The 144179-nt window shown below is 27.5% G+C and overlaps 2 protein-coding genes and 1 long non-coding RNA gene across 6 annotated transcripts; all 3 read left to right on the top strand.

Annotated features, from left to right (window-relative positions):
* The first annotated feature begins 22678 nt into the window (after positions 1-22678).
* On the top strand, positions 22679-131048 carry LOC105848876 (calcium-activated potassium channel subunit alpha-1). Of its 4 annotated transcripts, XM_065795296.1 has the most exons (28): positions 22679-23055; positions 29193-29254; positions 56423-56513; positions 56632-56749; positions 58678-58753; positions 63169-63244; positions 76493-76579; positions 79600-79689; positions 80625-80716; positions 81004-81114; positions 91450-91555; positions 91636-91718; positions 91847-91916; positions 92529-92681; positions 93822-93946; positions 100619-100684; positions 108133-108222; positions 118104-118180; positions 118480-118564; positions 118683-118791; positions 120236-120331; positions 120922-121008; positions 121122-121163; positions 124493-124646; positions 124717-124875; positions 125167-125300; positions 129812-130006; positions 130406-131048. In XM_065795296.1, the coding sequence occupies exons 1-28, from the start codon at positions 22771-22773 to the stop codon at positions 130658-130660; spliced, it is 3174 nt and encodes a 1057-aa protein (XP_065651368.1). In that variant the 5' UTR covers positions 22679-22770; the 3' UTR covers positions 130661-131048. The 4 variants fall into 4 exon arrangements, with proteins under 4 accessions (XP_065651368.1, XP_065651369.1, XP_065651370.1 ...); XM_065795298.1 differs by lacking the exons at positions 22679-23055; positions 29193-29254 and adding an exon at positions 53346-53652; XM_065795297.1 differs by lacking the exons at positions 91450-91555; positions 91636-91718 and having other exon boundaries at positions 22756-23055; positions 130406-130842.
* Positions 131049-135630: 4582 nt separating this feature from the next.
* Positions 135631-137049, top strand: LOC136078956 (uncharacterized). Its single transcript, XR_010637814.1, has 3 exons — positions 135631-135987; positions 136201-136493; positions 136631-137049. It is a non-coding gene; the product is annotated as an uncharacterized LOC136078956 (long non-coding RNA).
* A 954-nt stretch (positions 137050-138003) lies between these two features.
* LOC136079528 (uncharacterized) lies at positions 138004-143637 on the top strand. Its single transcript, XM_065795294.1, has 6 exons — positions 138004-138127; positions 139499-140507; positions 140734-141692; positions 141838-142037; positions 142758-142943; positions 143064-143637. The coding sequence occupies exons 2-6, from the start codon at positions 139499-139501 to the stop codon at positions 143515-143517; spliced, it is 2808 nt and encodes a 935-aa protein (XP_065651366.1). The 5' UTR covers positions 138004-138127; the 3' UTR covers positions 143518-143637.
* The last annotated feature ends 542 nt before the right edge of the window (positions 143638-144179 follow it).

The raw sequence follows: 144179 nt of genomic DNA, 5'->3' as shown, positions 1-144179 counted from the left end.
ACTTTTACGCATGCGTGAAAATAAAATATTTTAAAAATGGTTAAAAAAAACCATACTCATAATATATAATACTACATATAAATATATAAATACTATGACTATGAAAAAACATAGTTTGAAAGTTTTTTGAACTTATTTTAAAACAATAACTATTTAGTTAAAGTTATCAAATATTAACTATATAGCTTTATAATGATATATTTTTTATTTAGATTAATAAATTTGATTAACAAAAATATTTTTCCTTCAAAAAGTTTATTTTGTGGGCTTATTATAAAATTGAAATCAAAAAATACTTCTTCGTGCTAATAATAGAACTACATTTCTCTATTTTTTAATATAATTTTTGTATGCAATATAAATTTATTAGATATTTTATACTATAAATTGTAGATATTTTTTTTTTTTAATTTTGTTATTTAGGTGCCCCAACAAGACCTAACGGTCTTGTCACAAAGCACCGCGGAAGTGCATTTAACTAGGAAGTTCACGCCTCCTTTCTTACCGTGATGCAAAAATATGTCCAAAATTCGTTTCAAATCTGGATCTCCTGCTTCAAAAGCAAGCGCTCTAACCACTGCGCCACGGCTGCCAAATTTTACATAAATATAGTTGTAGTTGTAATTTATTTTTAAACATAATATTGTTACAATCATGTATCGCGGATACATCTATGTATCTTGTTGATTAAGGAATGTATCCATGTATCTATTTTTTGATTTTATTATTTGTTTAGAATTTCAATTCAATTTGCTTTAAATTTGCAGAAAAATTTTCAGCTGATTTATAATTTGCAAGCCCAAATCCTTGATAGGCTTAAAAATATCGAACGAAGCGGAAATGTTGATTTTATTTTGAATGATGACAATATAGAAAAAAAACTCAATAAGTTCATTTGATTCAATATTATTAAAAATATTTTAAAAACAAGTTCAAATGCAAGAAAATCAAGGTAACTTCTAATGTTCACTCACTTAAAAAATAAAAATCTATATTCCAATTTTTATTATCGCTGAAGAGTGATGCCTTGGTGTGTAAAAATTTTAGTGAAAATAGTATTTGTATATATATATATATATATATATATATATATATATATATATATATATATATATATATATATATATATATATATATATATATATATATATATATATATATATATATATATATATATATATATATATATATACATAGATATATAGATATAGATCTACATATATAGAAATGAAAACTTTATCCAACAACCTTTATTGCATACAAATTTTAACAATTTGTATGCAATAAAAAGAAATTACAATTTCTTGGTGTGTAAAAATTTTAGTGAAATTAGTATTTGTATATATATATATATATATATATATATATATATATATATATATATACATATATATATATATATATATATATATATATATATATATATATATATATATATATATATATATATATATATATATATACATAGATATATAGATATAGATATATAGATAGGTATGTATATCTATATATATTAGGATGGGTCATTATGATGTAAATGTTATATATATATATATATATATATATATATATATATATATATATATATATATATATATATATATATATATATATATATATATATATATACAGATAGATATATAGATATAGATATAGAAACAGATATTTAGATATAGATATAGATATAGATATATAGATAGGTATATACATCTATATATATTAGAATGGGTCATTATGATGTAAATGTTAAGTTGGGGCTGTGAAACATTACTAAAATGTTGCATTACAGTCTACTTATGAAAAAATCTTCTTTTGAAATAAAATGGAAGCGTGTCTTGGATCCGCAACTTTGGTAATTTAAATTACTGTATAATCGTATAATGTAAATACACGTGGTTTAATGCTATGTTTCATTACTCAACATCTTGTTACATTAAATTTAAAAATGCAAGCAATTGGTGAAGGAGAAATAGTTAGAGTGTAGTATGCAACAAATAACAGCGAATTGTTTCAGTTATTTGCTATTTGTTATAGGTCAAGAAGTCAGATTTAGAGTAAATTTTCGGTAATTCTGCTCGAGATTTGTGACACTGCAAAATCATTCCATGTCATGATTTGTGTCCGAAAGCTTTCATAGTTGTTGCTGAGATGTTTTTAGTAATAATAGTAATATTAATAGTAATAATAGTATAGCTTTAATAGTACGTACAACTGCCTGAGAATGGCATGGAATACCACTCAAGACATCAAAGTGAAACTAGAAGTGTTCAAGATCATCATTAGAAACAGTTTGAAAAAAGCGATGATGGTGTTACGATAGCAATAGTCGATCATCTTTATGAATGGCGAAACTTTCGGATCAAGCTTGATGCTTGATTTATCAAAGACACGTATCTTGCTACTTTGTGATGTAGCTCGTGCGTCAATTATTTTGTCACACGAAAACTGACGAATTGATACATTTTCAACTCCTCCTCCAAAGCTCCTCCAAGAAGAATGTTCTCAAGATGAGCAAAATAACAGTTATTTTTCAACACTGATTCAAGAATTTCCCAGTCTTCTTCTCCTAGTTCATAGCACTGCTTCATAAACATTTACGATGAATCTTGTAATTCTATGCAATGGTTTTTAAGAACCTTCCTTAGACATATACAAACGTAAAATACGATTGATCTTCGTTAGCCACCTTGCATGGTTTAGATTTTCTGACATAGCAGTCTAGAGAAGCAATATTTGATCACAAGCAGTGTATCTCTGCTGAACAGCTAAGCAATCTTTTAGAAGGTATATTTGATCAGAGCTTAAATCTTTCTTAACATTAACACTTACATCCTCAGCTTTACCAGGTATATGTTTAAAGTTCACAATAACTAAATCTTTTGAATCAAAATCTAGTGCAATGTATATTTTACCTGTTGAAGTAGCTGGACCTGTTGAATGTACACCATCCAGAACCGAGAAATATTTTCTAAAAGGTAGTTCATTTGCATGTAACAAGCAGACCAACCATTACAATGTTCTCCCAAGACCTTCTTCTAATTTTCTGATTACTCCATTGTGTTGACATGTGTTATTCACAGTACTATCGCAAACAACTGCTGCTAAATTGTCTGATAATTTCATGTTGTTGATGCTCAATAATATCTTTTGTGCAATATCAACAGCTTTACTACTTTGTAGCGTGACATGATTAACATATTTGTTTTGCGGAAATGACACTATCACATAGTATTCTTCTTTAAAATCTCGTCGGACGCCACTTCTTTTAATAGAAGTGATATCCTGCTTCCCATCAAATCCAATACAAAGTACTTTTTGGACTTCAGCAGGATGCTTTTTAACTTCCTTTTTCCACATATTTCTCTGACGACAAAGTTTTGCTGGATCAATAGCTTTCTCTGGTGTTATAAGATCTAAATCTTTTAGTACGGCATTTGCTATGAGGCAAGCATCCCTGTTACTGATTTTACACCTATCCATGGCCTTACATAACTCAGGATATTGTTTAGTGTTATAAACCTTGATCTCTTCATCACTTGACATCCGTTGACATCACTTGACATCACTTGATAACTTGGCATCACTTTATCATCTGACATCTCAATTGGCAAAAATTCTTCATCTGACTTTGACTGTTCATTATCACTGCAATATTTTTCATTTGGATCAATTTCTTTATCAAACTTCAATTTCTTATCTGTAATTGGTAAATTGCATGTTTTACTTCTACTTTTTTCTCTCTTCTGCACCTTAATTGTTTCTTCTTTGTCTACTTTTCCTATTTTCATCTTCCGTACCGTTTTTTGATCTATTCAGAACTCCCATTCTAGTGTTGGAATTTTTTTGGTAGTGGACATGAACAAGCTGACCTTTTTTGAAGACCATTCTCAAAACACTTACACAGAGAAATATCGAATTGTTGGTCTAACATCTGTAAACTTGATTTAAATGTTGCAGAGGACTTCTTGCCATCAGAGAATTGACCAAGCTCATGTGCTTTGTTAATTAGTCTCTTAATGCGAATAACTAAGCTGCTAACTACAATGGCAGAAATACTTCCTTTGTTGTAAAGGGCTTTAATTTCATTTGCTATGACTGTTGCTCTTTCAGTAACACTTGCGCAATTGTTATTTTTTAATAAATAGTCATATGCTTTGAAAACATCATCAGAAGTTGACAGTTGATTTGTTTGGAATGGTCTAGGTTGTCCAAGCATACCATTTTCAGTTTCACTTTGTGTTTTAACAGTAGCCGTTTTTATTTTCAATTTTAACTAATTAAACTAAAACAAAAAAACAAACAACGTAATTTAGACGTAATATATACAAGTATATATCTTATAATGTGCAGATCATGTTAATCGGAAGTCAACAAACAACACTAACAGCTTTTTGTCTTATATTTCGTAGGGTGTTCTAAACTTTTGAAAAGTTTTGTATACTATTAATATAATATTATTAACAAGAAACATCAAAAAATCTAAATCTTAATGCTTTTATCCGGCAATTATACGACTGTTGTAAAAAAGCATCATTTTGACCTGACATAGTAAAGTTCAAGTTAAAGATGGCAAAACTAAATCAAGTTTTTATTACATTTCTTTTACATTTCCTTAATAGAGACAACAAAATGCAACTTTATTCCCATATTTCATAACAAAAAAAAAAAAAATTCGACCCACCCTAATATATATATATATATATATATATATATATATATATATATATATATATATATATATATATATATATATATATATATATATATATATATATATATATATATATATACATATATATATATATATATATATATTATATATATATATATATATATATGTATATATGTATATATATATGTATATATTAATACTTAAAAAACTTGTAAAAAAAGGTGATTAATTTGCTTACAATATATTGTGAATCTATATGGTTAGTAAACGACCAGGATTGATATTTGACCGGGGCTCGGACCGGGTTTGATAAAATATAGCCAGGGCCGGGGCCAGTTTTGTGACCGGGGCATTACCATCATGATCAGGATCATTATCATCATCATTATCATTATCATTATTATCATCATTATCATCATCATTATCATCATCATTATCATCATCATTATCATCATCATTATTATCATCATTATCATCATCATCATCATCATCATCATCATCATCATCATCATCATCATCATCATCATCATCATCATCATCATCATCATCATCATCATCATCATCATCATCATCATCATCATCATCATCATCAGGCTTTAGCTTTCCTCCTTTATGATGTTTCTCTAATATAAACAATCTAGAGCATTTTCTTTCTTTAACTAAACCTCATTCATATAATCTATAAGGCACTCTCTTCAAGTTTTCTTACTTCTACCACTACCATTTTCTCATGAAGCTTCTACCTCTCTACATGCTGATACTTAAATCACTTTAATCTTCTCTAACAAACGTTGTCCGATTAGACGCTTTTTTTCTAATCTGTCTAAGACTATACCTCCTTTTCATGTTGTCATAGAGTCACAACACACACTTATGTCATCTTCTATTTTGGCAAATACTACACCCTATAAATACTAAAGTTTATATAAATATGAAAGGCTATAGTTTGCCATCATCTAAATGAATAGCAAAAATATATGTTTATACCCATAATATGTATGTAGAAAGCGCATCTTAGAAGCTTTTATTCCTTCTGGAATAAAAGCTTGTCCTTTTATTATTTCAAGAAACCAATGTAAAAATGTCCTGTCTGATGCTCAGCTCTATTATTCTAAGTTTACTAAACCTTGTTTCTTACCTCAGATGCTAGGATCTAGAGACTTTTGGTTTGTCTTCTCAGTGTCATTAACTAAAGTAAGTTTTTCAAATCTCAAGAAAATACTTTAACCTCTCCAACTATCCTACAATTAGTCTTCACTCTGTTATTTGTTTCTTTATATAAAGTTTTTGAGATTAATAAATTATTTCTTTTTAAGTGCAGGATTAAAGTTATTCTTGAAGGCCTACACTCTACTTTATTTCAAGTAACTTTAAGGGTACCACAAAGTTCTATCTTTGCTCCTGTAATGTTTCTTATCTACAATAATAATCTTCATGAAAATTTTACATTTAAAGTACTTCTATTAGCTAAGGACTCAACTTTATACTCTTGTCTTGAAAATCTTCACTTTTTGATTGCTTTGAACAAGCGCCGGTTTTTAATCCGATCTCTCTTTTGTTACAGCCTATAGCTTGCAGTGGCTTGTGCATTTAAGGCAACAAAACTCATTTGTTTACTGAAAAAAAAAATTGCAACATTGTTGGCATATATTGACGAATAACAACCCTCTTAATCTCAGACAAAGTCTAAAAGCACATTGTAAATGTAGTTTTATCTGCCAAGCTTGAACCACTCTCCCATTGTTGTAAGGTTGCATTTTCTTCTTTTTTCTACAAATACTATCATTGTCAATGTTTAAACAAGCTATCCTCACTATTAAGATAAACCAAAACTCATTTTTACTTCTTGTTCAACAAGTTGCATCCGTTTACTGTATCTGTTCCTTCATGCTTTAAATAATTTTATTAATTCAGTCTTTTATTCTTGCACATCAAAAAAGCCTTTTAACTCTTCCCCATCATCGTGTTTTCATTTTTAATACATCCTGCAACTTTTAACGTTTTCAATTAACCATTTACTTTTTTAAGTCCTAGCTTAATAGTGGTTGCTTGCAAGTTGGAAGTAAATTCGAGTTTAAAAATATATGCCAGTATGTAATAAATATTAAATGTAAATATAAAACTATAATACAAAAAGTATTATAAATTTTTTTCTAGCCCCGGCTATCAGCCCTTCTAAATCTTATAATTTTGCCAGGGCCGGGGCCTGGTTTGCAAAAAGTCTCATTTTTACCCGGGGCCCCGGTCGCTTACTATATATGGTATTGAAATTTGGTTCAATATTTAATCATGCTTTTAATTTATTTTAATAATTTCTAAGGGTACTCAAATAAGAGGAATGGGAGGAGCGACTCCACGGAAAACAGTTAAAATTGTTTTGAATAATATCATGGAATACACGCATTATTTAGCTCCTTATTATAAATGCATAAAAGGTGAGCATTGAATGCGAGTTTTTAGCTATTGCATTTTATATAAGACTGAAATGTTTTTGTTAAGAGTAAATAGCAGAATGTGAAACAGTAATACGTTGCTCATTTTCTCCTATTCATTATTTGCAAATATATTTGCGGTCGTTTTTATTTTATTTTAGTTTTTTTATCTATGACTTTCTAAAATTAATAACAAGTATTTTAATATAAATTTTTATTGTGAATGTCTTTTAATTTGTTGACTTTTTGGAAATCAAATTAAAAAGCAAAGTTTCTTTACTTTGCTTTTGAATTTAATTGTTTATTTTTGGTTTTCTAAAACATGCTTTATGATTGACAGACAATTTTGTGATAAACATTATTTCTTTAGATACTATTGTATGTTGCAATTTGGTTATGATGCAAGCAACATCAAGTGTGCAATTGGCGACATTTATTTAACAATCTAGCAAAAACATTATTTATAAAAATAATATTTTTGCTAGATTGTTTTCATATATTGATATTGTCAAAAATATTACTCTTTTTATTTTTTTGTAATGATTTGTATCAATACTGGACACACATACTGAGATTTAATTATTTATGAAGTAACCTTATTATTATCCTAATAAGGGTTGCCACTCGTGTTGAATCTCAAAAACACGTGTATATTAAATTTAGACTTTGTGGGAAAAAAAAGACTTCATTTCTTATATTAAGACTTCATTTTTTATAGTTACTAGAAATGGAGTCGGTATGAGAATAAGCTGAATAAAATTAAACGCTGAATGAACGGACAAAATTTAGACGTCCAAAAGCGTCTATTGTGGACCTCCAAACAGACTGTTTTGGACGTTCTTGGACGTACTTTATAGGTCCAAATTGGACGGACAAAAGTCGTTTCATTCGGTACGTCCAGTGAACTCCACGGACGTCCATTTGGACGTAAAAACGGACAATTTTAGACGTCCTTGGACGTACTATGGACGTCCGTGTGCCCATTGGGAATAAACGAAACTGGTAACACTAAAAAAATGTCGCAATCTTTGCCGATAGTTATTGAATTAGATGACAATTTTTTCTTGATCAAAAAACAATTGCTTCCGAATTTAATAAATATTTTGTATCTGTAGGACCAAACCTAGCTAAAAAAATTTCAAGCCCTAAAAGTTAATATGACCCTCTAAACTCGTATCTAAGTTATTTTGATTTGTCTTTTGAAGTATTTGAAATTGCTTTTAAATTGTTTAAGATAAATAAGGTTATTGGTGCTGATGATGTAAATAGGAATATTAAGATATGTACCAGAAAAAATCTGCGCGTGTTCTGATGTGGTGTTTACGAAAACCGTGCATCATTTTAAATAGCTAATTGTTTTAAAAGGTCATTGTATAGTGTTATTCAAAATTTAAACAGCTCTGTTATCACAACAATTAGTTTTAATTGAAATGTCATCAAATCAAGATAAAAAGCGATAAAAATTTTTGCATTTTCTGGTTGAAAATTCTAGTGTATCAAACAAAACAATTGCTAAAGAGTTGCAGATTGCTTTGAGATTATTGCAGAGTGTTGTAAAACGATTTAAGGACACTGGTACAATCAAAAGGAAATCAGGAAGAAGAAAAAAAAATGTTTTGTTAGACGAGATCTTGGTAAAAAAGTGAAAGATGCCTAAGACAGAAAACCGAAGATTTTTGTTCGAACTTTGGCGAATAAATTTATAACAAGTGCTTCCACTATACAAAGAGTAAAAAGAAGTTGTTGCTATAAATCACATAAAAAGAAAAAATTCATCGTCGCGAAGAATAGCAAGAAAATGTTGCAATTCATTGTTTAAAGCTACTCTATAAAAAATTATATGCCAAAAAAACTTGTTTGATTGTTGACGATGAAACTTATTGTGCTGCATATTTCCGGTCTCTTTCAGGACACCAATATTATTCAGCAATTAATTGCAAGAAACTGAATTCCGATTATAAATGCATTGAAATGCAAAAATTCGCTAAAAAAAATCTTACTTTGGCAAACAATTTATAAATGTGGTGAAAGAAGCTCTTGTTTTGTGACTACGGGAACAATTAACACCAAAATATACATAAAAGAATGCCTCAAGAAACGCGTTTTGCCGTTTTTAAAAACACACACGGGTAGCCCGTTATTTTGGCCCCATTTAGCTTTATGTAACTACTCTGGGACAACTTTAAACTAACTTAGAGAACACAGTATTTTTCAACGAAATCTACTTCGTTGAAAAACACTGTAAATTACCAAATTGTCCCGAACTACGTCCTAACGAAAGATATTTGGCTCTTGTCAAAAGAAAACTAAGGTTCAATGTAAAAGAAATCAAAAACATTAAAGACTTCAAAAATAAATGGATTAGAGCTACCAAGAAAGTCCAACCAAAGACTGTGCAAAAGCTGATGTCGAGTCTAAAACGCAAAGTGCGTTCGTTCTCACAAAACTTCACAAACTTTCTTAAGTGAAATTTAATAAAAGTATATTTACTTTTAAAATATATACATAACATTTAATATCGAAATTCAATTTTTGAGTAATTATCCTTTAAAATGACCGCGCAGATTTTTTCTAGTACATGTCTTATTATAGGCTGTTTTGACGTTTTAAAAGACATACTTTTCCGAATTTTTAAATGCTCTATTAATCAGGGAGTTTTTCCTGATGATTTAAAAATAGCAAAAATTATTCCTACATTTAAAGAAGGAGAAAAAACTAATTTAAAACATAATTTAATCTAATTTCTAACCTCTCTGTTTTTTCTAAAATTTTAGAAAGAATTTTATACAACAGAGTATACAATCACTTTTTAGCAAACAAATTATTATATAACATCCAATATGGATTCAAAAAAATAATTCAACGGAGCATGCTATTATTAAGCTTACAAGAAGCATATCAGACTCATTTAACAATTCTAAATTTATATTGGGAATATTTATTGATTTAGCGAAAGCCTCTGATAGAATTTATCATAAAGTTCCAGCTAAAAAATATTGTGGTATAGCAGACAGTGTTTTAAAATGGTTGAAAAGTTATTTAACTAATCGTAAACAATTTGTTTACGCCAATGAAACAATTTCATCAAATTGTTAAATATTACATGTGTATATTTAACATCCAATATGGATTCAAAAAAATAATTCAACGGAGCATGCTATTATTAAGCTTACAAGAAGCATATCAGACTCATTTAACAATTCTAAATTTATATATATATATATATATATATATATATATATATATATATATATATATATATATATATATATGTAAATTATGTTAGTGTATTTTACAAATAAAGTGCTCAATGTTCTAAAAGAACAGAACAATAATAAATTCTCTTCCTGAAGATTTAGCTTCATGAACTCTTTCTGATGATCCAGCAATGGTGATACTTCAAGTTGAAGAAAAAAGTTATATAAGTGTTTTTTTACTAATTTATATATATATATATATATATATATATATATATATATATATATATATATATATATATATATATATATATATATATATATATATATATATATATATATATAGAAAGAGAGAGAGAGAGAGAGAGAGAGAGAGAGAAAGAGAGAGAGAGAGAGAGAGAGAGGAGAGAGAGAGAGATGAAGCGATAGTTAACCAAAATTGTATTTGTTGCGTTTTTCTCATTCAAGACTTTTCAAACATAGCGAGTTCACCAACAAATTCTGAAAAAATTTTGAAAAATTATATAAATATTTGTATATATATGTATTTATAAATATATATATATATATGTGTGTGTGTGTATATATATATATATATATATATATATATATATATATACAACCCTCGGAATTAAGGTTTATATATATATTAATATATATATATATATATATATATATATATATATATATATATATATATATATATATATATATATATATATATATATATATATATATATATATATATATATATATATATATATATATATATATATATACAACCCTCGGAATTAAGGTTTATATATATATTAATATATATATATACATATATATATATATATATATATATATATATATATATATATATATATATATATATATATATATATATATATATATATATATATATATATATATACAACCCTCGGAATTAAGGTTTATATATATATTAATATATATATATACATATATATATATATATATATATATATATATATATATATATATATATATATATATATATATATATATATATATATATATATATATATATATATATATATATATATATATATATACAACCCTCGGACCTTAAAGTGTTTGAGGTCGGCAGTTTTTTGCCGACCTCATTTTTCCTAATTCCAAGGGTTGTATATATATATATATATATATATATATATATATATATATATATATATATATATATATATATATATATATATATATATATACATATGTATTTTGTTTATAATTAATTTTTTTTATGTATGTAAGATTTTTCTTAAATATACTGAAAAAGTTTAACAACTATTCTCTATTTTGAGTGACAAAAATGCAAGTATAGTTACAATGAAATAATCATAACTTAAAACAAAGTAAGTTTAGGTTAGAAACATTTCATAAATAAATCTTTTAATGAATATATAAAGCTATATTTAGATTATTTCTACTCCAGCTAGCATTTGCTCTACATTATTTACACATGTAGAAATAACTTTGTATACATAATATTGAGCAATGATTTTTTTTTAGCTTAAATTGAAGACTTTATTCAGTAGTAACAATCATAGATTATAAAATAGTTAAGAATGCGACTGTACATAAAAAAATAGAAAAATCTTTATTTCACCTTTTTTTTATTATTGTTATATAGGTGCCCCAAGAAGACCAAACGGTCTTATCACAGAGCACCGCAGAAGTGCATTTAACCAGGAAGTTCACGCCTCCTTCCTTCGTAAACAGTGGTTAGAGCAAGCGCTCTAACCACTGTGCCACGGCCGCTTATAAAGATTGACTAAAGATTGACCTTATAAAGAATGACAAATATAAATATTGGCAACCTAAATTTTGACTAAACATTTTGAACTAAATAGATGTAAGATGCACACATAAAGTGATTCAAAGATTTCAATTTCTAAACTTCAAGAATCAAGTGTTTTTTTTTTAACTTAGCTCATGAATGCAAACTTCTTAATAACTTTTCAATATTGGTTTTATATCTAATATTTCTAATTAAATACTTCAATGTAAGTCTATATAAAGGATTGGAGTGAGCAATCTTTTGTATTTGCTTTTTTAATATTAATTTTATAACGAAAAATGCAACGTATCACAATTGTTTGCACATTAGTCCTGATATTACAGTGCAAAAAGGTGCCAGATGCAAGTTCATCTGTTGTTATTTAACATTTTATGCTAAATAAAACCAGATTATTATTTTTCATTTCAAAAATTATATTTCAAAAATTAAAAAATGTGTATTTATTTTTAACAAGTTAATAAATAATACATGAAACATTTCTTCCACAAGTTTTTTTTTTTAGGTGCCCCAAGAAGTCTTCATGGTCTTATCACAGAGCACCGTAGACAAGCATTTAATTGTAAGTTCACACCTCCTTCCTAACCAATGTTGAAAAACTTGCCCAGAGGTTTGGTTTGAACCAAGGATCCTTTGTTTCTGAGACAAGTGTGTTACTACTATGCCACGGCTGCTAAAAAAGATTTCAGAGAAGCATTGTTGCCCTTTATTGTTACGATAAACTGCGATCAAGTTTTAAGCCTATAAGTGGAACAGGTATGTTAATAAATGTTGACTTTTCATTTTTCAAAAGATACTATGGTGTTAAATTCAATTTTCAGTTTTCTACAGCAGTTTTTTCATTAATATTTTACTCTGTTCTAAATATGTTTTTACTTTTATAATAGGTTTTTAATATGCAGTATTTATGGATACCACGATACCAGATATACCATTCCTAATGTCTGATAACAAAAAGTCTTCATCTGCAGTGAATATCCTGTAGAAAAAGACTGAGTTTGAAGATTCATTATTTTTTATGATAAAATAAATCATATAACAAGGTTTGATGAAAGTGAAATAATTTTAAATAATAAAGTAAAGTTTTATTTGCTGTTATATTCTTGTTTACATTTATGTAAAAAGTTTTCCTAAATAAAGTAAAATGTGATCAAACTAAAAAAGATTTTTTAAGGTCGTTTTCAGCTTCTGCTTATAATGTTTTGGATGAAATTATGTCAAAATGAGTTATAGTATTGTTTAAGGAACTTATGAAAGTATTATTGTATGGAGTAGTTATAGGTTATTTTTAATAAAAGTGGTGTCGTTTATATTGTTCCTTTTATATACTGTGTAAAATTTTACATTACTTATTTCTTTTTATTTACATTTTAATTTATTTTTTTACATGCTAGTGAAATACATGAAAGATTTCTATGGTTTTTTTCTTTTTAGGAACATGAGTGTCACATACTGCAAAGTTCGATTTGGTCGATAAGTTTATAGTCAATCGTTTGAAGAGAGCTCTTAATAGAATAGCATTATTTTTATGTTTTTGTATGCTTAAATTGTAAATAAACAAAAAATGTTTAAACTTTTAGTTATTTATCTGGATTTAGGCTGTTAGACCTAAGTTTTCAGTTGTGAAAAGGTTTTTTTTTTGTATAACATAAGTTATTTACTTAAATTACTTATTCTTGAAAAAAGACTTTTAGGAAAACGTTAAAAACGATAAAACTTTTCATTTAGACTTCATAAAAACCAATGAATAACAATTTCAGAAAAACGTCCGTTCACCGCTTCATACGGACGTTTTAAAAACTAATAAAAAACGTTCACAATACGTTTTTAAAAAAACGTCCGGTCACTGTTTCATATGGATGTTTAAAAAACCATTAAAAAACATTTTTACGGGACCATTAAAAAACGTTCGCAAAACATTCTTATGCCCAATGCAGTGGGCACAGTAACGTTCAATTGTAATATCCATTTATATGAAGTTACGAAATCACGTCTTTTTTGGACGTGTCGTGAACGTCCCAAATAAACTTGAATTAACGTGTTTTGGTCGTTTATTACACGTAGTTAAGACCAGTTCTTGAGACGGAAAATTTAGTTGTCAAGAGTTCTAGCAAACCAAATTTTCCGTTTTTCTTTTAAGAAAAGAGACGAAATATAAATGGATATGTAGGGTAGATTAGGGTATTATGAGTCCCTTAAGCAAAAATTGGAATAATTTCAAAAATAATTAAGCTGGATCCAAAATTTTTGCGAATAAACAATATTTAGGGATCCCTTCTCATGATCCACTCAGATATTTGGGCACCCGAAATTTTTTCTTAAAAACACAGAGGTTTTAAAAACGTCACAAAAATGCTCATATTACCCAGACCACTTGGTAATATGAGCACTTTAAACTAGCTCAAAAAAAAAGATTAATTTTGTAAAAAAATACCAACCCGAAAATTAGAACTAATTTTTGGAATGTAATGATTTGTTTTTAACAAAACTTATCATTAAAAGATCAAATTTTAAGCCACTTTTTGTTGAAACAATACTACTATGTTTTCCGCAAGAAAAAAAAAAAAAAAATTGTTCGTAATTTTTTCAATTTTATCAACTCAAACCTTTGAACGATAAAAATTCAATTTTTTTGAATTTAAATTACAGAAAAATATTTAGTATTGTTTAAATATTAAAAATTTTTACTATATTTTATTTTTATTCAAAAAACCAATTAAAACCACTGCTTTTTTAGGACTTTAAACTAGATAATTTCAATGAAAATCACTGGGTAATTTGAGCATGCTCATATTACACAAAAATGGCATCTTTAAATAAAGTCAAAACAAAATATTTCTATGCATTGTTTTTCAAGCCAAAAAGGATTGGATTTTTAGCTAACATAATTTTCTTTATGAAAAAATTAATTTCATTATTTTAGCACCAAAATTTCGCGCCACAGACATATTCATGCGTTATGATATTATTTTAAAAAAACAAAAAATTTAACAGCGTTTTAATTAGATGATACCCGCTAATTACTTCATATAGATTTACGCTAATTGCACTGATTCCTGTAATCACTACATAAAGTCGATTCAAAAAATACATAGCAACTTTAACTTCACTGCTTACATCTAAGAAATCTTTAAGTATGCTCATATTACCAAGGTGCTCATATTACCCTAATCTACCCTAATTATCTTTTAGCATTAACATTCTGTCTGGACTTTCTGTAAAAAAAAAAAAAAAGTATATATATATATATATATACAATAGTAATAATTCTGCTGTTATTAATAAACATTCTACATAGGGATAAAGTTAGTTACGATATTTTATCTTAGAACACGACATTATTGCCGTGTTCGAATGCATAGATGTTAAAAAGATAGAAAACTCAAACAAACAATAAAATAACTAAATAGTGCATAATAACATTAAATAACAATACATTAATTTATTAACAATACCCATCATTGCTTTGTATAAGAGGGTTCGCTTGAAAGGACGCTTTCCTTTGTTTCCAGCTTTATTGAATTTCGCTTGAATTCGTTCAGGCATTTGTTTACTAATTAAGAGGATGTATTACCCCTCAGCTTTTGAAAACGTTGGATCTATATAAATAATATCAAAGTTCTCTGATAAATAGATTTTATGTTTCACAATACATAAATCTTAATTTTATCATTACGTTTCACTAAAGGTATGTGAAAAAAACTTGGAAATTGCACACACACTAGTTTAATAAAGGATCTTTATCTGTTATAAAAGACCGTTAACATTTTTTTCTCCCAATATCTGGCAGAGAGTGTATTTTAAGTGTGATAGTTAGACTTCATTAGTAGCTTTTGATTAATAAATATAAAAAAGGACTCAAAAACATTAATTACTATTAACTCAAATTCACTTTTATCAACTAACTTTCTTTCTAGCTGATCAAATTCTTCTATGGACACCTCTTAATATAGAACGACGAATCATTAGGCTCAATTCTCTGTCCAAGTCGATCAATAGGAGCAACAATATTAGCTTGTGTTGTTTTGATCTCTGCCATTTCCATGAAGAAAGCGTATTGCCAACCTATGATAAACCAAAACCTAGAAGCTACACATACAAAATAATTTTAAAACATCATTTAATATTGGGATTAACTTAATCAAAACAATATTTAATAAGTTATAGCTTTTGAAAAAATCAAAGTCAATATTATTCCTTTGAAAACAAGTACATTAAGGCAACATTTTATGATCAATGCAATTCGTACCATTAGACAAACCAATTTAACTGCCTTGTATTCAATCTTTGGGAGAGTAAACAAAAAGTGGTAACAAAAATTCTCATATGGTGTGTAATTTATTTTTTGATATACTATAGCCTTTTAGAAAAGTTTTGAATGGAAGAAAATCTTGTAGATTTTCTTCATATTGGGACTCATCGAAAAAATGGCTGATAAAGTACATATTACTTAGGGTAATTGGGTCATGGATCATCAAAGTCTTTGGCAGAACTAATAAAGGAATAGTTGTGTCAAGCCAAATTTTGTTAGTAATAAAAAGGAATATTTACGCTTGAGATCCATAGTATTGAATGTAACTGGAGGTTCACCATAGTTTCCAAAATAGTTTGTATTTCTTTGCAAACCATCAACGTTCTGTTGACTAGGGGGTGGTCTAAATAGCGTCTTGTTTTTTCTTGATGATCTTTTAGGTTATTTTGAACATTTCGGTAATTCTCTTGACAACAAACTTAAGTTTCCCGTTGACTGTCCATGCTGTGATGAGTTCAATGTTAAAGATTCTGCCTGATAAGTTAAGCTACTTGAAGAACATTGTGCTTTTCTTTGTAAAGTAAACTCTTCAAAATTAACAAAGACAGCATTTGAACAGAGATTTGAAGCATAGGTTGGTAATTTTTGAATTTGTTGGGACAGTGACTTTCTGGGTGACGGACAAAGAACATTACTGCTATTATCGTCTATATCCAATATGCAAAGTTTTTTTCTAGTTATATTCTCTGGGCTTTTTTCCCGAATATGCTTCTCAATATTGAATTCAAAATCATCTGAAAAAATATTAATTTAAAATTTACTAGATTCACTAAACATCAACACAATTTCTATATATATATATATATATATATATATATATATATATATATATATATATATATATATATATATATATATATATATATATATATATATATATATATATATATATATATATATATATATATATTAGTCTATCAATTATAGAAAGTGTCTTGCCAGACTGGTAGGTGATACTTAAAAGTTATTAGTTTTTTCCTTTACCTATTTATTAATTTATATTAAACAGCTGCATTAACTGTAAGAACTGTTATTATTTTAGTGAAAGTATATTGTTAGTTCTTTTTCAAAATCAACTGTCTTACCAGAAAGCTTATTTCGTTTTTAAATATTTTTATATTACGTTATATTAAATACTTTTTGACAAGACTTAGTTAAGTCAGGAAACTTTGCTCAAACTGGAAAGCCTTTCCAGGAAGAAAATTAAATTTAAATTTAGAATTGAGTGCTCAAAGAAACTTGCCTTCAGGAACAGCACTACACAAATATTCAGAATCAATATTCATACAATAGTTTTCAAGGCATATTTTCAGCAGATCAAACTCCTGCCAACTCATATCTGGCGTCGCTTATTTACTGGTATAATAATGTATTAACTTCTTTCCTTTTGGAGGCCCGAACACTATCTTTTGATTTTCATCAACCCAATACAAGGGAACCATGCACTCTTTTGTCAAACCTTCTTTATTTATGGTTACAACAGAATACAGTCTTCTTATGGAACTAAAAAGAAAAACAAAATATTGTTTATGTTTTAACAAACAGGTACATAAAATGACACAAATATGAATGTGGTGCGCAAACAATGTCACATTCTGATCAAATAGTTGTCAAATATTCATATTGTCAAATAGTTCATACAAAAGTAAGTGTCATCAAAATTTATGTCTTTAATAAACATGAAAAAAAAGTCATACATGTCATATTATTCAACTTGCAATTTGTAAAATACTGTTTTCAAAAGTTTACTTTTGCAAGTGAAAAATTATATAAAAATGAAGTGTTTCGATGTATGTTTAATTGGCCCTAAACATACACCCATGCAGGTGTGTGGTCTTAAAAAGGAAGATAAATGATTGGAACTTTAACAAGTCTAACAGGATTTAATTCATCTATAATTACATACTAACAAGTAAAATAAACAATATAAAAAATGTTTTTTATCTTATGCTAAATCTATTACTATATTTTCATGCTAATAAACCAACTCATGTAACAACGCTGAAATAACAAACCCATTTTCAACTTTCATACAACAACATTTCCATAAAAGGTTGTCTTTACGTTCAACGCAAACAACAGGTTGAACGCTATTTCTAAGAAAGTATATTCCAATATCTCTTGATAGGAGAAATTGAGTGAAGTAATTTTCCAATCATTGTTTACGATATGATTGGCTCTGAAACTGATCTTCAGCAACTTGTTTTATTAAGAAAACTACAGTATTCTCAAAGCAATTATCTTTTTTAGATGTAGTTATTTTACTAGTCAACTTCTGTAACAAAACTACATCACCCATTTCATCCAATCTTTTTGAAATCTGAACAAATGGATTGTGATTGCTACGTACTAACTGCTTTAACTTTTGGAGGTAATTCTCAAATTTAAAAGAAGATATAATCTCAAAGGAACATTATAAAAAAAAACATCATCACATAAATGCAAGAGACTATGGACATAGTACACATAAAACAACCCTCCAAAAATTTCCTGGGAGTTTACTACAAAGTAACTTAGGAGTTGACAAGCACTTTGAAGATTCAAATTACGAACATGAGTACTACTTTTGCATAAAAAGTATAATTGATCTTCCATTTTCATCTTTTTCCTTATAATCATCATTTTTAAATTTTTTACTTGTTCTCAAACTAAGACCTTCTTCTTGATGTGTAAAGACTACTCGGTGAGTAATACTTTTGCCCACTATTGTAGATCTCTCACAAGAATGCAACCCAGAATGATTAACAATTCCTTTAATCATAGCTCTAGCAGGCGCATCACAAATATAAGCATAAATACTAATTTTGTAATTAATTCCGTTAACATTGATAAAATTATCCTGCAAATCTTTTAACTCATTAACAAAGTCTCTTAAATATGTATCCCAGGGTGGTTTGGTATTCCCACAATAAAGTCCCACAACAAACAATTCAAAGTTCATGATAGAGGCAAGAAAAGGCCACAGCTAAGTAGAACTTGATTTGAATCATGGCTTTCCGTCAATATTAAAACTTAAATACAAAGAAGTTTTTGAAATACAGTGAAGAATAATTTGTTTTGTAACTTCTGCCTTTAAACCCAAGTAGATGAAATCTCCATTATCAAGATTAGTGCAAATTATGTTTCGCTTAGTATTCAACAGCGTCCTAGGGTCTTTAGGGACATTAAAAGAAGATTCTAAAAGTATGTTTAAGACTTCGTTTATACATTGTCGTGTGCTCCCATTTTTAATTGCCCAACTGCGTAGTTTTAAACATAAAGCCTCATCATAACTGTCATTTTCAGTTATATTTTCATGCTAATTTGATAACTCCTAACAATCGTTTTCTGATGGTAAGTCATTAACAACTGGATCATCCAAACAATGATTCATATCATCTGGAGATGTACAACTGTATTCAGGCTCAGCTTCATCTAGGGGCTTTGGATTCACTGGATAATTTGACACGCATGTATCATACATTTGTACAATTGCCCTTCTACGAGTACGCCAAGAAGAAAGCGAACTAAAAATTTTATAGTTATTTCAAACACCTTCTTTCTTTTAGGGTTAGGGTTCAGGGCTCAGGGTTCAGGGTTAGGGTTAGGGTTAGGGTTAGAGTTAGTAAATTTTTGTTTAAATTATTTGATAGTTAGTTATTCTAAATGGACTCAACAAAACATTGCTTTAAACTTAACCTGCAAAACGTGGTGTTTGAAAAATTTTTTTTGGGGTTTATTTAAAACAAAAAAAATTTAAACCCAAAAAAAAAAATTTAAAGCAATAATTAGATTGTTCTATGTAATAACATTTTAATAATATGTTACCTAACCTGAGGTAAAAAAATCAATTTTCATTGCTATGGCTAGCTATCTATTGTAGATTGAAAAACAACAATATACTCATAGCATTTTTTATATATATATAGATGTCTAAATATCTATATTTGATATCTTAATTTTTAAATAATTTGTATATAAAGATTGTGTAGAAATAGATATCAAATTTAGATATTTAGACATCAAATATAGATTTCTTTGCAATCAAATATAGATTTAACAGATTAATGTACAGCAATCTATTGTGTACGTGAGGTAAAAAAAGTTAATTTTAATTGCTATAGCCAGCTATCTACTGTAAGCTTGCAAAACTACAAAATACTCATGGCCTTATATTGATTATTTAAAAATTTAGATATCAAATATAGATATTTAGATATCAAATATAGATTTCTTTGCAACCAAATAAAGATTTAACAGATTGCTGTACAGCAATCTGTTAAATCTATATTTGCATGCCTTGTATTAGGATTCGATGAACGTGAATAAAACGTTGGTAAAAGTACGTCATTTTTGAAGCGATTTAAAGACGTGAAAAAACTGTTATTTTAATTTATCTACCTATATTTTCTAACTTTTAAGTGGTATTTTTAAATATATATTTAGCGTATGCTTCTTACAAATTAGAAAATATAGGCAAACAAACTAATATAACTTTTTTTTTTACGCTTCAAATATGACGTGCTTTTACCAACGCTTTATTCACATTCATAAAACGTCACACAAATACCATGGACGGATTAACCTGAAAAAAACGTGCATAAAACGTTGCGTGCCCACTAGGTGGGTGGTGACACTAATTTATTTATGTCACACGAAAGCATTCCTACTCTATTTCATTACGTGAACATAAAGTTAGGTAAAATATCTGACTGGTTTAAGACTAACAAATTATCTCTTAACATTGATAAAACTAAATGGATTCTTTTCCATTCCCTTATCAAAAAACATAAACTGCCAATTAACATGCCTCAACTTGTTATTGACAATATACAAATCAAAAAAGCAACAGTAATCAATTTTCTCGGTGTTTGTATAGATGAAAATCTTACATGGAAAAATCACATTAAAAACCTAACCTAACAAGAACTTTAAAAACCTAACCTAACAAGAAAAATTTCAAAAAGTAAAGGAATATTGTACAAAGCAAGAAATGTTTTAAATAAAAGTACTTTAGTACAATTATATCACTCGTTTATTTATTGTCACATAGACTATGCAAACATTGCTTGGGGTAGTACAAATAAAAATAAACTTAAACCTCTTTATTAACAGTAGAAGCATGTTGCACGTCTTATATATTTTAAAAACTGTTATACTCATGCCAAGTCTCTATTATTTAAAATGAAAGTTTTTAATATATATGGGCCTAATTTTTTAAATATTTTTTGTTTTATGTTTAAATGTAAAACCAATTCATCCCCGATTCAAAAAGTGTTGCATAAAATGAATATCTATACAGAGCTTTAAATAAACTGGTTATTACGAAAGCATACAAAAACCAGGAAGAAAGCGTATGTTTTACACGTTTATAAAAAGAAAATTATCGTTTCCTAAACAGGATTACTCACCAAACTATGACCAAATTGTTCAATGACCTTACATGTTTCCAGCTAGTTATCAGTGGGAGCACAAAAAAATTAAAGCCTATGCTCTCGTCGTTTGAAGGTTTTTAAAAAAAACCAATTTTAATTATGACGAACTGCTATTTTCCAACACGGTATTACAGTAACTAATATTTATTTACTTATTTAATTAATTCGCATTTTAATAGGGAAACAGGTAATTCCAAATTAACTTTTTTGTAGCACCAAAAAATAGACAGTCAAGTTTAAAAGCTGCTGTGGCGCAGTGTTTAGAATTCTGTTATAATACTATTAATTGTGCTTTTGAACTGTGACGTAATAAATTGTTGTTGCTAAGAAAAAGTATATATATATATAAAGTTAAAAAAGCCTCACAAGCTTTTAAAACTTTTGAAAATATTACTAAAATTTGTAAAATGTTTCTATTAGATATTGCTATAAAATGATAATATAAAAACAAAGTTGAAAACTACGCGTCCGGTCTGCCTTTCCATCCCAGTTTGCATGCGTCGTCTGGTAAGCGTCCGTCGGACGTCCGTGAGATGTCCAATGGACGTCTTCCGGACGACGCATACCCACTGGGTTATTCCGATCTTGATTAGAATATTCTTGATAGTTTTCATTGAATCGAAATAAAATCACGGTAGTTCATTTTTAGCTTTATTGAATCAACAACAAAATTAAAGACTTTTACTCTTTACCCTGAATTCTTTGTTGAATAAATAATTTAAAAGTTAGTATAAAAACTTAGTTTTAATGTCGACAGCTCAAAATATATATTTAAATGCTCTTAATTATCTATTCATAATTATATATTTTCTGAGTGGCAGATTTTTTTCTCAATGTTGGTGCGGTTAATGGGTGATTTAACTAGACTCTAGAGGATAAATAACGTAGATTTATAGATAAATTTACTTAAAAGTATATTTTAAAATGATTTGCGATCCCTCAAAACTTGCTGAAAACAGATTATGGAAATATTACATTGGTATTTCTATAATTTTATACATTGGAGGAATTTCACTAATACTTATATATCGCGCTATTAAACTTTTTCTGCGATATACGCGCAGGAAAAACATAGTCGAACATAAGAATTATTTCAAGTATGAAGAAGATGATAATGATGTAGTTTTATTGGAGAAAACAACATACTTTGCAATAGTTGAAGCTGCTGGTTTACTTGTATCTGCTCAAAACCTTCAAGGTAAAATACTGGTGAGTTTTATTGACTTTAAAGTATATTTTATAATAAAAATACTATTTGTGTATATAAATAAATAAATATATCTATATATATATATATATATATAGATATATATATATGTGTATATATATATATATATATATATATATATATATATATATATATATATATATATATATATATATATATATATATATATATATATATATATATATATATGTATATATATAGATATCTATATCTATCTATATATATATATCTATATATATATATATATATATCTATTTATCTATATCTATATATATATAGCAAACATTATAGTTGAAATTCTTTTTGATGCTCGATAGAGATCGTTAACATAGATTAAAAAAAGCAAAGGCCCAAGTATTGAACCCTGAGGAACACCACACTTTAATATAGAAGGATTAGAGAGTTTATTTTCTCCATAGTATATAGATTGCACACGTTTGTCTAAGTAGCTTTCTATCCATTTGTTCGTTCTACCCCTTATGCAAAACATGTTAAGCTTTGATATTTTTTTTTTTTTTTTTTTCGTTCGTGGTTATTGTAACGAGCGGATGTGTTTTTGCAAGTTGAAAATTTACAAAGAAAAAAGAAATTATAATAATAATAAAAAAAATAATAATAATTTAGGACAAAAATTTTTTTATATATATTAACAAAAAAATTTTAAATTAATAGTGGTAATAAATATTATTGATATTATGGCAGTTACACTTGTTAAAATTAAAAAAATGATTCAAGACTTGTTTACAAACTACAAAGTGGAGACGGAAGCTGCGCTAAAGCAACAAGAAAGCAACTTTATAAGTATCGTTAGTGCAAACACCAAAATCTTAAACGAAAGATTAGACAAAGTAGAAAAAAATATTTTAGAGAACGCTAAAAAAGTATCAACACTGGCAATAGAAGTTAAAGAAATAAAGGTTAGTCTAAATTTTCATGAGGAACTTATTGAAAAAAAAATAAAAAATGCGTCAGATATTTTTATAAAAAATAAATCTAACCATAATGAAATACACAATAACAACACTGACCTCAAAAAAATTAACAGTAAGCTAAGAGAAATTGAAGATAGAACAAGGAGGAACAATCTAAGAATTGACGGAATTAAAGAAGATGATAATAACAATAACAACACTGACCTCAATTATCATCTTCTTTAATTCCGTCAATTCTTAGATTGTTCCTCCTTGTTCTATCTTCAATTTCTCTTAGCTTACTGTTAATTTTTTTGAGGTCAGTGTTGTTATTGTTATTATCATCTTCTTTAATTCCGTCAATTCTTAGATTGTTCCTCCTTGTTCTATCTTCAATTTCTCTTAGCTTACTGTTAATTTTTTTGAGGTCAGTGTTGTTATTGTGTATTTCATTATGGTTAGATTTATTTTTTATAAAAATTTCTGACGCATTTTTTATTTTTTTTTCAATAAGTTCCTCATGAAAATTTAGACTAACCTTTATTTCTTTAACTTCTATTGCCAGTGTTGATACTTTTTTAGCGTTCTCTAAAATATTTTTTTCTACTTTGTCTACCTGGCTGGAAAGCGAACTTAAAGTAAAAGAAATATTTAATGAGTACATGGGTGTAGAAAATGTAAAAATTGAAAGAGCACATAGAGCTGGTAAAAAAGGTGTAAAAGAGAACAGAACAATTGTTCTGAAATTATTGGACTTTAAAGATAAGGAGGAAATTTTAAGTAATACCTCAAAGTTAAAAGGAAAAAATATATATTAACGAAGATTACTGCATGGAGACGAATAAAATAAGAAAGGAATTGCGTGAAAAAATGAAAATTGAAAGAAAATTGGGAAAATTTGCTTACATATCATACGACAAGCTTATTGTACGCGAGTGGAAGACAAATAAAAAGTAATTTTTTTACTTATTTTATTTACGGTTTATTTAATTTTTATTTATTTTTTGAATATTTTTACTGATAATATATCAATAACGAAACCCTTTAAAATGAATCCGAAAACGTTTGAATACGAAAGTCTTTTTGAAAACATTTTAGACAAGGTTTTTAAAACAAATGATCAAAACACTTTTGATAAATATGACCTTGACAAAAACTTTATTGATAACTTTTCATTAATGAATATGGAAACACCTTACATGTTTCCAGATGAAATAAATAAGTATTTAAAAGATGTTAAACCTTATGAGAGCCTTTCTCTAATTCATCTTAATATTAGAAGTGCTAAAGCAAATTTTGAAAACTTTGAAAAATTCTTAGTGGAAAGCAATTTTATTTTTAATATTATTTGTTTAAGCGAAACATGGTTAACTGATAACGAATTTAACGAAAGCACGCTTTTTTAATTAAATAACTATGAAGGAGTGCATTTGCAGAGGAAATCGAAAAAAAGAGGCGGGGGTGTTGTAATTTACATCAAAAATAGTTTGCGGTATAAATTACGAAACGACCTATGCACATCTGATTACGACAGGGAATTTGTTTCTATTGAAATCATTAACAATGATTCTAAAAATACCTTAATATCAAGCTGTTATAAACCGCCACAAACATCAAAAGAAATATTCTCCAATCATCTTCAAAATATTATTTTGAAAAGCTTACAAGAAAAAAAAAATTTATTATTAAGATTTTAATCTTAATGCTCTAAATTATGAAAACAATAAAGAAACACAAAGTTTTTACAATAATTTATTTCGATTTGGTGTAATTCCTCTTATAAATAAACCAACCCGAATTACAAAAAATTCGGCAACACTAATAGATAATATACTAACAAATTCTTTATCTGAAATCTCCTTAAAGAAAGAAGTAATTAAAACATCTATATCGGATCACTTTCCGATATTTATTTCAATAAATAACTCAAATAAAATTAAAATAAATTTAAAAAAAACAATCACATGGCGGCATTTTTCTTTGGATAGTCAGGTTAACTTTAAAAGTGAGTTAGCCAATATTGACTGGTCAAATTTAGAATCCTCAAATGATACCAATTTAATGTATAATACGTTTATAGATATTTTTTTATTTCTTTATGATAAACACTTCCCCATAGTAGTAAACAATTAAATTTAAAGACAAATTCACCTTAGTTGAGTAAAGGTCTTAAAAAATCATCTAAGCGGAAACAACGATTATATGAAAAGTACCTTAAAAAAAAATGCGATAAAACAAAATCGGAATATAAGAGTTATGCAAGTCTCTTTGAGAAAATTAAAAAAGCCGCTAAAGCTAATTATTATAATAAACTACTTGAAAAGTGTCAAACAGATTCTAGGAAAACATGGCAATTATTAAATGAAATTATTGGTAAACCAAAAATTAACAAACCGTGCTTTCCTAAAACAATAAAAATCAACCACAAAACAATTGATGATGAAAACGTCATTGCAAATGAGTTTAACAACTTCTTTGTTAATATAGGATCTAAACTTGCATCCCAAGTTCCTAGTGTAAATAAATCTTTTGATAAATATTTAGATCATAATAAAAATGAATTGAATAACGAAAAACTAACCATGTTAGAATTTAACAATGCTTTTAAAAGCCTAAAAAAAACAAAGCAACTGGAATCGACGATATCAATAGCAACATTATAATTAACTGCCAAAACGAGCTTAAAGTTCCTTTATTTAAAAAATTTAAACACTCCTAAGAGGAAGGTATCTTTCCTGAAAAACTGAAAACTGCGAAAGTAAAACCTATTTTTAAATCAGGTGATACAAGTGAAATAGGCAATTACAGACCAATATCAATACTTTCTACATTCTCTAAGATACTTGAGAGAATTATGCACAATAGAGTATATACTTTTTTTAAAGAAAATAATTTTATTTACTCCAAGCAATTCGGCTTTCAAAAAAATACATCAACTGAACGCGCAATCCTTCACCTAGTTGATGATATAAAAAACTCTTTTACAAACGGAGAAGTTACATTAGGTGTATTCATAGATTCTCTCTAAGGCTTTTGATACAGTCAACCACAAAACATTATTATCAAAGCTTAACATGTATGGCATAAGGGGTAGAACGAACAAATGGATAGAAAGCTACTTAGACAAACGTGTGCAATCTATATACTATGGAGATAATAAACTCTCTAATCCTTCTATATCAAAGTGTGGTGTTCCTCAGGGTTCAATACTTGGGCCTTTGCTTTTTTTAATCTATGTTAACGATCTCTATCAAGCATCAAAAAGAATTTCAACTATAATGTTTGTTGATGATAGCAACTTTTTTATCTCCGGAAAAATTATAAACGAACTGTGCGTAGAAATGAATCAAGAATTAGAAAAAATTATTGGATGGTTTAGGACAAATAAACTTTATATTAACTCAAGTAAAACGAACTTTTCTTTATTTCATCTTTCTTATAAAAAAAAAGAAGTCGAATCTTCTCTTCCAAAATTGTTTATTGAAAATAGAGAAAGAAGTAGGGATAATGTTACTAAATTTTTAGGTGTTTTTATTGACGAAAATCTAAATTGGAATAAACATATCGCCTATTTAGGTAGTAAAATATCTAAAAGTATCGGAATAATATACCGATCACGCCATTTATTGAAAAAGCCGCTACTTAAACAAATCTACTATAGCTTTGTTCAAAGTTATTTAAATTACGGTAATACAGCATGGGGTAGTACCTATAAAAGCAAACTAGAACCTCTCTATCGTAAACAGAAGCATGCTATACGAGTAATTAATTTTAAAAATAAAAAAGAACACACAAAGCCTATTTTTGAACAGATGTCTTTACTAACATTGTTTGAACTAAATATATATAATGTTCTAAGTCTTATGTATAATAGTAAAATGCCAAAAACTCCTTTAATTTTCTATAGTCTTTATAAACAAAAGTATAAATACCTGTTGCGCACAAATAGTACCCTTTTAGAGCCTTCATGCAAAACTAAGCTTGAGCAATTTAAAATTACTTATCGTGCACCTCATATCTGGAACAAGTTTTTATTACTTAATCAAAATATTATTAGCCTTGAAAACTTAAATGGCTTTAAAAAAACTATCAAAAAGAATATTTTAAAGTATAAAAATTTACTTACTGATTTTTTCTAAATTTGTTCACTGCTAGCTTCTTATATAAACTCTTGTATGACAATGTATGACAATGTAAAGCGGTTCTTGATGATAAGACTTGATTTTGGTCTTCTGCAAGTTTCCCGCGTTCTTCTTACAGTTCGTATTACAGAAGTTTGTTTATTATTTATGTTTGTGATTTTTTTATATTTATATGTATATTCAATCTTAACGAATCTTTATTATGTAATCACGAAAATGTATTTTATGGAACAAAAATAAATTTAAAAAAAATAAAATGAAATAAAAAAAAAAGAAGGTATTTCAAAGTTAATGTTTGTAAAACTTTATAATTCAATTACTTAGCAATATTTTAAAAGCATGGGAAAAGCTAAGGAAGTTTCAAAAGAAATAAAGGCATTAATTATGAAAGCTGTGGGAAATAAAATGACTAACAGGCAGATTTCAGAACTTTGTACTGTTTCTAATCCAGAAATAAGTCATATGAAAAGATTTCGTCTGTGCAAGACTATTGAAAGCAAACTTTGCTCTGCAAGACCTAAAGTTACAATTAAAAGTCTCATAGATTGTTAGTAAGTTATTCCAAAAAAAATCCTCGCAAAACTGCTGTCGAATATAATTCATTTAAGCATCAGTTTCATGACACAAACTGCGTCGATGCAACTAAACGTAGTGTCGATACAACTAATCGTCGATTACAACAAAATAATATGTATGGCCGTCTTCCAGTTAAGAAACCTTTAATATCTGCAAGAAATTTAAAAACCAAAATAAAGTTTGCAACAAATCATATTAGTTGGTCAGTTAATGACTGGTCAAAAGTCCTTTTTTCTGATGAACCAAAGTTTATGCTATTTAGTAGTGATGGAATCGAGTATGTTAGGCGCTGTGTGTGTTTGTATATATATATGCATATATATATATATATATATATATATGCATATATATATATATATATATATATATATATATATATATATATATATATATATATATATATATATATGCATATATATATACAAACACACACAGAAAAATTTTGAAATATTTTTGCCTAAAAAACTTACTTCAAAAATTTGTTTTTAGACTGTTGTCTTCTTCGTTTTAAACCTTTTATGTGTGGCTATGTACATCTCAATGACTTCAGAGTATGTTGCTTTTTTAATGTTTAAATTATTTTTTTAAATATTTTTAATATTAACATATTAACAGATGTATTTGTAGAAATTTTTATGCAAGGTTTAATAAAGAGTTATTTAAATGAGAAAAAATATAAAAGTAGTAAACTTATGAAAACGAGGGCATTATATTAGTTTAAAAAAACAACGATTTCAACGAGTTTTTTTCAAATTAAGCTAAATTTATATTTAAACTTGAAAAAACTAAAACGACCGCACAGTGGATTAGCAAAAATGTCAAAACGAAAGGTCCTATTTTGAGTTTTTCCCTTATTTGCAATCAATACTCACACACAAATGACAAAAAATGTCACGTTTATAGTGCATTTGATCAATTTTGTTATATATTTTTGTTATTTTGTTATATATTTTGGGTATCACAAACTCAAACGTTGTTTAACGTGTGAAAAAATGTAAATTATCATAACAATTCATTTTTAAAGTATTTCTCTTTATTTAACTATACTTTGATTATTATTTCAAAAAAGAGGATTTTTTACTTTCCTGTTTCAGAACTTTTACATTTTAAAACACTTTTTTTTTTACATTTTTTCATGCAAAAAAAACTTTTCAGAACTGGATTTAAGTGTGTACTACAACGGTATAATGAATGAACTTAAAAGCATACTTAAGTACTTTAACTAATTTTTGGTAATTTTTACCAAAATATACTTAAAGTACGTAATTTTAAAATTTACTTAAAGTAAGTAATTTTAAATAAACTCGAAAAAAATATTTTAAATTAAAAAAAAATCAAAAATTTAGTTAAAAGAAAAGTATATGAAAACTTTTATTTTACAAAACTTAATATGTAGTTATATAACTTAATATATTTCTTATTTAATTTAATTTAACTTAATATGCAATAATATATTTTCACACTTTTTTTTCTAAAAAAAATATTTTTTTAAAAACCCGTACCTATCAGTATCAATAGGTACGGGTCATTCAAAAAGCATACCATGGTATGCTTTCTGAATCAGCTTAAGAAAGCAGTTATCAAAGATGAAAAGTTTAAAGTGTTTAAAAAGAAATAGAACATAATAGAAATATCAACTTACTAAACAGCGGCTGCTGTTTGTTTTACCAAAATTTATTATTCGTCACACACGGAATGAATGCAGCGATTGAAATAATACATCAGCATTTCTATCTTCACACGAAAAGAGCGTTGAATTTGTTACCGAATTCTACGCTTGTATACAATACTATTAGAAGACCCAAATATTGGTAGTGAAAATAAAAAAAGAGTTAGTGTTAGTACATATAGAAGACGCATTTATTGCATTTCAAAAAAAATCCGTTATTTACAAAGGATTGGGTAACAGATCAACCCGTCGTTATTGCATCGACTAATTTTACGGATTAACAGATTAGGTTTTTAACGAATTAAAATCCGCTGATATTTCGTTAAAGTTAGATTTTTAATTTAAGATTTATTAATTAAGTGCAAAGAACTGTTTAAATAAAGGAGTTAATACGCTAGTGTATCAAAAAATAAGATAAGTTAAATAAAAAATATTTAATTAAAATTGAGAAGAAAAAAGGCACGATAAAATTTTGATATAAAAAAATAATTCTTATACTTTTAAATATTGGGATTATTTTATTATGATATTTTACATTAATACACATTGATTCTTAACATTAAAAAGTAATAACAACTAACACCAAACAAAGTCTATCAATTATATACAACTGGTATGGTTGGAAGACCTATATTGCTCAATTTTTAAGCAGGTTACATAAACGCTTTAACTAAAAAGTGAAAACTAATCAAATATTTGTAATACTGTATATAAACTTTCTATTACAATCAAAATATTTTTCAAATGTGCTATTATACAGTTTTCTTCATTTATATAAAATATACACATGTATATATGTATACATTTAAGGTTCAAACCAAGCATTAGTTTGTGATACAGTTGTTATTCGTACATCTGTTCGCACTTTAATTTCAGCTGTTGTCAATTTCTTAAAGATAAAATACATAACATAAAGTATATAAAGCAAATACAGAACTTAGATGGTATACATAATGCAAAATCAGAACATAAATTTAATTAAACTCACAGCTCATAAAGAAACTTTTTTTGCTAATTTTTTATTACTAAATTTCTAATGGAAATTTTTATTTTAATAGCTTCTGATATAATTTTCTAAAGATAGAACTTTAATGTAACAACGAAAATAATATATTTAATAAAAACTAAATTATAAAATAAATGTAACAAAAATCACCTTATCTAATGCCTGACTGATTACTTAATTTCCACATGCATCGACACATAATCATATAAGGTAAAATAATGATAAATCTAAACAAGATAAATACACTTGTCAAATCAAATACAAGTACGAATAAAATTTTTTTAAATTTGACAACAGATTCAAACTTACAGTCTGATATCACATGATACATGTCTAAAATACAACATTTTAAAGTAATTTGAAAAAGCCATATGTAATTACATTTCTTTATATTTCTATTTTTTAACATTTATACTTTTGTTTTTTCTTTACCCCTAATTTATAGTTTTCAATTTTAATACAATTTAGAAACTAAGTCATAAATAAAATAAAATTAATAGTATTAATAAATAAAAACATAACATCCTATAAATCAACATGAAAGTTACATTTTTTTATAGTACTATTACATAGTATAACTGCATTTTAATTCTAGTATTGTTACATAAGTACTATTGGGGTGGATCCAGCATTTTTTGATGCTTGAGATAGCTAATTTCTGGACATGTAACAAACTCCAAAAATTTATTTATTATACCTCAAAATAATGATGTTTCAAAATAAGGATGTTTTGCAAAAAATTGCGATGATTGGAGTCAAGGAGAAAAAAAACCCTAAAACTTTGGCCACAACTGCCCCAAACGTGAGAGCAACAAATTAATAAAATATTTTTTGTACTATTCTTAAATAAAGTTATATTCATCAATAAATTCTAAGTAATCTCTTAGCGTTCAAAAGTTACCTTACAAAATTTGTAACCCCCTTAAATTGAGGAAGGAGGGGGGGGGGGGTCAAATTTTGAATAATCAATTTTTGAACAAAAAGAGAATATTGTATGAAATTTAAAATTTATCAATGAATATAAATTTGTTTAAGAATAGTACAAATAATCTTTTATCAATTTGTTGCTCTCTTGTTTGGGGCAGTTGTAGCCAAAACTTTAGGGTATTTTTGTTTCCAGACTCCAATCATCGCAATTTTTTTTCAAAGCATTCTTATTTGACATAAATATAAACTTATAAATTTTTGGAGTTTATTCCATGTCAGAAGTCTGTACTAAGGCTTAGTAGGAATAACTTTGCCAGTACCTTTTAAAAATGTTCTAATTAATGTCATGATTTGCTTGCATATTCACAGCTACTGATAAGATTTTAACGTCTCATATTCCATAAAATCATTTTTTTACACACAAACTGACAACATTTTAAAAACTGAACAAAAAAAATTCCCCCAAAACAATTTTGATCCGTCGAATTTATAGAGTTTTAAAGAAACCCGTAAAATAATTTTACTCTTTTAATTTTGTTGCTATTGGTAACGAAATACTCCGTAAATTCATAGTCATAAAAATTGTGCTATTCTTATGACTATGGTTAACTTAACAGAGATACGCATTCCTTTACTTTTTCTAACGGATTGTTGGTGTTGGATTCAATTGTGAACAAACATAAAGTACAAAGTAAAGATTTGAAATACGATAATCTTTTTGAACACAATATAATATATTAATATAATAAAATAAACTGATTACAACTGCAAACAAATGGGATTAAAATCAAAATCTGGTCTTTAGTAAAAAAAGTTTAAAAAGACTCATTGGTAAAAAATTTCTCAATGATTCTTGATTGTAAACCCTAAATCAGCCACAAAAACCAAATGATAATGATCGTAAGATTTCCAAATATTGTACAACCATCAGTGATGGAGTTATTTTCTTTGTCTTCTAAAAAAAACTCCAAGAAATAATAAAAATAAAATCTTAAAATAAAATAAATAAATAAATAAATGAAATAAATACAAATATTCTTTTGAACCACGAACTACAAACGGGTAAAGAAAAACTACTGCTTAATGCGTGATATCTTTCTCAATCTTGTTTTTTTATTGTAGATTGAAAATCTATAAGGTTAGGATTACAATAGCGGGAGCAATATGGAAGACAAAGAAATAGGTTAAAAAATTTATTTTTTAAATTAATTCGTGCAACTTCTTAGTGATCTGCAGTTCACATACACTGAACCATTGTTGTCAACGAAGCTATATTGTATTGCACTTTTTTTTCTGTCAATGGAATATAATGCAACGTCAAATACCATCTTTGACCATAATGTTCTTAAAAAAAGTTACGCTGTTTTGTAAAATAGACACCTTTAACAATCTTTACTAGAAAACACCCATCATGTTCCGGTTACCATATCTGTATTAAATGTTGTTGAAAACATGGTCTGAGATTAAAATTAGCTTGAGATTAAAGATCGTTTTAGAAGAATATTTTTATTTTATTTTTTTATGTCAGTTGTATTAGTAAAAAAAAAAAAGTTAATCAATTTAAAAAAATTAGAAAAGATTTCATATGCATTATACATGATGTATACACAGCCGGCACATTAAGTTACATTTACGTGTTGAAAACCAGTGAGCGACACGTGGTCGACTCGATAATTTTGTTTAGTTTTCTCACTTTTTAGAAACCTTATTTTAATTAGCGTTAGGAATTTTTTTTAAAGAGTTTTTTCACGCGTAAAACCAAGTTTTAAATAAGCGACGGACGCGGTGATTTTGTAAACTTTTCTCACGAGTTAAAAACCTAATTCTGTTTAGTGCTTGCAACGTGTTTTTGAGAGTTTTTTTCACGACTAAAAATAAGTTTTAATTATGCTCATATTATGCGTTTAAGCTAATTATTTAAACGTGTCAGATTTAAATTTTTCTCTGTTTGATAAGGTTTTAAATGCGCATTTTCTCTTATTATAAGTAACGCATGAGTTATATGACTCATATATTATATCTATACATATATATTAATTATCAACATATGTTAATAATTGTTATTTTTAGTAAGTTTGCTTATTAAAATAAAGTAAGTACAATAAAAACTAAGTAATAAGTATTTAATGCTTTTATTATTATTATAACTAAAATCATTAATTAATAGTTTGACAGCCTAACATGGTGGTCGTATACTAAAACGTTTTCCTGCCTGTTTAAGCCACTCAAATAACTCGTTTGCTTTCTTTTTCTGAGGAATTGCAAGCATTGGATATTGTAGTTTTTTCTCGTAATCAACAAATCAATAAACAGATAAATTAAATCAATAAACGATAATCTTTTCTCCTAACTAAAACTCTGCTATTTACAAATTTTTCCTCAATATATATACTCTATGCTTTTCCTAAAACATCCTTCAAAACACCGTCATAAATCACCGCAAAAACATATTTACAATTATTATTGGTAAAAACAATTAAAGCTATTAAATCTCTAACGTCATTAAATGTTCTAGAACTTTCCGGAATTACACTCCTCCTTGATCCTTACGGATCATCCAAATAGCAATCAAAGTATTTCGAAGGCATGCGCCGTTCCCGACCACTCCGTCGCAATAGCATGTCGATTTCTTGGGGTCTATCTTCAGCTTCGACATTTTCCTTGTTCGTCTCTAATACATCTTTAACTTGCTCTCCTTGATTTTTAGCGTTCTCTAGACCAGTTTCAGTATTCATCTCTATTTCCACATCAGGGATAATGCAGGACTGAGTATCATTTCGAGGTCTAACGTGTTTCACATGACGCGGAATGCCGTTCACTTCTACGATTTGTTTCTCGCATTCCGAGTTATCGTAGCTGGTTGCCACTTTGTATAGCACCTCGCATTTGGTGGTTTCAGCCAGACTTTATCGCCGATTCGAAACCTCTTGTTCGTGACATTTTGCGCAGGGAAGTTCTCTTTTCCCAATCCTTTCACACCAATGGTATAACTGAATATTTTGTCCATCGGACTTGCACCATTTTTGTCGGCTGAGACATTGTACCAATACAGTGCTTCCGGTATTTCGATGCAATGTGTCCTTCCTCACCACATTTAAAACATCTAACAGTCTTCGGTGACAAGTTCTTCGCAAGCAAACAATTCTTTGCAATGTGATTCAAACCTTTGCAGTTGTAACACACTAACGCGGTTTTTGTAGCATGGCGTCTAGATACAGCGCCAACAGCGTCACTGTCAATCACATTTGCACAGTTCAAAGCAGCTCTCACTCTGGGTAACATTATATCAATCGGGTCCATTACGGCTCGAAATCTTGATGATAAAACTTCTGGCAAACCCACAACAAACGCCAAACGCACAGACTCCTCTGATAATTTAGCAAGATAGGCTAATCGTCTTAAATCAGCCAAAAACACGTCGGCTTTTTCTCCGTCACATAATTTTCGTTTTGTAAACAGTTCATATGCAGTATAGGCATCTACAGAAAACGCCGCTAATAACACACGTTCGACTTCCACAACATCTTTTTTATCTTCCGCGGTTAAAGCATCGTACACTGCATAAGCAGCTTCTCTGAGAAGAATCGGAAAAAGTAGTTCAAGCTTTAAGTTCTGAATTTCAGCAATCACTTTCGTTCGTTGAATCCAAACAGCAGCATTTGAAGTGCCATCATACGTTTCAAACATATCAAATAATCTCATACTTGGTTCCATGCCCGGTTAGCTTGTAGTTTTTTCTCATAATCAACAAATCAATAAACAGATAAATTAAATCAATAAACGATAATCTTTTCTCCTAACTAAAACTCTGCTATTTACAAATTTTTCCTCAATATATATACTCTATGCTTTTCCTAAAACATCCTTCAAAACACCGTCATAAATCACCGCAAAAACATATTTACAATTATTATTGGTAAAAACTATTAAAGCTATTAAATCTCTAACGTCATTAAATGTTCTAGAACTTTCCGGATTTACAGATATTGATCTGAGTAATAATGAATACAAAGTTTTAAGATGATGGGCAAAAGACAAATGTTCCGAATATGACTTTAATAGTACATTATTACTATATATAGCATTTATATTTATTTGAAACTTGCATGACACAATTCCATTTATAGAACGAACATTCTCACTCATAAACTTACATATTAAACTTCTACCTTCCTCTAAAGCATTAGTTCATTTTTTTTTTTAAACTTACATAATAAACTTCTACCTTCCTCTAAAGCATTAGTTTAATTTTTTTTTGTCAACTAATTTTTTTTCTAGTACCATAAGTTCTTCGGTGGTAGTCATTTGTTCGAAATCATCTGCATCTTCATTGTCACTTTTTGATAAAAATGAAAGAATCTTTGATTGTTGTTTTTCGATTAGTTGCATTTTTTCTTTAAGGTCGCTTAAACAAAACAAAACTTTTTGCTGAAAGTTTCCTAATTCTTGCCAGGAAGATAATTATTTATTTTGTCTTCTTTATTTTTAAGTGATGTTTTATCATTATTTAAAATAAAATGTATATCCTTATTGTGTGAAAACTCACCAGATGAATTGTCAACAGCTTCTTCATTTATGTTCAGTTTTTGATTTTTTTTTGGGTAAATTTGATTTAACCAACCATCCTTCTTGTTTTTTACCTTGAAAAAACGTTTTCAAATAACCCAGTGGGCACAGGACCTAAATAAGAGGTCTTTTGAACGTTCAAAAGACGTCCAAAACGTTCAATTTTTTACGTCCTGTGCCCACTGGGAAATGCTCAATAAATAAATACAAAATAGTTAAACAAAAACCATTAATGTGAGGTTTTTTTATAGATTATTTTTTAATGGGAAGGATTATTTTTTCTCAATCAAAGCAAATGGACATAAAATTTTATTCCTGGCTTACACCCTGTTCTGGTAGCTTTGGGAAGGTAAACTTAAAAAACCTAAGAGAAATTATATAAGAGAATATCTGCTCTTAATGCTATAATAATATAGGGCCGGAGATGTCTGTTAAAAGATTATGAAAATACTCTTTAAAAATCTATAAAAGATACACCACTGTTATAAATATTTAAATCATTGCAAACTATATTCTCAGTGTCTTCTTCAGTAGTTACATTATATGAATTTTCAAGTTCCACTAAAGAATCTGTAAACAAAATAATTAAATTATTTTGTTTAAAAATTAAATTATTGTTTAATTAAATTAATTAAATTATTAAAAAAATTAAATTATTTGCAGTTCTCTTTGTTATGTATTACGTATTTGGTTCTTCTATAAACATGATTTTAGAAGTATAAATAAAATTGTTATGAAAAATAACTTAAACATTTTAATAGAAAGTATATATTTTTTATCAAAATCAAAACATTAGTACCACTAAAATGTTTCACTTTTTGTAGCGGAAATGAAAACCATTGTACGTCAGGTTCTGTGCAATCTGTAATCATTTAAATGACAGGTCTATCCGGTTCAGAAGGATAACATACACACTTCTCTATCATATCTGTATATCATCATTGTATGTATCATTGAGTTAAAATACTGATATTTGTAGAGCAAATGAAGGTAAAAATTTTAGCAAAGTAAAATGGCAGTTGAATGAATGTTAAAGAGTTTATAAATAGCTCTAAAATTCACTTTAATACTAAATTTTTATTTAAGATTTTAAATGGATAGCATTTCTAACAGAAGCTATTTTATTGAATATTAATTAGTTTAACTAGTTTATTAAAATAACTGTTTTAATTAGCAGGCTTAATGCCCCCTGTTAATGCCAACTGTTTAAAAAGGTGATTCAAACAATCAAGTAACATTGCTCAGATAAATAAAGTTCATGTTTTAATTTTATAAACTTTACACAGATATAGTTTAAATTGAAAAGAAAATTATGTATTTGTAGAAATAGTTTAAATTTTTCTTTATATATAGATTTAGATAATGGAGCTTATTACCCCCTTTATTTAGCAGAATGGTTGGAGCATAAGAAAGGAGGCAGGAAAATCTATGCAACTAGCCAGGCAATGACATATGCCTTCAATTCTGTCATATGTAAGCAGATGTCTGCTAACCAGGAATCCAAGCACTATTAAATGTACTTTTCAGCACTAATGCTCACAATGCTTCTGCCTCAACATCACTAGTATGTTTATTGCTAGCAATATCATAGTCATCTGCAGCATCATCAACAGAATCATCACCTTTATCTTCAGCACCTGCAGAAAGACTACAGAAACTATTCCCGACTTCAATTTCAGAAAAGTAATTTAATGAAGATTTTTTGAAGAAAATTTCTGGATATGGTAGGTCGGTTAGAACCATCAGGTTTCGATACGGAGAAAGCCTTACAGCTGATGAATGTTTAAAGTGGCTGAGAAAAGCAGTAAAAAAGAAAATGCTACAGGAAAAGAGACCAAAGAGGTCTTTTTTCCTGTTAGCATTATTCACAGAGGTCAAAGATAAGAATGGGTGTCCTGTGACTTACGTGATGTTTGGTACCATGTTAAATTGCACAGAAATTCTAGACAGAGCTGATAGTGAAGCCATGGACTGGATCTGTGAGAAGTGCCTGAATATGATGTAAAAATATGTTTTATATAGTGGAGCTTATTGGCCCCATTTTTTAAAATTTGAGTCAGCGTTAGTTGTAACTTTTTAGCTTTTTTTTTCACTATATGACTGTAAGTTTTGCTGGATAAAGCTTTTGTACATATAAAAATATATGTTGTTTATAACTAAAAAGTATTTCTAGTTTGAATTTAATATTTATTTATTTATTTCAAAGAGAGAAAAGAAAAGTACTTGAAAACATGGGGCTAAATGCCTCCTGTTACCCTATTATATATATTTATTCTCTATATATAAACTATATATTACATATATTATATATTATATATATTATATATTATATATATTGTATACATTACATATATTATATATTTTATTTATATTATATATTTTATATATATATATATATATATATATATATATATATATATATATATATATATATATATTTACATATACACATATGGTAAGAGTTATTATACATGTTCATATATATATGAACATAATATGATCATATCGATGGTCAAGAGCACAAAGGGAATACGTCCACAAACCATTGTTTTAAGAAATCTAAATTTGAAAGTTTGATAATTCTAAAAAGTTCAAGATATTTTTAAATTGTCATGATTTTTAACTCAATGCATTCTTCAATTAATTATGTCTTGATTTAAACTATTTTATTTTCATCTGTTTTACATATTTTAATACAATATATGTTAATTTGACGACCTGTGTGGACATATTACCATTGTGCACAAATGAAGTCCTAGATATGGACATATTCCCTGTGTGCATCATACATTTTATATAATTAATCTTCCATTTGATATCAAATTCTCTTTGATAATAGAATAAAATAAAATGGATTGAATGAAACTAAATCCTAGAATTTTGTACAACTACATTAATTTATAGTTCATACAATAGATCACAGAACATATTATTATTACATGTTAGATTTAGAATTGTACAGTTCCTAGTACCTACTGGTTCATTTATGTTAAAATATACCTATAATATAGGTATATTTTAACATAAATGAACCAATAGCTACTAAGAACTGTACAATTCTAAATCTAAAATGTAATAATACATAGTGAACCAGTAGGTATTAGGAACTGTACAATTCTAAATCTAAAATGTAATAATAATATGCTTTAAGCTATATAGGCTACATAGCTTAAAGCATACCTTGTTTTAGTTATTTTAGTTTAAGAGTGCATAGATGAAGGGGTATCTTTCTATAGTTTGGTTTAATTATTTAAATAATATCTACTCAACGACATGTCTCACAACTTATTAGATTGGCACATACGTTGGCATAAACACTAATTTACCTAAGTGTGATCACAAATAATTATTTTGCGTGTGAACCACTTCTCGAATTTTGTCGGTTAAATTTTAAGCTAAATGTTCCGTCTCGATACATTCGAGAAAAGGAACATTCAGCGTATTCTACAATCCTATCTAACAGTTACCCCCAATTACCTTCCCAACAATACTTATAGTATGTATTGCAGCTATAACAATGGTAACAGTCGTATTTTCTGGGTACTGGATTATTCCAGGAGCGACTTCTTCAACTCCTCCGATTTGATAACACATTAATTATTTTGAAATCTTCATCCCAAAGGTCATTTTTATAAAAAATCAAATTGGGATCTGATTTTTGAAACTGAATCCACTTGATTTTCAGCCACTGTACTGGTTCCCCAGTATTATCAATATTCACATTAAAAACGTTATTTTTATAGAGCTCTTTTACATCATAAAAATCATTATAATGCATGACATTTGTCATGTATGGCCCTGGATTTCGCCTGGCTAATTCCATCAACAGTCTCCATTCATTCACGCTATAGATTTTATTATGCTTTTTTGCTCGTTCTATTGTTGAATGAATCTGCCTCTAAATAAAGGTGCCCAGGCTCCTTAAACTTTAAATCGATTTTTTCCACAGCAAATTTGTTGACAGCATAACCGGCATGTGGGATTTGTTATATTATGGCCCGAAAGCCTTTATCTGTTTTAGCTTTCTTTTTATAGGCCTCTTTTGATTGCAAAGCCTCTAGTTCCCTCCTTTTATGAAAGGCATGTTCCTCTTCGTGGGATGATTTGTTAAGCAAATCTTTATAAATATTGCACTTAGTGCATTGGTCCTTATTGGGGCAGTAAAATGCCAATGGAGGATTATAATTATTGAACACTTGCTTATATTTATCATAGCTTGCTACCTGCATACTGTTTTTAGGACAGAATTCTTCTTTATAGAGCCTGAACATGATGGAAATATCTAGGCTGGAATCCAATAACGTTTTTTAGTGTCCCGTCGAGAGTAGCGTGACTCAATTCTTGGGAAGCTATCGATATGCTCTTTGATTCCCAAAATAATACTCTCAGGTGTACCGTTTGGTTCTGGTTTCCCTTTTCTCCCATCTTTCCCTACATACATCCCATTCGTTTTGTATTTCAAAGTGTTAAATACAATTTTGGTACTAAATTTGAAGGTGTCACATAAAAATTTTAGACGCACATGTATATTCATGTCCTTTACTTGCAAAAAGTTAGACCTTGCAATAGAATGTGTTTTTTCTACCTCTTCACTTCTTTGCCTCCGTCTTGAAATTGTATTTTTCTCCACAACTAGAGAACAGATAAAGGATTTTTGAGCACTTCCATCAGCCAATGCATAATATTGAGTGCATAAAAGTCTTCTCATATCGTGTGATATATTTGCTACGCATTGAAATTTGCAATTTCAGTCTATCAGATTATCTGCGGGTATTTTCTCAGCTATTAAAGTTCCTTTTTTATTCACGTAAGGCTTTCCAGCTTCTATATTATCTCTTCTGACATTTCTTTTCCCCTTGGAAGGATCTGGAGGACTGTTCCTTATGTACACTGGAAAAACACGCATAGTTATTTTATGTTTGCTAATTTCAACAAAGTTGTTTCATTTTTATTTGCATTACTAATAATTAAAGTACCTGAAGTGTTAGATGAATCATAGCTTGACACAGGCAAACATTCTGATGACGTAGATGTAGATACATTTTCTTGTGTACACATGAGTATACCATCGTTTACAGTGCCTATAAATAAATAAAAAAGTTATATTCGACTTGAAAAGGTGTTGCTTTGACTTTTTTAAATAATTATAAGCAGTGTATAAATTACCTGAGATTGCATGGGAATTAATATCTTCATTTGACAGAGATATATTTTTTGTCGTGGATGTAAGATATTCATTAATACCAGTGGTTAAAAATAAAAAAAAGTTAGATTTGCCTTGATTGTGAGTTGTATTGAATATTTGGAAATAATTTTGAAGTGTTATTGTAAAATATAAATACCTAAGCCTGTATTGACTGGAACTCTATCAGAGACGCTCTAACTTGTAACGCTGAAATCGCCCTCAGTTGGTGTTTCTGAGTTGTCAACATTATTCTCAATTTTCCATACCATTTTATTAGGTATCACATTCACAAACTCTGAAGGAAACATTTCTTTCATCTTATGATCCAAATACTGAATTTCAACATTAGGAAGGAAACCTAAAAAACAAGAGTTGTATAATTTAAAAATGTCATGATGATACTGCATAATATAAAGTTAGAAACTATTAAGAATATTTTTACTTGTTTCCAAACTTGTACCAACACGTGGTTGTACAATGGTGGCATCTTTTGGTTTATTTAACATTTCAAAAATTAACTTGCTTCTTGTACTTTGATTAGGAAACATTGTTGAGTTTTTGCTCTAATACTAATATAACACAAAAATAGTAAAAATAAATTATACTACACTAAAATAAACTATGATAAAATAAACTAATATGTAAACCTAAACTACACAACCTAAGAATTTTTATTAACAGTTCAAAAAGTTCACAAAAAGTACCACTTATAATGTTTCTTTCAAATTACTCTCAATATAGCACGTTTATCTTAATATAGCACGTTTATCTTAATATAGCAATATAGCACGTTTATCTTAATATAGCACATTTATCTCAATATAGCACGTTTATCTCAATATAGCACGTTTATCTCAATACAGCACGTTTATCTTAATATAGCACGTTTATCTTAATAAAAAGTAACAAAACCAAGCAAAATAACTCCAATACTTTTAAAAACACCACGACACGACGTTTGCTTGCTTTCATTAAAACTGACGTTTTAAATGATCAGTGTTTCTAGCTATGAAAAAAATAACCGCCATCTTTGTTCTCAAAGAGCACTTCATATAACAGACAAATTCTCGAAAAACGGTCAAAACAGCTACAATATATTGACTTTATTTTCAAATAATGAAATTGCAATTATTTAATCATTTCAATTCATTTAAAAGTTCTTTATTATTAATTTGATGTAAATAATAGATGTATAAATGAATGCGGAAACGCTTATTAGTACGGAATAGTATATCATAATATGATATACTATTATACTATATACTAGCTGTTGGTATTGCCATATTATGGCAATACCAACAGTCTGTTTGCCGCGAAAACGTGACATATTACCATAGTGCACCGCAATGAAAGCGCGTGTTCGTTATGAATTTCTTGTGCATAAAAGGATATCGGACATATTGCCATAGTGCACGGCAATTGATGCACATGTTCGTTTATAATTTCTTGTGCACAAAAGGCATATCGGACATATTACTTTTATCCACATGAAGAAGTGAGAAAAATCCGGTGCACAAAAGATACATTTGACATATTACTTTTATGCTCATTATATAACGTTGATATAGACATATTACCTATTTGTTTTGTTAAATATCTTCCGATTGGTCGACTGTTAAGCATAATTGTACCATAATATCCTTATCTCTTACTGAATGAAATACGCACAATAACTCAAAACCATAAAATGTTAGACGTATTACCTTTATGCTCTTGACCATCGATACATGCGACATATACATAACTAAATATATAACTTAAGTTATTGCGAGAATAGGATTATTATATTTTTATAACAGCTAACAAATACAAATCATTTGAATTATAAATTTATTAAATAATATTAAGTATATAATATTCAGCTTAAATTATTTATATTTGAAATTCAAGTTAAATTATTTATATTTGAAACTAATTTACAACATTTAATAATATTTGAACTTAAGAAATAAAAAAATGTTTTTGTAAGTTTCTAAGTTTTCAAAAAATGAACTCATAATATGTGCACAAAATCTGCCGTTTAGTAGGTGCTGTTATGAGATAATTATCATATTTATTATTAATTAGGGACTTTCACAGCGTACGGTTTTAGTATATGACTTTCAAATAGGGCATAAATAAACAAAATGGCAGTTTTGTTTAATTAATCATAAAACGTTTTTCATTGTTTTAGCTTTTGTAAACAACGAATATTGGATTTTTTTGTTGAAATAACTAGTATTACAAAGATATTAACACTATAAAGTGGTTTTGTTCTTTATATTTATGTTAAAAGAACGTTAATACAAAAAAAAAGAGATAAGACTTGAAAAAAGTAATATGGAATACTATTCCATATTACTTTTTTCGAAATCCGAATAGTACTTTGTTTTAGTCAAATCTTCTCAATTTCCATATATTGGATAAACGGATACATTTTTTGTGAAAATTGAAACTCAGAATAAGATAAAACTTCAACTCATTAACTTATGTTAGCCCGCAGTCTCAGTAATTCAGTATAGTATTCATAAAAGTTAATGCAAAAAGTGGTAAGTTAGATTTAAACAGAATAAAGAACCAACAACTTTCAATAGATAAAAATGAAAATAACATAAAACAACACTGGATATTGTTAACCATCTAAATCGTCAAGAAACTCCTCCTGTTATTTGTGTATTATGTATAAATAGCATTATTTAGTAATTAATGCATGAATAGCACTTTTGTGTATTTTATATTTTAGAATATTTAGTATTAATGCATGAATAGCATTTTTAGTGACACTTTTTGAAAAATCTTACCTTTATTGAGATTATCAATATTTCTTGTAAACAACAAAAAAATCAACAGTTTTTTTAATTTCTTTTGTTTAGCCATGCATCTAAATTTTGCTAAATTTTTTTGTAATCTATATATTCAATAGGATCAGCAGCATATATTTTCTCAATGTTAACATTTATTTCTGTTAAATCTCTTTGTATATATTCAGGGCCGGATTAAGCCTTTTTAGTGCCCAAGGCACAAACCCACATCGGTGCCCCTTCTGCCTGGGGCCCCTAATTTTTCGCTGACTGTGACCGCTGGTATGTTCAATATTATGCAAAGAAAACAGTTGTTAACAAATATGTATTAAAATTAATAGATAATAAATTTTGAAATAATAATAGACAAACTGTATTTTTTATTAGATGAAAAAATCAAAAAGATATTGTCATTTACATTTTAAAGTTTTTTTTTCTAGATTTACATCTACCAAAGTCTTTTAGTATATCGTCAAAGTTAATTTTGCGCAACATATCTGTCTAAATCATGAGCAGAGATAAGGAATCGAGCCTTTCTTGTTTCATTGCTGATCTATTTGGATTTTTTGTACGTTTCAACTGAGAAAAAGAACGTTCAGTTGAACAGTTAGTAACCATTAATGTTAAAAATATGCGGAAGGCGATTTCAACATTTGGAAAGGCACACTCAATATTTTCTCTAACTATTACTTGGTATAATTTTGCAGCTTCTTCTAATCTTTCAAATTCATTCCTAGATTTATGCAAGTGATCTGCTAGTGAAGAATACAAATCAGCACACGTTTTTTATGTTCACATGCTCTTTTTGGAGAGCCTGACTAACCCTGTGAAAATGCTGTAATATCTCTTTCCAAAAAACAAGCATGAAAGCAAATTCTAATTCTTGCATCTTCTTTGCAATGTTTTCTGCTTCTCTTCTGGTATACATTCTAATGCTTTTAAAATCTGAGGATGAGACTTTAGGATAGCTTCAGTTGCAACAGTATGTGCATCCCATCTGGTATCGGAAAGAGACTTTACCAGCGTTGCATTCACAAGGCATCCTTTCAGAATCTTCCATCTGTTGGTTGAAGCTGAGAAAAAAGTATAGATTAGTTGTATTGTATGAAAGAAGTTTACTGCCTCTAAACAGGAGTCAACGACACTTCTGCCTTCAAGATTTAGGGAATGGGCAGCACAGGGTATGTATATAGCAAACTCATTTTCCTCTACAATTTTTTTTTTGCATGTCCTTGTAGCACCCGGAAATATTAGCTACATTATCGTAGAATTGACCTCTGCATTTCGAAAAATTTATATTGCAAACTTCACGTAAGTACTGCAGCACTTGCTTAGCCATATCTTCACCAGTGTGATTTTGCAACTCCAAGAAAGTCAAAAAGCGTTCAATGGGCTCTCCATCTGCTACATATCGAAGAACAACGCTTCACTGATCTATATGTGAAATATCGGGTGTTGAGTCCACTGACAAGCTGAAATAACCGGAAACCTTTACTTCATTCACAATTACTTCACGGACTTTTTTGGACATAATTTCAATAAGTTCTTCATATATAGTTTTGGATAAATAAGAAGGATTTCCCTTTCCAGAATTTCTATATTTCGCAATGTGTGATGCTAAAAATGGATCAAACTGACTGACCAACTCTAGCAGCCCTAAATAATTTCCATTTTTTAAAGATCCAAACTTTTCATTTGTTCCTCTGAAAGCCAGACCATAGTGCTAATAACCACTATTGCTCGCCTCAAAACATGTTCCCAGTAACTATCTTCATTTATTTGCTCTTCTAGCTTTTGTTGTAAACCGGAGCCTTGTCGACGAGTTAGGTATACTAACATGCAGTTTTTATGAGAAGCGCTTTGTTCGTGATTATCAACATAAATGTTATTTTTTCAGTCACTGAACCCATTTTTACCAGCAAAATTTGTGGAACCTGTAGATGAAAAAAGTTTACAAACAAAGCAGTACACAGATCCCGTGGATGGTGAATACAATAACTACTCTCTCCTGTACTGCTCACCATTCGCTTTTGTGCCATAGAAAAGTTTTTGGGAACAACATCTTGTTATTTTTCCTCCAGCATAAATATGGCAAGATTTATCAAAGGGACCAAAATGATGCTGACAGTTAGTAGGCCCATGTCAACCCAGTAAGCCACATCATAAGTGGAAAAGTCAATCCACAGTCCTGGATCTATTGCTTGATTAATTTTAACATTATCATCTTTATCATCTGCATCTTTATCATCATCTTCAGCAGATTGAAGAGGGTTACACTTACAACAAATTTCATTATCAAGCTCTATTGCAGTGTCTGGATTTGCAGAACAGCCTATAGTAGACTTATCAAGAGGGCTGATAGTGTCAGTAAAATCCTTTTTTGCCTGTTGCTGATCTAAAACTAAATAACTTGTTAATTTTCTGCTCGTAGCTTTCACAACAGAAATAGTGTGCTATTTTTCTTTAGCTTGTTTTCTTTTTTGTGCACCACTTAACTGAACACGTTTCATTTTGGGATCTGAAAATATCATTTAATCATTTTTATTTACATCTTTTTCACATACAAAAAGTATGTGAAAAGATGTAAATAAAAATGATTAAATGATATAAAACGAAAATGTAATTTACATAAAAATAAAAAAAGTAATGCAAAATAATGCTAAAAAACAACAATTTTAAGGTGTAAGCTCCTATAAATAATTCCTTAATATCAGAATCAATAAAAATGATAAAACAAATGATAAAACAGCTTTAATAATAGTTTCACGTTGTTAATAAAAAAATATCCTCAATTGAAGTCGTTAAAGTCATTAAAGCACGAAAAAAATAATTAGTTTAAAAAAAAAGCTAAATAGAAAAAACCAGCTCATTCACAGATTAATTTTTAAACATTCAAGATTTTACCAAACTTGAATGTGAATTTTTATTATAACGTATTTCTTCATTTTCATAGCACTTGTTCTATTTTCAGTTGTTTCTGGACTTAAATTTGTTTAAAAAAAATATTTCTTGAGGACTTGTGGTGCCCCCAAACACTTGGTGCCCAAGGCAAATGCCTTGTTTGCCTAATGGTTAATCACTGTACTAATTACTGTAAATAGATTGTAAAAACAGAAAATTGTTTTCTTTGCTTCAACACACTCCTCCTTATTGTTTATATTATAATTTTAGTATAATAATTTTTTAATCACATTTTGTTGCATTTAGTTTTCTTTTTGAAAATATATATTATGTTATTTTTAGGAACAATATAAATTTTTCTTTCCATTGCGCAAATAATATTACTTGTTGCGTTAAACTTTTTGTGATCTGAAGAAGTTAGTATAATAGATTCGGTTTTCTTTAACAATATAAAGATGCATTAAGCAAAAAAAAAGGCATTTTTGTAAAGGGATAGTTAAGATAGTGATGAAAATTTTACATGTGAAAACAAAACATTGCACAAATGTGATTTGAAAGTTTGTTTCCTTTATTTCAGAATTTTTTTTTCAACATTTTTTTAAAAGCAAGGCGTACTGAAATAAATTTAGTTTAGCAAGACATAGAAATTTAGACTTTTTTACTTTGAGTATGTCATTTTTGAAATTATGATATTTTTTCCTTTGCTTCATGGAAGTCTTGTATAAATAATAAAAATGAAAGGAAATATCAACAGTTTTTTAAAACCAACATTTCAAAAGTAATATTCTTGAAACTAACATTTCAAATTAAAATATATGTGGAATCTTTTTTAAACAAAACTGCAACAAGACAAATTTGTACTCCATAAGATTTTCATAACTAACAAGCAACGTTAACGCCAAGTTAAACAAAATTCGTTTTAACAGTCACAACTTTTCTGTCAGTCTTTTCAGTTGCAATTTATTTTTTCAAAACTGCATTCAATTTTTAATACCTGCATCAATTTTTCTGTTCTAAACTGCATTCTCTTATATTTAAAGTATACTTTTATAAAATAGATGAAGTGATAGAAGGGTGTATTGAGTCTTTTCTAGTTGAAGAGGTAATTGAAGATACTTGTAGAATCCAAGAAAGTTTTGAGTAGAAAAACGTCTTTCTGCCTTTCATTTTAGTTTTAAGGCAAGAAAAAGGTACTGTCTAAATTTATATATTCTGATCCGTAATTCATAAAAAGTGCAGCTTGTTCATAAGCAATGGTCTATTAATCATTTTATACAATTGCTTTCTATCTAAAAAATTATCCGTCGTATTTTATTAATTAAGAAGAAAGGTAAAAACATTCTGGTATCAATGGAGATCGACATTGTTTTCGTTCATTTATTCCCTATAAAGATGGCTCCAAAATCTTATACGCCAAAACTACCCTTTATGAAAGTCACTAAATATCTTAATTGTCTTACTTCTTAAATTATTATAGTAACTTATATAACCTATAAAAACTCCGTTGATTACGTTTGCAGTAATTTCTGTAACTCTAAATAACTAAGCTTTTAACACGAGTTAAGAACCTGTTTATTTATAACAAACAAGTTCTAAAATAATATAATTTTAAGTTAAGCCTGTGTTATTTATAAAGTTTTTAACACGTGTAAGGAATTTACGGTTTTATTTGACACGCATTGCGCCGGCTGGGTATATATGCATTAAAAACCACGGACGCGGAGTATAAAAAGACTCCAGCTTTATATCTCTATTTTTTCGTGGTTATTTGTGCTGAGGAGCTCAAAAAATGTTGGGTGAATTATAATCTGCTGTAATAGAAAAATGCATGGGATTTAATGACTTTTTAAAAAAACTTTCATCGACAGAAACGAAAAAAGTCGAAAATCATGACAAATCGTGATTTTCAAGACATAATTTTTCTAAAAAAACTTTTAAATAATTCAACTCTCTAATGTTAAAGTACTAGTCTAAATAATTTAATAATAATAAAATAAAACAAAAAAAAAATTCACAGCCAATTGTATATAGCAGTCTTTACTTTGTTTTCATTTTCATAAATGAATTTTGGTGTGTATTTTATATAACTAATTACAGTCTAGTAGTTATTATTTCTGGAAGTTTAATTCTGTTTTGTGTCCAGTATGAAACAAATTATATATATATATATATATATATATATATATATATATATATATATATATATATATATATATATATATATATATATATATATATATATATATATATATATGTATATATTAGGGTAATGACATTTTTGCGCACGCGCGTTTCTAGATCATAAAACGGTGAATATTTGAATAAAAAGATAACGAAAAAGACATGAGTACGAATTTTATGTTGCAAAAGGTCACCCACAAACCAAAAATTCGAATTTTTCATATTTGCGTATGGATAAAACTTTAAACAGTTTTATGATTGTTATTTTTTAATTTTAATTTCTTTTTAATTGTAGATTTGTTATATAGTTTTTAAGCATTAAACAATTTACTGTTACATCGTAAAACTCTAAATTACAAGTAAATATAAAACTACAAGCTTAAATAACTATTCTAGAAGTACGAAAAGCTACTGTATGTATCAAAAAAATGTTGTGCAGTATCAGCTTAATTAAAGGTAATATTCAATTCATATGCTTTGTTCGACAAAATAAATCTAAGCTAAATTCTGCCCGCTTCAATCACCTTTATACTTTTCCATAAATTGTATTCATCGAGAATAGCTGTTCCTTTAACAACACTATCTGCGTTTCCGTTGGGTAGATCTAGAGTTGTAAATCAACTTCTTTTTGTTTATTCTTCAACACTAACACTTGATATTCTTGGTGACTAATACATTTATTATCAGAGTGCAGTGACCAGCTTTCTAAACATAGTGTTTCCTTCATTTCCTTCATTAGTTAACATCTTCTTTAACAGTTGATCTGATTATACCAGACTGTCAAGGTGTCTGAATATTGATCCCATTTTGAGATAACTGTTGACAAATTGTTGTTGTTTTGCTGCTTGATAACTTTGAAGATGTTACTAATTTGTTTCCAGTTTTAGTTTTTCTGTAGTTCTTGCTGGTACTTGTGACTGTTCTTCTGAATCTTCAGACTCCTAATATTCTGCTTCAGACTCAGATTCGGAAGTTGACGTTGCTGCTGTTACCGTTACTGTTGTTGAAGTAGGCTAAAATGAGAGTTTTCTTCGTTTGGATAGATGGATTGTTTTAAAACTAGCAGCCTTCCTAATTGTATACCCGATCTGTCCTTTGCTTTCAATCTGAAGACGATACAATCTTTTATCCTCACTGCAGAGTAGAGTATATCATATTATAGTCAAAATTTAAAATTTTTACATTTTGACAAGCACACTTGGGTTTCTATGTTATTGGGTATAGGAAATTCAAATTTGATAATATTTTTTGTAAAATATTAATATTTAGCTAACGGAAACGGGTTTTAAAATTGCGTTTATTTTACGTTATTTGTGAACTGTTCTTCTAAATCTTCAGATTCTTTATATTCCGCCTCAGACTCGGATTAGAAAGTTGACGTTGTTGCGTTACTGTTGAAGTAGGCTTCAAGGATACTTTTCTTCTTTTGGATGAATAGTTTTTGAACTTAAACTTTCCTAGTTTATACCTGAGCATTTTTTTTTTGTGATGTCAAAAATTTTATTCAACTTATCGTTTTTTCTTTCTTTTACACATTCTCATTCTGGCTTTTGATCGAGTTTTGCCTGTAAGACTTGAATTGGTAAATGTGAAAAGTTAATTTTTTTGTCATAAACTTGTTAACTTCTTTCTTAATTTGCTTCATACACTCTTGTCCGCCTTTGATGGATTTTCCAAGGAAGAGATAGCGACCAACAGTTAGGATTTTGAATGGCATTCTACTTTTATCTTCCAGTGATTGTTTTTTTTTTTATTGGAATAGTTTTTTCCTGTGTGACTTATAAAACTGTATAAGATTGTTCATTCAGGTTGTCCTGTTTCTTTCAATAGTTGATGGACATTTCTTACAACACATTATGATTCAATTAATACTTGAATTTATTTCTGAAAGGCAATAATAATAAGTATAAGTGCTATAACTGAACGTTGCTCAATCAAGCAGCATAGTCTCAAATTTTCTGATTTCCAAAAAACTTAAAAAAATAAATGTAAAAAACTTGTTGTTGCTAATTCATAGGCTTAGGTATTAATGATGATGATTTTAGAGAAAAAATATTATGGGGGATTTTGGTTCCCTATTTTTTGGTGGTTTTAGATTGGGTTCTAGTAGCCCCTGTTACTTGAACCCATAGTGTAAAAATATGTTTTTGCTGTTTTTATTGAATGTCTCAAAAATATCACACAAAGAAGAATAATTTAAATGCAATTTTAAAAAGATATCTGATGTTAATAAAACAATTTAAATGATTTAATTCTGCAAATAATTTCAAAGTGTAAAAAGATTTGGTATACTGTTGCTGGAGTATACTTAGTACTCAGAGTACTAGTACACTAATTTTCCAGCTTTGCAATCTTAAAAAGACCTCTGTTGTTAAATGGTACCGAGACATTGATATTTTGTTTTGTTTCATCGATATTGTAAAAAAATTTGTTAAAAAAAATGTCTATTTTTTTTAACAAATTCCAGTGATTTTTTGAGGGCTCCATCATAGAAACTATGGCACCAAAAGGTTCATCCATACTAACACTTACAATGCAACCAGTATACAGCTTTTCATCATATTCTACTAGCACACACTTATCAACGTTGAGTTTTACCTTTTACGTGTTGTCCAGACCTGAACTTTTGCTTATGTTGTTATTGGCAAATACATTTTCATCGCTACTGCTACTTTTAACAGCATTGTCTGCAAACAAATCGGCTTGTTTATTTTTACTATCTGAACTGTCATCATTTTGTTCTGCAGTTGAGTTTTTAGCCAAAAGATTATTCAAATCATCACAGAATGACTGCTCTTCTTGACATAGAGACAACTGGATGCCCTGCAGGTTTCTTTGTGGTAGTAAGGCGTCGTCATTGAAGAGCTCTCCTAATGCTGTAAAGGCTTATTCTAAATTGTTCTTCATCAAATCGTTGACTCATAGCTCCACATTCATATTAATACAGGCTTGCTCTAAGTTTTGATCTATATAGCCTTTGCAAACTCTAGACCTCAATTTTCTTTTATATTTGTGAACCATTATGGTAAAACCAGTTATGATAGTACATAGTATACGCAAAAATGTGTATATCAATAGCTTTAACCGACCATAAGCATTATTTATGTATACATTTTATTACCTAACAGACATTAAAAACATGGTTTATACAACAGATATATAAGTACTTTTAAATATATTATTACACTTGCCATTTAATGTTAATAGAAAACAAATTTATTTTTTTTCATACATAATATGCTACAATGAAATTTTGGTTCAAGTTGCCCCAGTTTTGCACTTCAGTTATAAATAAAAAAATATTTTATTAAAATGATAAATATAAAAGACAATAACAATTGCTACATTTTGCAACAACCGATTCTTCTTTTAAGAAATGTTGCCGAATCATTTTTATCTTTTTTGGTTACGTCTAAACAAAAAAACGTTTTGCACGAAATATTTACCATTACTGTAGTTTCCTTCAAAAAAAAAAATATATGTTGTATTTTATTTTTTTTGTTATTTATGTTATTTATTTTTTGTTGCAAATATATATGTTGGTATTTTTACGCACAGTTTGTAAATGTTCACGCACAAATATTTAAAAATAAAAATAAACTAAAAAAACAGCTAAGAAGTGAAAATAACTAGTATAAAATAAACTAGTTGTTGATCTAGTCATGAATCGCACCATGCATAAAGTTATTTACAGATGCTAAACAAGTGTTTAAGTATTGTCTACCAGGGTTTCGGTAAAATAAGTTTTTGCATTTTTTTGGTAATTATAAGCTAATTTGTTTGTATTGTATTTGATTGAAATTTTTATTATTTTTTGAATTTTCAAGGTCACAACTCAGTAAGGTCAATAAGGAAAACGGCTAAAGAGCTCTCAGTGAGTGAACAAACCATCAGAAATGTGGTCAGAATGTAGCTTTAGGCAAAGTCAAGAGCCAGAGTTAACAAACACCTGGTTTCCCTAGCATCCAAAAAAAGAGACCAACAACCATCCTCTCAGATAAAAAAATGTTTACTATTGATTCATGTGTTAAACAGCAGAACCAATCATTTTGTTAGCTATCAACCAGTCCAAAAAGCCCTAGAGCATTTAAAGTATAAGTTTAAGACCAAACATCTAGCTTAAGTTATGGTATTTAGCTTAGTTTCTTCTGATGGTATCAAAGTGCATCCAGTTTTCAGCAGTTCTGTTCAGAAAGTTGATACCAATGAATACATTCAAATCCTGGAGAATCATGTCAAACCCTGAATAATCCCCACTACTCTTCAGACAACACTTTGGGTTCCAGCAAGGTGGAGCACCACCTCATATATCTCATAAGACCTAAAGTTGGCTCCGGGGGAATCTGCCAAAATACTGATCAAAAAGTTATAACCACCTGGATCTCCAGGTTTGTCACCTCGATTATTCAATCTCCAATATTCAATCATGTATAGTCAAGGACTTGTCAACTTCCTGAAGGCTGCCATCAAGAAGGAGTGAAACAAGTCTATATCCAAACCTATTCTATGTTCAAGATGTCAACTTGAGGCTGTGATTAATGCTAAGTGAGGATATATGGAAAAAAAATGTGCTAATTGTATTTCTGAACATTTTTCAATAAATACATTTTTTTTTCTGTCTAATTTTTCATTCATCATTGATTTTGGTCAAAAATATTGTTTTATGAAATTTGTGGTCACATACAATTAAAAGCACATTTAGATTTGAAATCTGTCGTTTTACTGATTTAGGGAACTGTGAGGACTTCAGTAAATTCATTTAATGATATAGGAAGAACATGTAAGGGAGTTACTGCTTCATTATCAGGGTTTGGGTTAGAGTAGCAATAATATTTTTTCATTATTCTTCACTTTTTTCTTTTTTTGAAAAAAAATGTTTGGTTGACAAAAAAAACAGCTGCTAAATGCTAATTTGTATGCACTATAAACTTTTTTAAAGAAGGTGGAAATTTCTACCTTAGGCTAGGATATAAGCTTAGTTGTGTATAATTTTCTTTTTTCTAATGTAGAAAATTATACCTTTAAGGTGGAAAATTAAAAAGACAAATGATTGTTTGTAATGAAACTTTTCACCATGGAAGGTTGAAAGTTATCTTTTACTAAGGGTCAGGGATGCGGAGTGCCAAAAGGACTCCAGCTTTATATCTCTACTTTTTCCAAGTCTGTAGTGTCCAGAAGCTCTAAACATGTTTGTTGACTTATAATCTGCTATAAGAAAAAAAGTCATGAGATTTAATGACTTGAAACTTATTGTTTGTAAGCCTGGAGTCCTGGAGTCCCGGAGTCCTTGCCGCCATTATACTTAAGGACTCTGGGTTCAGAAAATGATTGTTCCTCTAACCTAAAAGTCTTAATTTTTTCCTATTAGTAGTCCATAAACTTACTTATATTTTTAGAGCTCCTGGATACCAAAAACTAGGATAAAGTAATCTTTTTGTGACTTTAAAATCCGGAGTCTTTTTTGGGACTCCGCATCCCTGCTAAGGGTACATCTCATACCTTCCCTAAGGTAGAAATTTCTGCCGTTTTTTCCAGAGCATAGTAAATAAGTTAATAAAATTATATATTCACTCACTTTTGCTGGTTTAGGTTGGCACTGTCCTTATAAACTTACTCTTCGGTTTTTAGGATAACCATTATTAATATTATCTGCACAAATGTGCAGATAATATTAATAATGGTTATCCTAAAAAGTTATGGAATAGTGTGTACAAAATTTTTAATAAAAAGGCAACCAATTATGTTGCAAGTATTAGTGGAGTTACTGGAGATAAGGACATTGCCACAATGTGGAAGATGCATTTCCAAACATTGTATAATTCTAATAATAATGATCAGCATAAATTAGATTTTAAACAGAAAGTGCAATCTTCATTGATAAACACACATGATAGAGTTACTACTATAGATGTCAATAACGCTTTACGTAAGCAAAAAAAAAAAAAGGCTGCCGGCCCAGATAATCTCTTTATGGAATTGTTTATCTGTGGGGGACATAGATTGTCTCTCTATTTAAGTATTTTTTTTAACTTATGCTTGCAATGTGGACATTTGCCATCAACATTTTGTGAAGCTACCATAATACCTCTACTAAAATCTAAAATTGGTGACTTAACAGACGTAAATAATTATAAAGCAATTGCAATTTCCCCTGCTTGTTCTAAAATTTTTGAAGCTATTTTATTAACAAGAGTTGAATCTCACGATAATGAAAAAAATTAACAGTCACCATAATTACTATAGTTAACAGTTACCACTGTTATTATAGTTTAATTTCTGAGAAATAATTGTTACTTAAGTTTACAAAAAAATTGATTTTATTGTTTTATTTGTTTGTTTTTTAATATCAAGTTTTATAAAAACTTTATACTTTTATAATTTTATTATTATTATTATTATTATTATTATTATTATTATTATTATTATCTTTTAAATCAATTTTGTGCATTTTTTACACTGCAAATGCTATATTTAATGCTCAATATGTTTTTGTTATATTTTCAGTCGTGTTGAACACTGCTTTTCTTATGATGATGCATTATGGAAAATGGAAATGTTTTTTTATTTGTTATTTATTATTCACTTCATCATTAGGGTAAGGCTATTTTTAATTTGTTATTTTATTTACATATTAAAAATAGCTTCACTAAGCGTCGAATCTTTGTTATTTCATATGTTATTTTTTCTCTACAAAATTTGTATTTATATAACAGTTTATTGCTGCACAAGACAAACTAGCGTTTTGGTCAACAGATTTGATGTCAATTGTAGATATGTTAACTATGCCAACAATATTTTTTCCTCCGGTATTTAATAATCAATACTGGATAGGTTTGTTATTTCTTTTATTTTGATACAAACAACATATAAGTATATTATTTAAGTTCAAACTACCAGTCAGTAGTTTTGTTGTTGTTTTGTTTTTTCTTCTTTTTTCAACAGATTTTTTAAGAGTTTGTTAACCGTGCAAACATTTTAAAATTTAGTAAATTTTGAAATTTTTAGGCTCAGGTTTTCTGGCTGTCAATTTAATTTTTAAATTGTTTAAAAAGAGATTATGAGAAAAATTAAAAAAGTTAAAGGGTTAGCACAACTATTTAGTTGTGAATAATCTCAATAGGTATGTTCCTCAATGCACAAACAATTTAGGTAGCCCAAAACTCCTAAGTAAAGATAGTATGGGACATGCATGAGGTAGAGTTATCTACATAGTGATGCAAACAAAAATCTATATGTATACATATGTGCATATACACATAAATACATATACAAATATATACATACATACATACATACATACATACATACATACATACATACATACATACATACATACATACATACATACATACATACATACATACATACATATATACATACATACATACATACATACATAGATGCATGCATTCATACATTCATACATACATAAATACATAAATAAATAAATTCATTCATTCATACATAATTACATACATAAATAAAAAAATAAATACATACATACATACATACATACATACATACATACATACATACATACATACATACATACATACATACATACATATATATATATATATATATATATATATATATATATATATATATATACATATATATATAAATATATATATATATATATATATATATACGTATATATATATTTATATATATTATATATATATATATATATATATATATTTATATGTATGTATATGTATATTTATATTGTGAACATATATATACATGTATATTTAATAGTGCACATATATATATATATATATATATATATATATGTATATTTATGTGCACTAGTACTAGAAATAGCAATCGACTTGATTCAATGTAATTGAATACATTGTATATACACTATTGTATTGTTTTTATTGCAGTTTTGAGAAATTAATATATTATGAGTAATTAACTAGTTATAAAAATTTAATAAATATATTTGGATATATGTTTTATGAATATATTTCATATTTGGATATTAAGTACAAAGCAGGGTATGAATTATGATAGTTCAAAGAGTCTTAAAAAAGTATTCATCTCACTTGACAGAAGAAGAAAAAAAGAAATAAAATTTAAATAAACAAATGAGGCAATGTGTGATGCTGATAAACTTATAATGACTTGAAATATATCAGCTGAAAACAATAGTGTTGCCAGAAAATTATAAGAACACAACTGTATTGTGCAACAGTATTGTGCAACTAGTAAGAAACTGATTCAATGACTCCAAACAAAGAAAATGCAATAGAAACAAATGGTATATACAATTTGAGTTACTACAAATTAGTTTATTCTAATTGTAAGTGTGATTTATAAAGTTTCTAAAACAAACCTATTAAAAGTTTGTAAACGGAAAAAAAAAAGTGCAAAACAAAAAATGAAAAAGAAGTTTATGTGAAATGCAGTTTTGAAACTAAATTTGAACAAAAGTTTGAAATCAAAATTTTGAACAAAAAGTTTAATAGTTATTATCATTACCTTTGAAAGTTTTTTTCAAAAATAACAAAAAACCTTTTTTTATAACAAAAACTAAATAAAAAACAGCTTTAAAAAATCAGAAACTATTTTCAAGTAAATCTGTTCCCTTTTTAGTTCATAGAAGATTTTTCACTGTAATAAAATCAGTCAAATAATTTTTTTAAACAATTTTTTATATTTTTGTATGAAATTTTTTTTTAAAGTAATTTTTTATATTTTAATTAAAGTTTTGCCATTGAAACAGTAATAATAAAAAAATTGTTTTTTAGGTTTACGATTCTTTCGTGTCATTTATTTGAGAAAGCTTGGTGATATTTTACAGAGTTTTAATGTTTTCGAAATGGGGTGAGTTAAGTTACCTGTTAACTGTTGGTTAAACCTTTCTTTTCCACATACATTGGTTTTTTCATTCCAATATATTTAAGTTGTATAGTCAGTGTAGTTAATTTGAAGACAACATTTTCATTAATATTAAATGTTTTTATTAGGAAAATTTTAAAAAACTTGGAACTCCATCAATTTATTGATCTGAAATTCAGCAATGCTTTTGCACCTAGCTGGTGTTTTGCACCTAGCTAGTGTTTTGCACCTAGCTAGTGTTTGACCAAGATTAACTCTGTTGTCAAAAAATATATATTTTAGGCCAGGTATTATGAGCAAATTAAACTGAAAAAAAAGTTCAACTCTTTTTTTCATCAAAAAATTACTACATACAATCAAATATAAATACAAATGAACAGTAAATTAGTTAATTATTAAAGTTAAAAAAAAACTGTTGTCTACAGAGAGGCAAGAGGTAATAGAGTATCTGATAAAATCTAATCGAGTTATGATGTTATATGTTGAGCTAATAATGTTTTGTTAAGAAGGTGAACCTAATGGTCAATTGTGGATTATTGTAAAGCCCCAAAAAATGTTGAAGTAGTAAAATATTAAATGCCAAAAGAACTTTTGAAACAACATTAAAAAATACTTATATATTTATTTGAGGTAAATTGCAGCATGTTGCACTCAAAGAATATTTAGTCTCCTTTTTTGCAACAAAAGCTTTCTAAAAGGTTTGCAAATATGCTTTCTTTTATAAACGTTTTTCAATTTTTACTTTCAATGTTTTAATAGTAAGCATACAGTACATACAGTATTTTGGCTAATCATAAATAATTAAAATACAGAAAGGTTACTTATAAATTATAATATAGTATAGCAAACTATATAAAAAATACAGATATGAACCTCTCAAAAAGCCTAATCTTGATGATTTAGTGAGAAACATGGACTTCTCAAAAAAGATAAAAAAAATTCTTGGCTGTTACTTGGATGTAAGAAGTGCGTTTGTATGTACCAAGTACAGAGGTGTGAAAATTATTAGACTCTGGACATTTATTTTTTGTTTCCTCATCATGGTGCCATATTTTGATAAGTTGTTCAATCAATTGAACTTTTGTGGTAATGCTGGTTTTCTTCAGCCTTTTCTTAACAACCGCCCATAAATTCTCTATAGGGTTCATATCTGGGCTGTTTCTTGGCCATGGCAATGTTTGCACATGGTTTTCTGTCAAAAACTTTGTCACTGACTTGGCTTTATGGCATGTTGCACCATCATGCATGACAACACAGTCTCTATCAGGAAACCAGTCTCTCAATTGAGGCAGCAGTCTTGTTTCCAAAACTTTCTTATACTGGTGCTGATTCATTGTGCCTTTAACAATATATAAACGCCCTGTGCCTTTGGCTGAGATGATACTCCACACCATAACTGTGGTAGGATGCTTCACAGTCTGAGCAACACAAGTCTCAGAAAACTCTTTGTTTGAAGATCTCCTTACATTTTGACTGCTTTCATCACATATTGAAAACATGGAGTCATCAGAGAAGCTGACCTGTAATCAGATAATATAACAGACTACAATAACACAGCTGAGTATTGACCGGAATTTGCAGAGGAGTAATGAAAAGATCTTGAAAATTGACTGTTAAGTGTGAAAGAAAAAGGAACATGGGTTGGTTGGTGTTAGGGTAAAAATTTTTGTTTAAAGAAGCATGTGTAAGAAAAACTATTAAAATGTTTAAGTTACTCACCTTACTCCAATCACTTTCAAAGCGAGATTTAACCTCATGGGCCCAGTTAACCCTTTTTTTAGCCACTGCCCTTGTTATTTTAGCTTTTTTTCGTGACCTAAGTGCTGGAAGACCTGCATTAATAAGCCTTCTCCCAATCGTAGAACTGCAAATATCAACACCATACTTCTCCAAGGATTTTTTTAAGTCTTCACTAGTGGCTCTTATATTCACTTAACCTATATGGATAAGTTTGCTTTGGGTTTTTGGGCTCACTTTGGACTTGCATCCACAATTTCCTTGTTGTGCAGAATCGTAACCTTGCCCATTTTTAATAGCCTGGCTGATACGGCTTACAGATTTCTGTGAAATTTGTAGTCTTGAAGCTATTTCTTGTTGTGAATACATTTTTTCTTCAAGCAATGTTTTAGTAACAGCAACTTTTCTAGGTTTCTAAAAAAACAAAACAATTTGTAATCAGACTTTTTATACATTTTGAAATAGAAGTATGGTAAATAAACATTAATATGTTAATGGTTAACCATAATGATTTAATTAAACTCACCTTCAGCTTTTATTTTGATGAATGTACATTGATGAATGTATTTACAGTAAAAATTCTACTTACAACAGCTGATTGACCACTTTTATGTTTATAGCAGTGAGTTGTTGACAACATGTTGACATACAGTAGTTGACAAGCTACCAAGCTTATGCGTGGTTGCCAAGTTACTAAAGGCTAAAGGCATGCATACAAAGTATTAATGTAACTTTAAATTGTTCAATAAATTCTTTTTAGAATATAAAAACTATTTTTATTGAAAAAAACCTAGTTGAGTCTAATAATTTTCACACCTCTGTATGTTCCTTGAATAAACATTGTGAAAAATAGTGTTATTATGTAATTGGAATTGTAAAAAAAGATTTTTATTATATATGGTTTATCCTTGACACCTCAGGTTTGGAAAATTTCACACATTCCATGTTGGATGTAAATGTAGGACTACAATTAAGGTTTTTGATATTAAAGTTATTATTAATGATAATTTAAATGTAAGAATTTATATATATATATATATATATATATATATATATATATATATATATATATATATATATATATAAATATATGTATATATATATATATATATATATATATATATATATATATATATATATATATATATATATATATATATATATACAACCCTCAGAATTTGGGTCAGCATTCGGTAATGCCGACCTGACTGCCAACCTTAAAGTGTTTGAGATTGCCAACCTTGTTTCTATGTTTTATGGTAAGACCTTAATTTTTTAATATTAGTGTTAAATATTTTATTATTTAGTACTAAATAATTTTTGCCGACTTGATGTCAACCTCTAAAAGATTGAGGTCGGCAAATTATTGCCAACCTAAATCTTTTAGAGTTTGCATATATATATATATATATATATATATGTATATATATATATATATATATATATATATATATATATATATATATATATATATATATATATATATATATATATATATATATATATATATATATATATATGCAAACTCTAAAAGATTTAGGTTATAGGGACATTAGCGTTGTCGGGGACATTTTTGCGTACCCGACAAATTTTTGTCCCCGTAAGCATCGTTTTTTTGGAAAAAAAATATTCCCATAAGCAACTTTTATAGAGAGCAAAAAGTACATACATCAGCTATCAAATAGCCTGACTCGCAAGGGAGTGCTGCTACATCAACTGAGGGTTTGGTTAGGGTCAGCATCAAGGTCAGACTTTGGATTAAGTTACAGCAAGGTTTAAATATGGTTATTGTTCTGTAATTAATTATTTTTGTAAATAGATGAAAACAAAAATGAAATATAATATATAATAAATAAATAAAGGTAACAAAAATAAATATAAAAAATATATTTTTATACTAAAAAGATAAATTTAAATATGTATAAATAAAAATAGAAATAAAATAAAAAATAAAAAAAATAAATATATAAATTGAGGAAGGTTGCATAAGTTGAGCATGTTAAAAGTGTATTGCTTTTTTGAAGCCAAAATATAATAATGTTTATCTTTATTTTTGCTATTTATTTTAATTCAATCTTTCCATTTAAAGAATATAAATGAATAATTCATTTAAAAAAAATCTTCATACCAGAAATTGCGTTATTTTCAACACACCCAAACTTTCAACTTAGGAAACCAGTTTCCTGAGATAAGCTTTTTTAATGGAACTCAAAAAAGTTCAAAATAACAAAAAAAAAATCCCAAAAAAAATTAAATAAAATTGTATCTAAGGACAATACTTAAGTAAAAAGTAATTATCTCAACCATTGAAATTTTTTTTCATTTTTTAATAAAACTTTTTTATGTAATGTCACCAAAAATAACGATTTTTTTTCAAAATGAAAATTATTTTTGAAATTTTTGGATAATTTCGCTTCATTTGAGAACCAGGAAACTCTTTTTTTGAAAATTTTAGGGGACCCATTAAATATTCAAGGGTCTTGTGGGACCCCTTAAAATATTTTTTATTCAAAAAAGTTATAAACCTAGTGTTTTTGTATTAGATAGAACATATTTAGGGAGGGGGGGGGACAGATTATTTTCAAAAATGTTGTTTATTAGGGTGTCCTAATATATATGTATATTAGGACACTCTAATCTGTATTATGTCTGTATTTTTTCAGATCATCTTTTGAAATGTCGGCACTGATAGGTAATTTTCTTTCCATTTGGTTATTATCTGCAGGAATGATTCATTTAGTAAGTTGTTTTTTTAACTTATTTGTTTAGTTACATTTTTGATAGCGCTGACATTAATTGAATTATATAATGATGCCATCAATTTAAATAAAAAAATGACCTCCAAGTTTTAGTTATAACATTAACAACATCATTCCCACTTTGGAACTTGATTTTTCATTACATCATCTCATTACTTCTTTCTGATAGAAAACCTCATATCAGCATTTATTATTAATGTGGCTAATTATTTTGATCCAATATTTTGGAGCAATAAAAATGTTCTTGAATGTCAAACCTGTCAAAAGTTTTATAGCCCTTTTTAAAATTTTCAGCAGTACTTACGTATTTTCTCTCAAAATTTTAACAAATAGTTGTATTTCTAATTACAAAGATATTGGTGGTATTTTAAAAATTGATTTTTTATAGTTTCTGGCATCATTATAAGATTATTTGTGCTATGTCTGTTTTTAACAAATATTATAAATTTTTTCATAATTATAACCAAGTTGTTTCAATCAATGTTTTACAAATGTTTTTAGTTTTTGAAGTAACTTTTTATTAGTTAAATCTTACTTCTTGTAAAATTCACCTGACCTACTCTTTGTAAGACTAACTTAAAATTTGGATGTTTAATTCTTAAATCTTATTGCTGATGGCTGTTATGATTCATCAAGACTCTAGTAGTTACATGTTTGACTTGGGCATGATATCTTAATTTATTATTCTGGCATATATGTAAGAACTTCCTTTCTGTTTAGAATGAGTATTGAATCTTCTGACTATTTACATGCTTTTATTTCAAGCCCCCTTCTTCACTTAATCACTTACTTCATTCTTTATTGTTCTCTTTCTTGTCAAAACTCTTTTCTTGTTCACCTAATGTTGTTTCCAATAAATCAAATTATCATTATAAATTTGTGAATTTATCATATCATTAGTCTTATAATTTGAATTTATTGAGTTTATCATTATAAATAGTCTTATAATTGCTGTTATTGGTCACACTAATGTTTTTTTTTATAACATCTTTGCTCCCAACAAGGCTGCAAGCAATCATTAATAGAGTTGGAAGTTACTGGAAGAAAAAAAATCAAGATTGTAGAGCAAGAAGCAATTGACAGATGACTTAAAAAATTCCAAATTATATTAATCAGGAAAGCAAGATGAAGGTAAGGAATTCCAAAGAAATGATGTTCAAGGAAAAAAACTAGAGGAATAGGAGTTTTTGGAGCACTTAGGAACAGTCACAGAAAAAGATGAGACCTCATTGAATGATGAGTAACACAAGAATGAATTTCAGTAGATGGCACAAGAGACGCTAGCTAACTAAATATTATTTATAGAAAAGAATAAGAGAAGTAACATTAAGACGATGTGATAATGGAGGTTGGCTGCAAGAACAGGTCCAACTATGTTTACAATGCGTTTTTGCACCTTGTCTAAAAGAGAAAAGGCATCATTAGAAGATCCACCCTAGATATGGCAACAGTATTCCATACAAGGTCGGATTTGAGATTTATAGAGATGGAGAATAGATGCAACCTTAGCAGATGCTAGCTAATTTTGCAACTGATTTGATACATGGTTTACAAGAAAGATTGAAAGTAAGAGTTTATCCTAGAAGATGAAGGGTACATGACTCATCAAGTACATTACTGTTCATAAATATAGGAAGATCTAAATTATTGCGAAACAATTGGCTGAAAAAATTTGAGTTTTATCTAAATTGAAGTTCACCAGCCACTGCGAGCCCCATGTTGTAACAGAAGTGAGATCTTTTTCAAGCTTAAAAACCCCTCCAAGCAATCAGAGAGTGTTGGCTTCTTATCATGACAAGAATAAATGGGAGTATTATCAACAAACAATGCCAACTTGTATTCGAGAATATCTGGAAGATTGTTAATGTAAGTTGAAAAGAGTATAGGGCCAAGGATTGAACCTTGAGGAACCCCTGAAGTTACAGGATACGAAAAAGAGTGCTGTCTATCGAGGAAAACCTTTATACTATGATTGGAAAGAAAGAATTCAATAACCTTAAAGATGTTACTAGATACACCATAAGAAGAAAGCTTATGGAGAAGTCCAGCATGTCAAACTTTATCAAAAGCATTAGAAATATTAAGGGCAATAACCTCAACCTCTCCACCTCTATCTAATGCATGATAAAATCTATCGGTTATTACTGTTAGCAAACCAGCTGTAGAACAAGAAGATTGAAATCCATATTGATAATTAGAAACTAAGTTATTAGATTCAAGATTCAAGATGAAGTGTTTGTTAATCAAAGATTCCAAAACCTTGCTTATGATAGGAAGAAGACTAATGGGGCGATAGTTAGATGAGTCAGATCGTTCTTTAGAATTTTTGAAAATGGGGATAACAGATGTTGCTTTCCAGCAGGGCGGAAAGCAAGACTCTGATAAGCACTTGTTAAATAGTTTTGAAAGTATAGGCTACAGTTCTGTCTTTTCTGAAACTTTTCTGAAAGACTATTACAGGTATGTTGTCTGCGTCACTAGCTGTAGAAGAGTCTAAGCAGGAAGCACTTTTAATACAGAAGCTGGAGTGATACGAATATCAAGCAATGGATCAACTGTTTGAAAGCTATATCAGGTAGAATGCAACTGGTGGAATCAAGAGATGATATACGAGATTTCATGACCTGAGAATAGCAGGCTTTGGCGTTAGATAAAACCTTTTTACAATAGTTTTTAACAGTAATAAACAGATGTCTGTATGAGATAACAGTTTTAGAGAGATCAAACTGTGATTCAAAGCACTATAGGGTTAATATGGAGTGAATGACCGCTGACTAGGATCAGAAACAAGACATAAGTCGAGTAGAGAAGGTAAATGATTCGAGTTTTCTAGAAAGCGATTTAGAAAGTTGACTATTTAAATTAGTGATTGAGAAAGGCAAAAGTTGCGGGCTTTAACGCCTGCAGAGTCACTGACGCTAGATCTAAGCCATTCAGTGTGATTAGCACTAGATCTAAGCCATTCAGTGTGATTAGTCGCCAACAACAACAATATTGGCTAATAGATAAAGAAGAGGGCTTAGTTAATTTGATCAGAAATAACATCAAAAAGAATGCATTCTTAAGATGAAGGAGAGTGATAAAGAACAAAGAGAAAGGTGATAGAGTGAAGTAGTGCTAAACGAAAGCTCATAAAAGAATAGTGTCTGGATTAAAACCTAGTTTCCCACAAATGGGTGAATTCCTACGAATGTAAATGCCCAGGCCAAGCATATGATTATTGAAGTCTTCACGAATCAAAGGAAGATAAAACACTAAAGCTAAAAAACACTCAGATCGCATGATAATACAGCTGAACTTAAATTAGTCTCACAAATAGCAAATAGGTCTGGTGAACTTTGCAAGAGATAAGACTCAACAGAATAAAAGTTACTTTAAAGATTACAAATATTAGTGAATGAGAAATTTAGAGAACTTGGTGATGATTGGCACTGTTAATACTTTGATATTTTTCAGCTGTTGATGGAATCAGCTTCTGTGAGAGCTACCACAGAGTTCAGGAATTTTAGAGCTGTACCCTCATTAGGAGATAGTACCCTCATTAGGAGATAGAAAAAGTTGCCTAGTCATAAAAAACAGAGACACAAGAAAAACCCACGCATTGAGTTGAGAAGATCCAGCATTCAATATCATAACATAAGCTGGAAACAATGTATTAAAAGGCGTCAGCCTTATAGAAAAAGAAGGGGTTTGAGGCTTGTCAACAGATCTGTTTACCATTTAGCCCTGTTTATCATATTGAATGACTTGGCTCTAGTACTCTTGACCTTTCTGTTACTAAATCTTAAATTATGTTTTTTCTCAATCTCTTAACCACTTATTTAATTTGTTTTCCAGACAACCATAATCACATACATTTATTCCACAGTTTGTTTTTGGTTATGAGAATTGTATATAATAAAAATTAATTAAAATCAGTCTAAGTTGATTTTTACTAAACACACTTTATAAAAAGTGTATTTCATCATGAAAATAAGCACACAATCAATAACTTTAATGCCATCAAAGAGAACACTCCACAGTATTTTTAATATGCTTTTTAATCTATTTTTTTGTCATTATTTTGAAGATTTGTATCATCTGATGATCACTAGTAGGTTCATCAGGAAACTTCCTGATGAACTAACTGATGGGGAAACAATTTGTTGAAAAAAAATTAGATATGTGTTTTTACTGATATATATATATATATATAAAGGTAACTAAAATTTTAACTTTTGTTCCCTCTTGATGTTTGTTCTTGTTCCCTCTTGACATTTGTTCTTGTTCCCTCTTGACAATTTCAGGTCAAGCCGCACTCTCCTTCATGGTTTTCCTCACATTGTGCTGCTGCGATTGCCAATCGAAACTGTTACTTCTATATCTATCAGCACAACAATTCTCCAGAAAACAGACTTCTGTTTATTACTGCTAAAAACCAATGTAAATAGGTTTTGTCTTATGCCAATGCCCGCTATTCGCAGGTCATGAAATCTTATTTTTCATCACAAAAATTAGGCTCTCCTGACTTCTGGAGAATCTTTAATAGTATTAATAATAAGGGCAAATCTTTATTTCTACCTCTCTTGTATGATTCAGACTTTGTCATCTCATCTAAAGACAAAGCTGAATTGTTTGCAAAGAACTTTTCATCAATATCATCCCTCGATTCCACTAGTTGCGTTCTACCTGATATTGCCAACAAAAGGTTGATCCATTGCTTGACATTCATATCACTCTAGCCTCTATATCAAAAGTGTTTCCTGCATAGTCTCTTCTACAGCTTGTGGCTTAGACAACATACCTGTTATTGTCTTGCAGAAGTGTTCTCTGGAACTGTCGTCTGTACTCTCAAAACTATTGAACAAATGCTTATCAGAGCCTTAATTCCAGCCTGCTGGAAAGCGGCATCTGTTATCCCTATTTTCAAAAATTCTGGAGAGCAATCTGGTTTGTCTAACTACCGTCCCATTAGTCTTCTTCCTATCATAAGCAAGGTTTTTGAATCTTTAATTAACAAACACTTAATTTCTCATCTTGAATCTAATAACTTTCTTTCTGACCATCAATATGGATTTTAATCTTCTTGTTCTACAGCTGATTTGCTAACAGTAATAACCGATAGATTTTATCATGCATTAGATAGAGGTGGAGAGGTTAAGGTTATTGCTCTTAACATTTCTAATGATTTTGATAAAGTTTAGCATGCTGGTCTTCTCCTTAAGCTTTCTTCATACGGTGTATCTGTGAACACCTTTAAGATTATTGAATTCTTTCTTTCCAATCATAGTATAAAAGTTGTCCTCGATGGACAGCACTCTTTTTCGTATTCTGTAACATCAGAGGTTCCTCAAAGTTCAATCCTCGGTCCTATACTCTTTTTAATTTACACTAATGATCTTCCAGATCTTCTAAGGTGGCATTGTTTGCTGATGATACTGCCATTTATTCTTGTCGTGATAAGAAGCCAACACTCTCTGATTGCTTGAAGGGGGCATTTGAGCTTGAAAAGGATATTACTTCTGCTACAGCATGGGGTTTTCAGTGGCTGGTGAACTTCAATTCAGATAAAACCTAATTTTTTTTAGCCAATTGTTATCACAATAGTTTAGATCTTCCTATATTTATGAACGGTAATGTACTCGGCGAGTCATCCATTCTTCATCTTTTAAGATTAAGTCTTATTTCGGACCTTTTTCGGAAACCATATATCAAATCTGTTGCAAAATTAGCATATGCTAAGGTTGCATCTCTTTATCAAGCTCGACACTTTTATTTTCAATTCAATTCTCTATCTTATAAATCTAAATATGGCCTTGTATGGAATATTGTTGCCATATCTGGGGCAGATCTTCTAATAATGTCCTTTCTCTTTTAGACAAGGTGCAAAAATGCATTGCAAACATATTTGGACCTGCTCTTGCAGCCTACCTCTGACCATTATCACATTGTCGTAATGTTGCTTCTCTTTCTCTTTTCTACAAATACTAAAGAGTGATTTTCTTGGTGGTATCTTTTTGGTAACACTGGTTTTGACAGATCAGGCGTGCATTGTGTTATTGTCAAACTTGTTTAGTTTGATCTATAATTTAACCATGAATTGACTTAAGAATGAACATCGCTTGCAAATTATTAAATTTTACTACCAAAATTCATGCTCGGTTAAGAGAGTACATAACGCACTTCTTCCAATTTATGGGCAGTTTGATCGGCCTACTGTAGGAGCTGTTCAGAAACTTGTGACTAAATTTCGAACCCAGAATACATTATTAGACATTAAACCACCAATACACACATGTAGAGTGAGGACGGAAGAAAATATTGCAGTTGTATCCGCCAGTGTTAGCGATGACCGTTAAATGTCAATTTGCCGCTGTTCGCAGCAATTGAGCCTCTGTTACTCCACTACGTGAAAATTTTGCAAAAGGATTTGAGTGTAAACCTTATAAGTTACAGCTGAGGCAAGAATTGAAGCCACGCAATCTTCCACAATGTTTAACATCTGGTGAATGGGCACTGGCAAAGTTGAAGGAAGATCCACATTTTTATCGAAAAATTGTGTTTAGCGACGAAGCTTATTTCTGGTTGACTGGATACGTTAACAAGCAAAGTTGCCGTATATGGAATGAAGACCAGCCAGAAGCATTGCAAGAGCAACCAATGCATCCCAAAAAAGTTACTGTTTGATGTGGATTATGGGCTGGTGGCATCATCGGACCGTACTTCTTCAAAGATGACAATGGCCGTAACCTTACAGTGAATGGCGAGCGCTACTGTGCGATGATTACAAACATTTTTTTTTGCTTAAAATGGAAGAGCTAAACTTGGCTTACATGTGATTTCAACAACACGGTCCCACATGCCACCCAGCACAAAAAACAATGGCCCAATTGAGAGGTGAGTTCGGTGAACAGTTTATCTCACATTTGGTGCCTGTCAATTGGCCGCCCAGATTGTGTGATTTAACGCCTTTTGACTATTTCTTCTGGGACTATGTTAAGACAAATGTCTTGAGGGATGAACCAGCAATAATTGACGTACAGCAAGCCAATATTGAAGCATTTATTCGTGAGATACCGGCCGATATGTTGGAGAGAGTGTACCAAAATTAGACCTTACACATGGGCCATCAAAAGCAAAGCCGCGGCCAACATTTACATGAAACATCTTTAAACATTAAATTATATCAACCGTTTTATCAACTCAAATAAAAATTTCATCAATTTTTTCAAATTTTTTGTATTTTTTCTGAAAATCGAATCCTATACCTCTTAAAAAGTCACCCTTTATAATGGGCACTGCTCTAAAGAGCTAGTGTCTCTTGTGCCATCTACTAAAATTCATTCTCGTGTTAATCGTTTTATTAAGTCTCATCCTTTTCTGTGACTGTTCCTAAATGCTCCAAAAACTCTTATTTGTCTAGTTTTTTTTCTCGAACATCAGTTCTTTGGAATTTGCTTCCTTCATCTTGCCTTCCTGATTTATATAATTTGCAATCCTTTAAGTTGTCTGTCAATCCTTATCTTGCTCTACAATCTTCATCTTTTCTCTTCCAGTAACTTTCAACTTTAATTAGTGGTTGCTTGGAGCCTTGTTGGAAGCAAAAATGTTTAAAAAAAAAATTTTTTTAACTACTAATAGCTAAAATTTTAAAATTTAAAAATTAAAAATCTAAAATTAAAATTTTATCTAAACTTATATAGTCATAGGTCTAATATCATTACTTGTTACAAAGATAGTTTTGCAACTATTTGCAAAAACTTAACTTCTGTTTTTTTTTTGAATCGCTCTTCACACATTTCACAGTTTTTATTATTAATTTTTTAGTACTCCCATTCTTCAATTAACTATTATAAAGAAAAGACTCTATCATGCTTTTGACAGGTTTTAGCTTTTGATAAAGTCTAGGCTTTTATTATATGGTTTATCTGGGAAAGTGTTTCTAATTACACAATGTAACTAATTTAATTTTGCTTTGTCCTTGGGTTGAAAGTATGTTTTCCTGGATAAACAAATAGTAAATAGAAAAAAACTGTTAATCATTTTGTTAAAAACTAGGCTGTTTATATTTTAGCTGTAAAAAGATAGGGTAGTTAAAAAAGGGTTAAAAAAAAGTTAAATATGTTGACACTTTTATACTTTTTGCTTAAATGTCCTGCTACAGTACAATCTGAGTAATTTAAATATTAAAAATAATTAAACTATCAAAGATTGAAAGTAAAATTTTCAAAGCTAAATAACATATGTGAAATAAAAATTCACATCTGTTACATTGTCATTAATATTAAATTGTGTACTCTTTCTTTTTTTTATCATGTAAGTAATCATCTCTTTTTATAATCATTTTTAAATAATCATTTTTTTTTATTTTTCTCTTTTTTTATTAACATAAACTTTTAATCCTCATAAACTTTTCATTTTGTAAAATGATAGTAAAAAAAAATTGTATAAAAATATATGCTATGTATAAAAATATCACTTCAAAAATCAAAATACAAGATTTATAATTTTTAAATTTTATAAAAGTTTTATAATTTTGGTTTAAATGTTGTTTTGCATCACGACTCGATGCTCAGTTTTTTAGTTTTTATCATAAGTTTTCTGACTTTTTTTTTTTTTTTTTTTTAAATTAAGGTTTTACAATAAATTGTGTAGGCATAAACTGCCTGTCAACCTAATTATATAATACTTGACAATTACAGAGTTTGTATAACTAATAGAAAATAAAATGTGGATTAGTCATAGAGAAGCCATTCATTTTTTAGATGATTGTCTAGAAGCAGTTTAAACGTTTTTAAAGATAACGCTGATACAATGTGATTAGGAAGAGAGTTCCATTTATTTATTATTCTTAGAGAAAAAAAATTTATACGTAAATTTAATCGCGAAGATTGTTTTTTTAGTTTATATATATGACCACGAGTAATAAATTTACCATCTATTTCAAAAAGACTTCTGTCACTATTGTTGTTTTTGCACCATTTGTAGACGTTGATTAGGTCTGCACGAAGTAGCCTGTATTTTACAGTTGTCATATTTAATGCCAACAATCTTTGTTCATACGGTAGATCCTGTAATCTATTGATTCATTTCGAAGCTCTTCTTAACACATTTTCTAGTTGCCGTTTGTCTTTGAGAAGTCCAGGGTTACAGATTGATCCACAGTATTCTAGGTGAGGGCGGACTAGTGCTGAAAATAGTTTTTTGAAGGATAATAAGTCTGGATATGATGTAAATGTTCTTTTTATTATTCCTATTATTTGTGTGGCTTTGTTGACTTGAATAGTTGTGTGTTTGGAAAATAATAAGTTCGAATCTATGTGAACACCTAAATCTCGTTCGCAATTTGTGGTTTTAATGTTTATTTTTATATTTTTTTCTGGATCATGCATATTATAAGTATGGAATTTGTTGTTGTTTCCTAAGTGTATTACAGAACATTTATCAATGTTAAATTTCATTCCCCATTTTTGAGACCATGTAACAAGAGCGTCGATGTCATTTTGTAATTCTTGCGCAGATTGAGTATTTTCAATAGAACGGAAGATTTTGGTATCGTCAGCAAAAAGAGCAGCTTTTGATTTGATTACTTCAGGGATATCGTTGACATATATAATAAAAAGTAAAGCTGAAAGGACGGAGCCTTGGGGAACTCCACTTTTAACGGGTACCCAGTTTGAATAATTTCCATTAACAACAACTCTTTGTCTACGGTTTTTCAAAAAGTTTTTAATCCAATATAGTATTGATCCATTTATACCATAAGCTTTAAGTTTCGAAATAAGAAATTTATGTGGAACTTTGTCAAAGGCTTTTTCAAAATCAAGATAAATGTTGTCGATGGGAATATTATTATCAAGTGATGACGTCCAATAATTAATTACAGTTAAAAGCTTAGTTAAGCAGGAATGATCTGGACGAAATCCATGTTGGTGTGGACTTAATAAATTATTTTTAATTAGGTGTGTCATAATATGATTTTTTATAATTTTTTCAAAGATTTTTATTAAAGTTATACTGATAGGTCTATAATTAAGTGCTTTTGATCTGTCTCCTTTTTTGAATATGGGTGTAATTGTTGCGTCTTTCCATATTTGGGGTATTGATCCACTCTCAAGTACTTTGTTAAAAATAGTAGATAGATGTTTAGACATTTGAAAGCAAGTTTTCTTAAATATAATTGGGTGTAATGCATCAGGGCCTGGTGATTTAGATGAGTTTAGACTTTTGAGGTATGTTTCGATATTTTCCGGACTTAGATCAATATTGTTTATTAGTGGATTTACATTTTTATATGTTAGGTTAAATTGTGGTTACGACTTGGTTTACCATGAAAACTATTCTATACAGATAACATCATTACGTGCCCAGAGTTTTATTATGTATGACAATAAAGCCTGGTGAATAAAGTCTATGATGCCTAGCATTTGGAAAAACCAAAAAAGATAATGATAAGATGGATTATGCATCCATCTGTTTTTTTTGTGTGTTTCTAAACAATAAGAAAAAAAGTGGGGTTAAGAATATTGATTTTAGTAAAGACCAAGTGTAGTGATTTTAGACTAGGGTTAGAAATAGTGAGTATATTTGATAGGGTATGTTGAGGAAGGTAAAGGTGGTTTGACATATAAAGTTTTGAATTTCAAAATTATTTTTAATTTTTACCATAAAGTGTCAACATATGCTTTATTTTTTAAATAAATATAAAATAAAAATTTAAATATTAAAAAAAATACTTTTTATATAACTTGATCGACTGCCACCATCAAAATCCTTAGTGAATCTTAAATAAGTTCAGCAATTTAATGTAGCTGCAAACAAAGCAAATATTATGCTCAGAATTCTTAAACACACATTTGTATCAAGAGACATTGACATTTGAAAAAAATTTATACTGCATTTATTAGACCATATCTTGAGATTGTCATACAAGCCTAACCTTGATAGTGATATCAGGGTATCGAATCAGATTTCATCGTGAGATTGTCAGGAACTGTGAAATCAGACATAAGTTTTTTAACAACCGTGTAATCAATGACTGGATTGCTTTGGCAGATAATGTCATCGAGGCAACATCAGTTTATGAATTTAAACAACTACTGGACAGTTTTCAGATATAGTACTTACTACAGCTCATTATTTACAGTAAATGCCACACCAAAGTGGCTACATACGAGTTGGGTATAGACACGTATACTCAGCTGATGATGAGTTTAACAAGACTGTGACTTTGTGTAACTTAATTAACTAACTAATTTTATATATATATATATATATATATATAAATTAGTTAAAACTATATACATACATATATATATATATATATATATATATATATATATATATATATATATATATATATATATATATATGTATATATATATATATATATGTATATATATATATATATGTATATATATAAATTAGATAAAACTGTATGTATTTATATACATACATATATATATATATATATATATATATATATATATATATATATATATATATATATATATATGTATGATATATATATATATATATATATATATATATATATATATATATATATATATATATATATATATATGTATGTATGTGTATATATATATATATATATACACAGTATGCAAAAAAAATAATTGTACACTTAAAAAAAAATCATAATTTTTAAAATTGCATCAAAAAAATGAGTTTTCGTTCAAATATTTGGGTTTTTTTTTTTGATATCTTGATAAGTAATGTTTTAAGAATTTATTTCTGCATTGGTGAACTAATTGTCTTTCAAACCTAATAAATTTTACACAATTGATCTAATGATGCATAAAATTGACTTCAAAAAAATAATTGTACTCTAATAAAATTCGTTATTTTAAAGTAAATCAGGTGAACTGAACAATCAAACTAATAAGTAAAGTTGAAAGTAGTAATTTTTTAAATACGCTTTTGTCCTAGAAATAAAATAAAATATATTTAAATAGTATTTCAACAAAATGGCGTCAAAAAAAAAAAAGTTGTCTTTCCGTCAATGGAGCCTCGTTGTTGATTTGAAAAATCAAGGAAAATCCTACCAGATACAAAAAGAAACAGGAATTCCTTTTACGACAGTGTCCTCAATTGTTAAGAAGCATGATCTGATTGGAACCGTTGCTAGTGTGGCTGGTAGAGGACGAAAACACAAGACCACTAGTGCAATTGATTGCAATATCATCATTAATGTGAAAAAAAATAGATTTGTTTCGGCAGTTAAATTAGCTTTAAAAATTCAAGGAGATCACAACATCATAGTAACTCCTCAAACAATTCGAAATCATATTAGAGAACATGGATACAGAGGTAGAGTTGTTTGAAAAAAACCTTTTTTACTTGCAAAACAAATGAAACGTCAATTGGAATTTGCAAAGAAGTACAAAAAAATGCCGATATCATATTGGAAAAATATTTTGCGGTCAGATGAGTCAAAACACAACCTTGTTTCATCGGATGGAGTCCAGAAGGTGTGACAAAAAAAAGGAGAAGCTTATAAATTGAGTTGTTTGCTAGGTAGTGTAAAGCATGGAGGAGGAAATGTGGTGGTTTGGGGTAGTATGAGTTGGAAAGGAGTGGGGAAATTGACATTTATTGATGATAAAATGCAGGCTTCAATGAATTGTGAAATTCTCAAAGCCAACTTGCGGCCATCTGCTAAAAAATTGAGGATGGGAAACGATTTCATACTCCAGCAGAATAATAATGCAAAGCATACCGCTAAGAAAACAAAGGTATACTTTGACACAAATAGCATCAATGTTTTGGAATGGCCATCTCAAAGTTCGGACTTAAATCCAATAGAAAATTTGTGGTTTATTTTGGACAGAATTATTGGCGATCGAGCATTTACACGCAAAGAAGACTTGAAAGTAGCTATATTCAGCGCATGGGGTAATATAACAACAGAAGTGACCCAAAATTTGGTCAACTCAATGCCAAATTGTCTAGCTGAGGTTATCAAAGCCAAAGGAGGCCCCACTCGATACTAATCTCCACGAAGTTTGATGAACTTGGCGTTATATATAAAACTGATGTTACCACAACTTATTATTTTTATTTTTTTCTTTATTACCTCTTTTTTTAAATTTGTTCTTAATATATATAATATAAAAGTAAAGTAAATAAGAAAAATAATTTTTTTTTATATTGTTAAAAAAAATGTGTTTTTTTAATTAAAAACCTAAACTAAATACAAATTGGTAAAATTTTATATTTTTATATTTAGCTGGAAAACACTGGGGATCCATGGAGTCCAATCCTTTACTCAAATACCCGAAAACTAAGTTATTTCAATTGTACCTATTACTTACTGGTTTGAGTTTTTATTAATTTTATGATATTTAAATGGCATTATTACTGTTTATATTCAATTCTTGGTGCCAAACAATTGGCAAATATAATCTCCTCTTGTTTTTGATTATTAACTTTTTTAGACTCCCTGTTTAATGATTTGTTTTTCTAAGTTTTTATTAAAACTAAGATTTCCTCTCTCTCTTTCTCTCTCTATCTTTTTTTATCTTTCTCTCTCTCTCTCTTTCTATGCTATATATGTTACTGCTACCCACAGCTATATATGTTACTGTTACCCACAGCTATATATGTTACTGTTACCCTCAGTTAATTTTGCTAATTATTTTATCCAAAACTGAGGAACAGCTAAATAAAAGAACCAAAATTATATCAAAGTGTTGCCACAAAAAAATTCTTATTAAAAAATAAAAAAGCTCACTACAAATCTGACTAACAACTAAAAATAACTACATTAATCTACTCCATATATCTCTAGGCTAACTAATAAATTACTCACATACACAGCTTTTGTAATATATTTCATAATATTATATATACTTTTAATTAATTTTAGTATAAATTTTTTTAATGTATAAATAATGCACATAAACAAATATTTTAAACAACATTAAACATATAACTATTTAACAACTATTAGCTGACTAAAAACAAATCACTAAGATTATTAACCTAACTACTAATTTATTTCCATCCCATAACAATCCAAAATTCAAATTTAAACCGTCCAAAATTCAAATATAAACATCCACTAAACAAATTGTAGCAAAATTAAACTTTTACTAATTGCCTGATGATTGTGGTAACACATGAAACTCAGAGTTGCAATATCAAATTATATTATAAACTTTATCATTTAGCTAATTTCTGGTACTGCGGGTAACAGTAAAATATATACTATACATATATATATATACAGCGCCGTGCTGTAACTTTTGGGGGCCATGTGCAGAAACTAAAAAAAAAATTTTTTTCTTTTAATTCGTAGTAATGTATGGTACTGGAGAAGTTTTTCTAATTTATTTAATAGGGGGCCCAGTGCGATTGCACTTGTTGCACTTGCGATAGTACAGCACTGTATATATATATATATATATATATATATATATATATATATATATATATATATATATATATATACATATATATATATGTATATATGTACATATATATATATATATATATATATATATATATATATATATATATATATATATATATATATATATATAAATAAATACACATAAATTAGTAGAAAGTCATATAACAACAGTTTTATCAGAAAAAGACTCATCAGAAAGGAGAGGTTATACATTTCTGATGATTCTTTATTGATAAAACACTGTTGAATGAAAAAATTTGTCACCTCAGAAAATTATTTGTATAACTTTTAATTTGAATTGCTTAGAGAATTTTTTAGTTTATTAAAACTAAGATTGCCTCTCTCTTTCTCTCTTTTTATATATATATATATATATATATATATATATATATATATATATATATATATATATATATATATATATATATATATATATGCATACATATATATATATATATATATATATATATATATATATATATATATATATATATATATATATATATACATTATTTTTTTTTAAACATCTTTGCTTCCAACAAGGCTGAAAGCAACCAATAATTAGAGTTGGAAGTTACTGGAAGAAAAAAGATAGAGATTGTAGAGAAAAATAACAATTGACAGACGACTTAAAGGATTGCATATATATATATATATGTATATTTATATAAATATAAATATACATATATATATATATATATATATATATATATATATATATATATATATATATATATATATATGTACATATATACATATATATATATGTATATATATATATATATATATATATATATATATATATATATATATATATATATATATATATATATATATATATATATATATATATATATATACAGTGCTGTACTATCGCAAGTGCAACAAGTGCAATCGCACTGGGCCCCCTATTAAATAAATTAGAAAAACTTCTCCAGTACCATAAATTACTACGAATTAAAAGAAAAAATTTTTTTTTTTAGTTTCTGCACAGGGCCCCCAAAAGTTACAGCATATATATTAACATATATATATATACATATATATATATATATATATATATATATATATATATATATATATATATATATATATATATATATATATATATATATATATATATATATATATATATATATATATATATATATATATATATATATATATGTTAATATATATGTATATATAGATATATATATTTAAATATATATATATATATATTTATATATATATATATATATTTACATATATATATATGTATATATATATATATATATATATATATATATATATATATATATATATATATATATATTTACATATATATATGTATATTTACATATATATAAAACCCTCGGAATTAGGAAAAATGAGGTCAGCAATAATTTGCCAACCTCAATCTTTTTGAGGTCAGCTTCAGGATGAGGTTGGCAATAATTTGCCTACCTCAATCTTTTAGAAGTCGGCATCAGGTCAGCAAAAATTATTTGATACAAAGGTCTTAAAATAAAACATAGAAATGAGGTTGGCAATTTTTTGCCGACCTCAAGCACTTTCAGCTTTGCAGTTAGTTTTGCATTGCCGAATGCTGACTTTAATTCTGAGGGTTGTATATATACACACACACACACACACACACACACACACACACACACACACACACACACACACACACACACACACACGCACACACACACATATATATATATATATATTATATATATACATAAATTAGTAGTAAATCACTTAACAACAGTTTTATCAGAAAAAGATTTATCAGATATGAGAGATCTTACATTTTTGATGATTCTTTATTGAATGAAAAAATTTGTCACCTCAGAAAATTATTAGTATTACTATAAATTTAAATAGCTTAGAGTTTTTATGAACTTATTTTTAACTACTGTTGTTTAATTGTTAAGGTAACAATGTCTACAATTGGTTATGGTGATATTTTTTGTAATACATTCCTTGGAAAAACTTTTACAATGTTGTTCATTTTTGTTGGACTGGTATTATTATTTAATTATTATAATAGTTATATATAATTCAAGGATTTTTACTTACTTTTTTTTTTTTATTACTATATATACATTATACAGCATTTCATTAGTTTTCTAAATTATTTCTTACTTTTTTTAAGTTTTTATTTTACTATTGTTTTACTTAGTTTTAAGATTTTAATTTGTTATAAATTTTAAATTATTTAAGAAAACATTGTTATTATATTTTTATATTAATAAACTTACCAATTCAAGTCGTTGTCTTTTTTAAATTTTGAAATATTTGCTATAATTGGTCTTTATTTGAGTCCTAACAATTAAAAATCTCTACTTATGTTGTCAGATCATGGAAAGAATTTTCAACAAATTATTAATTAATTAAATTTAATTGATTGAATAGATATTCAATCAACCAAAGAACATATTGAATTGGGGTTTTAACAAAACTTTTAAGACTTTGAACACATCGTCAACGTTATCAACATGGATTGTCTCAGTTATTGATTAAGGTAATGTAAATCATAAAGAGCTGTATGAAAATATGAAAACAATTTTTCTTGTGAATATGGAAAAACAATGTTTTTTTTTGTTTTTGTTTTTTTGTCATTTTTTTTCAACAATGACAACTAGACCTAGTCTAATTTAGATCAGTAACTTACAGTTAGTTATACAGTAGACCCCATATTTAGTATACTGCTGTATACTAAATATGGGGTTCTTTTTTTTTTACTTATTTTAGTAAATTCTATAAGATTTTTTTGCAATGATATTTTAATTAAATTGAGTAATTAAGTTTTACTGTTACAATAAAGTTAATATATTTACTCGCATGACATTGATAACTCCCACAACTGCATATGCAATTATGTTACTAAATATGTTCTTGTGAATATCAGAACACATTTAATAAAAAAAAAATAGACGAATATTGTTTTTATTCTTAGGGTTTATTTGCATCATATATACCTGCTATTACTGATTACATTAGCTCTCATTCAAAATACAATAAGATGTTTTATTCAACACCAGGAAAAAAGTATGTTTCCATTTATCTTTATAAATTTTAATTTAAATAATACTATTTTTATCTTGTATATATTGCTTATATATATATTATGTTGAATTATGAGTTATGTTCTTTTTAATTTATTGATATTAGAACCGAGAATTATTTTCAAAAAAAGATTATTCAGTTTAAAGCTAAAAATGATCATAAACAAGCTAAAATGTTATAAACATATAAAAGTATTAAAAACAAATAAAAGTGTTATAAATGGTTAATTATTTATATTAAATTGTGTTTATAGAAATAATATTTTTCAGGCATGTTATTGTTTGTGGCTATATCACCCATGAAAGTGTTTCTTCATTCTTAAGAGACTTTCTTCATCCTGATCGAAATGACAATGTTACTAATGTAGTGTTCTTGTCACCGTAAGAAACTATTAGACTTTAAACTTTTTTTTAATGTTGTTTTAAAGATTTTAAAGGTTTTAAGTTTGTTTTGTAAGGAAGCAAGATTCTAATTATTACAATAATTTATATGATTAATAAAAGATTCTATAAATACTAATTAATAAATACAAAGAAAAAAAGTATTCTATGAAAAACAATGTACACTAGATATATAAATTTTAGTTTGACCAAATTTCAAAAAGTTATGAAAATTAAACTTGTTGTTATTTATAAATCACTTTTGACTGCCATTTTTGCCATTGATTGCCATTCAATTTATATAAAAATATATTTTTATATAAATTGAATGGCAATCAATGACAAAAATATAATTTAAATAAAAAGTTCTGATTTTTCAACTTTTCATGCAAAAAATTTCTAGTATCTTATCAGTTTAAATTCAAAAAAAATTCAAACAAGAAAAACACAATCAGTGATAGTTTAGAACAAGACTGTACTCTAAGTTGTTTATTAACTACACTGTACTGTATGTTGTTTATTAACTAAACTGTACTGTACGTTGTTTATTAACTACACTGAACTATATGTTGTTTATTAACTACAAAAAAGTTTGATGTCTAGAAGTAATTCTAAATTAAATTTTAAAATTATCAAAATAGGTTTATCTTACAATCTTTAATATATATATATATATATATATATATATATATATATATATATATATATATATATATTTATATATATTTATATATATATATATATATATATATATATATATATATATATATATATATATATATATATATATATATATATATATATATATAATATACTTACTAGCTGGAGTTACCCGGCGTTGCCCGGGCCAATATTTAAACTGGCTTACCTGATAGCTGGAGTTACCCGGCGTTGCCCGGGCCAATATTTCAACTGGCTTACCTGATATCTGTACACAAAAATAGGCCCCCCTGACCCCGGAGGTCGGGGTACGGGGTCAAAACCCAGCTAAGAACCTTCTCCCCCTCGAGGACTACCCCCATGCCAAATTTCATCGAGATCGGTCCGGCGGTTTGGATTTCTATAGAGAACAAACAAACAAACACACACACATTGCCCTTTATATATATTAAGATATATATATATATATATATATATATACATATATATATATATATATATATATATATATATATATATATATATATATGCAGCCCTTGAAATTGAAAAAATAAGGTTGGCAGTTTATTGCCAGTCTAAACTTATTTTTGATTTGTCATCAAGTTGGTCCATAAAAAATCATCAACCTCATACTCTTTTAGGTCAGCATTGCCAAATGCCAACTCATATTCCGAGGGCTGTATGTGTATTATATTATCTATTAAAGCAGATAAATAATATAAATCTGTAAATAATAAAAATATAAACAAAATAATAAACAACCTTCAAAAATAATAAATAAAAACATTTATTGAATATAGATATCCTTTGTGCCTTTAATAGTATAACATCCATTAATGTATAATATTAGCAGACCTATAACCAGATTTTGTTTTAGGAGGGTTACTAATTTTTTACTGTGGTCCACTGTTTTTTTAAACAAAATTTACAGGTCATTTTTTTAAAATAATAAAATTAAACACAAATTTCCTGCAATTTTTAATATAATGTAAGTGTTGAAAAATGAAATAATAACAAACATTTGGTCTCAATGGTAAGTATTCAATTAATAACAACAATTGTTAATTGTCTAAAAGAAAAGAGACAAGTTCTAATCTTCTCACTATTTCTTCGTCAAGGAAGTTAGAGTTTCTTCCATAATATATTATAGTTTTTTGAATCGTTTAAGATAGCTCCACTGAAGTTTTCACATATAAGAAGCATTTTTCAATTTTTGACAAATGTTGTTGCAATTCACTGTTAGAATTTCCGATTCATTTAAGCAGTGAAAGAAAGCTACTAACATTTCCTAGTATATGATGCAGAGGTATACATTGTTTTCCACAATAAATAACAGCTTTCATTATACATTTCAAATATGTGTATTGCATTTGATTCGTTCAGCAAGTTCTGTACTTAAGTTTCTGTCTTAAAACTCTTAAAACATTTTCAAGTGTTAAATGAATAGTATAATATTTGTTAAAACAACTTTTGTAATAAACTCTATTTTTGTGATAACCTAACTTTTCTTTAAGCTTATTCCAATTATTAAAGTGTTTAATAATAAAAGACCCCTTATCATTTCTTTCTTTTAAAAATAAAGCACATGGGCCGCAAAACAAACCTTGCTGTACAGCAGAATAGCATGCCGAATTAACTTTCGCCCATCTATTTTATCAAAAATATTTTGGAAAGTCTGTTGGTATAATATAATTTGTGATGTATTGAATCTTGATTTCAGGCGACATCTTTATTATATTTTGCTCAATAGAACTTATGTTAATAGTAGACATAATGACATTTTTAATGTCAAGAAAATGAAGGTTCTCAACAACTGACATCATTTTTAAGCGTACTTAAACAATTTGAATGTTGTTTTGTTGATGATCATTGGTTGCATTAAAAGATGTGGACAATAATTTGTCTTAATTTTTTTCTCAAGAAGTTCGTGAAAACTGCTGAATATTCTGTCAGAGGAAATATCAAAATTAACATCTTATTTTTATAACATTTTTTTACAAAAATAAGATAATTTCACACATTCTTATGCGAAAGATTTTAGTTTTTTTAGTTTTTTAAAATGTTTTTCCTCAACCCCACCTTTTTTTTGATTCATATTAAACTAAATAATTTATACGAATAAAAAAATACATATAAGTAAATACCAATGTTAAAAAATGCAATAAAAACAAAATGCCTGATAAAAGTGCTATATTTTTATGCAATAAAACAAAAGTAAAATGTTGTGTATTGCAATGTTTTCCTTTTATAGCTGCTCTATATTCACTTTTTTTAAACCATTTCTATTGGTTAACGCTAGTAAAAAACAACTTAAAAGCTTTCAAACATTAATGTTGCTATGCAATAAAATTTCATTGTCGTTTTTGCAAACTATTGCGTTTTTATAATTAGCAAAAGTAAGAATTTTAAAAAAGCTTTTGGCAACACTACTTTTATTGAAAAAAAAGCGAATACATAAGTTTTGGAACCACCCCATTTCTTTAAAAAGAGGGTGACAGCCACCCTACTCACCCCTCCTTCCTTTGTTATGGGCCTGATATTAAATTAAAACATGATATAAAGTAATAATATTTAATTGCATGTTTCAATATACTTACATTTTTTTTTTTTTTTTTGTATATAAGACATTAAGAATTAATGTTGTATATGAACTTGTTTTCTCAAGAAACATAATTTTATTTAGTAAGGTTTTTTTTATATTTTTTCTCTTTGTGAATTTGTTTAAATTAAGCAACCATTAAATTTTGTTTTTGCAATTATCTTAATGTAAACGCCATTTATGTTTCTTTGTTTTAAAATATTGAAACCTTTACTTACACAAATTATTATAAAACTTAAATGTAATTATGCTATAAATATATTTACATTTTGTATTGCAATTAATATTATCAATCTCTAATAATGGTAAACTCTCAAACTGTTCAGGGGGAATTAAATGCTTTTTAGAGCATGCTAAGCAGATTGATGAAATGATGAAAAAAATTTTAAATTAGAACTTGAATTAACCAAAAAAAACAATAAAATTTCCGATTTAGAGAGAAGAGTTAAGTCTATGGAAGAGAATTCCGCAATTTCCCACCACTTAAAAATTCCGGATGGATTACAGCTAGCAGAGTGAGTAAAAAGCGATCACCAGAGCAACTATCGGTAGTAAATGCAGCTGTCAATGAACAAAATGAAAGAAATATAAGAGCCAAAAATGTAATCGTTTATGTAATAGTCGAGTCAGACCAATCTTTGTAATCTGAAAAAATTGAAGATGATAATAATAAAATTGCAGAATTATTTAATAATCTTGGAGCCGAGGTTTAAAAAAAAAATGTGAGAAGATTGCAGTCAAAAAAAAAGGAAACATCGGGTCCAATTTTAGTTGAATTAGAAAATTCCAATATGAGAAACCCTCTTTTGTATCAATCAAAAAAATTAAGAAACATTAGTAACCTTAAAAACGTGTATATTTCACCAGATCTTACTGAAGCAAAGAGAATGTTAGATTTTCAATTAAGATAAGAAAGAAATAAGCTCAACTCTCTACTTGCTGTTGATAATACATTTCGATATGCTTTCCATGGAAACAAAATTGTCAAGTTTAAGAAACTACAAGCTGATTGACCACATTACATGTTTATATATGAATGCAACTTCACTAAATAATAACTTGCAATATTAGGTTACTTTTTGTATGGAAAAGATTGTAAAGATGGTAGAATTAGTGGTGGTGTTGCAATATACATAGATAACAGTTTTGTATCGTATCAAGTTAAAGATAAAATTCTGAGTTCCGACAAAACTGAGTAAATATGGGTTGCATTTGTTATTTGTAATGATAGTTATTTATTAGGATGTATATACAGACCAAATGAATTAGTTGATATGGAAAACTTTAATAAGGTATATGAAACTGCAAGATCCTATGTTGATAAACGCATTTCAAGGATATTATAATTATGGGGACTTTAATTTTCCAAACATTAAATGGTTCAAACGTGTTAAAAAATTGATTGAAAACAATGATAGCTCTCATGAATACAAATTTTATGATATTTTAAATGATCACTTTCTCATTCAGCAGGTTTCTTTTCCAACATTTCATTTATCAAACAATGAATGCCTTAACACTCTTGACTTATTATTTACAACACAAGAGAACAGATTATTCCAAATTGAATCACATCCAGTTTTAAGAAATATTGAAAGAGGGCGCTTAGTTCTGAGTTGCAAAATTTTGTTAGATCATAAATATTTTATAAATGAGGAAGTAACTGTACAAGATTATAGGAAAGCAAATTTTGATTAAATTAATAGACTGTTTTCCAATGTGGATTGGTTAACGTGTTTTAATGGCAAATGTGTTCAAGAAATGTATAATATATTTATATTTTACATAAATGCTGCGTATAAACTATATATTCCAATTAAAAAATTAGATATTAATAAGAAAAAGCGAATATAAAATAAACAATGATCTTAAAAAATTAATAAAATTAAAAAAGACCCTTATATTTTGCAACTGTTCCTCAGGGAGGAAAGTTTCTTCTTTTGTGAATGATTACAAAAAATTTTGCAAGATAGTCAAAAACGAATAAAGTAAAACTAGATAAAATTATGAAAAAAACCTAGTGACATTGGCTAAGAAAAATCCAAAGTTTATTTACAAATATGTGAATAGCCAACAACAGATTAATAACTTAATAAAAGATTTACAAAATGAAAATGGAATTGTGACAAATGAGCCAAATCAGATTGTAAATGTACTAAATAACAAGTTTCAAGATGTATTTGTTTGTGAGAATGACTTTAATATGTTAGCATTTGCGTCTACAACCAATAAAAATTTGGATTTTGATATAATCTCATACAAAGATATTCTTAGTAGATTAGAACATTTAAATACAGAAAAGTTGTGTGGAGCAAATTGCATTAAACCTTTAATCTTAAAAAAATTGCACATATGAAATAGCACATATATTTACAGCTTCGATTGTACTTAGTGAATTACCTGTTTAGTGGAAATTAGCCAATATTAGTCCTCAATTTAAAAAAGTAAACAGTCGCAGTTGAATTATTGTCCAATTTTACTCACTTTTGTACCTTTTAATTCTAGAAGGGGTTGCGCAAGGTTTAATTACCTATTTTCTAAATGCAAATAACCTTCTTTCTAAAAATCAACATGGCTTTGTTAAAAAAAGATCTTGTTCAACCAACCTTATTAAGACATTAGATGCAATCTTGTTATCTATTATTTATCTCAGAATGTACCTGTAGATGTAATTTATTGAGACTTTGCATAGGTGTTTGATTCAGTGCCCCATAAAAGACTACTGATAAAACTTAAATGTTATGGGATCTCTGGTACATTGTTAAAATGGATTAAAGCATTTCTTAAAAATAGAAGATAAAGAGTTGTCATGGGAGAAATTATTTCATCTTGAAAGGATATATTAAGTGGTGTACCGCAGGGCTCAGTTATTGGCCCTTAACTATTTATTATTTATATTAATGATTTGCCTGAGAACTTTGTTAATATTTCAAAAATTTATGCTGATGATGCAAAAGTATTATCAAAGACTGATTGTGAAGCAAGTGTTAATCTATTGCAAAATGACCTAAATAAAGCTGTCAACTGGTCCAATAAATGGCTATTAAAATTTAATTTTGAGAAGTGTTTGATAATGCACTTTGGTAAAAATAATAATTGGTAATAATTATTTTATGTAAAATATACCAAAATATACCTATATAAGTATGACTGTTGCTGAAAAAGATCTTGGTGTAGTATTTATCACTGACTTGAAATGGAAATATCAAAAACTCTATGCGCAAGTAAAGCAAATAAAGTTTTAGGTATGTTGAGGAATCGATTTTAAAGTTTAAATAGTGAACTACTAGAAATTATATACACAACTTTTAAGGACCGTTAATTAAACTCGTTGTATCTGTGTGGTTTCCATGTTTTAAAAAAGAAAATAATCTCTTAGAAAAGGTACAGCATCGTGCTGCAAGAATAATATTGCTACTAAAAAAACTATGTTATGACAAAAGATCAGATAAAATGGGTCTTTAGTTGTAAGATGGATACAGGGTGACTTGGTTAAAATGTATAAGTTATTCAATGGAAATGAAAAAGTAAATTTAATTAATGAAATTTTTCCAAGAAGTTATCAATCAGCAAGAGGTCATCAAATAAAATATAATCATGAAATAACAAGTTTTTTGCCTTAGCATTATTTTTTAACTAACAGAGCATCTCTTTACTGGAATCGACTACTTACTGATGTCGTTAATGCAGTTTCTGTGAATTCTTTTAAAGCTAAACTTAACATATGCATTTTAAATAATGTAACTATGCTGAATAATGATATAGCTCTCTAAGTGTACTTGGTACACTTACCAAATTATCAGTCACAGCTCAAATATATTACTATTGCTATTACTAACATTTATTTATCAATTATATTTAGAATCTAGATAAGCACTGTATGGATATATTTCCTTTGTTTTATTTTTTAAAATGCTGAGTTTTATCTTGAAATTTTTCTGACAAAGTTTCATAACAACAATAGAAATATTTGATATTACCCAGTAAACATTCTATAGCAGAATTTCAGTGAACCTATATAGGTACTTAGAGCTTTCTACTGTAGTTTTGCTTATCAGTTACTTAGTGGACTATTGGTGGCAGCCACCAAAAGGATGTTAACCAATAACTAGCAATTTTATAGCATGTGAAAAGTTATTGGCTGGCTGCCTATGGCTAATGCCACTAATGATCTGTTGAATAACCGATGATATAGGTTCACTGTAAATTAAAAAATTGTTTGCTGGGTATATAAGCTATGCTAGCATTAGGATATTTAAATCTTTCTAAAATTAAGTCTAGCCAGCAGTTCTTTTTATGAACTTTTTAAAATAAATTAAATTTCTATTTGACGTTTGTTGAAAGTATGAAACCTTATATTTACTTTATAACCTTATATTTACTTTATAACACTTCTTATTATTACACATATCTTCTTATTAACAAATTTAGTTATACTTACATTTTAAAAGAAAAGGATATTTTAAGTATCAATTAATCCCAAACTTGAAAACTATGTTATTTACTTGTTGGTTAGTTAAATATAGTGGTGTAGTGTTAGAGCGTTGTAAGTGAGAAGTTTTGAGACTAATCCCCACCATGTAACTGGCAGTGCTCTCAGCACGTTTTTTAGCGCTGTAAGCTTTTTCAATAAGACTCATTTTATAAGGCTTGTTTTTTCAAGTTCAAGGATTGAGAGAGTTGTAACAGAAAAAATAATTAGTAGACTTCTTAAATGTAACAGCTCCTTCAGCTTTGGGGAGGTAAGCACAATAAAAAAAAATTATCTGTGTTTAATGTTTAAAAGTATCAAAAAAAAAAAAAAAGGAAATTGTTAATTAGAATTTTATTTTTCTAATCAAATGTTTTTATAAAGATAGTGTTTATCAACTATTTTTTCTTTAAGTTCATTTTTTCTTTAAGCATCTTAATTAATTTTGTAATAAAAAGTTTTTAAAGATTTTTTTTATAAATATTTTATAAATATTTAATTGACAGTTTAATGTAATAATTGACAGAACTATATTAAATGTATTATTAAAAGATACTAACAAACAAAATAAAGTAATGCAATTTAGTCTTTTCTTCAATTTAGTGTACATTTTTTTTCTTGATGGGGTGATTAGACGCTACTACAAGTTTTACTTTCCTGTAAAATCTAAAAGATCTGAAAAAGAAAAACTCACAAGGTTAACAAATGAATATGTCAGTTGCCATAAGATTCAAAGGGTCAAAAGTTTGAGGAGTATATATTAAAAGGTTTTTGATATTAATAAAACTGGTGGAAACTAGTTGTGTGGTTTTTGGATCAATAAGGACAAAGCTTCTAATTATTGAAAAGTTTGTTTTGAAATCTAAGACTCAGTCAAATGAAGCACCTGTGGCACCCAGTGGAAAGCAATTCAACAAGAGCTCAAAATGAATGACTGTGCTTGTGTAATTATTGTGGATTTGTTTTTGGAGATGAAATGGATTCAAGAAGATGACTGGCTAAGCTGTTAACAATATTATAACTGGGCTCATAAAAGTTGCAGTACAGTCATTGGCAGTTTCACTTGTTATGGCTGCCAATCAGGAAATCTTCAAAGCAATACAAAAAGAAAAAAGTAGAAATGTTTTAAGAGAGTTTCCTGTTGATGTGGGACAAAAAAATATTTATTTTAATAATTTTTTGTTAGTATATTTGTAATACTGATATCGAGCATGTTTTATTATGCATTATGTTATAGTTTTTAAGTTTTTTCAGTTTTCATGGTATGAGATTTAAAAATGTTAGTCAGTGATTGACAAACAGTTAGTCAAAAACAGTCAGGTTAGTCAACTCCAAAAAGCAGTTTGATATGTTGCAAGCCTATTCAGTTTGAAATTGCAGTAAATTATTGGCATATTTATAGGTGGTTAAAGGTATAAGGTGCTATGTGTACAGCTACCCTAATTCGGTACAGAATTTAGACCCAAGCAACCTGGCTTTGCTTTGAAGTTTATTGGGTTAAACTTAATTACATTTTCCAATATCAAATGGACTGTGAATTGGAAAATGCATTTTTCAATCTCAATTTATTGGGGCAATATGACAAATTTAAGGACTTTTTTATTTTGTTTATTTGGGTATGTTTTTATCGTAATTAACTAATTACCTTGGCGGATATTAAATAATTAGGGTATGAAATACATACTAACAAAATATTAGTGAGCTATGACTGGTAGTCTGTAAGAAACAAGAATTTTTGAAATGTTTGCCATGTAGCCCCATCTTCCCCTATGTATATATATATATATATATATATATATATATATATATATATATATATATATATATATATATATATATATATATATATATATATATATATATATATATATATATATATATATATATATGTATGTATGTATGTATGTATATATATATATATATATATATATATATATATATATATATATATATATTTATATACATATATATATATATAACTCCTAACTAGTTGTCGAAAAGTTTTTCCGTATTTTGTTGACACAAAAAAAAATTAAAATGCAAGACCGGAATTTTTTTATCACTTGATAGACTGCCTGCCCCAACCAAACCCTTAATCAATGTAGCAGCACTCCCTTGTAAGTCAGGCTATAAGATAGTTGATGCAGCACCACTCTGTTGCGAGTCAGGCTATAAGATAGTTAATGTGGCAACACTCCCTTGTAGCAGCAGGCTATAAGATAGTTGATGTAGTAGCACTTTCTTGTAGCAGCTGGCTATAAGATGTAGTAACACTCCGTGCATGATTTACAGTAAGAAAAATAAAAATAAAAACATTTTGTTAAAAAAAATAAAAATAAAAACATTGTTTATATTATTAAAAACATTCAGAATGTTTTTAAAAATATTCTGGTCAATTAAACTTGTGATTTTGCGGTTTTTTTAAAAAGTGATTAAATTCCAATTAAATTAATGGTTTTTACTTTGACAATACGGAATTGTGGGATGAAAGTCAAAAGTAATTAAAAGTGACGTATTTGTTGACAAAAGAATCATTTTTTACATACATACATAATGCATATATATACATACACCTATATGCATTATGTATGTATGTATATATTAGGTTATATCCTGATGTAAATATTCAAATATCATTAAAACAATATGAAGCTTGTGCATCTTACTTTGTGGGAACTATTTACTCTTCTATTGATGCTAAAAGAATGCAGGTTAAATAACTCTTTAAATACTTTTTACGACTTAATTTTTAGTTTAACAAATTTAAATAAAGAACATATTTTGTTGACAGATTAACAAAGCTAATGCAGTGATTATATTATGCAACAAAAAATGCATCAATCCCAATGAAGAGGATGCTGCAAATATAACCAGGTTTTTTTTTACCTAATAAAATTGTTTGAAACAATTAGAAAATAATAAGATCAAAAAAACTATAAGTTATAAAAAAAACAGTAAAAAAAAACATGTTAACAATTAAATTAGTTTAAAGTTTTATTTAGAGTGATTGCAGTTAAAAATTATCAGGAGCAAGTGCGTTGCATTGTTCAGTTACTGATGAGCCAAAATAAGGTAAAATTAAAGTAAAGTGTGTATATGTGTAATGCGGTAGTGGTGTAGTGGTAGAGCGCTCGCTTTATAAGCGAGAGGTTCCGAGTTCGATCCCCACCATGTCCCTGGTACTACCGCGCTCAACTTGTTTCTCCGCGCCGCGGCCTTGTTCATCAAGGTTCGTGTTTTGGAGTTATAGAGTTGAGAGAGGGTTATAACCACAATTAAGTAGCCTCCTCATCTGTAGTGGCCTTCTGGGCCTTGGGGAGGTGAAATGACAATAAAAATATAAAATAAAAAAATATATATACTTAACTTTTGATAAAATAAATTTTTTATATAATAACTTCCTCTACAGGCCTCCTGGATTGTAGTAGGAGCCATTGCAGTCTAGGAGGCTGCTAATTTTCCTAAAATATTATAATATCTACTCCTAAACTCTATGACATTCAAACACAAACCTTGATCAAAAATGTTTTATGGAGTTTTAAGTGTGTGGAGAGTCGGATTTAGCATGTTTATATCAGGAGCGTGATAGGGTTTGAACTCAGTACCTTTCTTATATAGTATAAGTTTTAAAAATGGACAGCTTATTATTAAATCATTACTAATTTATTTTACAATATAATTAAGATGCTTTTGATGAACTGCCCACAATGGAAATCTGAGTATGGTGATGCAATAATCTGTATTAATGAGTTAAAGCTTGGTCTCATGGCTCAATCTTGCAATGCACTAGGATTTTCAACATTAGTTGGAAATATGCTAGGAATGCGAAGAAATCTGGTATATTTATTTATATTTTTTATTTTTACTGTATCTATAATTGAAAAAATCTATTAATACATAAAGAAAAACAGAAAAATAAAAACATTTATCTTGTATTTCTTGGAGATTTCTTTTTAATAATTGCAATCAAGTTTCACATAAAATCTGAAAGTAGGCCTGAAATGTTTCAGAAAATTTTATAAATGGTTCAGGCTGTAGACAAAATTGTTGATCTTAATTTCTCAAGTTCTGGAAAACAGCTTTTTAAAACAGTAATAAATCAGTTTTCATACAAATAGTCATTACCAGTCATGAAGTAACAAGTGGCTAACCCTTGTTATTTCATGACTAGTAATGAGTATATAGAAAATAACTTGTTTATAGGTTTTATCACTATGATATTTGTATTCAAACTGATTTATTTTAAACAGAGTTATTTAACTTAGGTAGTTCAATTTATAGAAAGAAAATATTGGAGATTTTATAACTTCAAAATGAAACATGATACTGCTGAAATCTTTGAATGAAATCTTTTCAAAATGAAATAAGATTCTTTACTGGCTATTTACTTATTATTTCAATGACTTTAACATGTTCTTAATAAATAGTAATGTTGTTATGTAAGTTTCATGGCATATTTTTCATGTAGTGTTGTGATTGAAAGTATCTTTATAGTTAAAATGTTCTGCAAATTACATTGAAGAAAAATAGAGTGGATACTTTTCAAAGTATTAAAGTGACTATCAAATACAAAGCTTTAAAAACAAAAAGATTTAAAATGGCAAGATATAGTTGTTATTAATACAATCTTTAGTTTGATACTAAATAAATTACTTGTTGAGCTTTTTTCAAAAGTTTCAAAAAAGCGAGTAACAGATTAAGATTTCTTGCTAAAGTATTAATTTTACAAAGTAGTTTACCAAAAAAATTTTATCAAAAATATTTTACCAAAAAAATATTATCAATAAAATTTCTTTCTTAACTTGTATCTTTATTTCTTTCTAAAATCAATGTTTTGTTATTATTGACTTTCAAAAAGTCTGGTTTTTTTTTTTAATACATTTAATGAATTTTAAAATTTTTTGCTTTTTGAAAAAAATAAAGGGAATATAAATGAAGATCTGCAGAGTATATGGTGGAAAGTTTTCTACTTTTTAGATACCTGAACATATTCCAGAAAACGAACAATGGAAAGTTGCTTATATGTTAGGGGCTACCTATGAGATATATTCAAGCTATCTTTCTAATTCATTTATTGGCATGACTTTTCCTCAGGCTGTTGAGTAAGTATTGTGAACTTTAACGTAATAATTATTTATCTGATATTAACTTATTAACTTATTTTTTGACAGTTTTTAAATAACTAAAATTAAAAATAAAAATTTTTTCAACAACTCAATCTTTATTTTTGTCGATTTAAAATTTTGGTATCTAAAATTTTATTTTCATTAAAAAAGATTATGCATTTTTTGATTGAATCAAGAAGATGATTGCTTAGTTACGGTTATTGCTTAATTGAATCAAATCTTTTTAAGCAAAAAATTTTTATTATTTATCTATTTTTACTTAGCAATTTCTTTAAACTAAAAGTTTCTCTAAACTGAAAGATTTTTGATAAAAACATTATTTTTATAAAGAAAAACATTGTTTTGTTAACATATATTCTTGATACCAACATCCCTAAAGTCATTAACAATACCAAAAAGACAAGCTATTTTTTCAAACTAATATTTAAAATTAGCATATATAATTAAAGGTTTACTCACTTTGTTAACTTTGAGCTCTGCAGCACTCACTTTATTTGTTGTAAACTATCTTTACTTAGTCATCTGTATGCAGTAATCCTTATTTCATTAAAAATCTTTTTCAACTATTTATCAGAATCATTTACCTCATTTTTACCTCAAACCTTTTTATTTTTACTTCCAACCAGCACTCTTTCTTCACAACATTGCCACCACTCTTTTTTACCATAACTTAATTATTTTCATTATTGAATTTTTATTTTTATTTTTTGTCAAACAAGTTTTAATTCATAACAAAAAATCAATTTATATTTAACTTCAGTGAGTCTTTTTCAAAATAAATCTATAGTTTGTTTTTAAAATAAACATATTTAATAATAATTTTTTTTATTATAAATAAATTTGATAATAATAATAAATTTTTTTAATCATAAATAAATAACTATAATAATAAAATTGCTCAAGAAAAATAAAGATAAATAAAAAAAAATAAAAATAAAAGTGAAAAATAAAAGCTTATATCCAAGAATTATTAGTTATATATCCAAAAATTATTATTTTTATTTAAGCTAAAGTTTTGTTTTTTTTCAAACAAACATTATCAGATTTCAAAATCAGGGTTCAAAAAATTAACTGCAATGGTTTTTTTTTTTGTTTTTAAAATTTTTAAAAAGTAGATGAATATGTGCTATATACTAACTTAACATTAAATAAATGGTGCAAAAATGGGCTTGAATTTTTATTAGGAAATGGTAAAGTATTATGTGAAAATTGCTGAAAGAAATAATTTTTTAAATTAAACAAAAATTTAAAAGTATTCAATATTCATTATGAAATTTTGTTTTTCTATATGCTTTTTAACCAAAATTTGTTTCACATAACAGTAAGTGACCAGGGTTAGAATTTGACCAGGACTGGGTTTGATAAATGTTTAATAACATAACTAACAGTGAAGAGATATATTTGCAACTTTTTTACACTGAATTGTAGCTTCAATTTGGATTTTTCATAATGTTTGTGCAAAATATTTTTTCTAACATCTTCCTTCGTCATTTTTAAGACGTATTTTAAGTTAAATGGGAAAACTAAAACATTTTTTTGAAATCATGCTTTTTTTGAAATTGTATTGCATTGCTAACAAACACAATTAAAAATATTTTATTACAACCACTGAAAAAATTGCATATTTACTCTTTCTTCATTCTATTATTTCTTTCTTTATTTACTCTTTCACATTTATCTAGTGTAAAAGCTTTATATGCATGTATATTTATAAACATCATCATGATCAATCATCATTATAGTTATCCTGATCATCATGATCATGATGATCATCACCATGATCATGATCATGATTGTCATCATGATGGTCATCATGATCATGATGATAATGATTGTGATAATTATCATAATCATGATGATGATGATGATCATCATCATCATGATTATGAGGATGATCATGATCATCATCATGATCATCATCATCAAGCTTTAGCTTTCACTGTTCATGATGTTTCTGAAATAAAAAAAATCTCTAGCATTTTTGTTCCTTAACTAAAACTCGTTCATACCCTATGTAATGTAATCTCTACAAGTTTTCTTACTTCTACCTTTACCATTTTATCCTGTATTTGCTACCTTTCTACATGCTGATACACAAGCCACATTAATCTTCTCTGACAAATATTGTTTGAGACAATGTTTTTTCTAATTTCTCTAGTCTAAATTTATGACTCCTTTTTTGGTCATGTTAGAGCCACACACCCATCTGATCATCTTCTCTTTTAGAATATAATACACCATATAAATACTAAAGTTTATACAAATATGTAAAGATTTTGTATGCCAGAATCTAAATAACTAGCAAACATATATATTTATATATCATATTTACAAAAACGATAATTATTAAACGCTGTGTATATAAACATTTTAATTTCTTATTGAGGTATTTTATTGAGATATTGAGTTTTTTCAAAATTTTCCTTAAAATAATAAGTTTATATTTTACTTGAATGAAAGAAAAAAAGAAGATAAACAAGATAATAATATATTAGTTAAGATATATTAGAAAAATTTATATAATGAGATTTAATAAATACAATTGTCATTTACTTTAGTTTTAATAAGTAAAAAAAATAAAAATAGTAGAGGTTTGTTATAGTTAACTTAATAAATAAGTTAACTATAACAAAGAATCCGAAGATCCGAAAACAAAGATCCGAAGATGAAACAACCAAATTTATATTACTCTCAGAAAAAGCAAATAAGTCTGGTAAATTTTAACTCCTTAAAGAGGTAAGGGGAAGAGGTTCAAAATATGCTTGAAAAATATGTTAGTTATTTATTTAGAAAAATATATTTATATATATATATTTATATATATATTTATATATAAATGTATATATATATTTATATATATATTTATATATATATTTATATATAAATTTATATATATATTTATATATATATTTATATATATATTTATATATATATTTATATATATATTTATATATAAATTTATATATATATTTATATATATATTTATATATATATTTATATATATATTTATATATATTTATATATATATTTATCTATCCATATTATGTATGCATAAATGGGCCTCCTGGATCCAAGGAGGTATGAAAGCTTTTATTCCTTTTTGTCTGTTTTAATTAAAGCCTCATTTTACTCCACGTTCTTCACTTTTTGCAGTTGCTATATTGAACTGTAACAATTTTTTTCACTGTTTTTGCAGGATTATCTTTCTTGAGAACAAATGCCTCTTTATTACTAAGCAAGAAATAAATTTAAATAGTCCTGACTGAAGCTAAGCTCTGTTATTATTAGTTCACTAAATCTTATCTCAAATTTTAGTACTTTATCTCACATGTTAGATTCTGAAACTTGTATAAAATCTTTAACAGAATCATAACTTAAAGAAATCTTTTATTCCATCTCTAACTTATTGGCTTAATCTTACTACTTCTTCCCAGAATAAGGCAGTGTTATTTGCATATAATTTCCCACTAATTTGACTCTTGAATCTCTTGACCATACACTATTATTAACCTATTGTTAGATATCGAAGTTACTCTGATTTTACAATGCCAAAGTTGATTCTCAATTTTAATTTTTTATGGCTATTGGAGCAGACAACATATTCATCATAGTGTTGCAAGTCTTCTTCAGAAATTTATTCAATCTAAACAATTAAGCTAAACAATTAAGTGCTAAATAAGTAGTTTCAGAATTTAAAAACTAAAGTAAACACTCTGTCCTCTTTAACTATCCTAAGATTATTTTTCTATCTAGTATTAGTTTCTTCATATAAAAGTTTTAAGATTATCAAATCATTTTTTCTAAACACAGTATTGAAGTCATTCTTGAAGATCTATACTCTTCTTTATTTCCAGTAACTTTAGGGGTATCCCAAGGTTCTATCTTTGCTCTTGTATTGTTTCTTATCTACGATAACAATCTTCCTGAAGTTTTACATTTAAGGTGACAACTCAACTTTATAAATCTTGTCTTGACAAAAAAGTCTTCAGTTTTTGATTGCTTATGGCGGTGGGGTATTGTCCAAAATTACTAATTTTTTTGAATTTGTGTAGTTTAACCACTTTTTCCTTCCTAATTGATTTTTTATACTGATTTCCCATTACAAAATTTTTTTTTAATAAATATTAAGTCTTTGACTACAATATCAGTAAAAGTGATTATTTTGACTAAACAATCAATTGTTAAATTAAGTGAAACCATTATTGTTATTAAAGGTAGAATCTATGGTGAATATTTTTTTTTCATTTTATCAATAAAATACATAATCACAAAAAAAATTCATCCGGTAATTGTTTAAAGGATTTGTTCATTTGGTAACAGATAACCCTAACCCCTACCCAACCCTAACCCTAACCCAAACATGCTCAATGTGTTCAAAAAATTCACCAACTCTGTTGTTACATTTAGGACCCTACTGTCCAATGTTAAACTCAATGGAAACAATCTGGTCCAAAATAAAAAGTAATATTTAAAATGCCATTCACATTCCACCTGTTTTCAGTGCTGGAATTGTGGAACAGTGAATACACTATTTGGAAAAAATTGTAATTGCAACAAAAAAACAATAATTAGGAGGTGATTGTGAACATATTGTACAACATACAACCACGCATTAATTTTGAAATAAAATGCACGTATTAATTTAAATTTAAATTTTTATACTATTTTGTAAAAAAGTTATTTGTGTTTTATTATTCTTCAGAATTCTCAATTGAATTTTTCACAAACAAAAAAAAAATTTCTAACTGACACCCAATATGATTTTCTTACTTACTACCAAAACCACAAATGCCTTTTTTATGACTTTTTTATTCTATTGATAGTATATTATTATTTATCAAAAACCCACCCAAATGGCCACCTTGCTCAAATTAGGATCCAAACATTAATTACAAGGTAAATTAAGGCAACGAAATTAAAAACACAAATAACTCTGAGAATTATAAACTTTTCTTAATTACAACTTTTATGTTTTAAATTACATCTTACGTTTCTTAATTACAAATTTTATCTTCTCAATTTCATTTTGTTTTTCTTAATTAATCAATCAAAAATATATTTTTCACAAAAGATTAATACTGCTAACAATTTAGTATAAGTATTGCAATAATATTTTTGTGAAGAGACAATGCAAATAGTACTAGACTAATTCAAAGCAGAGACCTTGTAAAAAAATGAACAAACAAAATAATAATTTAATAATATAAATTAAAAGAAAATTTAACAAAAAAAAACTACTACTACAAATAATAATATAACAGACAAAAACAACACAGTGACTAAAGGAACAAAAATTAAAGTCATCTATATATAATAATAACAATAATAACAATAGTAATAGTAATATTATTAATAGCTGATTAAAATAATGATATAATAAATAATAATATTTAATACTATTAATAGTAGGCGAAATAAATATATTACAGAGTAAAGACAAAAATTATTGAGTTAGTGTAAGATAATAGGATGAAGAAAAAGAGGTAATACCAACTAAATATATAATATAAATGCTAAACATTAAAATAATAATTTAATTAAGTGTAGATGTTAGGTATGGTAATGATACTATTATATTTTATGAGTAGCTGTCAAAATAACTTTATTTAATTTTACTAAAAAATGCAGATCTTGAATTCAAGTTTTCAGTTTTTATGGAGTGGGGCGATTGTTTCACTTATTTTTGCATCAATGCTTTTACAACTCTCAAATTCTCAATTACAACTTTCAAGTTCTCAATTACATCTTGAAAAAGTGTATAAATATTTTGGGTTGTTTCATGTATTAATGTATAATTCATACAACTACAACTTAAAAATTTTCAATTCAAAATTACAAATTAAAAATTTCCAAAATTTTCTACTATCAAGATAACTTTTTAGTTTTTTAAAAATAAAAAACTTTTTTTATTTTATCATTATTGTTACAACATTTTATTCAACTTGCTTTGATGTCTGTTTGTTTATTTTGGTGTCTGTGCAAAACAAACACGAGGTCAGCAGTTATAACGAAATAAATCATTAAAAAAAGTAATTAAAACAAACAATAAACTACAAACTTTTAGCGATTTAGTTTAGCGTATATAAACTTTCTTAGCAGTCTAAAATGTAAATAATAAAAAATATATAAAAAAAACATTTTAAAAATGGACTAAAAAGTATAAAATAAACTATTAAATGAGACCCAAGGACTTTGTGTACGAACACAACCTGAAATATCCATTAAAGTTAATGCCTTAAAATGTTGGGCACTAATAGGAACAAGTTGTACTTAGTTCCTCAACAGTTTCACTCATTGACTTTAATGGATATTTCAGGTTGTGTACGTATGCAAAGTCCTTGGGTCTCATGAAGTAGTTTATTTTTTACTTTTTAGACCATTTTTAAAATATTGTTTTTAAAAAGTTTTTTTTATATATTATTGTTTTAAGTTTTAACTTTTTTTATTTCTCTCTATATATTTTCAAAAGTTAAAGCTTTCTAATTAAAAATATAAAGATGGTTACAAATTTAGATATTTCATGTTGTCCTATGTTACTTAATTTCATATTCAAATGCCACATTGTGTTGGCACTAAGAATAAAATTTGTACTTTACATTAATAATATTAACTCTGTCAATTAATCAACAGTTCTATATTTTTTTGCAGGTTGTGTTTTGAAAAATTGAGATTGATGCTGATAGCGGTCCAAATAAAGACAAAAAATGGAAAAGAGTAATATTTATTGTTGACATGAATTTTTTAATGTAATTGATAATTTAAACATGCTTATAAATGTGTTAATAAATGTATGAACTAAAACCCTGGGAAAGTGTAACATTAATATAAAGGGTAAAGACAAAACTTTTTTTATTTTTGTCATTATTCTTTAATATTAAAGAATATCAAAGAATAATGACAAAAATAAAAAAAGTTTTGTCTTTACCTTTTTTATTAATGTCACACTTTCCCAAGGTTTTAGTTCATGCACTGAAGCCCCTACAGATGGCTCTTTCATGTATATAATATAGTGGCATCTTGTGAGACTAATTAAAAAATGCAGAAGAAAAAAAGAAAAAAAAAGAAACTTTGATTTCCAATTTGTTGGACTTAATGTCTTAAAGTTTGTTGGTCCATTAAAGCAAATAAATATTTTTGTTGGTTTGTTGGTAAAGATTGATTGAGATATGGGCAATCAAACCCTTTTAGATGAAAGTCTAAGTTTTTTTGTTGATGTTTTTTTAAATGATTCAAAAATAGTAAAAATTCAAAATATAATAAATAGTTATAAACCAGTAGTTTACATAATACATTATTATATGTGTTGTTTAAAAACACAAAAAATTGAAAATGCAAAATATTATATGTTGAATAGAAATGGATACAAATCAGAATTTAAATATCAAATAGCACTAGCATAACATATTTGTAAAATAATTTACATGTAGAGTTATAAAGAATTTATATTTATTTATTCTGAGACAAATAAAGGTACAAAAATATCTAGTTATTTTATTATTTAAATGCTGCCTTATAAGCTAATTTATGGATAAAATAATTTTAGAGATTTAACAACTGTTTTGAATAATATATTCAGAAAAGACCACATACCCAAGTTACCAGAAATTTAGACTTAAAATATCTAAACGCAAGTTGGTGCTTATTTTTGCAAAAATTGCTTTTGAATACATTAAAACTTCATAGATTTCTTTTTTTTTTTTGTAAACAACCAGTTACAAATAAGAATTTGAAACAAGTGCTGCCTTAGACAGACATTTGGGTGAGTGAGTTTTTGCCCTGGTTAATTTGGCACTAATCTCCTCTGCTCCCAACCAGAGGCTTTTTTTGAAAAATATTTTTAATGAACAACACACAGTTTGGTTTTTTTAATTTAAGATCATTTTAGCTGCAACTTTATTTTCTAAAAAATTTATCAAAATGAAGAGGTTGGATCTATCTTCATTGATTTGTCTAAGTTTTTGATGCCATTGGGTTGCAATGACATTTTAAAAAAAAACTTCATGTGTTTGAGGTAAGTGCAAATGAATTGATCAAAACTTTTTTGGTTCTATTTATTCAACTGTAAGCAAAACATCTGTTTGATGTGTATGTCAAATATGATAGCTTATTTTACAAAAAGAGTAATCAATATTCTTAAAGAACAGAGAAGTTAATTATTAAAAAAATAGTATACAAATCTAACTTGAGCATTTACTGTCAGTTTCTCCTATTTTCAAGTAATAAACTATTTCATCGTTATTTTACAGCAAATAATGTAAGAATAATTTAGAAACTTAAAATTATTTGACATTTGACAATTAAAATGACAAATAAACTGTATCTTGTTTAAATTACATTAAGTTTAAGGGAAATTGAAAACACTTTTCAAAATTTTCAACATAGTTTTCAACATATTTCATACTTCAAACTTGTCAGTTTCAGATCATCAGAAAGAAAATCTAAATTTAAAAAGTTCAATTTATAAATCAAAATATTCGCAGGAAGTTATAGGTTGTTATTATTTATTTTTTTTTTCATTTTCTGTAAACAGGAAGTTACATAAGCTACAGTATTTTTGTAAAAGTTAATTATGTAAAGAATTCTTTAGAATATAGGTAATTTTGGTTTGGTCATTTGTTTTCATAACTTTTTAGAAAGTACATATTTTCATGTTTGCATTTAGAAATTAATTCTGATTTTTTATTTAATAAATTTTTTTTATTTAAATATTTTTTTTAATTAAATATTTTAAGTTTTTCTTGCAAACATAGCATAAACATTTTTTTCTTACAAACATGACATGAACATTTTTTTCTTGCAAACATAATATGAACATTTTTTGGAAAAATTATTATAGGCAAGAGCAGTTTTTAGAAGAAACGAAAATTAATTCAAAGTTAATATTTTTTCTTTTATATTCCAAACAAATTTTGACTGCATAATGCCTTTGAGTATTTTTTATGTTTAAAAGATTGTTTCTGGTTGACATAAGATTTTCTCTATTCACTTTCGGTTAAATTAATTACTGTTTATGCAATATTGTGGTTTTTTATAATTCTTTTTATACTTTTTGTAACTTACTTTGATAGTATTTCAATTTAATATTATGTGCAGTTTATTAAAGGGAAGAAAATGTTTGGGAAGAAAAGGGGATTAAACCAAGTTATGTTTCTATTTCGCTTTTTTGCAATTTTCTTTTTAAATTTTAGCTAAAAATTCTAAACCCACTTTTTTAAAGAGCGTCTTTATAAATAAGTTTGGATGAGTTAAAAATATTTTTGTTAAAAGAGTTCAGGTTTACTCTATTGTTAATTGAAATAGTAATTTGTTTTAGAACTTGAGATGGATGATTTGAATTTACATTAATATATAATAATCTTTAGGCTTTTTGAAGGGCTAAAAATGTATAAACCTACAAACTCACAAATTTCTGCACCATTAAAAATTCTCATTGTTACATCAAAGCATTCATGTGTATTTTTTCTTCCATGTCTCATTAAAATACAGTAAACTTTTCCTGCTGTTTAGTTAAACCAATACTGTCCTCTGCATATTCTGTTTGGATTATTGCAAATTCTATTGTTTTATCTAAAATCTCTGTTATAATTGAGGGGTAAAAATCATTAATACCAAATTGCATGACTGGGCATTCATTTTTATTGCTGTTTTTAGAAAAACGTTTTATCACAGCAATGTTTTCCACTAATGCAAATTTAACTTTTTTTTCAAATGATATTATTAATTTCATCCAATTAAGTTTTACTAATCCCCAGTTCTTTTTTTGAAGAAGCTAGTAGCTCACAAGGAAGTTTTTTTTTAAATATAAATTTATAAGCTTTTAGTGAAATAAACACTTGTACTGGTGCAACTGATTGAATTCTAGCATCTAACTTAATTACTTTTACAATGTTTTGAGCTTCTATATTAACTGCATTTACTAAGTTTTTAGGACTTTTACATAACTATTAGAAATATTATCACTAAGGATTTATATATATATATATATATATATATATATATATATATATATATATATATATATATATATATATATATATATATATATATATATATATATATATATATATATATATATATATATATATATATATATATATATATATATATATATATATATATATATATATATTTATATATATATATATATATAAATATATATATATATATATATATATATATACAGTATGTGAAAAAATTATTCATACCCCAAGCATATTACTAAACTTTGTTTTCATACTCTGATGTGTTTATTTTTTATTGCTATGAAAAAATAAGTATGTGTAAACACGATAATTAAGAATAATTCTGTGGTGATAATTAAGATGTTAAGCTATTATGTTTAGTTATATTTAGTATATAACATAAAAAGTGCAATTTTAAATACAACATAAGTATTCATACCTATTGAATTATTTAGTGTTGTAAGTTTATCTTTGATTGTTTTTGCTGGTAAGTTATTTAATTTTGTTTGTCTACACTATATACGTAAAATTTTAAATATTTAAATAACTTCTTTTTCTGTATTATGTCAAAAGTTTTCCAAAATGCCTAAGACCAACAAAATTAGTGTTGACGTACAGCAAATAATTGTTGATGATCATGAAAGAGGCTTTGGGTATAGAAAAATTGCTGAAAAATATAATAAAAGCAAGGCAATGGTACAATCAATAATACAAAAATATAAAAAGAATGCAGGTGTGCAAAATAAAGCACGTTCAGACCGTCCACCGAAAGCAACATCTCAAGAAGATAGGCTTATTGTACAAGAAGTAAAGCAAGAGCCTGTTATTTTTGCCAGAGCTATTAAAGAGAAACTAAATGTGAACATTTCTAAACAAACAATACTACGTTTGCTCTGCAGGGTTTTATGGATCCCGCGTCACAAAAAAACCCTTTATTTTGAGAAAAAATAAAAATAAATGCTTTGCCTTTGCAAAAAAGTACTTTTCAAAGACACTAGGTTTCTGGAAATCAATTTTATGGTCTGATGAAAGTAAATTCGAACTAAAGAATTCCAAAAAAAGACCAAATGTATGGATAAGAAAAGGAAAACCCTGAGATAAAAAAACTATAAAAGCAACCATCAAACACAGAGATAATAATGTACTTGTTTGGGGCTGTTTTAGTTATAACGGAGTTGGTAACTAAGTTCAAATTGAAGAAAAATTAACAGGAGCTGGATGTGTAAATATTTTGAGAAACAACCTTATGCCCTCTGTCAATAAATTGAGATTAACGGATCAATTTGTCTTCCAACAAGACAATGATCCAAAACATACTAGTAAAATTGTCAAAATATATTTTGAAGAAAATGAAATAGAATTGTTGGATTGGTCTGCACAAAGTCCAGATATCAATCCAATTGAAAATTTGTGGCATTATTTGGATGGCAAAGTTAATAGGGATGAGCACAGTATCAAAAAACAAAACTTCTTTTTAGTTTTGGAGACAGCTTGGCATAATATTCCTTCAAATTATTTACAAAACTTAATTGATAGTGTTCCTCATTGCTTGCAAGCAGTTATCGATGCCCACGGACTTCATACTAAAATTAATTAACAAATAAAACAAAAAACTCGAATATACTAAATAAAACTTTGAGAGGTATGAATACTTTTGACGCTTCCTAATATCTCAATTTTTAAATAATTTTCACTTTTTTTAAAAACAAGATTTAATTTTTCAAATATTATAGTTAATATTGCTAATAGTTGCTGCAACAATTGTATGCGTATAAAAACCTGATGATGTAAGCCACTGTTTCACTGCTTTAGTACCATGGCATGGTGCCCCATCATGTTGAAAGACTGTGGTTCCATGTATTTCTATAAAATTAGGCAATTTTTTTTTAAAAAACCTAAGTAAACATTGCCATTAATGGTAATTCCGTCTGGTTGTTTGACAGTGGGCAACACGTACTTGCTATTGTACCTCATTAGTGTTGGACGCCAAACTTTTGGTGCATAGGAAGTAAATTGTGTGAATGTTGACTCATCACTAAACATAACTTGTTCTAAATCATGCTCGGACCAGCCCTTGTATTTCTCACAAAATTGCAATCGATCTTTAATGTTTTTCAATGACAGCTTTGGCTTTCTTGTTGGTCTGCAGCTTTTCAAACCTTTTTCAGATAATCTTCTTCGAATAGTTTTGTAGCTCAGGTTTCTGCAGCTTTCCAGTAATCTACTTCTTATAAACCCAGACGTTGCACAAGGTGTGCATACAGCAATCCTATAAATTGCACGATCATCTTGCACTGTAGTTCTCCTTGGTCGGCCAGAGTGAGGGCGTGATGAATATGTTTTAGTGTCACAAATCCGTTTAAATGTTTTACAAGCTGCACCAGGTGATATATTTAAGATCTGCCCAATTGCTCTAAATGACTTGCCTTCGGATCGCAATATTTCCACCTGGGCTCGTTGAGTAACTTTCAGATCTTGTTTCTTACCCATCCTGTAATAAAAAAAAGAATAAATTGATATAATATAAAAAAAGAAATGATTAGTAATTATGTTTGCCTGAGTTAGTTCAGTATTTACAGACAGTATAGTTTCTTAATAATTTTAACATTACATGTACTGTACTGTATACCTGAATTACACACCTGTATACAGGTAAGCAATTACAGTTACAATTACAGTAATTTAATTCATTATTACTACAGTCATTAACTTATTTTACACATAGCAACAGCTAGCTACAGCTTATTATCACTCACTTTTCTACAAAGCTAAAGAAATAAAATATAACAACAAATTTATTTAAAGCGATACAAAATTAATCTTACCTTTATGAATTGCAGAGGGTAATAAAATCCAAATTTGCCTTAATTACTTTGTTTATACGATCAACTTTAACACGTATTATCAAATAGCCAATTACTTTAATATTATGCAAGCATCAATATAATGATTTACGGGTGCCAAGGTAATTTGCAATGAAATATCCTAAAAAATCACTAAAAATTACAGTGTTTCCAAACTTTTGTCCGTGACTGTATATATATATATATATATATATATATATATATATATATATATATATATATATATATATATATATATATATATATATATATATATACATATATATATATATATATATATATATATATATATATATATATATGTATATATATATATATATATATATATATACAGTCCCAAATTACTCTCTTTAGTAGAGTTTATTAGAAATTGATTTATATCTTGGTTATTTTGAAAAAAGTAAATATAATGAGGGTTGGTTTGACCATAATGAATAACACATCATTTTGAAATGTTTAGCTTTTGTGAAAAATAATTGATTGCTCATATACCAAGAGTAGACAATAAGGATTTAGAAAAATTTTTGTATTATTTGTATCAGAAGTTTCAGTAAGTTGAGCAAGATTGTTTTGCAGAGAATGAAGAGGAGCGACCCAAGAACAGAACCTTGAGGAACACTACTAAGAACAGAACCTTGAAGAACACCACTAAGAACATCAACCAAAACAGCTGAAATTGTTAATTGAAATATAATGAAATAAAGGAACTAATTCATTGAGTTTTTTATTTATTTTGAAAGATCTTATATTTAATGTGCAAAATCAAAAGCTTTTTCAAAATTATGACTACATTAAGAAAATAGTGAGATGCTATGGAAGATGAAGTATTATCAAAAGTCTCTATTAGATTAGTTATGCATGATTCATGATAAAGCTAAGCAATGTTGGTTTACAGAGAGTATGTTATTATTTTAAATGTGCTTTTAAATTTTGTTCTTTACAAGTTTTTTAAAGATTTTGCATGCAGCAGAAGTTAATGAAGTAGGTTAAGTTTTCAGCAAGTAATTTAATTTCCAATTTTTTATAGACTGGACTAATATTTGCTAATTTCCAGAGAGTGGGTATAATCCAAAATCTGAGATATAGAAAGCCAAATTGTTATTATAAATCTATTCAGGTTTATTATCACTTTTGTTTAACAATGGAAGTTTTCCAGAGCTTTCAAGAGTAAACATGAATTTGAATTAAGAAGATTAACTAAATCAGGAAGAGTTTCAATATTTCTACCTAAAGTGACTTTAAGAGAATGAACTCTACCTTTTCTTTAGCTGTTTATTAATATATTTGTAGAAAAGTTTTGGGTTCTTCTGGGATTTTGATAATATTTTTTTTCTAGGTTTGTTATCAACCCTATGAACAAAAAGTTTAAGCTAAACAGAAATGCTGTTGGTCTCTTTCTTGCTCAAAAATTAAAATATGCTGAAAGGTATTTTATTATTCTTTTATCATATTTTTATTATTGTAAATTTTATATTATTAATTTATACTATCATTATCATTTTACACTTGCAAATAATGACCTTTAAAAGGGTCATGGGAGCTGGGTATGATAAGTTTATTAACTTTATTTACCAAACTGTTTGACTTTTCTTGCATTACTTTTCTGTACTAACAAGGGAAATAAGCAACATCTATAAAATAAACAAAGCAAAAAGGTGACCGGTTACAAAGTCCAGGTTTGAGATCTAAGTTTCAAAGTAGCGTTATAACTAATTTTTGATTTTAAGCAATCAACAGACATTTCTGATTTCAGAAAAATTGTTTAAAAACTTAAAAAAAAAACTATAAGTTATATTACAATATAATTACTAGAATATAGTTTTAGAAAATTATTAGTTTGATTACAATATTTCAAATTTTATCTGCCCCTAAATAGTTTGAAACACCCAGAACCAGAGTTTCTTCAACCAGAAGACAATGCTAACTGCCAATAAATTAACATTTGTAAGTATTAAAATAGCACACTTTGTATAATCAGCTTTCTCCACTTCACCAAAAATTGTTTTGACAATAGATTCTTTTTCCTTATGAGTGCACCCTCACTAAGGATCATCAGGTTCGACATTTAGTATACCACTGCCAAGTATTAAAGACTATTTAAAAAATATCTTTTTCAATCTGAACCCTTAAATTTTCAGTTAATGAGAATCATTGAACATATAATGATAAGAAAGTTTTAAAAAACTTTGCCAGGTTGCTCTCTCCTCACAACTGAAAGTATTTGTGCAAAATCTTTACTCATTAGAGTAACTTTACCACTAAAAGAAATTTTGTTTGTACAAATATCTTGTAATAGCCTATAAATGGCATTCAAAGGATGTTTGAGTATTATAGAAAATTTTAGGTGATTTCCATTCACCAACATCCATTCACCAACAAATTTAAACTAAAACTTGATATTAATTTAAATGATTTTTAAAGGAATTCAGCATCAAGAATATAATTAAATCATAAAATTTATTTTTCTACCTGATCAAGTTAAGAAAATAAATTAATTCTATAATAAACGTCAATTAATGACAATGTATATATTATATATTGTCAAAAATATTGTTTTTTTTTGCATAAACTTTTGTTTCAGTTGCAAGATACTTTAATGCACTGTTCTCTGTGGAAATAAATAACCAATGATTCCAATCATCGGCAAGATGGAAAACATATTTTTTATTTTTTTTTTAATGTTCTTGATTTTTTTTAAATAAAAAACAAAACAGTTTAAGCAAAATAGACTTGTTAGGAAAAATTTTAAAATTTTTTTATATAATATTATTACATATATTACACACATGATTTTAACTCAACTTTACTTTCACTCATTTATACATACAAACGTTTATATATTGTTATATAAATATAATTTTTAAACAATTTTAACTTTAAGTTTACTTTTACATATTTAAATAATAATTAAAATTTAAATTTCGCTTTCTTATTATGTTTTACTTTCTTGTGAAAAAAAGTGCTAAAAACTTTTTTTTGCTTTTAATGGATATTATCAGCTTAGTGTAAAAGTACAACATACAAATACCTCAAGGTCACCTAAGACCTTATGTTTTATCCCATGAAATTTTTTTTTGAATTTGAAAGCAGTCAGTTTGCACATTTAATAACTGTAAAAATTTACATCATTTGCAGGCAGCTTTTTGAGAAAACTTCATAAGAAGTTGTAAATAATGATGTTTTAGTATTAAAATAATATTTTTCTGTCAGCCATTATAGTTGTTTATTTTCTGTGATGCAATAATTTAATTGGCAATAGCAATATTTACTAGTTTTTAATTGGCTAACAGTTGTTGTCTATAGGATAATGCATTAAAGTGATATCTCAAGCTTGAAATCCCTATCATAAAAAAACGATCAAAAAACTCAAAAAAGTTTAAAGAAGAGCCACTTAAATGATACCAGAACTATTACATCTGGGGTATAATCAAAAACTACAAATATTAGACTTTGTTAAAACAACTTTGGAGACTTTATGCAATAGTATAAGCAATATTAAGGTTTTGAATACATTAATATGAAGAAAGTTCAGATACAAAGCGTTCAATTACATGGCCTCCTGTATTAAAGATTAAAAATATCATGTTGTATCAGAATTTGTTAAAAAGTGCTCAAGTTGACAACACTTCTTTACAAACAGTATTGTTTTTGGACAAAATAGTTTACAGCCAATAGTCTACATCAGTTAAAAATTTCAAATCCAAACCTAAACTGATTGGTTTACAAATAATCTAAAACAAAAAAAGAAAATTACAAATAAAATTTTAGACAATTATTGTATTAGTTGTCATAGATATTGCCTGGTGCTCTATCTTAACAGCATTTAAATCAGTGGTAGACAACCTGGTCCCTACCATCCACCAGTGGGCGGTAGAGTTTTTTTGATGGGTAGTAGGAGTTTTTTCGAGTTTAAAAATATACTTTCTGCTTCTAATGTTTAGATTTTTTTTTAAAAAAAGATTTAAAATGATTTCATTTAATTGCAGTAATGGCACAGACAACATATATATATATATATATATATATATATATATATATATATATATATATATATATATATATATATATATATATATATATATATATATATATATATATATATATATATATATATATATATATATATATAAATGCTTGTTTTCATTTTCAGCTAGTTTAATTTTCAATATGAACCATCAAGATTTTGAAATATTTGTTCAATCTGTTGATAGCTTTTTAATATTGAAAATAAAGCTAGAAGGTTTAATTCTAGCATTAAATTGGTTTTTTTATTGTAAACCTCTTGTCTATATTTTTCTGATGGACATAATCGTTTCTTCATATTTTAATCAGATTCATCAAAAAATATATTTTGAAATTTCCTCTTGAAACAAATTCTGTTGAAAAATTCTCTTCAACCTCCAAAATAGAGGATAGTTCTTGTTCTGCACAAATAACAGAGACAAATTTTTTCAAGTTATAATTTTCTTCGAAATAAAAAAAAAGTATTTTCTATATATATATGTGTGTGTGTGGTGTGTGTGTGTGTGTGTGTGTGTGTGTGTGTGTGTGTGTGTGTGTGTGTGTGTGTGTGTGTGTGTGTGTGTGTGTGTGTGTGTGTATACAGTACTGTGCAAAAGAAAGTAGCACCTAAAAAATTTTTAAAAAAATGCAAATTTAAATTAATGTAAGTAAATAATATTGAGTTTTTATTAGTTTAAACTAAAGTATTGTTTTAAATAAAGCTATATTTATTTATTTTAGTTAATGATTTTGTTAATAATATAATTTCAGTATTAATAAAATGCCAAGATATCAATAAATGACAGAAATTGCATCGTTGTTTTACATGAAGAGGGCTTGAGTCAAGTTGAATTAGCCAAACGAGTGAGTTGTTCGCAAGCCTCAGTTTAAAAAATATAATGAAACTGGTGATGTAGCGGATAAAAAAAAGTCTGGTCGTCACAAGAAGTCAAGTCTATGCGATGAACAGTTTTTAAAAATAACAGCGCCACAAAATCGCAAGAAAGTAAGCACAGAACTCGTTCAAGATCTTAAAAGAGCTAGTGGAACTTTAGTACATGCATCTTCTGTGCGACTATCTTTAATAAAATTTTGATTAAAAGGCTGTGTAGCTATAAAAAAAACCTTTACTACACAAAGATAATAAAGAAAAAAGATTAAAGTTTGCCAGAGAGCACAAAGAGTGGCAGAAATGGAACAAGGTATTGTTTATAGACAAATCTAAATTTCAAATATTTGGAAAGAATAGATGTCAGTATGTTAGGCAAAGAAAGGGAGAGGCAAACATATTAATTGTCTGATTAATATGTTTGCACACGTATGAAGACATTTAATCTCTCGATTTATATCAGCATTATCAAATAAACCATTTTCTATTATGTGACCCAGATACTTGAATTTGTCAATGAATACTAATTAACATACAGCTAAGGTAAACAGGAAAATTGCTTGACACAATCTTACATCTCTGTTACATCTACTGTTTTTTTTTTGTATTAAATGACATGTTAATGAAAGTGGCTCCAACATTTAATGCAGTTAATAATTTTGCAATGCAAACCAAGACGGAGCATTTAGTACAATACTGTCGGCATATGCTAAAAGGTTCAAAAAAGTTCCACCTATGTTCCATAGTTTTTTTGTTTTTTTAAATAATATTTACAAGACATTGAAATGATTTTTCTTGAGACCAAACGGAAAATCATCAGCATTCTCATGAGATTTAATTCTTTCTAATAAAATACCTTCAAGTATTTTGAAACAAGCAGGAGAGATTGCGATTGCTCTGTAATTATTTATACCTGGTAAGTCTCCAATTTTACACTTTACTAGAGGTATCATGGCTTCACAAATTGTTGAATGCAAATGTCCACACAATCCATGAATTAAAAAAAAATACTTAGATAGAAAGACGATCTATGTCCTCCATATATAAATCATTCCATAAACAAGTCATCTGGTCCAGCATATTTTCTCTTTTTTTGCTTATTCAAAGCATTAGTAACATCTATTTTAGTAACTCTAACAGGTATATCTAGCAATGAAGAATGCATTTTCTTTTAAAACTGTATTCCATGCTGGTTATCATTAAGTGAATTATATAGTGCTTAAAAATGTGTCTTCCATGTAGTGGTGGTGTCCTTGTCACCAGACTCTGCCAATACTAGCAACATGATTGGTTGCCTTTACATTACTAATTTTATACACACTGTTCCAAAACTTTGAAGAATCGCCATTATTGATATTCTCTGCACATCTGACAGCTTAGTATAATTTTTACATAGCCTAAAAGCAAGTTTAAGTACTGCCTAAGTTTTTTTTATAATTTGTATATTATATTATTTGTATTTTTATTTATATTATATTTTTTATATATATTTTTATTTTATATTTTATTTTTATATTTATTTTTTTTATATTATATATATTTTATATTATATTTTTTATATTATATTTTTATATTATATTATATATTATAAAAATATAATATAAAAAATATTAAATTCCGAATTTACTTTTAAACCCCAATGAGGTATCACGTCAGCCACAGCAGATTGCAAACATTTTATAATGTTATTGTAAAAAAGATCAATTTTATAAGCAATACATTTATGAAATACAGAACAGTTAGATATACTAAGAGGTACTTTTAGTCTTTGAAGTCATTAATCTACCCTATGTTCATTGAGTTAAAATGGAATAGTCACAAGCTTGCCAATCTGGCTTACTAGTCAACATTTTGAAAGCAAAATTACTATCTATTGTATATATATATATATGTGTGTGTGTGTGTATATATATATATGTTCAAATGTATTTAGAATGCCATACTATTTATATGGCATTCTAAGTAGTACAATGGTCTGAGTTATTGTTGAATTTTCAATCCAACAACGACTCAGACTGTTGAGCTTGCTCTTGCTTGTTGCATAGAAGGAATAGAAGGTGCAATTTGTCTTTATTTTTGCATGACGAATACATTTCCTTTGTTGCTTTGATTGCACACTCTGCCCAATAATTACTTCTGGTGATCTGTTGTACAGATGGCTCTCGCTTCCAGTGATTTTTCAAAGAGCTTAAAGCCTTTTTGTATGGATTCAGTACTTTAGTCAAGTTATTAAAGTTGTTTTTGTTGTACAGTTGGTCTGTAAACCAATGATCTGCCTAGCCTTACGATATAAATCGACATATGATACAAATCTCTGCAGAACTGTCCTTGTTGAAGGAATTAAAATGAAGGCCAGGATCGGTAGTTTAGCTCTGGAATTCCACCTCGCATTGCTGTTGGGTAATTTCTGAAACCCGGTCAATGGAAAATGTCCCATTTCATCAAAAAATTGGAACACTAAAGTGAGATGAAATAAAAATTTCATATCATCTCTCCAGCCTGATGTTTCAAGAATTAATTCTATTCTGTTATCAAACTGTGTTTTCAGTTGTTAGATATTCCAATAAATGGATATTCAATGTTTGGCAATTGTGTTTTACTTCCAAGTTCTTCATCCATCACCAAACGGAGGATTCTATCTAATACATGGTGTTGACAACTGATAAACTGAGGTTTGTTGATGCGTTTCTCTGTGAACATTTGTTGCAATATTAGACCATTCTTTTTTCCAGTGTTAACTCTGGTGGTATCTGCAACAATTTTCTGTATTGAATTCTTTAGGTGAAATTCATCAAAGACTTTAGAAATCCTTGAGCAATAGTTTTTCCCCTGCCATCTATCAAGCCCAGAACATCCAAATTGATTTCTCTTCTTTCATTTTTAAGGACGACCACATGATAATCGATTCCATTAATATGCTTACCATAAAAGTGTAAGGACCAACTTCCAATATGCAACTTTTCAATCATTTCTTTTTTCAGCTTGATTGCCTCTGATTGTTGACTTGTAAATAGCTGATTGACATAGAGTTGGAATGTCAGTGCCTTCACAAGCCAATTGCTTGCATATGTTAGCAGCTTTTTTTGTTGATACTCTTATGTAGGTCACCAAGTTGACTGCAATTTTGCTTTTATAGTGTTTTCTGCTAGGAGTAGTCTCTTCTTTATCGTTCTTTATGCTGGATAATTTTTGAAACCTGATCAATGGAAAATGTCCTTTTTCATCAAAAAATTGGAACACTTGAGTGAGATGAGATAAAAATTTCATATCATCTCTCCAGCCTGATGTTTCGAGGATTACTTCTATTCCACTACAAACTGTGTTTTCAGTTGTTCGTACTCCTTCAACAGTTGAGATACAAATTGATATTTGATGTTCGGCAATTGTGTTTTACTTCCAAGTTCTTCATCCATCACCAAACGAAGGATTCTATCTAATACATGGTGTTGACGACTGATAAACTGAGGTTTGTTGATGCATCTCTCTGTGAACATTTGTGTAACATCAAAGTGTAAGGACCAACTTTCCATATGCAACTTTTCAATCATTTCTTTTTTCAGCTTGATTTCTTTGATTCTTGACATGTAAATAACTAATTGACATAGAGTTGGGATGTCAATGCCTTCACGAGCCAATTGCTTGTATATGTTAGCAGCTTTGTTTGTTGATACTCTTGTGTAGGTCACCAAGTTGACTGCAATTTTGCTTTTATGATGTTTTCTGCTTGATGTAGGAGTAGTCTCATCTTCTTTATCGTTTTCATATTTACTGTTGTCAGCCTCAGAATCACTAAAGCCAGGGTAGTAAGATGATGAGTAGGATAACCTACAAGAAAGTTTTTGTCTTTTAGAGGGATGGATCATTTTTTTACTGGCTGCTTGGCCTGTAGAGTATCCCACTATTCCATTGCTTTCCACTTGGAGATGGTACAATCGCTTGTCCTTGGAAGATAACCATGTTCCATCCGCTTTAGTAATATCAAAAATTTTATCAAGGGATACGTAGCTTCCCCACTTGACGCATTCATCATAACATTTCAGTATTTTATTAAGCTTTGCTCGTATAATTTGGTTAGATTCATGAGGAAATCTTCCACAATTTGGGGGAAAAGATTACTGCATCTGTCCAACAACATCCGCGGAGTAGTGAAATAACATCCGTGCATTTTTGTGTAAGAACATCCGCTTTTTTTCTTTACTGAATTAACATCCGAGAAATAACATCCCAAATTTTATCGATGCATAATAACATCTTTAGAAAGATGTAACTACATCCGGGATTTTTTCTCGATGTGTAACTACATCCGCCTAAAATAACCCATTATTAAAAATAAAATAAAAAATAAAATGAAATAAATTTCCGGACATAGTAACATCCGAAAAAAATCAAATGTGTAACTACATCTGGTTAAAATAATGCATTTTTAAATTACTTTTTTCCCAGATGTAGTTACATCCGAAAAAAATCAGGTGTGTAACTACATCTGGTTAAAATAATGCATTATTAAAAAAAAAAAAATTCGGATGTAGTTACATCCGAAAAATCTACAGATGTAGTTGCACAGATGTTATTATACATCAATGAAATTTGGGATGTTATTTCTTGGATGTTATTATACATCAATGAAATTTGGGATGTTATTTCTCGGATGTTATTATACATCGATGAAATTTCGAATGTTGTTTCACGGATGTTATTGCCCTGACCCCGATTTGGTGACTTCTTTGGAAATTTCCGCTATTTGCTCCTTTCTTAATTTGATTTTTGGTCCAAGGAATTGGTACCATTCGACAATTTGCTTTTGGAGAGGCACTTTTTTTCCAATGAATATTTTTCTGCACTTTTTTTCCAGTGAATATTTTTCTGCACTTTTTTTCCAGTGAAAATTTTTCCTTAGGCAACATTCTTCTTCTTTTATGAGAGTCTTCAAATTTTACCAGATTACTGGTCCAGACATCTTTGTTCTTCTGAATGCTACTATCGCTAGGTTTGTACGTCACCTTTTGTTACTTTTGTAATATCTATAAAATTAGATAAAATTAGCAGCTATATATACACAGTCTAAATTGTTCAAGAATATTCTATATTGTTTCAAAATGTTCTAAATTGTTCCAGAATGTTCTAAAGTCGTCTAAAATATTTTGGAATTTTCCAAAATGTTCTAAAGTTTTAAACACTTCTAATCTATAGAAGTTTTAAATGATTTTCAGCAAAGCCACACGTATTAATAGAAGCAGTGATAAGATTAAATAAATGACAATTCGTAGTTTTAATTGCAGGGTGACCTTTTTTTACAACCTAGAGGAATTGAACATGTTTTAAATGTTTTCTAACAAAATTTCATCAATTGACACAGGAAATTTTTTTTTTCAAAAAAAAAAGTCAAACAGTCATAACCCTAATATATAACCATAGTATATACCTAACCACTATACCTAATATATATAATATATAATAAATATAACCTAATATAAACATAACTACTACAAGTCAAAAGTTTGGGCTCACTTGATAATTACATGATTATTTAATAATATATATAATAATATAATTGAATAATATGCACATAAAAAAAAATCTTTTCTCATCTTATGTATTTATCTATAATTTTTTACAATAGAATATACTTTTAGCAATGTATTTTGAAGTATATGTAGTATACTTTTTATTTATTTTTCAAAACAGGTTTTTCCAATAATTTTTTATTACTCATACTGTTTGCAATATGAGTAATTAAAAGTTGTTGGAAAATAATTTTTGAAAAACATATCCCAGACCCGAAAATTTTTCTCTGCTTAAATATGCATGTTTTTGGAGAATGTTGTAGTATTATTTTATTTATAATGCCTGCAATGGGCACAAGGTCACCAATTTTGTTTGCAGCAAAGCATCCCCAGACCATTACTGATTCTTCACCATGCTTTACTGTTGGGATCATGCTTTTTTTTATCATATGTTCTCTAAGTAATGGTTTTTTAATTACAACACATTCTTTTAAGCCCTAATTGCAAAGGTATCATTTTACAGTTGAAGCAGATACTAGTATTTCCCACATAAAATTAAGTTCTGGGCAAATTTCAGAAGCAGTTCAAGTACGATTTCTTTTACTTTGAATACAGATAAACTTGCTATTTCAGCATTGCTCTAGGCCTCCCTGAACAATTACAACTTTGATTACAATCAATTTTGCAATTTCATATATATATATATATATATATATATATATATATATATATATATATATATATATATATATATATATATATATATATATATATATAGGTATATATATATATATATATATGTATATATATATATATATATATGTACATATATATATATATATGTACATATATATATATATATATATATATATATATATATATATATATATATATATATATTTTATTTGTTAGGGCACTGCGATATTGTTCATCATGCCACAAAGATCTGATTGATCCTAAAATAATGGTAAAATGTAGATGCAGAAAAAGTATGTTTGTTTATTTAAATAAATATTTTTCTAGTATCCATTAATAAGTAACTAATATCTTTTATTTAACTAATAATCTTTTTGTGTTTTAATATTATTGACCGATATATATAAATATATATATATATATATATATATATATATATATATATATATATATATATATATATATATATATATATATATATATATATATATATATACATACATATATATATATATATATATATATATATATATATATATATATATATATATATATATATATATATATATATATATATATATATATATATTAGATCAAGTAAAAAGTGTTTCAGAGGCCAATGTGGATTTTAACCTTTTAAACGTTTTTGAAGTTAGTCTCGAAAATGAAATGAAAGGGTAGAAAATCTTTATTTATACTTTATATATTTTATTTTTTTTATGTTTTGTTCATATGTTGTTATTATTTCTTTATAATTTTTAGTATGTGTAGTACAATATAGTTGTATCATTTTAGTGCTTATTTGTTAACCGAAGATTATTTTCCTAATGGTGAAAAACCAAAATTTGACCAAACTGGAACATTTTATTGGTGTGAAAGTAGACCTTTTAATGTTGCTAAAATGGTGATTTTAATTAATTTAACTTAGATAAAATAAAATAATTAAATTGTAAACTGATAGTTTTTTTACAGATTTTTTTCTTTATATTCACTTATTATAAATGGTCAATTGACAGTCACATAGTAAGCATAATATTACCACAAGTTTTTCTTTAAATTTTATAAGAATCTTAACTTCTATGTGAAAGCTTAACATAACTTGTAGTTGGTGAAAAGTTATATTTAAGTTATCAATAATGAAGTTCATAGCTTAACATAATTCTTAGTCGGTGAAAAGCGTAACATGACTTATAGTTGGTGAAAAGTTCATAGTATGTGAAAGTTCAACAGTCTTCATTTCTTCTAAAGAAACTTAAAGTTCAATGGACTGTAGAAGAACACAATTTCACAGTTAGTGAAAGATTGTAGAAGAACACAGTTTCACAGTTAGTGAAAGATTCATAGATTCAACAGCTTTCATGAGACCTTATTGCATTTTTATTTATCTAACATAATTTTTATATAGTCATTTTTTTTTTCACTTTTTTTCACTTTTATTTATTTATTTTGACGCAGTGTATGTAAATAACTGTTTTTTAGAGGTAGACAGTGTATGACTTAAATTTTAAATAAGAAATTGACATTAAGTGTAATTAGATCAACTATGAGTTTGGTTCTATGAGCTTTTAATAGAAATGACTGTTTTTATCATGCCACACTCTAGTTTCTTGCAATTTCCTTAATTCGTCAGTTTTCCCTGTGACTCATTTTCATAAACACACCAGCATTAATCAGAGTGAAATGTTTGTATTTAAACCTTTTTTTTCCAACTTTTTTTTTCTTTACTTTTTTTTATACTTCTGTCCGCTCTAATCATTAGTTGCATACTTCTTAAATGGATCTTGAATACATTTTAAATTGAGTTTCAATCTTCTATCAAACATTGATACATTGTGATTTGATCTGAGTTTTTACAGGTTTTTGCTCCTTTTTAGATTATCCAAAAAACCATTATTATCATCTTCGATAGAAAGAGCTGATTCCTAAGCTGTTGATGGTTATCTTGCTACCTGGGAAAATATATATTAATAATATATATTTTCCCAGGTAGCATATAGGTAGTTATATATATATATATATATATATATATATATATATATATATATATATATATATATATATATATATATATATATATATATATATATATATATATATATATATATATATATATAAAGTTAAAATATAAATGAAAAAGACTAAAACTCCAAACAAATGACATTAAAAGTTTTTTGTAACTAATAAAAAGAAAAATGTTTTTTTATGGATACCTGGATACCGCCTTGTTGTTCAACTGGTATCTGGGCCAATTTTCTATAGTGCTTCTAATTGCTCCTCAAAACTATGTTTAAATTTAATACTGAAGTTTTACTTAAAATTTAAATTCAATAATAGTTTTGAAAATTTAGACCATAGAAGAAGCAGCAGCAGAAAAATTCAAAAATCATGTGGTGGTTTTAGTTTTAACATCTAAATATGTTTTTTCATTGGAACTGCATAAACTTGTAAGTTTTTATCCTCTTAATAAGTATAATTTCTGCTTTTGTTAGCTGTAAAATAATATATTTTTTTAAAAGAGGTATTTTAAGTGTGTAAGTTTTATGGTATAAAGTGTAAGGTTTTAAAAATTTGTTAGTTTTAATAATATTAGGATTTGTATATATCAAGGTGATAAATACAAATCCTAAAACACCTAAAATGTATTCAAAGTTACCCAGGGCTGTGGAGCCAGACTTGTGAAGTCAGAGTTGCAACATTTGTAGTGGAGTTAGAGTCGCTAAACAAAATCGCGACTCCGACTCCAATAGTAAAACTTCTGGATATTGCATGTGCATGTACAAAATATTTAACCTTTAAAGAATTTTTCATATACTTGGCAAAAAAAAAAATTTTTAATTTTCGAGTAATATTTTTTAAAGAATATATATTCGTTTAGCTTTGGAGTCAGAGTCATACTCTGAAAATTTCAACGATTGGAGTAGGAGTCGGAGTTGGTACTTTTTTTTATGACTCCACATCCCTGGTGTTACCTTTGTATATATTTTAGATGTTAACTTCGTATAAATTTTAGGTGTTATCTTTGTATATATTATAGGTGTTACCTTTGCGCACTAGTAATACTTTACCATCAATGTTGAAAAAAATAGTGATATTAGGTGATGGTGATTTTCTGCAGAAAGAGGTTTGTCTTTTTTTTTTACTTGTGTTTTTATGATTTTAGTTAAGTTATATTTTTTTTATTATAAATGCATATTTTTTTTTTTTTTTTGCATCAATTTGAATAAATATTATTAGTGGGGAAGATTAGCAAACTTTCCAGATGTTTATAATGTTCCTGTAAGTTATTTTATTGACATTTAAAGGTTTATTTAAAAAATGCGAGAATATGTTTTTATTACATTTTATTACATTATGTAATTTTACTTTTTTGGTGTTACTTTTTTTTTTGCCTAATATTTTAAGTTGCTATAATTAAAGATTTTTTTGAATGAAAAATATTTTTATAAAATAGTATTTATATATTTTTTTGATAGTATTTTTGTTTTTAATTATGCCATTCAAAAGCTTTCTAAATTAATGCAGAATTAGACTACTGGTACACTTGATTTAAAATCAAGTTGTTTGAGGTTTATGTCCATCCTATGCCTCTAGGGGTACCACACTTAAGCTGTCTCTTCATGCAGCATCTATGTTTAACAAGATTCATGTTTCAAAATTTAAGGTTGAGAGAATTGCACATAAAAAAAATTTATTAGATTAGGAACGTTTGAGATTTTTTTTTGTTGTTGATTATTAGAAATGTTTGAGAAGATTTTTTTTATTGTGAGAATTTATGTTTTAGTTTTAAAAAAACAATAGCTTTTTCTGGAATCTTAGTCAAAAAGTGTTCCTGATAAGCAATTTTATTATTTTGGACACTTAGTAGTACTTTTTGTTACTGTATGTTTTTAACAATTTGTGATATCTGATGATTGCAATCTTGTATAAAACTTTGATTTATGTTTAAAATTATCAAAGTTTTGTAATTATTTAATTTTCCCTATCAAATTTTCTCTCTGAAAAAAGATTTCAGATAATCCTCTAGAATTAAGCAATAATTATATATCAAATACCTTAAAAACTGAGAAATAATTTTTTTTAAATTATGCATAAAAATTTGAAAGACAAAAAAAATGTTCAAAACTTGTACTACCCTTAATTTATCTAAGGTTAACAACCTTAATTCAAAATGCACTTAAAAATTCTATAAGAATGTATGGACATCAGAGATGTCATGCATTTTTTAAGATCATCTAAGATACTCGGTATCTCCAAGATCATCTTATTGGTAGAATATAAAAATGTGAGAACTGCCAAAAATATAAAAAATAAGTTTTATCAGTTGGTCTAAATTTAGTTAAAGAAAATTTCTCTTGTGACTAACAAAACTGATGATTATCAGTTAACTTTGTTAATAATTTTTCATAAAATATCCTTTGAAAAATTTAAATAATATTTTAAACTGCTCAAGTCTACAATTCAGTTAGTCACGATTGTATTAATTATAACATTCTTAATGGCTGAAACAAACACTTAAGTCTACAATTCAGTTGGTCACGATTAAGTAATAAGTAAAATATTAGTTTAATGTTGATTAATTTAATATATTGATTGTATTATTTATAACATTGTCATTGGCTCAAACAAACACTCAAGTCTACAATTCAGTTGGTCATGATCATATTAATTATAACATTGTCATTAGCTCAAACAAATACTTAAAAAATGTGCTGTTCAAAACTTGAAATTGTTCAACAAAACAAGAAATTTTTCCAGATTATCTGAAAGTTGCTAAATTGACACCATTTTTCAAAATAGGTGATGCAACAAATGTTACAAATTATTGCCTAATCTAATTTTTGTCTTTTCTAAAGATTTTATAAAGAAATTTGTTTAATTTAATTTTCAATCATCTCAAAAATAACTCAATTGAAACCAAGATGATCCAAATCGAATACTGCTGAACTTTTTAAAAATTCAAATTTTTTAAATTTGGCAAATGCTTTTGATTGAATTGATCATTATTTCTCTTAAAATATGTTTACATGTTTGAATGTTACGGAAGTATAGGAAATGTTTTATTGTTATTTAAAAAATGCTTAAACAACTAAAAACATTTTGACTATAGCATTGATTATAATTATAGCATTGTAACCAGGGCTAGCTTGAGTAGGTGTCACAGTGGGGGGGGGGGGGGTTGTGCCGTTATAACTTTTGCCAAATTAAAAAAAAACATTTGCCAACTGACTTGTCCGAAAGGGTCAAATTTGCCAACTAAATGAACGAAAAAATCATTGGTTGGGGGGTGTCACACACCCCCTCCCCCATCTTCCTATCATTGTACCGGCCTTGATTGTAACTTACTAGTTGCATTAAAAAATTTTTTCAAAATTTCTAATTGATTTAAACTTTATAGATTTTCACTAAAGCTTGAAAAACAAGATGGACACTTTTTCATAGATTTTCCAAAATAAGACTTCTACCTCGCGATGTACATCTCTTTTAAAAATGAAATTAGTGCAAACTTTTTGGGTAACTGTGTCGCTGAAAATCTAAGTTGGAAATATCACATCGAATTCAAGTGCAATAAAGTTTAGGAATGTTGTTAGTTATAAAGTTAGATATGCTTTAAACAAACTCAGTTTACTAAAAACTCAATGCTAAGAACAACAAACTACTAAATAATTATTATTAAATAAACTAAAATTCTCATTATAAAAAAATCATATCAAACATTTTATTTGTAACTCTCTCACTTTCCTAAACTTTACAACATGAACCTTATTATATATGGCCGCTGTGTAGAGACAGGTTAAGTGATACTTACAGAGAATGGATTTTTTTGAATTTAAAATGCTTTCATTGCCTGAAGTTATTTAAACTTATTTATACATTTAAATATTTCTAACATTTCTGACATAATTTTTTATCCTAACTAGCTAATATATAATAATAATATGAAATCACCATAGAATAGACATCTAGTTTTAGGTTTGAAAATGTGTTTGACACCATTTGATCAATAACTCTAAAATATTTGTCAAATTTTGACAAATATTTTAGAATTATTGATCAAATGGTGTGTTTCTTTTTTGATCATTACCCCTTAATTTATCATAAGTGTGTTTTGATTTTTAGGTACTATACTAGATAAAGGTTTATGATAATTTAAAAAAATTATGGGATAATTGCGGCTTAATTTGAAAATGAAACAACTTTTGGGTACTTTTGAAGTATGGTATTTAGACAAGTTGAAATTTTTTCTATACCTATTACATTATTTTCAGTTCTAACTCTCTACACTCAAACTAACTAATAAACAACAATTAGGTGGAACAACTATTGAAAAGTATATAGCTTGATCTGTATACTTTTCAATAGATGAATAAGTTTAACATTTGGTCAATATTTCTTAAAAGTTTGTCAAAGTTTAAATTCCAATATCTAAAGAATCTATAACTATTTTTTAAATTTTTTTAGAAAATTTATCTTTTAGTATGAATATGGCAAATTTGGAGTCTCTAATAGACTAGTGAACTCCTAAAATTGTTTTGTTTATGTTGTTATACTTTGTGTATGATGTATAATATCATAATAAAGTATATTATATTTTGTTTTTTATTTAGGGATCACCTTTTAATCGACAAGATCTTCGTTCTATTAGTATTCAAACTGCTGACATGTGCATTTTATTATCACCTGGCATCAACAAATCAGAAAATATTGAACACCAGGCGCTTTCAGATAAAGAAATTATTTCACTGACTCTGAGTCTAAAAGGTTTTTTTTTTTTATTTTCCCATTTTAAAGATTCCAATTTTTATACAAAATTCATGTTTGTTTTTTTTAGCAATGAAGTTTGATAACTTGACGAAACCTTTGGCCTCTTCATCAATCGCAAATCTAAAAATTGAAACAAATTTTTTTCAAAAAAGTACTATGTTTATTAAGAAAGAAAACGTTTTTATTGAAAATGATAAAGTAAAAATAAAGACAATTTCTGAACTGAGTAATTTTTTTTTAATTCATTTCTGAACTCAGAAATATATATATATATGTGTATATATATATATATATATATATATATATATATATATATATATATATATATATATATATATATATATATATATATATATATATTTGTGTTGTTTTTTTTTTGTTTTTTTTTTGATATGATTACTTAATTTATTCTTTTTTTTTTTTTTTTATTTGTTTTTATATTTTACAAAAAAAAAATTTAATTTTTCTGTTTTTAGTTCACAGTGCCAATCCTATGTTTTAATTTTTCTGTTTTTAGTTCACAGTGCCAACGCCATGTTTTTGGATCAAGATGACATGAATATTTATGATGATGAACATTTTTATCTGGCTCAATCATATGCTTGTGGTTCTGTATTTACTGTTTCTATTTTGGATTCATTAGTTAGCGCAGTATGCTTTTATTGCCTTTTTTATATTAATTACTTTTAGAAGTGCAAAAAATAAATTTATAACTTGGGTAAGTTTATTGTTTGATAAACAATGTTTTTTCTACTATTTAATATGGATTTAAATAAAAAATTAAAACACTCCTTTATGTATAAATTAATTCGTTTATGTTTATCAAATTGCTGAATTTCCTATACTCAACAGTTTAATAATAAATTTCAAAAATGGTGACATCCGCTTAAAAAATCACAATGCCTTTCACAATTTTTTTTTTTCCAATGCTTTTAAATTTTGTTTCAATGTATTTTTTTATTTTAAACCATATTGGGCTCCAAGAATTTTTATTTTTTTTAATTTTTAAACTTTTGAATAAAGAGTTTGTTACAAAAAATCTTTTAACAATTGACCCTGAATATTTTTAACTTTTTTTTTTAGTTAATTTTTCTCAGATTTTTTTTTGTTTTTATTTATTCTCAGATTTTATTTTTACTTAGATGGATAGATATTTATTAGAAACATAAAATATATGTTCTAATGAACACGAAAGCCCATACAAAGATGGACACTAACAGCGTGCCCATAAATAAATTCAAAAAAATGCACCACTACAAAACCAATCACAAAGTTATAAAATTATAAATATCATAAAGAAACAAAATTATAAAGAAAAAATAGTTGTTCCTTTTAGAATAAATATTTGTTTAAGTCAAAAGAGTTAATCTTATTTTTAAATGATAATATGTTTTTTGCATCCACAGCATCCGAGGTCATATTGTTCTACAGGTCAGCAACTCGGAAAGAAAAACTATATTTTCTTGAATCCAAGCGACAAAATTGTTTGCGTACTTTATAAATATGACCCCGGGTGTGGTTATTGTTGTCAATCTCAAAAAACAAAAATTGTTCTGTGCAAATAAGTTTACGAAAAATTTTAAAACACGTTACTAAGTCAATTTTAAGGCGCCGAACTTCAAGCGATTTTAAACCAAGCAAATGTAGTCTATTATGATAGGATAAATTTCTTAAGCTCCTAATCTTCTTAGTAAATTTTCGTTGGACACTTTCAACTGATTTAATCAATCCAATTTGGTGTGGCGACCAAACTGCAAAACAATATTCTAAAATTGGTTGTATATAGGTAATGAAACAATGTAGGACCTAACACACTACCCTATGGAACTCCACTAACAATATGTATTGAGTTTGATAGAGAACTACCGACCTTAACTTGTTGATATCTATTGGTAAGAAATGCAGAAATCTAATTTAGAAGATTACCTCTTATGTTATACGATGCAAGTTTAACTAATAATTTGGAATGCGAGACAGTCAAACGCTTTTTGGAAATCAATATATACAACATCCGTTATTTGGTGGTTATCAAGTGCGGTATTCCAATTGTTTGCAGATTCTAAGAGATTTGGTCAGGTGGAGTGATTGTTCAGGAAACTCTTAATCATGAGTTACTAGGCTACGTTGAATTAGGTACTCTATAACATGCACATTGATCATTCTTTCCATGACGCGACAACAAGTGCATGTCAATGAGATGGGTCTACAATTATTTGGATCCGTCTTAGCTCCTTTTTTTAAAATTGGAGAGACAAAAGCATGGCGCCATTGATTAGGTAAAGAACTAGACTTAAAACTGGCATCAAATATAAAGGAAAGCGGAATATACAATAAATGAGCTGACTTTTTCAATAGTATGTTAGGTATGCCATCAGGACCATACGATGTGCTTGCTTTAATTTCAGTTAAAGATTTATACACTACATCTGGTGGAAAGTTTACTGTTTCAATACCTATTGAATCATTAACATAGTTTAGTAAATGGAGAATAATTGTTATCATTTAAAAAGACACTGCCAAAGTGTTTGTTAAACACATCAGCGATTTCTTCGTTACTACTAGCTATTTTCTCATTATTGTTTTTGTCTTTAAGAGGATAACTGTTTTTAGAGTTATTGAGTTTTTGATTAACATAATCAAAAAATTTGCTGATATTGCTTTCATTCACTAGTTTAAGCTCGACTCTTATTTGGTAAGTGTGTATTGTTTCTTTACATTTACTAGCGTATTTGTTAAATCCCTTTTTGAGTGTAATGTCTTTAGTATTTGACCATCTCTTCCATAAGAATGCTTTACGATATAACATTTTCCTGATAAACCTTGAGTAGCGATTTCTTTTATTGTTTAGATGAATCTTTCTAATTGGAACAAACTGGTAAATACCATTGCAAAAAAGATTGAAAAAAACGTTCCAATAATCCTCAACTGTGAAAACAAAGGAAAACTCGAAGTCCCAATTTATATTTGATAAATAAGATTGAAAACCATCAATGTCAGCATTAACGAAGTCATAGAAAAATTCTGTATTTTTTTTTTGACTGATTGAAATCATTTATATTAATAAAAAAGTGGACTGTATTATGGTCATTTGTGCTGAAAGGACATTTAACTGAAATAAGACTAAGAAAGGAGACATTATTTGAAAGTACAAGGTCAAGAATATATTTTTCACCAGTAGATTCCTGTACAAATTGTTGCAATCCGAGACCGTTGACTAAACTTAAAAAAAGACTATGGCACTTTTTATTTGGTGATACGTTATTAATCCAGTCCATTTTAGGAAAATTTAAATCGCCGACAATAATAAATTGAGATACAGAGTGGCATAGATTATATATAAATGAATTCATAAGTTCAATATAGGTCACATCGACTGGGGTGTAAGAAGGTAGGCTGTAGCATAAAATTAAACGGAGGTTATTATCCGTGTCAGTTTGAGTTATTTGTACTTGTTCCGATGTAATGTCATTTCTACAATAAATAGCTACTCCACCGCCAATTTGATGCGATCCTTACGATAAATAGTGTAATCTTTCAGACAAACAATAAAGTCAAATATTTTACTATTGAAAATGTTTCACAAACGCAAATAACGGCAGGTTTATTTGCCTCCGTAAATACATAAAATTCGCCCAACTTATTTGCAAGACTTGCATTTAGAATTATATTCGCCCAACTTTCGCAAAATTCGCCCAACTTATTTGCAAGAATTACATTTAGAAGATGTACAGAATTTTTAAACATGGATTTGAAGAAATTTCGTCATTACTAATACAACTCATTAATTTAGAATCGATTGATTTATTACGACATTGTGTTGTAAAAATTATTTTGTTTTGTTTATTCGATTTCGATATAAATGGTTCACATGACGAATATACAAGTTCCGATACACAAAGACTTCCGTGACTTAGATTCCTGTTGTTAAAAAGTAATTGCTATATTACGATTTTAACAATTCTGTCATTTCGAATACCATAATAATATAGCAGAGATTTTGAATTTAATAAGTTTTTGTTTTTTACATTTATCTTTTAACAACTTAGCTTTATATCTTTCTGCCTCGGTTAAGTTAGGGTTAACAAAAACATTTTTAAAGTCGCTCGAACTTATTAATAATTTTGCTGCTTTCAAAATTCAATTGCGATCGATCTTATTTTTTAAAACAACAACAAAAAGTGGTTTATTTTCTATTTTCGATTTGAGCTTAATAATTTGTTTAACGTCAACATTTATATTAATAGAGTTAAAAACTTCTTGAATTGAATTTTTATCCTCCTTTATCGCACTTGGTTTATCTAATACTTTTGATAGATTAATGCCAAATATTATTACATTATTTTCACGTTTCTCTCTTTCCTTTTTTTCAGCTGTAAGGACATTTATTAAGTGTAGTTGCTCTACTAATTTTTTAGTTGTATTTTTTCCATTTACAACGCTTGCCCATGATACTAAGGGTTTAACAGGTTCGACATTTTCAAGCACTTTTATTCTTTCTGATAATAGTAAGTTGGAATTTTTTAGTCCCTCGATAGTCATGTTTAAAGTTTTGATTAGTTTTTCTTGCTCTGCTTTGAAAACATTAAATTCTGTTGACTGAACATTCACCATTGTTGATAGGTTATATGCATATACTTTTAATATATATATATTTCTGTTCTTGTAAACACAGTATTGAACTAAAAGTTTATGTGAAAAGTTTATGTATTATTAATTATTAACCGGCTTAGAATATTACCTTTTCTAATTTTTATCAAATAACTTTCTTATTTTACAACATAAAATAAAAGTATTACCATTAGATTCAGAATAAATATTAAACCTTAATTTTTAAAAGATTTTCAACTAGTTTATTATTTAAAAGAAGTTTTAAACTAGTAAATATGGTTTTTCCATATTGATACCCCAAAAAACTCTTTTACCCTCACAAAAATATACAACAAAAATATTTTTTTACACGTTCTAATATATGTAGTTCTACTCTGCTTTTACATTAAGATATTTCTTAAAACTTTTTGTTTAAATAAAATTTAAGTAAAGTTGACCGATTTAAAATAGTGACCGGAAACACACTAACTTACTCTACTTTTAAATTGGATTTTAAATGTTATTTCAAAAACTCTATAAAAGACTTAATATAACAACTTTGTTAAATTATTTAGACGTACTTCGATGGCTGTGTTTTGACTTTTCTACAAAATCTTGTAACAGGAGTTGTTAGCTCAGAATTAGATTCACTACTTGCAGAAGAAAAATCATCTTCGGGATCATTTGAAACGTTAGACATTGCGGCTTCAAGAAACAGATCCCGAATAGCCCAATTTAATTTAATTGATGGTCCGCTCTCTGAATTTGGGGTAAACACAATTTAGTTTCATATATACCTTTTATTTTTTTGTTTATTTTAGCTATTTTTTTAATTTTTCTATTTTTTTTTTTTACATATCTTCATATAAAGTTTAAAACCATTAAAGATGTTTAAAAGATGTTTGATTTTGATTTAAAAGTTGTTAGAATATTAAAATGTCATTTATGTGCGTTAATTTGTTATTTAAAATTGTATCCAATGATTTTTTATATGCATGTTAAAATAATTATTTATGGTTGTGTCCATTTATCATTTATAAATATGTAAAAAAATTAGTTATTTACTATTTTGAATGACAAATTATAAAAAAATTAAAATTAAATCAAATCAAATATTATTCTTTATTATGTCAATAAATTAGTATAATTAGTTGAAACTGCTTTTTTAGCAATGTGGAGTGTTTGGCGATTTATTTTTGTTTGCTTTGCGCACTTATAACATGATATGTTTGGGTTTATTTCGACAACGTGATAAGAATCAATTGGCGACGAAAAGTTCAAAAAGATATGTTATTACTTTTCCTGAGTTTAACTTTGTACTTGCGCCAACCGATCTAGTGTTTGTGATAACGCAATTTCATATCGTTAAAAAAAAAGTAGTTAACAATTTTTCTAAAGCAGGTTCTGTGGTTAATATCGAATAACTTTAATTTATCAATATCTAAATGTTACACAATATATATGCAGAACCTTACACAAACTTTAACTTGTAGAAAAAGTCCTTATTTTAAAATTTTTTCAAAACTTTTTGAGTGAGATATATTGAGGAGAGTTAAATATATTGTTTTAAAACTATTCTTTTTATAGAAAAATGTTTTCGTTCAAATGAAGTTTTAAATTTTACAGTTGACAAAAAAAGAAAAAAAAATGCTATCGAGCTATGATTTTTTAATGACTTTTTATGCTTTGTCATACTTTTATAAAGCATAACAAATTGAATATAATGAATGAAATAATTTGATTATTTAATACTCGAGCAAGTTTTTTGTAATTACGTTTAATAAATTAAATTAGCTACAATCGATACAAAAAGGTGTTGTTGTTGACGCTAAGGTCCATTACTCTCAGATTACTCTCGCATTTTATCTTAGAAGATAGGTTTAAGAGACTTCTTTTTACCAAGTTTTTAATGTTGGTCTTGTCTTTTAAAATAGATTTAACCATGAAATTAAGAACAGCAAGTCATTTTATTTCTGATATATGGTCTTATCTTACTCTCTCAAGGAACAGGCAGAACTATTTGCAAAACATTTAACTCATCTCTACAATCTTAATAACCACGTATTTTCTGACGTCCAAGGAAACAGGTTAATCATTTGTTAAATATCCAAAATTATTATGATGTCCATTGCTAAAGTTATTTCTCTCTTAAACTCCTTAACAGGCTGTGAGGGTGGGACAGCTTATCACGCTCTTACTAGGCTTACAAGGCTCTCTTTGTTACTTTTTAAACTATTTAACAAGTGTTTTAATGAATTTGAATCTTAAATAAATTTGAATGCTCAAATGAATTTGAATCTTAAAATTTTTCTGCACTCTGGAGATTGCTGCAACTTCTCTTAACATCCAACCCTTCGTAACCAGTCCTCTTTCAATCATTTTAAAATCTTTGAATCGTTTACTAACAAACTTTTATACCTCATCTTAAGTCTAACAACTTACTCTCTAACCGTCAATACGGGTTTTGATCTTCTTGTTATGTTGGTTTTATCAGAAAGGTGTTATCATGCATTTAATGGAAATTATGAGACAAGAGCTATTGCTCTTGACATAACGGTTTTTTATAATATCTGGACTTCTCCACAAGCTTGCTTCATATGGTGTATCTGGGAAAGTTATTCAAGAAGTTGAATCATTTCTTTTTAACCGTGGCACAGTTGAAAAGTGACTGGACAAAAGTATAACAATCAGACTTTGAATTTTAAATGTCAGACTTTGGGTGTCATAATTGTTTTAAATCATTATATAGGTATTACATAACAATTTTGAACCGTTTTACACACTTAAAATGTAAATAAATAGACAAATTATGGTTGAAGTGGAGGCTTAAGGAAGCCTCATATTATTAGATTTTAAATTACTGCTTTTATTTTTTAGATTTAATGAAAGTCGCAAGAAACAAAATTTATCAATTTATTAAACTCAAATGTCTTTCAATAAATTAAAAAGAAAATAGTATACTTGTATATATATATTTATTAAAGAATAAATTCTAAAGTTTCACGGAGTGAAGTTTGAGATTCAATACAGTAAATTTCTTTCTGCATAAAGTAAGAGTGGACTCGAAGTAAACGTACAAAAAGTTTAGGAAGAATATAAAGCGAGAAAGCTGATAATAAAGATGCTGAATTAGGTCATTTTGATAACACATCTAAAGAGGCGTTGGCTCTTTTGTTAGATACTGAGATGACGAAATCTCAATATCAGATGTAGGTGAGGTAAAATAGAGGTGTTTTTCGAGCCGTAAATCATGAATAGCAACAGATTACTCTGTAGCAGTCCAATTCCAAGTATTGCTGGACTATACTGTCGTGAAGCTTTTGAGTGCATAATATGATGTTAGCTTTTAAAATGTTAACTCTGTGCATAAAACTGTATATTTTGGGGTCGGCTGGGCAAAATATTTATACATAAGTGACTAATGAGTTCGAAAACAGAAGCTTTGTTCAAGAAGCAAACTTGTTTCTTACCTGCTTTGTACCACGTTAGTTGAGAGGATTTTCTGGTGAAATGAAGAAGATTATTTGGAGAAGTCCACATCCATCACCAACATTGTATTGGTGAATTGGACGGTTTAGGTATGTAAAAAAGCCAACCAATGTAATTAATCCAGAGCAACAATTTCTTCGCAATGCTATTGGAAGCTTATCTACAGCTGCTTTGTCTGAGTACAAAAACTTAATTGTTCTTCACAGTGTTGATTTTGCTATGTTTGATGGAAAGATAGCCGCCTCATTATCTACAGCTCACAGTTATAGTCATTGCTGTTCAACTTGTGATTCAACGCCAAGTCAAATAAAATAACTTTATGTCGTTCGCATTTTGTCATTAATTGCATCGGGTTGAAGTACAGCTTTCAACACTTCATGCATGGTTTTGTAGCATGGAGTGTTTGCTTAAAGTTAGCTACAAAGCTAAAGTGAAGAAATGGGCATTAAATTCAAATGCAGATAAAGAAAAAGTCAAATCTAAAAATAGTTTAATTTAATCTAGGTTCAGAAACCTAGTTAACCTGATAATTATTACCAGGTCTAGTGGTTCTATATAATTAAATAATGGCAATATTACCTGACGTTTCTTTAAAAATGCAGAAGAAAGAGAAGCAATTATTGATGTTGATGTGCGTTTGACTAAAAAAATGTATGTTATGCTAGGGATCATCCATTAAGGACGTCATTTAGAATTTAAATACTAACCAGAAGTAGAAGTTTATTGGCAACCCTTCCGCGGAGATTTTTTATTGAACATAAGGCGCTATAATACATAAAAATCTCTGCGCACGAGAGCCAAAATTCTCTGACTTCTTGCCTTTAGTTAAACTTAGCGTGACGTCCTTTATGGATGACCCCTATTATCTATATGACTACACTATTATCTGGTTTCGTGATTGATGCTGATAAATTTAAAGACTATAGCATAGCTATTTGTACGAATTTGCTATTTGCAAAAATTTTCTGTGTTTTGAACCTGGGAACAACAATACCCATAAAAATTCGTACCCCTACCCTAAATGTCAACGAGTTAATAAACTTTCGCTATCTTTCACAAAATTTAAATTCATTGGCGGATTTTAAATTTCATCAAATAATCTTTTAGTATTCCAAAGTAATAATCATGTAAAGTTTCCACCAAATAATTATGTAAAGTTTTACCATACTTAAAATGAGAGAGTTGTAAGTTTTACATGATCGTAACTTTTTAAAGCAAAAGGTTTGTTAGATGAAATTTTAAATCCGTTGATGAAATTATATTTAATATCGGAAAAAAACGCTTTTTATTAGCTTGTTACCCTCACATTTGGAATGAGTGTGAGGTCAACCTTTTTGGGGTATTTTAGTTCTCAGGTTCCAATCACAGTGAATTTTTTTTTTCGAACATTCTTATTAAACATAAGGATAAACATACTTAAGTTTGAAGTTTGTCTTCAAGTGTCATACTTAAAACATCAAAAAATCTTGTGGAACCCATGAAACTTGCTAATTAGAAAAGCTATTTATTTAAGCTAATGTAAGTTCTGACATACTTATGTTCTAATGATCTAATGTTCTAACATTCTAATGTTCTAATGTTCTAATTGTTCGTACATTCTGTTGTTCTAATGTTCGAACATTCTGATGTTTTAATGTTCAAACATTCTGATGTTCTAATGTTCTAACATTCTAATGTTCTAATGTTCTAATTGTTCGAACATTCTAATGTTCTAATGTTCGAACATTCTGATGTTCTAATGTTTGAGTATTCTAATGTTCTAATTGTTCAAACATTCTAATGTTCTAATGTTCGAACATTCTAATGTTCTAATGTTCGAACATTCTGATGTTCTAATGCTCTAACATTCTAATGTTCTAATGTTTGAACATTCTAATGTTCTAATGTTCTAATTGTTCGAACATTCTAATGTTCGAACATTCGCACTTGTAATAACACTAGTTAATTAGATAAAAACTTTATTATGTTAAAAAATTGCATACAAATAATCCAAGTTAATCTTAATTCTAGTCTATTTTTGATAAAGAACATTACTGATAACTTCTTGGGTACCACAAAGTTTCATCTTTGTTCCTCCGTTGTTCCTCATCTATAATTTTATTCTTCTTTGTATAGAATAATGTTGTCGTTATTGGGCTGGCTTTTCTCGCGGCGATCTTTCGCATATATGTTTTCCTAATATCCATGGATCTGGAAATTACCGAATAGTGAAAAAATTCAATGTAACCTATTTAAAATGATATATACATATTGAATTCACTTTAATTTGTAAATAAAACTTGCGCGTTACACAGTCAAAATATTGTTCGTTTTTTTTCAATTTTTTTTTGATGTTTAGACCAAAACCTGCAAATTAAAATCATTTTTAAGATGATCGACGTTCGGGGGCAGATTATCGACGTTCGGGGGCATTTAAAAATACACACAAAGGTTCAATATATTTTGATTTTTTTTTTTGAAAATTAGGAAATTTCACACCTTTTCTATTAGGAAAAACAAAAATTTTTAGTTTTTTTTAGTCTTTTTATGCAGAATTTACTTTTGGAAAATATAGCCTTCTTTCTTTAAAAAACGTCAATTTTAGCCGAATGCATCATAACTTTCTTGTTCTGCAAAATTACGAAGTAATGTATTATTTAAATAAACAACGGGAAATTTAAAATGAGTACCATATACCCTCTTCATATATTAAATTTGTAATTATATTAAATGTGTATTAAATATACTGGTAATATAAGTATATTTATAATACATATTTATATATTATTATATACACAATATAGAATATTAAATAATTATTTGTATTTATTCATATATTATTGTTTTTTTATATATTATTAATAGGTATCGCGTTTACGGAACCGAATTTTGTGCTTAAATTTTGTGCCACATTTTCGTAGTCTCTTCAAAGTTAGCGTGCTTGAGGAAGGCTTTTTGGAATAACTTTTAAGTGTTCGTTATCAACATAGTTTATTTTTAGAAAGAAGAATAGTTGAAGCATTAGTTCGATTTGGTTTTAATTATACTTACTTGATATATTAACGAGTTTATTGATGTCAAAATTTTGGTCGTACTTCTGTGGTGAAATTAATGTCCATGATATAGTCTTTTTTTTTCTATCCGATTTTTTGTTTAAGTTATTCATTTATCTATGCACCTACCAAATTTCGTTGAAAAACATTTTGTAGCAGTCACCCTATTTCTTGCTGCACTTTTGTTACCTAATTTACATTTTTGCCGATTTATCGCGGGAGACAGAGGGGTACATTGATTATTTATATAAATATATTTTTTTATATATATATATAGCATTCATATTAGCAATATTTGAATTATGTCATAAATTGATATTATAAACCTAGATATTTTACAGTAAAAATATAATTAAACAATTTGTAGGTTTAAAAGAAATTGTTTTATTAAAACAATTTTCAGTAAATAATAAAATAAGACTTTGATTTTATATTTCATTTAGAAATAAAATGCAGAAAGAAAATAAAGGTTTCACATAGCATTTCGTATCATATTCATAATATAAATTAGATATGAATTAAATTAGTTATGAATCATATCTAATTTGAAGTTTGAACATTGTCTTTATTTAACAAGGAATCTCTTTATAAATCAGTTATTTCAATATAAATTTATTTAACTGTATTTAAATTATTACTTGGCCACTATCTACTAGCTTTATGTATAACTTAAATATTTCTTTTGCTGTTTTAGATGCTCAAAGTTGTAGTGAAATGGTGTCAGCCGACAACATCAGTTAGTTACTTTCTGTATTCACTAGCTCAGTAGTTATTATATAGATACTACTATAATATATGTTCTATATATATATTTTTTATATGCAAATTTTTATATTACTTTGTAAAAATAAAGTTTATTTAATTTTTGTTTAGATGAAGTTGCTTTAGGGATGATCTGTCGGTTATATTCCTATTATATGATTCAATATTTTAGTATTTAGTTATTTACTATTAGATTTCAAATACAGTTCTTTATTATGCCTATGTTGATTGTTGTCAAGCAATATTATTTCTTGTTTTATTTTTGTATACTTAATACTTAAGTTTTATTAAATCACTCTTTTTTTTCTGTAGACTAATTAGAACAATTAATCAGTAAGTTAAGTTTAAGTTGCTTTAGTTAATATATCATTTAAAATTATTTGATTTCAAATTGGGATTTAGGTGAGTACGGCCAGCAGATATGTAAGTTTTGTAGACTTATATATTTTTCAACATATAACTAATTGATACATCATTACAAATATAAACTTCAAATAAATGTTCTAGTTTAAAATTGGCATTTAGGTGAATATGGCAAACAGATATGTAAGTTTTTTAGGTTTCAATATTTTAAAGTGTATGAATTATTAAGATATTATAACTCGAAACAAGTGTATTTTAAAGTTAAAAAATATTCCATTCAATTTCCAACAATTTTAATATATTTTCTTTATCTTTAGCAAAGCTTACTTTAAAAATTGGTAAGAGAATTCTTATATATATATATATATATATATATATATATATATATATATATATATATATATATATATATATATATATATATATATATATATATATATATATATATATATATATATTTACAATATTTCGAGGTAATATAGATACTCTAGTTTTCAAGTATTAAAGTCTTAAGATACTTGAAAACGACATCTTTAATAGATTTTATTTATACAAATAAAATCTATTAAAGATGTCAACATTTAAAAAAAATATATATATATATATATTGTTAATTACAAATAATTTTAAGTATGGTTTCAATTATGAAATAATTGCATAGTTATGTTGTGTATTGCATTTTTTCTTTTTTTAGTATCATCTTCACCGGTTATAATGGGTAAGGTTTTTATATTTTTATTTTTCTATATGATTTTAATTTTCAAATTATTTTGAAAGGTTTTGCAATATTATTTCATTTTTTCATATAAGGTTTTTCATATAAGGTTATTTTATCATATAAAGCTGTGCTATAGTATTTTATATTTTTATTTTTTAGTGCCATCATCATTTAAGCAAGTTGGTAAAGTATAATCTGAACCTTTCAACATGATTGTAATTGCAAAATAAATACAAGATTTTATTTTTTATTTTAATCACACTCTCTTATGACCATAAATGGTCATAAGAGAGTGTCACTAAAATAAAAAGTATGGATGGTACTCCACTCTCTTATGACCATGGATGCACCACTAATGTATCTTTTTAATCTAGTGGAATGTGTTTTTTACTTCTTTGTTGTTGTACTTTAAATATTCCATCAGATATTTCAAGAATTGAAACATTTTTTGATATTATAGTACAAAAACATCATCAGCATATCTACTATAAGTTCTACATTCATCTCCCATATTTGGTGGTTGTCTGGTATAAATTTGTTTTTTAATTTATTTCTAATTTCATTTTTAAATTTATTATTCAAATTTTTAAATTTATTTCTAAATTTTTTTTTTAATTTATTATTCAAATTTGGAAAGCTGTAATGGCAAATTTTTTTTTAAGATCGGTGGGGGTGGGGGGGGGGGAGGCATATGCCTCTTCCGTAATAGAAACACCACTTGTATATGTAAGATCTTGTATAAAATAATTTTATATTATATACTAATTTTACTAATTTTAGTAAAGATATAAATATATATAAAACCAAGTCGTTTTTGATACTAGGATGTATCAAACCATCACCACCACACCCACCTCTATTGCTAACATACACCTCATATTTTGGTGGTTTACTATAAATTTAAAACAACTTTTTTGTATATTTATATTGTTTATGTCTTTAAAAAAGTTGTAGCCCACTCTTACACCTATCTTTTGACACCAAGATATTTGTATTTCGATAAGAATTGAAGATATGACAATTTAAGTGTAGAATAACATTTTGACCACAGTTTCTTCAACAAATCCATATATAGAAAAATCGGTACTTAAACCATCATAAGTTTTGAACCAATTGTTTGATTTTGATAATTTTTTCACCTTTAAAGTACTGTAATAATCCTCTTTCTAATGATATATAACATTATAGTATTCAAACAATTTGAAATTTTTACTCATGTATCTAATATTATTGAATCTGTTCCAGGAGTTTCTCTCCTTGCAGTGTGTAATAATAATAATAATAATAATAAAAACTGATAAAGTTGTTTTATTTTTTTGTGATAATAGGTCTTTGGCAAATTGAGGATCAATAGCTTTATTCGTTTATAATTTTCTTGTGAAAATCATAACAGCATGCATGAAAGTTTGAAGTTAACATTAACGTATGTCATCATGAGTATGTGTGTCTGCTGATCAAGGGGCCCCATTTTTTAGGATAGGTGGGGCCCAGGATGCAATCGCACCCCAGCACCCAGGACCAGTCTACCACTGGGTATATATATGCTTAATGTATATGTATATATATATTACATACATGTACATTAAGTGCATATGTATGTGTATATATTATATATATATATATATATCATATATACACATACATATATGTATGTGTATATATTATATATATATATATATATATATATATATTTATATGTATATGTATATATATATATATATATATTATATATAAAATATACAATGATATATAAATGATATATATATATATATATATATAAATAATATTTATATATATAAATATATTATATATATATATATATATATATATATATATATATATATATATATATATATATATATATATATATATATATTTATATAGTACTAATTGTTTAGATGAAAAAGTTATTATGGGATGGTGTAATAAATATTGGAGTAGCAGTTGAACAATTTTATTCAGGATCTTTTAAATGCAATAAAGGCTATAGTGCACGCCGGATAATTATAACTGAACGTAATCAATTTGATTGTTATTGTAATGTTTTAGAATCTGGAAATAGTCAACCAATATTTGAATGTATTTTAAAAAATGGTGAGGAAAAGATAGGAATGTCTTGCTCAATGAACCCAACAACTGCAGCAAAAAAGATATTGAAAATAGCTAATGTGAATGTTTCAATCAAAAGTGGCAATACTTTTTTTGGGTTTGATAGAAAAGAAGTAGTTAATTTGATGAATGCTACTAATAATACTGCAAGTGAAACAGTTAATAAAAATGATAAAGTAGTAAATAAAGACTATTCTTTAAGCTCTAGTTTTCCTTCGAGAAACTTAAAATGGCATGGGATTGTTGATTATGGTATAGCTGTTGACAACATTAACTTTCACTGCAAACTTGGTAGTGGTTCATTTAATCTGCATTGTGGCTACGAATCAATACGAATTGCAAAAACTATCAATTTTGATGAAATTGAAATACACTGTAGAGTAGTATGTGAAAATCAAATTCCAATATTTAAAGTATTTACAATAGAATTACCATTAGCAAGCTTTTCCAATGTAAAAGCAACTGTTTGTGTCAAGCAAATGTTAAACTTCTTAGGGATTGAGAGTAAAAAAAAGTGGTCTGGCTACGAATTTTTTGGTTTCATGAAACCAGAAGTTTTAAAAATAATATCTGCTAATCATATGAATGTTGAGGTATCTTCAAAACAAACAAAAATTTCAGTTAAAAAAGTGTTCAAAAAAGTAGAATTTGAAGACCACATTCCTTTAAGATGTGCCTTATCTATTCGAAGTCGAAATGCAGGAGAGACTAGTAGTTTATTAAACTCTAAATCAGTTAATGCACGAAATGAAGCTATACACGAACTGGTTGAGTATATATCATTTGGTGATGTAAAAAGTAAGACTTTAAAATTTATAGATTTTGACTTTTAGCATTCTTTTTGACTAACTTTGTTTTTATATGGATTAATTATATATATATATATATATATATATATATATATATATATATATATATATATATATATATATATATATATATATATATATGTATATATATATATATATATATATATATATATATATATATATATATATATATATATATATATGGCATTTTATAGGTTATATTCAGCATCTGTACACGAAAAATCCTTCCATAATCACCGAGACAATCGATAAAATTGAAAAACGTGTTGAGCTAAATTGTTCCCAAACAGCTGAACTGTTACTTGGAAAATGTAATTTATCACAACGTGGTTATAAAAGTCTAAGAGCGATTATGTCAAAAAATTTAATCGACTTGCCAACTTACACGAATGTACGAGAATACTGTTTAACCGCAGAAGTAGGTCAAATATTAAAAATTCACAATGATAGTGAAAGTATTTGTAAGTGTATGGGAGCTAGGACAAATCTTGCAGAAACTTTACAATGTATTATTTCCTGTAAAAAGTTACTTCATGAAATGGAATTTCTTAGCATCGAAAAACAAGCAGATTTGTTTACATATTTAAAGCAAATTGATTCAAAATTGTATAATTCTATTGATTCAACAAAACGCACTCTCTTTATAAAAGACACTGGTGATAATTTCCGGGCTGCATCTAGATTTCCAACAGAACAGACATCGTTTTCACTCCTAAATTTAAAAAAATTAATTAATTCTCCAAGTGGACAGTTTATAACAACACTGTGGAGGGGTAGTGAATCTAAAGTTATGCTTGATACTCATGTCAAGTGTCATTATGAAGAACTTACTGATCTTATCATACATGGTATTAATTTAGTAACTCCAGAAAATAATTCAGTTGAGCACTTTAACGTACTTTGTTTTTTTGTGGCCGATTTAGGTTTCTTAAAGAACATAATTGGTTTATGTTCATGTACATCAACTTATGGATGCTACCATTGCTTACTAAAGAAAGACAAATGGTCTTTAAAAATTAAGCAATCTGGAGAAAAGCGTAGTGTTGCTGTAATGACAGAGTTAGGTGAAAAAGTGGAGTCTGTCTTGGGTGAAACACCTGACCACAATTCTGCATTGTTTAAAAAAACTCAGCTTGAAAATTATGGCCAATGGGTAAAAATAGTAATTAATATAATATAAAATTATAGAAAAAAATTGTATAATAATACGAAATAATAAAATTTTTTAAAAAAAGATATAAGTTATAGGTGTATGTGTATATACAATTATTAAATTCCTAATTATTTTAACTTTTTAGACCACAATGTTGTTCAAAGGTTTTGTTATTGACCTAATGCCACCATGTGGTTTACATCTTATATTGGCGCATCACAGATATATGTACAAGTTTATGTATAATGTCATAAATAAAAGGAACATGGATAACATAATTAGCAAGGCATTTCGAAATATTGGTTGTACTTATTTGGCTTATCAAATCGAGCAATATTTTAAAAGGTAATTAAAATCTACAAATAATAATATGAAATATATGCCATTGTGTTGTAATTATTTCAAATCTATTAATCAATTTTATATGGAATCGTCTGTTTTTTGTAACAAAAACAACAAAATTGAGATTGCACAACTAGGTTGTTTTATCAAAATTTTAGTCATACTGCCAATTAAAAATGTTATGAGTTAATATTTCTGTGTCAGGTTTTTCAAATTCATACATACAATTTGTATGATACGAACTCACACAACGATATGCACATACATAATATTTATTATATATGTCAAACCATAAAATCTCATCATTTCACAGTTGCTGTTCCACTTTGATAAAAAAGCTTTTATTTATCTAGTTTTTTCGTTTGTTTTGGAACTCTTTCTTTTCCTTCTATTTTTCTTATTTATATTTGTTATTGCTACAATTTTTATGTAGGAAAAAAATCATGTAATAATGACATGATTTATTTATCTTTGTATTATTTCTTTAACCTTGTAAGTACAGTGTTGTAGCTGGGGGGGGAGGCCTAAAAACCTGTCATTAGGATCCCAAAATTTTAAAAAAACCTTTGATTATTAGGTATTATTCAAATAAACAAAAAGCTCAAATATGGGCCATTTAAAATTTGAAATAGGGCCCCTTAATTGGGGTAGCCTAGCCACGGCCCTGTGTATGTAAGACCAATATAGAATTTCAAAGTTAATTTTTATGCCATTTATTTATAGCAAAAAGAAGAGCTATGATGGTTCTGAAACTTTAAAAATCATTGGAAATGATTGTAAGTTGTTGGAATCAAACATTGATACTTTTTTAAATAGTTTTCTTGCAGACGGAGAAAATTGGCATGATCAAAGTGCCTTGAAATTGCGACAAATACTCGACCTCTACAAAAGATTTGCCAGTCTTGCAAAGTATTTCTTTATGTTTTATGCTTTTCTAATTCAATGTTTGAAATTTTCATTGTCTTATATTAGTCATTGCCTATAAGGTTATAATGTTATTAAATGTATAGCTAAATGTTACTATTTTAGCGATGTTAGATCAACAGCTCCTGACTTGTCAGGTACTTTTAATGAAAGGTGTGAAGAGTATTTTCAAAAATTTATTACCTATGCTGGATCTGATTGTACTGAAGGAATGCCATACTTACATTACTTAAGAAGTCATGTTGGAAAGCTTATGGTATTCTACGCTAGATTTGGATGGGGTTATGGAATGTTTAACTGTAACGCAAGTGAGCATTTAAATAAACAAATCAAGTTTTCAGAGATTAACGAGACAAATTTAGATATAGCAAGGTTCCAAACCATAATTAGGTTAATGCGTTTACAACAATTTATACTAACAGATTCAGTTATGCCAAAAACAAAAGAGATAATTTGTTCTGTGTGCAAAATACCTGGCCACAATAAGAAAAATAAAAGCTGTCCTCTACACCCTAGTCACCCGCCAATACAATTTGAAGAATCAGACGAAGAAGTTTAACAAAAAAAATTTATATGAGAAGAACTGTGATGTTCAGACTTTTACTTTCACTTTTATGAAGTAAAAAAAAGTTAATTGTTTTTGAGAATTAAACACTAAGTTAATGAAACATCAAGTTAATTCCTTCGGTTTTATTCTTTGCAGTCGATTTATGCATATTACCGAGTGTGTATAAGTATATACATTATACGGAATAGAATGTATATACATGTATACACTATACTATGGAGTGTATATGCATTTAGTGTGTGTACATGTACATTTGATGTATACGCACTCCGCAGAGTGTGTATACATCAAATGTAGTGCATACATCAAATGTGAGTTTACATGTAGGAGCACTCGATCTGTGTACACTCGATCTATAGATCGAGCTTTAAATGTATGTAAATCGATTTATTTACGATCTTTTTATGTACACTCTGCAGCACCTATGGCGCAGAGGAGTGCATAGGCATAATATGACTTAAATAGGGATAGGCGCAGTGAAGTTTAAATACATAGCTTGACCTAAATTTAGATACGCCCAGTGCATGGTGCATACATAGACTTACTAAAAGTGTGATAGGCGAAAAAGAAGTGGACATAAATTAACTCGGTTTAACTTGTTTTCAGAAGACACTTTTATTTTTAAATATTTAGAAAGATATAAAAAAAGATTT

Source organism: Hydra vulgaris, chromosome 04, assembly GCF_038396675.1.
Source record: "Hydra vulgaris chromosome 04, alternate assembly HydraT2T_AEP".
NCBI lineage: Eukaryota > Metazoa > Cnidaria > Hydrozoa > Anthoathecata > Hydridae > Hydra > Hydra vulgaris.
Note: the sequence above shows the minus strand (reverse complement) of the source record. Positions and strands in the feature narration are given on the sequence as shown.

What these genes read in the sequence shown, in the direction of transcription:
- LOC105848876 (XM_065795296.1), top strand. Translation starts at nt 22,771, where the DNA reads ATGATTTGCGATCCCTCAAAACTTGCTGAAAACAGATTATGGAAATAT. An exon ending in TTGATGCTAAAAGAATGCAG is followed by an intron (nt 91,556 to 91,635) that starts GTTAAATAACTC and finishes TTTTGTTGACAG; the next exon opens with ATTAACAAAGCTAATGCAGT. An exon ending in ACTTTTCCTCAGGCTGTTGA is followed by an intron (nt 93,947 to 100,618) that starts GTAAGTATTGTG and finishes ATTTTTTTGCAG; the next exon opens with GTTGTGTTTTGAAAAATTGA.
- LOC136079528 (XM_065795294.1), top strand. Translation starts at nt 139,499, where the DNA reads ATGAAAAAGTTATTATGGGATGGTGTAATAAATATTGGAGTAGCAGTT. An exon ending in TTGAAAATTATGGCCAATGG is followed by an intron (nt 141,693 to 141,837) that starts GTAAAAATAGTA and finishes TTAACTTTTTAG; the next exon opens with ACCACAATGTTGTTCAAAGG. An exon ending in ATCGAGCAATATTTTAAAAG is followed by an intron (nt 142,038 to 142,757) that starts GTAATTAAAATC and finishes ATTTATTTATAG; the next exon opens with CAAAAAGAAGAGCTATGATG.